This window comes from Coregonus lavaretus (assembly GCF_964263955.1).
Source record: "Coregonus lavaretus genome assembly, chromosome: 10".
Taxonomy (NCBI): domain Eukaryota; kingdom Metazoa; phylum Chordata; class Actinopteri; order Salmoniformes; family Salmonidae; genus Coregonus; species Coregonus lavaretus.
Window position 1 is genome coordinate 12,701,291 of NC_139997.1, and position 139,843 is coordinate 12,841,133.

General features: G+C 44.0%; 1 protein-coding gene across 1 annotated transcript; it reads left to right on the forward strand.

Annotated features, from left to right (window-relative positions):
* The first annotated feature begins 60,936 nt into the window (after positions 1-60,936).
* On the forward strand, positions 60,937-120,588 carry LOC311136070 (zinc finger SWIM domain-containing protein 6-like). The gene is made up of 14 exons (XM_084170138.1): positions 60,937-61,414; positions 92,708-93,064; positions 95,077-95,225; positions 95,377-95,527; positions 99,481-99,651; positions 100,112-100,303; positions 100,426-100,572; positions 100,886-101,032; positions 107,626-107,886; positions 107,974-108,109; positions 112,556-112,713; positions 112,866-113,029; positions 119,091-119,172; positions 119,359-120,588. Exons 1-14 carry the CDS (start codon positions 60,988-60,990, stop codon positions 120,219-120,221), a joined length of 3,405 nt encoding a protein of 1,134 aa, XP_084026264.1. The 5' UTR covers positions 60,937-60,987; the 3' UTR covers positions 120,222-120,588.
* Positions 120,589-139,843: the final 19,255 nt, after the last annotated feature.

The window sequence follows — 139,843 nt, forward strand, 5'->3', positions numbered from 1 at the left end:
TGTATAAAAATCAAAACATATAGCCCAACATTTGTATCACAACTAAAGTTACATAAATAACTCTAAATTAAGCATATAGGACTACCTGTTTCTTTGTTAACCGCTCAACACAGAATAGCCACGTGCGCACTCCCTCTGAAATCGTTTGGAGAAAATATCCTTTCTATTTTATTCAGTTATGTTCAATTGTATTCTTCATACTTTAAAAGGATATAAAATAATGCCACGGAATTCTAAGCAAATCCTATCTGCTAAATGAGCTAGTGTAGCCCACAGCCATATGGCATAGCCAGATCAGGGCCTAACATAAGGACAACTCAGAGTATGCTATTCTGTTCTTCTGAAATAGACTACATTTTCTTAATGTTTCTTTAGACCTGTCTAAAATAAATAATGGATTTATTGTGAAAGTGTAGGCTATATTAAATGGATTTATTAGACTTTTTAAAATGTAGATGTTTCCAAAGGTCTGCATAAGTGGCTTGTAGGCTATGCGTGGAAACCATGAGATGCTAGGGTTGTGGGTTCGATTCCAGTATAAAAATAAAAATTTATGCACTCACTAACTGTAAGTCGCTCTGGATAAGAGCGTCTGCTAAATGACTAAAATGTAAATGTAATGAGATGCTAAACATGTTTATGTTAATTAACGGTCAATTACAGTGAGACCGACAGTTATTTGCTTGATAATCACTGGCTGACAAAATGTCATGACCACCACAGCCCTAGTTCAGACTGTGTGTTAGTGGTACAGTGACTGCAGCTGAGGGACCATTCAGATGGACAGAAGATGTATCTACATACACAACATTTCAAAATCGATACAAAGGACTCCACTCTGCCCACCACATCACAATTTGAATTTATCAACACAACATCTGTTTGAACAGGATCTGTTTTTGTTTTCAAAGTAATTTTCTCTCCCACCCTAGCCTGGCCATTCTGTCAGCTCAACTTGGGTTTCTAGTGCACTTCTCATCATGTTTTCTTTTTGTCTGTTTCCATTCCAAGAAACAAGATGGCTGACAGACAGGAGGCAGGAGGTAATGTTTTTTGGAAGTTGCAAAGGCTTAAAAAAAAAATTCAACCCAAATGCAGATTTCTGAGTATGAGTGAGTGTCCATGTTGATACGATAAGCATCAAAAGAAGTGCATTGTGTTTATACTTCATCATGTTTGTTTTTAACTTGTTTGGTTTCATATTGTGTTGGTCTTCAATGACATCCTCTTGTGTTGATACTATTGTTTCTGCTCAGGCTTTAGCTGCCTAGCCTGTAGCCATAAGGAACACCAGCACTACCAGGAAACAGCCTGCCTGCTGCTTGTGTCTTAGCCATAGCTACTGTTTGTCCCAATATGTTAGAGATCACATATAGCACTTAATTTGTCAGCCGTTGACTTTATTACATGTGTAACCATTTAAAATGACCCATGCTTAACATATACATTGACTTATATGAAAAGTATGTATAACATTAAATGTATAACATACTGTATATGAATACCGTAGGTTATGAATGGTTGGACAGGTTTATAGCTATTCGCTAAGTAAACAATTTGTACATTTGGTGCTAGTTTTGAGGTTTTTATAAAAGTAGCGCTAAGCTGTTTTGAAGACACCAGCCCAGATCCACACTCTGTATGTTGATATAAACACTAATAATATCCAGTGGTCCTAAGAGTTAGAGGACTTTCTGCTGTGTCTGACACATCAACTATCTATCCCTTCCATCCCTGGATACTGGTATATCACAGTATCCTGCATTATTGTAAAAATAAAAACATATTTAATGACTCAAACGCACTAATTGATATGACATTTTTGATATATGTTTGATATGTTATATTGAAGCCCTGGTGAGCAGAGGAGGGGTGGAAAAGAACCTTGTAGCTCTTTTTGTCACATATTGTTTGTATTTTATTGTCCGTTTTGACAAACTAGTGACTAAATACTTTTAAATAATATCTGAAAAACTTTAGAATATGTGGCTTTGTGTGTCTCACTTATCCAGCCCTTATAAGAGGCTAATAGGATACTACAGTAACGACGTGTCAATATGACTGAGCTGTAATTTAGCACTGGCTTTGTGCATTGAAAAGATAGACTAGAAAGTGTTCCACGTTGATATCATTTCGCCCTCTGTCCTAGTGTTACCAAACAAATGGGAAATGCAGTAACCATTGTCTTCAGTGCTGAGAATGAGATTGAATCATGTCATGAATCATTTAGCTTGGATGTGATTAATTTAAATTATAGACTAGAAAGTGTTCCATGGTGCATCAAAGCTGGGACCGAGAGAATGAAAAACAGCTTCTATCTCAAGGTCATCAGACTGTTAAATAGCCATCACTAGCACATTAGAGGCTGCTGCTGCCTATTGAAATCACTGGAACACTAGTCACTTTAATAATGTTTACATATCTTGCACTACTCATCTCATACAATGAGGGAAAAAGGTATTTGATCCCCTGCTGATTTTGTACGTTTGCCCACTGACAAAGACATGATCAGTCTATAATTTTAATGGTAGGTTTATTTGAACAGTGAGAGACAGAATAACAACAACAAAATCCAGAAAAACGCATGTTAAAAATGTTATAAATTGATTTGCGTTTTAATTAGGGAAATAAGTATTTGACCCCTCTGCAAAACATGACTTAGTACTTGGTGGCAAAACCCTTGTTGGCAATCACAGAGGTCAGACATTTCTTGTAGTTGGCCACCAGGTTTGCACACATCTCAGGAAGGATTTTGTTCCACTCCTCTTTGCAGATCTTCTCCAAGTCATTAAGGTTTCGAGGCTGACGTTTGGCAACTCGAACCTTCAGCTCCCTCCACAGATTTTCTATGGGATTAAGGTCTGGAGACTGGCTAGGCCACTCCAGGACTTTAATGTGCTTCCTCTTGAGCCACTCCTTTGTTGCCTTGGCCGTGTGTTTTGGGTCATTGTCATGCTGGAATACCCATCCACGACCCATTTTCAATGCCCTGGCTGAGGGAAGGAGGTTCTCACCCAAGATTTGACGGTACATGGCCCTGTCCATCGTCCCTTTGATGCGGTGAAGTTGTCCTGTCCCCTTAGCAGAAAAACACCCCCAAAGCATAATGTTTCCACCTCCATGTTTGACGGTGAGGATGGTGTTCATGGGGTCATAGGCAGCATTCCTCCTCCTCCAAACACGGCGAGTTGAGCTGATGCCAAAGAGCTCGATTTTGGTCTCATCTGACCACAACATTTTCACCCAGTTCTCCTCTGAATCATTCAGATGTTCATTGGAAAACTTCAGATGGCCCTGTATATGTGCTTTCTTGAGCAGGGGGACCTTGCGGGCGCTGCAGGATTTCAGTCCTTCACGGCATAGTGTGTTACCAATTGTTTTCTTGGTGACTATAGTCCCAGCTGCCTTGAGATCATTGACAAGATCCTCACGTGTAGTTCTGGGCTGATTCCTCACCGTTCTCATGATCATTGCAGCTCCACGAGGTGAGATCTTGCATGGAGCCCCATGCCGAGGGAGATTGACAGTTATTTTGTGTTTCTTCCATTTGTGAATAATCGAACCAACTGTTGTCACCTTCTCACCAAGCTGCTTGGCGATGGTCTTGTAGCCCATTCCAGCCTTGTGTAGGTCTACAATCTTGTCCCTGACATCCTTGGAGAGCTCTTTGGTCTTGGCCATGGTGGAGAGTTTGGAATCTGATTGATTGATTGTTTCTGTGGACAGGTGTCTTTTATACAGGTAACAAGCTGAGATTAGGAGCACTCCCTTTAAGAGTGTGCTCCTAATCTCAGCTCGTAGCCTGTATAAAAAGATACCTGGGAGCCAGAAATCTTTCTGATTGAGAGGAGGTCAAATACTTATTTCCCTCATTAAAATGCAAATCAATTTATAACATTTTTTACATGCGTTTTTCTGGATTTTGTTGTTGTTATTCTGTCACTCACTGTTCAAATAAACCTACCAATAAAATTATAGACTGATCATTTCTTTGTCAGTGGGCAAACGTACAAAATCAGCAGGGGATCAAATACTTTTTTCCCTCACTGTATGTATATACTGTATTCTATTCTATAATATTCTACTGTGTCTTAGTCCATGCCGCTCTCTCTTTGCTTGTCCATATACAGTGGGGAGAACAAGTATTTCATACACTGTCGATTTTGCAGGTTTTCCTACTTACAAAGCATGTAGAGGTCTGTAATTTTTTATCATAGGTACACTTCAACTGTGAGAGACTGAATCTAAAACAAAAATCCAGAAAATCACATTGTATGATTTTTAAGTAATTAATTTGCCTTTTAATGCATGACATAAGTACATCAGAAAAGCAGAACTTAATATTTGGTACAGAAACCTTTGTTTGCAATTACAGAGATCATACGTTTCCTGTAGGTCTTGACCAGGTTTGCACACACTGCAGCAGGGATTTTGGCCCACTCCTCCATACAGACCTTCTCCAGATCCTTCAGGTTATCGGGATGTCGCTGGGCAATACGGACTTTCAGCTCCCTCCAAAGATTTTCTATTGGGTTCAGGTCTGGAGACTGGCTAGGCCACTCCAGGACCTTACATTTACATTTACATTTACGTCATTTAGCAGACGCTCTTATCCAGAGCGACTTACAAATTGGTGCATTCACCCTATAGCCAGTGGGATAACCACTTTACAATTTTTTTTTTTTTTTTGGGGGGGGGGGCAAATGTGTAGAATTGTAGGAAATGTGCTTTAAAATGCAAAGATTTCTCTACGCAGCCAAGATGGGCGCCTCTACAATTCTCTACAATTTAGCTGTGCAGACCGGCCAACTGCGCTCATTGCCACGCCCCCTGTCACACCCACCACCTAAACCCCTTTTTGATCCAGAAACACCCTACACACACACACTATACCCTGTGTACCTGCAGCAGTAGGTTTCCCTCGGAGAGGCTGACTCCGTCTATAGAAGTGGCTGTCCGTCCGTTCCTCCAGTTCCCACTGAGGGGGGCGCTGCGCCAAGGCAAAATCAATGCAGCCACGGCCCAAAAATATGGAACATGAAAAAATAGTACCTCTTTATAACAGCTAATGGACAATGCCGTGGCGATGGCGATTGTAACTGGATGTACTACTGGATGATCTAATGTCACTGAAAATGTAACTGAAAAAAGGATTGTGTATTTTTGAAGATGCTGGAACAGTCCACATTTACTTTTCCCCTGCAAACAAAACAAGTAATGAATATTAAAATCAGACAACCCCATAGTAGAATAGTTGATCTATTTACCTAATCGGCTTGTTGTGTGTTCTATGAGAGACAAATATTCCTCTCGATGGCGCATTTAAATTATGAGTGCCATAGGGAAGGAATTCCCAGAATCGAATATAGGCTGCAAAAATAGGCTACATTTATTTAGTAGGCTACTCAAATTTTTACCAGCTGCATCGGTTTACACTTTATATGGCCTGCGTATGGTCTAATGAAAGAAAGCCTGAAATAATTAACTGAATTATCGAAAACAAATAGGCCTACCTGCTTGCACTTTGTGCAGGCTGTGTAACCATCTACCGCGTTTTTGTCCTTCCAAACTGGGGATTTCACTCGCGCAGCACCTGTTTCCACGATGGTGTTGTAGCCTGTTCCCTGATCATTACCTTTCTTTTTATTTCTCCAGTTAGCCTACGTTAGCCATTTTAGCGTGAGCTAGGCTATCCAATGAAAGTAAACTTGGCTCTCAAGTGGAGAGAGGGAATATAAAGTATTGCGGGTGGACAAATTATAATGTTTTTGCACCACACAAATAAGGGACAGTTCACGGCTCCACACACTCTCAATGCGTGCGTGACTGGTAGCCTTATGTCTGCCTCACCGCTCACATAATGGAATTGGCAACACAACATGCTCCTGGTTTTTAAAAAGTGTATTATCTTGATTTAATAATTTTACCAATATGTTATTTTGCTAGTTTCTGGAGGTGGATATTATATTTTAGATGATGTCAGCATAATTTTATTTTTCAATCCATAAAAATTATCTGGGGGGGAGGGGGCAGGACCCCCCATCCGCAAGCTTTTCCCCACAATGCCAATTATTTTCCCTTGAGGAAACACTGCTCCTCAGATTTAGTTCTTAGTCCTTAGATTTAGTTCTTAGCTCTTAGTCCTTAGATTTAGTTCTTAGTCCTTAGATTTAGTTCTTAGTCCTTAGATTTAGTTCTTAGCTCTTAGTCCTTAGATTTAGTTCTTAGTCCTTATATTTAGTTCTTAGCTCTTAGTCCTTAGATTTAGTTCTTAGCTCTTAGTCCTTAGATTTAGTTCTTAGCTCTTAGTCCTTAGATTTAGTTCTTAGATGTCTGGAGCCTTTGCGAGTCAGACCAAGACCCAACTCATGAGAGCAAAACATACGGTTACCCAGAGCAACACCAAGGCCTGCCAAAGACTGGGATGATGATGTCCACAGTCTTTTATATATGTACTACAACTGAGAGCTACTGTGATGTACAGCTTGGCATAAGAAGCTCTATACTGTACATACATTTCACATCAAAGTGACAAGTCAATCATCATCAATTAGCCTCCATTACATTCTGCCAAGACCTGAGAGACACAGACTTTATGGTTCTCATCAACAAACCACCCACACATGTCCTCCTCATCACAAGGTCTACTCTACACAGACAGTGGGATAGATCCACACACAGTCAGTACATCATTACATTAACTCAACTAATCTCCACTGACTGAAAAAACCCTCAAGAGCCACAGGCAGACAGACAAACAGACAGACAGACTCTACATGAGCTGGTTGACGTCAGGCGTCCCAATGAGAGCGAATATGTGTTAGATGTCTCCACAGCCACATGTTTCTGCTATTCTTAGGATGGTCGCTAACTATAGACTACATACAGTACACTGATAATCATTATCATTGCATCCCTGATCATGGTTCACTGGGCTATTTCTGGAACAAAGAAAAGAGTATCAGTGACTTCCAACAGGGCTAACACAAACGTGTGTGCATGTACACACACATACACACACTTGCAGCCATTCCATCTGTAAGTAGGACAACAGGACACAAAAGAAAGCAGAAAAAATGGCCAACGCTTCATATCAGCCGTGTGTGTGTGTGTCTGTGTGGGTGGTGGGTCACCAGATAACCTAGGCGGTTGTTAGGGTTGTCAGAGGCAGCTGTTTTATGGCTGTAGTTCTTAGTTTAAGGCCAGTTGTAATCTAGTCTATGTTCTCTGTCTGCCTGCCGTTCATTCAGCTAGGCAATGCCTCCTTTCCTTCTCCTAATGACTCAATGGCACGCCAACAAACTCCTCCCCCTCCTCTCTTTACTCTTTATCAACCCCCACTGCTTCCAAACCTAAACAATCTGCCCCTGACCCCTTTTTTGTTTTTGTATGAGTATTTTACCCCCTTTTTCTCCCCAATTTCGTGGTATCCAATTGGTAGTTACAGTCTTGTCCCATCGCTGCAACTCCCGTACGGACACGGGAGAGGCGAAGGCCGCACTGCTTCTTGACACAGCCAATGTGCCGGAGGAAACACCGTACACCTGGCGACCGAGTCAGCGTGCACTGCATTTTTTTTTTGGGGGGGGGGGTAGAAGGATTACTTTATCCTATCCCAGGTATTCCTTACGGAGCCACTCCTTAGTTGCCCTGGCTGTGTGTTTCGGATCGTTGTCATGCTGGAAGACCCAGCCACGACCCATCTTCAATGATCTTACTGAGGGAAGGAGGTTGTTGGCCAAGATCTCGCGATACATGGCCCCATCCATCCTCCCCTCAATACGGTGCAGTCGTCCTGTCCACTTTGCAGAAAAGCATCCCCAAAGAATGATGTTTCCACTTCCATGCTACACAGTTGGGATGGTGTTCTTGGGGTTGTACTCATCCTTCTTCTTCCTCCAACCACGGCGAGTGGAGTTTAGAAAAAAAAGCTATAATTTTGTCTCATCAGACCACATGACCTTCTCCCATTCCTCATCTGGATCATCCAGATGGTCATTAGCAAACTTCAGACGGGCCTGGACATGCGCTGGCTTGTGCAGGGGGACCTTGCGTGCGCTGCAGGATTTTAATCCATGACGGCGTAGTGTGTTACTAATGGTTTTCTTTGAGACTGTGGTCCCAGCTCTCTTCAGGTCATTGACCAGGTCCTGCTGTGTAGTTCTGGGCTGATCCCTCACCTTCCTCATGATCATTGATGCCCCACGAGGTGAGATCTTGCATGGAGCCCCAGACCGAGGGTGATTGACCGTCATCTTGAACTTTTTCCATTTTCTAATAATTGCGCCAACAGTTGTTGCCTTCTCACCAAGCTGCTTGCCTATTGTCCTGTAGCCCATCCCAGCCTTGTGCAGGTCTACAATTTTTTCCCTGATGTCCTTACACAGCTCTCTGGTCTTGGCCATTGTGGAGAGGTTGGAGTCTGTTTGATTGAGTGTGTGGACAGGTGTCTTTTATACAGGTAACGAGTTCAAACAGGTGCAGTTAATACAGGTAATGAGTGGAGAACAGGAGGGCTTCTTAAAGAAAAACTAACAGGTCTGTGAGAGCCAGAATTCTTGCTGGTTGGTAGGTGATCAAATACTTATGTCATGCAATAAAATGCAAATTAATTACTTAAAAATCATACAATGTGATTTTCTGGATTTTTGTTTTAGATTCCGTCTCTCACAGTTGAAGTGTACCTATGATAAAAAATTACAGACCTCTACATGCTTTGTAAGTAGGAAAACCTGCAAAATCGGCAGTGTATCAAATACTTGTTCTCCCCACTGTATGTATATATTCTTAAATTCCATTCCTTACTAGATTTTTGTGTATTGGGTATATGTTGTGAAATTGTTAGATATTACTTGTTGGATATTACTGCACTGTCGGAGCTAGAAGCACAAGCATTTTGCTACACCCACAATAACATCTGCTAAAGGCGTGTATGTGACAAATAAAATGTGATTTGATTTCATTTCGCCCTCTGTCCGAGTGTTACTAAACAAATGGGAAATGCAGTAACCGTTGTCTTCAGTGCTGAGAATGAGATTGAATCATGTCATGAATCATTTAGCTCGGATGTGATTAATTTAAATTATTTGTCATTCATTTTCATTCATTCACTGTTGTTGTTTTTGTTTGTTATGGTAAAACGGGGTATATACCAAATGCTTAAAGATAGTAGTGATCACCATTGCCATATTATTATTATTATTATTATTATTATTATTATTATACTTTAAAACTGACCAACTTTAACACTGATCAACTTTCAGTGACTTTAACACTGACCAACTTTAACATTGACTAACTTTCAACTACTTTAACACTGATCAACTTTAACACTGACCAACTTTCAATTAACACTGACCAACTTTAACGCTGACCAACTTTCAACGACTTTAACACTGACCAACTTTAACACTGACCAACTTTCAGCGACTTTAACACTGACCAACTTTCAGTGACCTTAACACTGACCAACTTTCAGCGACTTTAACACTGACCAACTTTAACACTGACTAACTTTAACACTGACCAACTTTCAGCGACTTTAACACTGACCATATACTAAATGCTTAAAGATAGTAGCGATCACCATTGCCATATTATTATTCTGCCACTTGATGATTATCCAAGCTTCTGTGTTAAACAATAAAACGTTATTGTCTGCCTTATGTACCAAATGTTACCTTTGATGACAAGTATAATTAGTTTGGAGATAAAATATATATACTCTACTATTTTGGCTTTTGACTTAAGTATTTTATCTACAACAGACAGGTAACATTGAACAACACTGACCAACTTTCAACTACTTTAGCACTGACCACTTTAACACTGACCAGCTTTCAACTTCTTTAATGCTGACCAACTTTCAGCGACTTTAACACCCAGCGACCTTAACACTGACCACTTTAACACTGAACAACTTTCAGCGACCTTAACACTGACCAACTTTCAGTGACTTTAAAACCCACCAACTTTAACACTGACCAACTTTAACACTGACCAACTTTCAAAGACTTTAACACTGACCAACTTTCAGCCACTTTAACACTGACCAACTTTCAGCGACTTTAAAACCCACCAACTTTAACACTGACCAACTTTAACACTGACCAACTTTCAAAGACTTTAACACTGACCAACTTTCAGCCACTTTAACACTGACCAACTTTCAGCGACTTTAAAACCCACCAACTTTAACACTGACCAACTTTCAACTACTTTAGCACTGACCACTTTAACACTGACCAGCTTTCAACTTCTTTAATGCTGACCAACTTTCAGCGACTTTAACACCCAGCGACCTTAACACTGACCACTTTAACACTGACCAACTTTCAGTGACTTTAAAACCCACCAACTTTAACACTGACCAACTTTAACACTGACCAACTTTCAAAGACTTTAACACTGACCAACTTTCAGCCACTTTAACACTGACCAACTTTCAGCCACTTTAACACTGACCAACTTTCAGCGACTTTAAAACCCACCAACTTTAACACTGACCAACTTTCAACGACTTTAACACTGACCAATTTTAACAATAATAATATGCCATTTAGCAGACGCTTTTATCCAAAGCGACTTACAGTCATGCGTGCATACATTTTTTTGTGTATGGGTGGTCCTCTGTAGCTCAGCTGGTAGAGCACGGCGCTTGTAACGCCAAGGTAGTGGGTTCGATCCCCGGGACCACCCATACACAAAAAAATGTATGCACGCATGACTGTAAGTCGCTTTGGATAAAAGCGTCTGCTAAATGGCATATTATTATTATTATTTAACACTGATTTTTCACATGGTTGGTGTCGCGAGAATTTTCAGTGGGTCAAAAAAGTTTGGGAACCCCTGCCCTAACCCTTTTAACCTAACTCCTAACCCAAACCTTAACCCCTGACCCCTAGCTAACGTTAGCCACCTAGCTAATGTTAGTGTTGGCCACCTAGCTAACGATAGCCACAACAAGTTGTAATTCGTAACATATCACACGTTTATCAAATTCGTAACATATCGTACGAATTGCAATTCGTAACATTATGTAACGACCCAGTATTGTGTTCTGTGTTCGTGGGTGTGTTATTGTTCTCATGGGTGCTAGCAGGGGTTAAATATGCCAGGACAGACGCAAAGGTTGGGGGGGTATGATGGGTAATCCCGCAGGGTTTTGAAATGCATAAATAAGGGTTACTGTCTCATCTCTCTCTCTTCTGTTCGGAACCCTTAACTTGACATGTTATATTTGTGTACGTTCGGAATTTAGCGGCGTGGGCTGTGGCCTGAACAATAGCCTAATTTAGGAATAAACCTGTGTTCTGCCCTGTACACCTTGTGCCCGTCTTTTTTTTCCTTTATGACCCAGCTGGGTCATTACATTGGTGTCAGAAGTGCTTTCGAACTACGGGATAGATCGAGATTAGGCGAGTTAGCTGTTTCAGTATAGGCCGTGGTTGGCTTTAGCGTGACTCGCATCTACGGTCATGATGCTCGGGGCGAGGCGGAAAATTAAGGAAGAGTCGGACAAAGTGTCCGTTGTGGGCTCGGGGGTACCCGGTCAGGAGGGTCAGGCGGCGACTGCTGTAGAAGAGCTGGAGAGCCACATGGCGGAAGTTAAATTGTCAGTCAGCAAGATGGCAGAACTAGCGGGTTTTCCTTCACACCGCTCGACCAGAACAGACGTCACGGCGACGGGGATGTCGACGTCACCGGGTGCGGAAATGGCTGGGCCTGCTTATGTAAACAGAGATGGCAGCGCCCTATTGCCATTAGCCACGGTAGCGGCTAAACGTCCTAAGTTCAATGGACAAGGCAAATGGGACGTTTTTTTCACTAAATTTGAGTTGTTGGCTACAGCCGGGAGGTGGTCTGACGAGACGAAAGCGTTACAGCTTGCCCTGAGCCTGGCAGAGGAGGCGTCAGAATGCCTGCTAACGCTAGCCCCGGACGAGAGGGGCGACTACGGTGCGCTAGTGGTGGCATTGGGGGGCCGTTTCGGCAGCGACGCGCAGCCCAACATGCTGCGGATTGAACTGAGTAACAAAAAGAGACTTCAGGGGGAATCATTAAAGGCGTTGGCAAGTGGTATTCTGAGCCTGACCAGGCGGGTTTATGCAACTATGCCATTTGGGGTGCAAGACGAGCTGGCACGGGACAGTTTTATTAGAGCGCTCTCTTCCACCGAACTGGGTAAGCATGTTCAGATGGCGGACCCACCATCTCTGCGGGCTGCAGTGGAGATAGCCAGGAAGAGGGAGCTGATCTGGGGTGAGGGAGTGAGAGTGGAGGTTGCCAGTCAACCAGAGGTGAGAGCAGCGGCGGCCGGGGTGCCGGGGGTCACCAAACCAGAGTGGGTCGACGAGTTGGGCGGGTTAGTCAAGACCGCTTCGCTTGTCATTAAGAGGGGCTCCAGGCAACATCGCAGTGTCAGCTCAACTCCCATTGTCTGCTGGGGTTGTGGCCAGCCTGGCCACATTCAGCGGGAGTGTGGCAGATTCTCCCGTCACCAGGGAAACGACAGCGGGTTCTCACGCAGGGGGCAGCGCGGGCCCACCCCCTGCCCCCGAACCCACAGTAAGCAGAAGAGGTACCCAGCAGCGCAGGCAAGAGGGTGGGGACCTGCTCCCCCAGGGTGTAGCTGCCGCCGTGTTTCCTAGTCCGGTAGTTGTGGTGGGACGTACCACCGTTGGGGACTTCTGCAATGTCATCGTCAAGGTAGAGGGGGTGGAATGTTTGACCCTGGTCGACACGGGCTCTACAGTAACCCTGGTGAGACCAGACATACTACCTGTTGGGGTGCGGGTGGAGCCGACCCTTGTCCAGCTGCGGACTGTCACGGGGTAGCTAACCCCCATGTTAGGGAAGTGTCAGCTGTCTGTGACTGTGGGGGGGAGAACTGTGGGGTGTCCGGTGTGGGTAGCAGCGGTGCAGGACCCCTGTATACTGGGAATGGACTTTTTGAAAAACTGTGGGGCTCAGTTGGACTTAGCTTCGGGCACTTTGAGGCTGTCGGGGGGGCCCACAGTGGGAATGTCGCCTTCGGGAGGGCCAGCAGGGGGCAGGGCTGTCCCTCCGTCTTCCTCCAAGCTTGCCAAAACTCCACTGGTCGTCCCGGCTGCTCCCTTGGTCGTTGTGCCATCCCAGCAGCTGTCTCCGGTGGCGACGACCTTCACTCCCCATAATGGTGCAAGCACAGGCAGCCCAGTAGCCCAAAACACACTGGCTCCTTCACCCCATCAGCCCGACGGGGGGAAGGAGGAAGCTATCGACGCCGTTGAGGCTGTGTGGCTGAAAAACTGTCAAGGTCTGGATGAGAGACAACAGAGACAGTTAAAGCAGCTGCTGTTGGACTTTAAAGATAGCTTCGCTTGGGGGGAAGATGAGGTAGGGCAAACGCACCTAGTTCAGCACGACATCGACACTGGGGACGCCCGACCCATTACAATTTGGCCCCGTCGTATTCCCCTTGCCAAGAGGGAAGCAGCAGACACAGCTATTGTTGACATGTTGCGGGCTGATTTCATTGAGCCATCAAATAGCCCATGGTCTGCGCCGGTCGTCATGGTGTCTAAGAAAGGGGGTAAACTTAGGTTTTGTGTTGACTACAGGGGCCTAAATTCTGTCACCACTAAAGACTCGTACCCCCTACCGAGGATCGATGAGTCGCTAGACCACGTGAGAGGGTCCTCGTGGTTCTCCTCCCTTGATCTGCGCAGTGGCTACTGGCAGGTGCCCCTCTCGCCTGGGGCACGTGAAAAAACTGCTTTCTCCACGGATAGGGGCCATTGGCAGTTCAAGGTGCTGTGCTTCAGGCTCTGTAATGCTCCTGCCACCTTTGAGAGGCTCATGGATAGAGTGCTGGCGGGGGTTCCGAGAGACAAGTGTGTTGTGTACCTAGACGACATATTGGTGCACGGCACATCGTTTGAGGGGGCACTGGGGGCACTTAGGCGAGTGTTGGAGAGGATCTCGGGGGCAGGGCTAAAATTACATCCGGAAAAGTGCCATTTCATGCAAAGGGAGGTGGCGTTCCTGGGGGAAAAAAAGAGGTTAAGAGCTTCCTGGGGCTGGCATCCTACTATCGTAGGTTTGTGAAGGGGTTTGCAGGGGTAGCGGCTCCATTGAACCACCTTCTCAAGGAGGGCACTGTTTTTCAGTGGACCGAAGAGCAGCAGCGGGCGTTTGAGGCCCACAAACGTGCCCTGGTGGAGGCCCCTGTCCTGGCCTCACCAGACCTAACCGTCCGTTCATACTGGACACCGACGCAAGCAATGAGGGCTTGGGGGCTGTGCTGGCTCAGCGTGGTCCTGACGGGGAGCACGTAGTAGCTTATTACAGCCGAACTTTTGATAAGGCTGAAAAACGCTACTGCGTGACAAGGAGAGAGCTTTTGGCTGTCGTGGCAGCAGTACGCCATTTCAAGTACTACCTGGGGGGTCTGCCGTTTGTGGTCCGAATGGATCACTCCGCCCTGCAGTGGCTTCTCTCCTTCAAGGAGCCAGAGGGTCAGATCACCCGCTGGCTGGAGGAGCTGCAACCCTACGACTTCCAGGTGGAGCACAGGGCCGGCCTTCGCCACAGCAATGCAGACGCCTTGTCCCGCGGCCCGTGTGCTGAGGACGGCTGTGGGTACTGCGCCAAACGGATGGAGCGAGAGAGAGAACTGTGCATGGAGGAGGGAGTCACCGCCACGGTGAGTCAGCTGAGTGTGACAGAGTGCCGGGAGCTTGAGGCTGTGGACGTCGGGGAGTGGAGGCGTCGCCAGGAGGAGGACGCAGAGCTGTGTCCTGTGCTGCGGTGGGTGGAAGAGAGAAGACGACCGCCGTGGGGGGAAGTAACCCCTCTATCACCAGTCACCAAAGGACTGTGGGCTAAATTCACAGTCCTTAGAGTGGCTGAGGGAGTGCTCCAGAGGGGCTGGAAAAAGCCAGCTACTGGAGAAATTACGTGGCAGGTAGTGGTGCCCAAAAGGCTGCAAGGGAGCGTGTTACAGCAGCTTCACGGGGGAGTAGGCGCAGGGCATTTTGGGGTCTCCAAAACGTTAAAGCGCGTGCGTAAAGGCTTCTATTGGGCCAGGCACAGGAGGGATGTGGAGGACTTTTGTAGGCAGTGCGACGAGTGTGCTGCTAAAAAAGGACCTCTAGGTCAGTCACACGCCCTGCTACAACAATTCCCAGTAGGGGAGCCCATGGAGAGACGGGGGGTTGACATAGTGGGGCCGTTTCCAACCACAGACAGCGGTAACAGGATTCTAACTGCTATGGACTACTTCACCAAGTGGCCAGAGGCTTATGCTCTCCCAGACCAGGAGGCAGAGACAGTAGCTGATGCGTTGGTAGGGGGAATAATCAGTCGGTTTGGGGTGCCACAGTCTATACACAGCGACCAGGGGAGAAACTTTGAGTCACGGGTGTTCTCAGAGTTGTGTAGACGGTTAGGCGCGGAGAAGACGTGCACTACTCCGCTTCACCCCCAGAGTGATGGGCTGGTGGAAAGATTTAACAGAACATTAGCACAACAGCTGGCCATCGTTACCGCAAAACACCAGAGAGATTGGGACACCCACTTAACGTTTATTCTTATGGCATGTAGGTCGGCTGTTCAAGAATTGACTGCGTGCTCCCCAGCGCTACTAATGTTAGGTCGTGAGTTGCGCACCCCAGCCGAACTGACGTTTGGCCACCCTCCTGATAACGACGACGGGGTTTTGCCTGGCCCAAACTATGTTCGTCGTCTGCAGAACCAGTTAGAAGCGGCTCACACCTTCGCAAGAGAGCAACTCGAGAACGCAGGGATGCGCCAAAAGTGGCACTATGACTCACGCGCTAGGGGGAGGCACTTTGGAGCGGGAGAACGCGTGTGGCTTCACTGCCCCTCTCGCCTGGGGCCCAAAGCTGGACAGTGCCTGGGTGGGGCCGTGTCTGGTGATAGAGAGAGTGGGGGAGGTGACGTACCAGGTGGAGGTCCCCCACGGAGCAGGAAGGTGGTGGTCCACTGGGACCGATTGGCGCCCTACAGAGGGAGGAAAATGGTAGGGAATGGAAGTGAGGACTCTGATGTGAGCCCACGGGAACAGTCTAGCGAGGAGACTCTAGTGCAACCTGAGCCTGGGGCGGGGGCTGCCTCTTCGGATGGCGCTGGAAATGACATTGGGGCAGATGAGTGTTCTGGGGGTCCACCGGTGAGAGTCACGGGGAGGCACAAGAGACTGATGCGACCTCCGGGTCGTTTTAAGGATTTTGTTTTGTAACACTAGGGGCTAGGGTTTAGAAAGGGGGGGGGGGGGGGGGGGGGGCTATGTAACGACCCAGTATTGTGTTCTGTGGGTGTGTTATTGTTCTCATGGGTGCTAGCAGGGGTTAAATATGCCAGGACAGACGGAAAGGTTGGGGGGGTATGATGGGTAATCTCGCTGGGTTTTGAAATGCATAAATAGGGGTTACTGTCTCATCTCTCTCTCTTCTGTTCGGGACCCTTAACTTGACATGTTATATTTGTGTACGTTCGGAATTTAGCGGGGTGGACTGTGGCCTGAACAATAGCCCAATTTAGGAATAAACCTGTGTTCTGCCCTGTAACACCTAGTGCCCGTCTTTTTTTTCCTTTATGACCCAGCTGGGTCATTACAATATCGTACGAATTGCAATTCTTAACATATCTTACGAAATGGATGATGGACATCCATAAATTGATACATACCATACGAGACGTAAAATATCATACTAATTAGAGTGTCCCGGATTTACTATGTTATGTCTACCCCTGAGTCCAGGTTGCAGCTTCATGTTTTAGTTTAGAGGTTTGGTTAGTAGTTAAGAGGAGGTTTTGGTTCAGTGGACCTACCTAACTCCATACAGGATCAGGTTCATATTGTCCAAAGTTTGACAATCAAATGGAAAAATAGCTAGAATGGAAAACAAGTCAAAGACATTTGGTTCATGTTACTGGATGTCAAATGGAGTTAGATCAGTTTGTAAAGAAACTCATCCTCTAGTCTACCCCCTTGGTCTAGAGAGCCATGTGAATCAGTCTGTTCTTTATTTTTTGTTTGTTTTCTTTCTTTCTCTTGTTTGTTTGTTTGTTTGTTTTCTTTCTGTGTCCTCTTCGTTTCTTTCCTTTTTTCTGTCTTTCGTACATTAAGCCTTCATTATGATTTCTAGTAACTTACATTTATCAGAACTGCAGTACAGTTATGTGTGTTATGTTGAGAAGTTTCCTGACTAAATGAGCAGTCACCTGATGGAACACTAAACCAGGAATCTTCTGTGGTGGAAAATATGCCATAAGAGCTGCATGTTTTGAAGGTTGCGTGTGAATCCAGGACTGTAACCTTAGCCGTCCCCATAGAGCATCTCCATTGGTCTGGCTGAATGAGGGATTCATTTAAAGAGAGAGAGAGGGAGAGGAAGTGGAAGAGAGAGAGAGAGGAAATGGAAGAGAGAGAGAGAGGAAGTGGAAGAGAGAGAGAGAGGAAATGGAAGAGAGAGAGAGAGGAAGTGGAAAAGAGAGAGAGAGAGAGAGAAGTGGAAGAGAGAGAGAGAGAGGAAGGGGAAGAGAGAGAGATGGAGAGGAAGTGGAAGAGAGAGAGAGAGAGAGAGAGAGAGAGAGAGAGAGAGAGAGAGAGAGAGAGAGGAAGTGGAAGAGAGAGAGGAAGTGGAAGAGAGGAAGGGAAGAGAGAGAGGAAGGGGAAGAGAGTGAGAGAGGAAGTGGAAGAGAGAGAGGAAGTGGAAGAGAGAGAGAGAGAGAGGGTGTGGAAGAGAGAGAGAGAGAGAGGACGTGGAAGAGAGAGAGAGAGAGAGAGGAAGTGGAAGAGAGAGAAAGAGAGAGAGAGGGGAAGTGGAAGAGAGAGAGATATGGAGTGGAAGAGAGAGAGAGGAAGGGGAAGAGATAGAGGGAGAGTAAGTGGAAGAGAGAGAGAGAGGAAATGGAAGAGAGAGATAGGAAGTGGAAAAGAGAGAGAGAGAGAGTAAGGGAAGAGAGAGAGAGGGAGAGGAAGTGGAAGAGAGAGGAAGTGGAAGAGAGAGAGAGAGAGAGAGAGAGAGAGAGGAAGGGGAAGAGAGAGAGAGGGAGAGGAAGAGAGAGAGAGAGAGAGAGAGAGGAAGGGAAGAGAGAGAGAGAGAGGAAGTGGAAGAGAGAGAGGAAGTGGAAGAGAGAGAGAGAGGAAGTGGGAGACAGAGAGAGAGGAAGTGGAAGAGGGAGAGAGTGAGAGAGAGAGAGAGAGAGAGGACGTGGGAGAGAGAGGGGAAGTGGAAGAGAGAGAGAGAGAGAGAGAGGAAGTGGAAGAGAGAGAGAGGAAGTGGAAGAGAGAGAGAGAGGAAGTGGAAGAGAGAGAGAGAGGAAGTGGAAGAGAGAGAGAGAGAGGAAGTGGGAGAGAGAAAGAGAGAGGGTGTGGAAGAGAGAGAGAGAGAGAGAGGAAGGGGAAGAGAGAGAGAGAGGAAGTGGAAGAGAGAGAGAGAGAGAGAGAGAGAGGAAGGGAAGAGAGAGAGAGAGAGAGAGAGAGAGAGAGAGAGAGAGAGAGAGAGAGAGAGAGAGAGAGAGAGAGAGAGAGAGAGAGAGAGAGAGAGAGGGGAAGTGGAAGAGAGAGAGAGGAAGTGGAAGAGAGAGAGAGAGGAAGTGGAAGAGAGAGATAGAGAGGAAGTGGAAGAGAGAGAGAGAGGGGAAGTGGGAGAGAGAAAGAGAGAGGGTGTGGAAGAGAGAGGAAGTGGAAGTGGAAGAGAGAGAGAGGAAGTGGAAGAGAGAGAGAGAGGAAGTGGAAGAGAGAAAGAGAGAGAGAGCAAGAGAGAGGAAGGGGAAGAGAGAGAGAGAGAGAGAGAGAGGAAGGGGAAGAGAGAGAGAGATAGGAAGTGGAAGAGAGAGAGAGAGAGAGAGGAAGGGGAAGGGGAAGAGAGAGAAAGGATGTGGCCTCTAAAAACAAGTGATTTCTGTTCTGTTAGTTCTGGGAGAAACGTGGTTTATGAAATCTGAGGTTGAGGAGAATTTTAGCTGTTTGTAGACAAAGCGAGATAGTGAGAGAGAGAGGGAAGAGGAGTGTTTGGACAGGGGGTGAGTACAGGAAGAGGAGTGTTTGGACAGGGGGTGAATACAGGAAGAGGAGGAGGGGGGTAGAGATACTATCTCGACCCTCTTGAGGAAGGAAAAGACAAATGCTGTTTTACGATGAAGTAAACCTTGAATGTTTGACAAACATTACATTTTACATTTTAGTCATTTAGCAGACGCTCTTATCCAGAGCGACTTACAGGAGCAATTAGGGTTAAGTGCCTTGCTCAAGGGCACATTTACGTCATTTAGCAGACGCTCTTATCCAGAGCGACTACAAATTGGTGCATTCACCCTATAGCCAGTGGGATAACCACTTTACAATTATATATTTATTTATTTTTTTGGGGGGGGTGGGTAGAAGGATTACTTTATCCTATCCCAGGTGTTCCTTAAAGAGGTGGGGTTTCAAATGTCTCCGGAAGGTGGTGAGTGACTCCGCTGTCCTGGCGTCGTGAGGGAGCTTGTTCCACCATTGGGGTGCCAGAGCAGCGAACAGCTTTGACTGGGCTGAGCGGGAACTATGCTTCCGCAGAGGAAGGGGAGCCAGCAGGCCAGAGGTGGATGAACGCAATGCCCTCGCCTGGGTGTAGGGACTGATCAGAGCCTGAAGGTACGGAGGTGCCGTTCCCCTCACTGCTCCATAGGCAAGCACCATGGTCTTGTAACGGATGCGAGCTTCAACTGGAAGCCAGTGGAGTGTGCGGAGGAGGGGGGTGACGTGAGAGAACTTGGGAAGGTTGAACACCAAACGTATAGGCCTATGATTCATGAATGTCTTACGAACATGCATTAACTCCGTATGAGTCCTTATGACCATGTATAAGCTCTTATAACTATGTTAGCTAACTGCATGTCAATGTTTCACTCATGATGAGCTGTTTTTTTTTTTTTTTTTTTTTTTTTTTTTTGGGGGGGGGTGGATCAGCTTAATATTGCAGATAGATTGTATCTTCTATCAATGTAATTGTCTGCATCACTTCCAATCCCCCATGTTTTTTTTATTTTTTATATATATATTCCCCTTTATTACTTTTCAACCCCACCATCCTTTCCCTACTTGGAGTAAATTAGTGAACAACAACGCCCAGGCCTCTACTTCCGGTCTATACTTACTATCTACACCTTATGGACAGAGTTAATTTTACAATAATTCTATATATATATATATATATATATATATATTTATTTTTTATTTATTTTTTTGCTCCTGAACTTCTTCTACTCTCAACCTCTCCGATCATTTTCATGATGTCCATCCGGTTTGCTTCTAAATGCCATATCTTTCTAACTGTGCTCTTTCCCAAAAGCTCCCAACATACAACCTATATACTTATTATGGACACAGTATGCTTACATTATTAGCTATCTTTGTTATTATTTGTTGTTATTTGTTATCAGTCCCATCCTTCAACTCTATTCAATACCTCCCATCTATCTCTTAACACCATCCATATAGGATTTCTATTTGCCATATATATTTCAACCGTACTGTGATGTTTTACAAAAGTTCTGAACCTTTCTATTCTCATTGCTTCTACAGATTGTGAATTAAAAATAAACATTTTTGCTAAAAGTATTATTATATTATTGATTGATTGACTATGACTTTTCAGATCACCCAGTAATGCTATCTGCAAGGTTAGTTCCAGGTAAATATTGCAATCCTTTAGCCATTCCTGGACCTGTGTCCAAAAACAAGCTACAAATGGACAGAACCAAAACAAATGATCTAATGATTCTATCTCTTCACAGCAAAATCTGCAGAGCTGGGAAGATTGTATCCCCCATATAAATAACATTCTATTGGTAGCAAGAATTTTATATAATAATTTAAATTGAAAGATTCTAATTTTTGAATCCGGGTTCGTTTTGCGTGTCAGTTCATAAACACTATGCCATGGGATCGGTACGTCAAAGATCTCTTCCCAGCTATTTTGCAATCTATATGGGACGGCTGTCAATCCTTTGGTCCTTAAGTGAAACTGATATACTTTTTTATTTATCACAGTTTTCCTTAACCAATTATGTTCTTTAATGCAAGGCCGACAGACAAGTTCCTTACTTTCTCCCCCTTCAACTTTCCTCTTCCACTTTTGCGGTAAGGCTGCAATTATTTGGTTGTAATTTTGGGTAGAGCAGACATTTCCATATGTTTTTGTTAGCTGCATGTGCGACATAACTCCACCAGTCCTACCGATGATATCATTTACGAAGATTATACCTTTTTTAAACATTCTGTCAAAAAATAAAGGTTTTTTGTCAATTAGTATATTTGAATTTAACCACAATATTTGTTGCATTATTTGTTCTGTCGTTTCTGGAGGATTAAATTGAAATTGCAACCAACTTTCTATGGCTTGTTTTAGAAATAGTGACATTTGGGAGATTATTTCCTTTTCAAATAACTGAAAGTGAGAGGTTGTAATCTGAATAAAGGGAAAAAGGCCTTTCTTGAACAGTGGGTGAGACAATCTTACTAATTTGCTTGAGAACCAGTTCGGATTTAAGTATAACTTTTGGATGACTGAAGATTTTAGTGATAGGTCTAATGCTTTAATATTTAATAATTTCTGTCCTCCGAATTCATATTCATTATATAAATATGCTCTTTTAATTTTGTCTGGCTTGCCGTTCCAAATAAAATTGAATATTTTTTTCTCATATAATTTAAAAAACTGTTTGCTAGGCGTAGGCAAGACCATAAGCAAATAGGTAAACTGGGATAATACTAAAGAGTTAATCAGGGTGATTTTTCCACAAATTGACAGGTATCTTCCTTTCCATGGTAGTAAGATCTTATCTATTTTTGCTAACTTTCTATTAAAATTTATTGAAGTGAGATCATTTATTTCCTTTGGGATATGTATTCCGAGTATATCCACATCACCATCAGACCATTTTATTGGTAAACTACATGGTAATGTAAAAATTGTATTTTTTAGTGATCCAATACGTAATATAGTACATTTGTCATAATTTGGTTTTAATCCAGAGAGGTTAGAAAATGTATCTAGATCCTCTATGAGGCTGTGGAGGGATTCTAGTTGTGGATCTAAAAGAAAACATGAATCATCTGCGTACAATGACACCTTTGTTTTTAAGCCCTGTATTTCTAATCCATGATGAGCTGTTAACTCAACTTTCTTCTCAAACAGGTCTGTGTTCTGTGTTAATGCTGCCCCCTGGTTGGCTGATAGAATTTCAGTCCTCTCTCAATTCAAATTCAATTTAAGGGGCTTTATTGGCATGGGAAACATATGTTTACATTGCCAAAGCAAGTGAAATAGATATTAAACAAAAGTGAAATAAACAATAAAATATTAACAGTTAACATTACACTCACAAAAGTTCCAAAAGAATAAAGACGTTTCAAATGTCATATTATGTCTATATACAGTGTTGTAATGATGTGCAAATAGTTAAAGTACAAAAGGGAAAATAAATCAACATAAATATGGGTTGTATTTACATGGTGTTTGTTCTTCACTGGTTGCCCTTTTCTTGTGGCAACAGGTCACAAATCTTGCTGCTGTAATAGCACACTGTGGTATTTCACCCCGTAGATATGGGAGTTTATCAATTTCTAATTATTTGTGGATCTGTGTAATCTGAGGGAAATATGTGTCTCTAATATGGTCATACAATTGGCAGGAGGTTAGGAAGTGCAGCTCAGTTTCCACCTCATTTTGTGGGCAGTGTGCACATAGCCTGTCTTCTCTTGAGAGCCAGGTCTGCCTACGGCGGCCTTTCTCAATAGCAAGGCTATGCTCACTGAGTCTGTACATAGTCAAAGCTTTCCAAATGTCCTTAATCTCTCCTTTAAACAATGATCCCATTGTCCTCTAGCTAGCCCTCCTCCACTATCCAAGCTATACGTTGAACACAGGTCGAGCTCTTGCATTGTTAATCGTTAACTTTGCTGTTTCTCATGACTCCTGATACAACAAGACTTTGACCAGAATATTTTATGCTTAGTCACACTGTCTTTCATTCTGTATTTGTCTAACGCTTTCTTACTGTAGAGGCTCCATGTAGAAACGACACATAAACACACACGCTCTTCAGCAGTCAATTCTACTCCATCGTACTCCATATACTGATTCAGTGAGAAGTAATCTTAATCTTCAGTACACCAATGCTGCCCTCTGGTGTGCACGGGGTATAATCCCATTGCACTGGCTGTGAATGTTTTGTTTTTTAACACACGGGATACAGTGCCTTCAGAAAGTACTCACACCCCTTGACTTTTACAAAATGTTTTTGTGTTACAAAGTGAGATTAAAATGGATGTAATTGTCCTTTTTTTGTCAATGATTTTCACAAAATACTATGTAATGTGAAAGTGGAAAGAAAATTATAACATTTGTACAAAATTTATGAAAATTAAAACCGAGGCAGCGGCTACTCTTCCTGGGGTCCAAACAGGAAACAACAGAAATAAAATACATAACATACTGTACATAAATATACTTATATAGCACTACATTTACAGTATAATTTAGCCATTCAGCAGACGCTCCCATCCAGAGCGACCCATAGCTAGTGCATTCATCTTAAAATAGTCAGGCAAGACAACCACATATCACGGTCGCATCCCAAGCAAGTATCACATACATAATACAATACATACAATGCAAAATACAATACAAAATGCATAAAAATGTCTGTGTGTCTCTTCACAGTCCCCATCTTGCCGTAGGGTGTTCTTTTATCTGTTTTTATTGCTAGCTTGAGTTACCTGGGGTGGCAGAGAGTTCTATGTACTCACGGCTTTATTTAATACTGTAGTTTCCCAGCCTCTGTTCTGGACCTGGGGACTGTGAAGAGACCTCTGGTTGCATGTCTTGTGTGATGCCGATGAGTGTCCGAACTTTGTGGCAACTGTTTGAACAGACATTTTGGTACCTTCATCACCTTGCACAAAGACCAATAGCGATGCAAACTTTGAGCCAGGAGAGATTGACATGCATGTCACTGACATTTGCCCTCCGTTTACATCTAAGTGCTGCTCTGTTCTGGAACAACTGCAATTTGCCTATGTCCTTCTTTGCCGCACCTGACCACTCAACTGGACATTAGTCCAGGTTTCTCAATACTTTGTTATATACCCTTTGTTGGCAATGACACAGGTCAAACGTTTTCTGTAAGTCTTCACAAGGTTTTCACACACTGTTGCTGGTATTTTGGCCCATTCCTCCATGCAGATCTCCTCTAGAGCAGTGATGTTTTGGGGCTGTCGCTGGGCAACACGGACTTTCAACTCCCTCCAAATATTTTCTATGGGGTTGAGATCTGGAGACTGGCTAGGCCACTCCAGGACCTTGAAATGCTTCTTACGAAGCCACTCCTTCGTTGCCCGGGCGGTGTGTTTGGGATCATTGTCATGCTGAAAGACCCAGCCACGTTTCATCTTCAATGCCCTTGCTGATGGAAGGAGGTTTTCACTCAAAATCTCACGATACATGGCCCCATTCATTCTTTCCTTTACACGGATCAGTCGTCCTGGTCCCTTTGCAGAAAAACAGCCCCAAAGCATGAGGTTTCCACCCCATGCTTCACAGTAGGTATGGTGTTCTTTGGATGCAACTCAGCATTCTTTGTCCTCCAAACACGACGAGTTGAGTTTTTACCAAAAAGTTCTATTTTGGTTTCATCTGACCATATGACATTCTCCCAATCCTCTTCTGGATCATCCAAATGTACTCTAGCAAACTTCAGACGGGCCTGGACATGTACTGGCTTAAGCAGGGGGACACGTCTGGCACTGCAGGATTTGAGTCCCTGGCGGCGTAGTGTGTTACTGATGGTAGGCTTTGTTACTTTGGTCCCAGCTCTCTGCAGGTCATTCACTAGGTCCCCCCATGTGGTTCTGGGATTTTTGCTCACCGTTCTTGTGATCATTTTGACCCCACGGGGTAAGATCTTGCGTGGAGCCCCAGATCGAGGGAGATTATCAGTGGTCTTGTATGTCTTCCATTTCCTAATAATTGCTCCCACAGTTGATTTCTTCAAACCAAGCTGCTTACCTATTGCAGATTCAGTCTTCCCAGCCTGGTGCAGGTCTACAGTTTTGTTTCTGGTGTCCTTTGACAGCTCTTTGGTCTTGGCCATAGTGGAGTTTGGAGTGTGACTGTTTGAGGTTGTGGACAGGTGTCTTTTATACTGATAACAAGTTCAAACAGGTGCCATTAATACAGGTAACGAGTGGAGGACAGAGGAGCCTCTTAAAGAAGAAGTTACAGGTCTGTGAGAGCCAGAAATCTTGCTTGTTTGTAGGTGACCAAATACTTATTTTCCACCATAATTTGCAAATAAATTCATTAAAAATCCTACAATGTGATTTTCTGGAAAAAAAATTCTCAATTTGTCTGTCATAGTTGACGTGTACCTATGATGAAAATTACAGGCCTCTCTCATCTTTTTAAGTGGGAGAACTTGCACAATTGGTGGCTGACTAAATACTTTTTTCCCCCACTGTATAGACCTGCGACGATCAACCAAAATGTATCGACACTGACCATACCAATCACTTATCGTAGGCATTTTGCTGATATCGTTCATTACGATAAGTAGCCTGTAATAGAGAAATGTGTCATTTGAAATTAAATAAATGCGCTAACATGGGTGATTGTTAATGGGGCTATTGATGGCTACAACCATCAAACTAGTAGTAGAAGTTTAAAGGATCATTAAAAAAAACTGTGGTGCACATTAATGTTATAAACATCATTCTATTTATCGTTATCGCATCAATTCAGGCAATTTATTGTGATATGAATTTTTGTCCACATCGCCCAGCTCTAGCAATGTATTCCACTACCAACCTCAGTAATCCAGGTTGTCGGTTCCAGGTGGTTTGTCCTTATTTATAGATAGCAATTTTCACCTATTCCACACTAACTTTGCGGAATTCAAAGTTACAGTGCTTGTCTTTCATTATTTGTTCCGATATGCATGAATATGAAGGCTCAACATTTGTTGTTTGCATGTCATACCTAAGTTTGCTAATCTTGTCAACAAAAAAGTTATTTAAGTGGTTGGCAATATCAAAAGCTTTTGTTATGAATGAGCCATCAGCCTCAATGAAGGAGAGAGCTGAGTTAGCTTTTCTGCCTAGAATTTCATTTAAGGTTCCAGAGCTTTTTACTATCATGCTTTATATCATTTATCTTTGTTACATAATATAGTTTCTTCTTCTTTTTGTTTAGTGATTTCTCAATTTACTCTATGTTTGCCAATATGCTATGTTGCCAGACTTATTTGCCATTCCCTTAGTCTCATCCCTCTCAGCTATACAGTTTTTTAATTCATCACCATGGGGATTTGGCCGTTTTTTGTATCCAATTCCATATCCAATTGGTAGTTACAGTCTTGTCCCATCGCTGCAACTCCCCTACGGACTCGGGAGATGCGAAGGTCGAGAGCCATGCGTCGTCCGAACACAACCCTGCCGAGCCACACTGCTTCTTGACACTGCTCGCTTAACCCGGAAGCCAGCCGCACCAATGTGTCGGAGGGAACACCGTCCAGCTGGAGACCGATGTCAGCTTGCAGGCGCCTGGCCCGCCACAAGGAGTCGCTAGAGCGTGATGGGACAAGGAAATCCCGGCCGGCCAAACCCTCCCCTAACCCGGACGATGCTGGGCCAACCCGGGTCTGTAGTGACGCCTCAAGCACTGCGATGCAGATTTGGCAGTTTTAACAGTCAGTTTCTTTGTGGGCGCATGCCTGTCAGGAACCAGAAGAAGCAATTTCATAAATGTTTCAAGTGCAGTGTCAGGATGTTCCTCATTACACACATCAGACCAACAAATATTTTTCACATCTTCAACACAGGAATCATTGCAAAACCTCTTGTATGATCGCTTAAACACTATTTTAGGTCCAGTCTTTGGAACTACGGTTTTCCAAGATATCAAATAAAGTAAAATAAATGTGAATTGGTCACATACACATATTTAGCAGATGTTATTGCGAGTGTAGCGAAATGCTTGTGTTCCTAGCTCCAATAGTGCAGTAGTATCTAACAATTCACATCAATACACACAAATCTAAAAGTAAAAGAATGGAATTAAGAAATATATAAATATTAGGACGAGCAATGTCGGAGTGGCATTGACTAAAATACAGTAGAATACAGTATATACATATGAAATGAGTAAAGCAATACGTAAACATTATTAAAGTGACTAGTGTTCCATTATTAAAGTGACTAATGTTCCATTATTAAAGTGACCAGTGATTCCATGTCTATGTACATAGGGCAGCAGCCTCTAAGGTGCAGGGTTGAGTCACCGGGTGGTGGCCGGCTAGTGATGGCTATATAACAGTCTGATGGCCTTGAGATAGAAGCTGTTTTTCAGTCTCTTGGTCCCAGCTTTGATGCACCATTACTGACCTCACCTTCTGGATAATAGCGGGATGAACAGGCTGTGGCTCAGGTGGTTGATGTCCTTGATGATCTTTTTGGCCTTCCTGTGACATCGGGTTCTGTAGGTGTCCTGGAGGGCAGGCAGTGTGCCCCCGGTGATACGTTGGGCACCCTCTGGAGTGCCGAATTTCTTCAGCCTCCTGAGGTTGAAGAGGTGCTGTTGCGCTTTCTTCACCACACTGTCTGTGTGGGTGGACCATTTCAGATTGTCAGTGATGTGTACGCCGAGGAACTTGACACTTTCCACCTTATCCACTGCGGTCCTGTCGATGTGGATAGGGGCATGCTCCCTCTGCTGTTTCCTGAAGTCCACGATCAGCTCCTTTGTTTTGTTGACGTTGAGAGAGAGGTTATTTTCCTGGCACTACTCCGCCAGGACCCTCACCTCCTCGCTGTAGGCTGTCTCATCATTGTTGGTAATCAGGCCTACCACTGTTGTGTCGTCTGCAAACTTGATGATTGCGTTGGAGGCGTGCGTGGCCACGCAGTCATGTGTGAACAGGGAATACAGGAGGGGGCTGAGCACGCACCCTTGTGGGGCCCTTGTGTTGAGGATCAGCGTAGTGCCGGCATTGTTTCATACCTTCACCACCTGGGGGCGGCCCATCAGGAGGTCCAGGACCCAGTTGCACAGGGCGGGGTTCTGACCCAGGGCCCCAAGCTTAATGATGAGCTTGGAGGGTACTATGGTGTTGAAGGCTGAGCTATAGTCAATGAACAGCTTTCTTACATAGGTATTCCTCTTGTCAAGATGGGATAGGGCAGTGTGCAGTGCGATGGCGAGTGCATCGTCTGTGGATCTATTGGGGCGGTATGCAAATTGAAGTTGGGTCTAGGGTGTCAGGTAAGGTGGAGGTGATATGATCCTTAACTAGCCTCTCAAACCACTTCATGATGACAGAAGTGAGTGCTACGGGGCGATAGTCATTTAGTTCAGTTACCTCAGTTAACTCCCCAGCCAGCTGGTCTGCGCATACTCTGAGGACGCGGCTAGGAATGCCGTCTGGGCCGGCAGCCTTGTGAGGGTTAACACGCTTAAATGTCTTACTCACTTCGGCCACGGAAAACGAGAGCCCACAGTCCTTGGGAGCGGGCCGCGTAGGTGGCACTATGTTATCCTCAAAGCGGGCAAAGAAGGTGTTTAGCTTGTCCGAGAGCAAGACGTCGGTGTCGGAGAACGTGGCTGGTTTTCCCTTTAATCCGTGATCGTCTGTAGACCCTGCCACATACGTCTCGTGTCTGAGCTGTTGAATTGCGACTCCACTTTGTCTCTGTACTGACGTTTTGCCTGTTTGATTGCCTTACGGAGGGAATAACTACACTGTTTGTATTCAACCATATTCCCAGTCACCTTGCCGTGGTTAAATGCGGTAGTTTGCGCTTTTAGTTTTGGCTATTATATTATGATCACTACATCCGATGGGTGTGGATACTGCTTTAGGGGCAGATTTCTGCAGCATTAGTAAAGATGTGGTCAATACAAGTGGACGATTTAGTTCCTGTTCTGTTTGTAAATACCCTGGTACGTTGACTGATAGCCTGAACCAGGTTACAGGCACTGGTTACAGTTTGTAGCTTTTTCTTGAGTGGATAGCTTGACGAAAGCAAGTCAACCGAATGGATGTTGCTGTTGGCTAATCACCACTGCCCCCGAAGCAAGCACCAGTTAGACTTGAGCTAGCCTCGAGCCAGGCCCATATCCCGGCTATCTACCTCTCTGTCTACCGGACAGGAGTAGCCAGCTAACTAGCTACTTGCTACTTTTTTTCACCATTGTCCGTGGCCTGCACTACCTACCAGCCAGCTAGCCTGGACCATTATCGGCCAGTCTGCACAGCGCGTTATCGACCCAGAACATATCGGATTTTCTGCCGGAATCACTGAATCATTGGACCTTTAACACCGGATCATCGCAACTAGCTAGCTGCAACCGAATGGATGTTGTGGTTGGCTAATCAGCCTTGAGCTAGCCTCGAGTCAGGCCCATCTCCCGGCTATCTACCTCTCTGTCAACCGGACGGGACCTCCTAGTGTCGACACGGAGCCCCGCCGATCCATCACGACTGGTCTGCCGACGTAATCGTCTGTGGTTTCAACAGGCTTCCCGTTGCGACAACCACGAAGATCCATCTGCTAGCCAAGGCCCGCTAGCACACGCAATTCAACAGCCGTGCTTCCTGATCGCCTGTGCTGTAGCACCAATTCGAACTGCTCTCGGACTCACATATTGCTGTTCACTGGACCTTATGATCACTCAGCTGCACAGCTGATGCCTGCTGGACTGTTCCTTTACACGGTACCCTGTCCTGTTTTATCTGTTTAGCCTCAGCCCAAACTTTCATCGCCATTACCAGTTGTTGTCTTACTCTCTCGAATAACACCTGTGATTGCTTTATGACTCTCTCCCATGTCAATATGCCTTGCCTATTGCTGTTCCAGCTAGTTCTTATTATACAATTTCACTGTAGAGCCCCAAGTCCCTCTCAAACTGCCTCAAATAGCTCCTTTGTTCCACCCCCCATACACGCGGAGACCGGCTCAATCGGTGTCTCCAGTGATGCTATCTCTTTCATTGTTACCCAACGCTTAGGTTTACTTCCACTGTACTCATATCCTTCCATATCCTTGTCTGTACATAATGCCCTGAATCTATTCTACAACGCCCGGAAATCTGCACCTTTTATTCTCTGTACCCAATGCACTAGAAGACCAGTTCTTAAAGCCTTTAGCCGTATCCTTATTCTAGTCCTCCTCTGTTCCTCTGGTGATGTAGAGGTTAACCCAGGCCCTGCAGCCCCCAGTATCACTCCTACTCCCCAGGCGCTATCATTTGTTGACTTCTGTAACCGTAAAAGCCTTGGCTTTTTGCATGTTAACATCAGAAGCCTCCTTCCTAAGTTTGAGTTATTCACTGCGTTAGCACACTCCGCCAAACCCTGATGTTCTAGCAGTGTCTGAATCCTGGCTTAGGAAGGCCACCAAAAATTCAGAAATGTCCATCCCCAACTACAACATTTTCCGTCTAGATAGAACTGCCAAAGGGGGTGGAGTTGCAATCTACTGTAGAGATAGCCTGCAGAGCTCTATCATACTATCCAGGTCTGTGCCCAAACAGTTTGAGTTCCTACTTCAAAAAATCCACCTTTCCAGAAATAAGTCTCTCACTGTTGCCGCTTGCTACAGACCCCCCTCAGCCCCCAGCTGTGCCCTGGACACCATATGTGAATTGATTGCCCCCCATCTATCCTCAGAGTTCGTACTGCTTGGTGACCTAAACTGGGATATGCTTAACACCCCGGCCATCCTACAATCCAAACTAGATGCCCTCAATCTCACACAAATTATCAAGGAACCTACCAGGTACAACCCTAAATCCGTAAACATGGGCACCCTCATAGATATCATCCTGACTAACTTACCCTCTAAATACACCTCAGCTGTCTTCAACCTGGATCTCAGCGATCACTGCCTTATTGCCTGCGTCCGTAACGGGTCCGCGGTCAAACGACCACCCCTCATCACTGTCAAACGCTCCCTAAAACACTTTAGCGAGCAGGCCTTCCTAATTGACCTGGCCCAGGTATCCTGGATGAATATTGATCTCATTCCGTCAGTAGAGGATGCCTGGTTGTTCTTTAAAAGTGCTTTCATCTCAATCTTAAATAAGCATGCCCCATTCAAAAAATTCAGAACTAAGAACAGATATAGCCCCTGGTTCTCCTCAGACTTGACTGCCCTTGATCAGCACAAAAACATCCTGTGGCGTACTGCATTAGCATCGAACAGCCCCTGCGATAAGCAACTTTTCAGGGAAGTTAGGAACCAATATACACAAGCAGTTAGGAAAGCAAAGGCTAGCTTTTTCAAACAGAAATTTACATCCTGTAGCACTAACTCCAAAAAGTTTTGGGACACTGTAAAGTCCATGGAGAATAAGAGCACCTCCTCCCAGCTGCCCACTGCACTGAGGCTAGGAAACACTATCACCACCGATAAATCTACAATAATCTAGAATTTCAACAAGCATTTTGCTACGGCTGGCCATGCTTTCGACCTGGCTACCACTACCCCGGCCACCAGCTCTGCACCCTCCGCTGCAACTTGCCCATGCCCCCCCCCCCCGCTTCTCCTTCACACAAATCCAGACAGCTGATGTTCTGAAAGAGCTGCAAAATCTGGACCCCTACAAATCATCTGGGCTAGACAATCTGGACCCTTTCTTTCTAAAATTAGCCGCCGAAATTGTCGCAACCCCTATTACTAGCCTGTTCAACCTCTCTTTCGTAATGTCTGAGATCCCCAGAGATTGGAAGCTGCCGCAGTCATCCCCCTCTTCAAAGGGGGTGACACTCTAGATCCAAACTGTTACAGACCTATATCCACCCTGCCCTGCCTTTCAAAGCCAAGTTAACAAACAGATCACCGACCATTTCGAATCCCACCGTACCTTCTCCGCTATGCAATCCGGTTTCCGAGCTGGTCATGGGTGCACCTCAGCCACGCTCAAGGTCCTAAACGATATTATAACCACGATCGATAATAGACAGTGCTGTGCAGCCGTCTTCATCGACCTGGCCAAGGCTTTTGACTCTGTCAACCATCGCATTCTTATTGGCAGACTAAATAGCCTTGGTTTCTCAAATGACTGCCTCGCCTGGTTCACCAACTACTTCTCAGATAGAGTTCAATGTGTCAAATCGGAGGGCCTGTTGTCTGGACCTATGGCAGTCTCTATGGGGATGCCACAGGGTTCAATTATCGGGCCGACTCTTTTCTCTGTGTATATCAATGATGTCGCTCTTGCTGCTGGTGACTCTCAGATCCACCACTACGCAGACGATACCATTTTGTATACATCTGGCCTTTCATTGGACACGAGCTTCAATGCCATACAACACTCCTTCCGTAGCCTCCAACTGCTCTTAAACACTAGTAAAACTAAATGCATGCTCTTCAATCGAACGCTGCTGGCACCCGCCCACCCGACTAGAATCACTACTCTCGGCGGGTCTGACCTAGAGTATGTGGACAACTACAAATACCTAGGTGTCTGGTTAGACTGTAAACTATCCTTCCAGACTCACATTAAGCATCTCCAATCCAAAGTTAAATCTAGAATCGGCTTCCTATTTCGCAACAAAGCCTCCTTCACTCATGCTGCCAAACATGCCCTCGTTAAACTGACTATCCTACCGATCCTTGACTTCGGCGATGTCATTTACAAAATAGCCTCCAACACTCTACTCAGCAAATTGAATGTAGTCTATCACAGTGTCATCCGTTTTGTCACCAAAGCCCCATGTACTACCCACCACTATGACCTGTACGCTCTTGTTGGCTGGTCCTCACTACATATTCGTTGCCAAACCCACTGGCTCCAGGTCATCTATAAATCACTGCTAGGCAAATCCCCGCCTTATCTTAGCTCATTGGTCACCATAGCAACACCCACCCGTAGTATGCGCTCCAGTAGGTATATCTCACTGGTCATCCCCAAAGCCAACACCTCCTTTGGCTGCCATTCCTTCCAGTTCTCTGCTGCCAATGACTGGAACGAACTGCAAAAATCTCTGAAGCTGGAGACTCTTATCTCTCTCACTAACTTTAAGATTCAGTTGTCAGAGCACCTTACCGATCACTGCACCTGTACACAGCCCATCTGAAATTAGCCCACCCAACTACCTCATCCCCGTATTGTTATTTATTTTGCTAATTTGCACCCCAGTATCTCTATTTGCACATCATCTCTTGCACATCTATCATTCCAGTGTTAATACTAAATTGTAATTATTTTGCACTATGGCCTATTTATTGCCTTACCTCCATAACTTGCTACATTTGCCCACACTGTATATATATATTTTCTGTTGTATTTTTGACTTTATGTTTTGTTTACCCCATATTTAACTCTGTGTTGTTGTTTTTTATCGCACTGCTTTGCTTTATCTTGGCCAGGTCGCAGTTGTAAATGAGAACTTGTTCTCAACTGGTTTACCTGGTTAAATAAAGGTGAAATAAATAAAAATATTGAGGTCACCCAGAAAATATACCTCTCTGTTGATATCACATACATTATCAAGCATTTCACACATATTATTCAGATACTGACTGTTAGCACTTGGTGGTCTATAGCAACTTCCCACAAGAATATGCTTTAGGTGAGGCAGGTGAACCTGTATCCATATTACTTCAACAGCATTTGACATGAGATACTCTCTATGCTTTACAGGAATATGACTCTGAATATAAACAGCAATACCTTCTCCATTGGCATTCCTGTCTCTTCTGTAGATGTTATAACCATATATTGCTACCACTGTATCATCAAAAGAATGATCTAAGTGAGTTTCAGAGATAGCCAGTATATGAATGCTTTCTGTTGCTAGCATATATATATTTATGTTGCTAGTTAATATATCTTGATTAGATAAGTATTCAGTACATGTTAGAATCACCTTTGGCAGTGATTCCTGGGTAAGTGTCTATGAGCATTCCACACCTGGACTGTGCAACATTTGCCCATTATTCTTTTCAAATAAGCCAAAACTGTAACCCGGCCACTCAGGAACATTCACTGTCTTCTTGGTAAGCAACTCCAGTGTAGATTTGGGCTTGTGTTTTAGGTTATTGTCCTGCTGAAAGGTGAATTAATATCCCAGTGTCTGGTGGAAAGCTCCCCAGTCCTTTAAGATTACAAGCATAACTATAACATGATGCAGCCACCACTATGATTGAAAATATGGAGAGTGGTACTCAGTTATGTTTTGTATTGGATTTGTCCCAAACATAACACTTTGTATTCAGGACAAAAAGTTGATTTGCAGTATTGCTTTAGTGCCTTGTTGCAAACAGGATGCATGTTTTGGAATATGTTTTTGTTGAGAGAGAGAGAGAGAGAGAGAGAGAGAGAGAGAGAGAGAGAGAGAGAGAGAGAGAGAGAGAGAGAGAGAGAGAGAGAGAGAGAGAGAGAGAGAGAGAGAGAGAGAGAGAGAGAGAGAGAGAGAGAGAGAGAGAGAGAGAGAGAGAGAGAGAGAGAGAGAGAGAGAGAGAGAGAGAGAGAGAGAGAGAGAGAGAGAGAGAGAGAGAGAGAGAGAGAGAGAGAGAGAGAGAGAGAGAGGGCGAGAGAGAGGGCGAGAGAGAGAGAGAGAGAGAGAGAGAGAAGGATGTAATAAACTAGTTAGAGAGAGCATGTGACATGGGAGGAAGAGAACAGAAGGAATGTCTGTACAGAAGTTTTCCTTTCTCTCAGTGAAAAACAAGTTTTATTTTTCTGAGTGTGGATAATTATTTTCAAATCAAATGAAATTGTATTTGTCACACATGCGTCAAATACAACGGGTGTAGACTTTATCATGAAATGCTTGCTTATGAGCCCTTCCCAACGATGCATAGTAAAAAATAAATACAAATATTGTAAGATAAGAGGAATAAAATACATAAGAGTACCAGTACCAGATCAATGTGCAGGGGTACATGATACAGTATCTGAGGTAGATATGCACATGAAGGCAGGGTAAAGTGACTATGCATCAGGATAGATAGTAATAAGAGTAAAATAAAGAACAGAGTAGCAGCAGCATATGAGTGTGAAAGTGTGTGTGCGTGTCCATATGTATGTGTGTATTTTTGTATTCTACAAAGTAAATTCCACTTTGACGTTATGGGGTACTGTGTGTAGATCAGTGACACAAAATCTAAATTTAATACATTATAAATTCAGGCTGTAACAACAAAATGTGGAAAAGGTAAAGGAGTGTGAATACTTTCTGAAGGCATAGTGTGTATATATAGTGTTTGCGAGTGTGCATAAAGTCAGTGCAAGATAGGGTCAATGCAGATAGTCCGGGTAACCATTTAATTAACTATTTAGCAGTCTTATGGCTTAGGGTAGAAGCTGCCTCAGAGCCTGTTGGTCCGAGAGCCGATGCTCTGGTACCGTTTGCCAGACTCTAGCAGAGTGAACAGTCTATTGCTTGGGTGGCTGAAGTCTTTGGCAATTTTTTTGGGCCTTCCTCTGACACCGCCTTATATAGAGGTCCTGGATGGCAGGGAGCTCGGCCCCAGTGATGTACTGGGCCATCCGCACCACCCTCTATAGCGCTTTGCGGTCGAGGGCGGTGCATTTGCCATACCAAGCGGTGATGCAGCCAGTCAAGATGCTCTCGATGGGGCAGCTGTATAACTTTTTGAGGATCCGAGGGCCTATGCCAAATCTTTTCATCCTCCTGAGGGAGAGGAGACAGGCACTGTCGTGCCCTTTTCACGACTGTGTGGGTGTGTGTGGACCATGTTAAGTCCTTAGTGATGTGGACGCCAAGGACCTTGAAGCTCTCGTCCCGCTGCACTACAGCCTTGTCGATGTGGATGGGGGCGTGCTCTGCCCTCTTTCTCCTGTAAATCACTATCAGCTCCTTGGTCTTACTGACGATGAGCGAGAGGTTGTTGTCCTTGCATCACACTGCTAAGTCTCTGGCCTCCTCCCTGTAGGCTGTCTCATCACCATCGGTGATCAGGCCTACCACCATCGTGTCGTCAGCAAACTTGATGATGGTGTTGGAGTCATGCATGGCCACACAGTCATGGGTGAACAGGGAGTACAGGAGGGGACAAAGCACACACCTGTTGAGGATCAGCTTGGCGGAGGTGTTGTTGCCTACCCTCACCACCTGGGTCCGGCCGCCAGGAAGTCCAGGATCCAGTTGCAGAGTTTGGTGTAAACGTTATACAAGCTTTTGTACGACTTTTGTGTCTGTATAGACTGGCACCTGTCGGTGCTGTCACCAGGTTGTTGTTGGCAAGGCAACAGTGTAACATGTGTGAAAGCTGAACAGGAACAGACAGCCAGGTACCCAGGCTGGGCTTTGTCTAGATTTACTGCAGTTGCAGCCTTGACCACTAGTGAACCGTGAGTCCTGTTGTGTCTAGCCACACTGTGTGATGAAGAACCCTGTTCCTGGAGAGATACCATCCTGTAGGTTTTCACTCCAACCCTAATTAGGTGCACCTGATTCTAATAATTAGCTGGTTGATAAGCTGAACCAAGTTAGTTACAACTGGGGATGGAGCAAAAACCTACAGGAGGGTAGGTCTCCAGGACCAGGGTTGGAGAACCCTGCTGTAGAATATGGGTCGCCCATTTAATGTCTGAAAATCAAAGCATTATATATTATTATGCTAAAAATAAGATAACAGCTATAGACACAGAGATATGTATATATTTTTTATAACAGATATGAGCAGGACTTATTTTTTAAAACAATTTTAATTGTTTCTGCTGCCAGAGAATAGGACGGAAGGTTTGTTTTCCACACAACAACAGATGGCTGACTCTCACTGCACGCACACACACACACACACACACACACACACACACACACAGAAAGGAAATATACAAATACAAAAAGACAGACTCTGTCAGCTGCAGCTCGGCCCCCTGGGTAAAATTAAGGACAAGTAGCTTTCACCTCGGTGCCAAACCTAGTATGATTATAGAGGGGAAAAGTCCACCATTCAGCAATATGCTGCATCAGTCATTCTCTAACTTGTTTATGGAAAGTTTGTGTTTGGTGATGTATGGTTGTGTACACACACACACACACACACACACACACACAGACACAGACACACACAGACACACAGACACACACAGACACACACATACAAGGCTCCTCGCTCCTCTCCTCTGCCCCCTGGTCATGACTGAATGTCTCTCAGGAGAGTTCTGGTCCCGGGGGGGATGGGGGGGGGGGGTCGCTCTGGGTCTCTGAGACCTGAACCCATCATAACCTGCTGGGTCGCTGGGAATCTGACCCCTTCTGTACCCCTACCTCTCCCTCTCCCTCTGTCACCTTCTCTCACTTTCCTTCTGTCACATCCTCTACCTCTCCCTCTGTGACCTCCCTCTTCCCCTCATCCCCCTCTGGTCTATCTTACCGATACTATTCCACTGTCGTCACTGCAGTGTGACTACTGAGAGAATACAGAGTGATTCCAGAGGTAAAGGCCACTGATGAAGAGAACAAGCTCAGCATAGAGTGACATTTTTATAGTCTACCTCTGTGATAATCCTGTAAATCCTCTTCACCTGTTCTCATGAGAATAACACAGCTATTTTGTAATTATGTCTTTTCATTTGTGCAATTCTAACATTTCTGATGTCTTTTTTTTTCTCCTTAGAAACACAGATAGCTAGGTACTGGGTAGTACTGTCTTGACAGCTAGGTACTGGGTAGTACTGGAAGCTTGGTTCTTGTACAGAAAAGCAACATTTGGAATATTAATTGGTTGGTTTCATCCAAATTTGAAAAGCGTTTCTTGGTTCACCGTCTCTTTGTGCCACTCAGTCCCACTTAGAGTTGCATTTTCATTTCTCTCAGAGACATTGTCAAATAAATTATTCACCTATTTTCAATCAGCGTTTAACGGTAATTTAATTTCAATTATTCCCCATTTAAGGATATTTGCATTAATTTTAAATATTAATGTTTTATTTTGGTTGAGTGGAGAGATGAGGATTTGGCCACTGAGGACCCTCCCCTCCCCCTCTCCTCCCCATCCAGACTTATCTAGTCCCATTACTCAAGGTGCCCTGCAACGAGAGAAGGGCATAAATTAGAGTTCTCTCTGCTGGACTCTGTATTGAATATAGAAATGGAATTATAGAAAGTGGGGGTAGTGATAATACAATGGTGTTGGGCAGACGTAGCGCAGTGGTCTAAGGCACTGCATCGCAGTGCTAACTGTGCCACTAGAGATCCTGGTTCGAATCCAGGCTCTGTCGCAGCCGGCCGCGACCGGGAGACTCATGGGCAGCGCACAATTGGCCCAGCGTCGTCCAGGGTAGGGGAGGGAATGGCCGGCAGGGATGTAGCTCAGTTGATAGAGCATGGCGTTTGCAACGCCAGGGTTGTGGGTTCGATTCCCACGGGGGGCCAGTATAAAAAAATATATATATGTATTCACTAACTGTAAGTCGCTCTGGATAAGAGCGTCTGCTAAATGACGTAAATGTACAAAAAATGTAAATGTAGTAGTTTATCTGCACAGGCCTAGCAACATGGCTACAGAATAGAGGAGGAGAGGGGATGAAGGGATGAGGGGATGAGGATGTGATGGGGATGAGGGGGTGTCCGATAAGCATGAGAGGCGGTCATACATAATATTAGTGAGGAGGAGAGGGTTTCAGGCCAGGCCTTGGCCATTGCCCATCGTATTTTCTGATTCAGTGCCCGCCACGTTGTGTCAGTCGTCACAGAAGAGATTGTTTTGACACTCTGTTAAGGTATTCAGAAGGAGGACGGCCGGCTCATACAATTTGCAGCCCCTGATTGAATGTATCATATTTTCATAAGGGCCAGAGTGGCTGACAGAGAGGGGGGACCGGGAGGTGGACACTGGAGAGGGGGAGATAAGGGAGAGGGGACATCTTTCCATCTTTCTCTGCTTCCCTGCTTCCCAAATCTGTTCCCTCCTCCACTTGTCAGCCCTTCTGCGTCTTGATTCCTCTCCAGGTTTCTTCCTTCTAGGGAGTTTTTGCTGCTGCTGATGCTACTACAAGTCATGTTTTGTATTTTTCTGCTGATGCTACTACAAGTCATGTTTTGTATTTTTCTGCTGATGCTACTACAAGTCATGTTTTGTATTTTTCTGCTGATGCTACTTCAAGTCATGTTTTGTATTTTTCTGCTGATGCTACTTCAAGTCATGTTTTGTATTTTTCTGCTGATGCTACTACAAGTCATGTTTTGTATTTTTCTGCTGATGCTACTACAAGTCATGTTTTGTATTTTTCTGCTGATGCTACTACAAGTCATGTTTTGTATTTTTCTGCTGATGCTACTTCAAGTCATGTTTTGTATTTTTCTGCTGATGCTACTACAAGTCATGTTTTGTATTTTTCTGCTGATGCTACTACAAGTCATGTTTTCTATCTTTCTGCCAGTTTGAACTTCAAACGGAGTGAAGTATGGTTTCTGACCCATATGTCTGCAGGGCTCTCTCCCTCCCTCTCTCCCTCCATCCATCTTTCCCTCCATTCCTCTTTCTCTCCCCTCTACGCTCTAGCACCGTTTATAACTGGTTCTAACATACGTCCACATATTCTGACTGTGCCCACATTTCTAGACAGGTGTAGATGATTAAAAGACACATTGTGATCTGATTGTGATCAGATCTTCCTGACCCATTTTGTCTAAATCATAATTATATCGTCCTTGAAAATCATTGACAGGATGCACCATTGACTTATGCCGTCAATATGTTTCTTAAAATAGATAATTAAATATTATTTTTGTCAAATGATGTGCATACCGGGAGGGACCAGGATATCTGTTCACAATGTGGACACAGTGGACGGATATCATGTGTAGACGCATGTCTTGAAATGTGGGCACAATCAGAATGTGTACAAGATCAGGACAAAGGACACATTTGCACCAGGTATAAATGAGGCTTCTGTCTCACCTCCCTCCTTGCCTCTTGCCCCAGAGTGCCTTTGCCTATTAATCCTAAGGGGTGCTCTCTATGTAAATGATATACTGTATAAGAGATGACAAAATAATACATTTCTAATGTCCCTCCCAGACCTGCTTTTCTCTCTGTACCCTATCATCTCAGATTAGTTTGTCAGCTAGGGCCTTTAAACACCCCCCCCAAACTCTCTGACTTAATTATTTAACTGGCTGAAAAATTCATATCACACCTATTTTTTGGGTGCAAACACCATAATTCACACTGTGAAACTTAGGGAGGAAGAGGAGGAAGGAGAGGAAGAGGAGGAAGGAGAGGAAGAGGAGGAAATGAAATATTTAGAGATACACAATCCTTTCAATTATTTTCCTGATGCTTTAATGAAAAAGATCCACAATGAAAAGAGCAGCAGCATTTTAAAGTAGTATAGCTGAGGAGCTTCTAACAGCAATATAATATAACATTGTTAATTATTCACACTACACTCCAGTGTCCCCCAGCCAGATGCATTATACATTTATGTTTCATGACATTCTCGGAATTTAAATACAATAGTTTTGCCTGTCATTAGTTTTTCCCTTAGCCTTGCAATTAAAGAGTTTAAAAAGTTTACAGAAACAACTCAAAAGGACGAAAAAAGTTAAATAGTTAGTATTGTGCGGATATGTTATTGGCCATTTGGGAGCAGTGCAAAAGGAGTTTTCCGCTTACACACACTCAGATGTATGCACACACACACACACACACACACACACACACACACACACACACACACACACACACACACACACACACACACACACACACACACACACACACACACACACACCAAGACTCCAGTTACTGAACCTTGGCTGGTTCTCGGGTGGTGAAACAGTGAGCCGGGTCTTTGTAGCTTCCCCTCACATCCACATTGTCTACTTCCTTCCCCAGTAGATTGTTCCCCTCACATCCACATTGTCTGCTTCCTTCCCCAGTAGATTGTTCCCCTCACATCCACATTGTCTGCTTCCTTCCCCAGTAGATTGCTCCCCTCACATCCACATTGTCTGCTTCCCCAGTAGATTGGTTCCCATCAATGTTTAACAGACAATTAAAATATGTTTCCTTGCTCATCTGTAATTTAAGCAGAATTCTGCAGCACTTTACCCTTTCCCTGTATCAGCCTCCAACACAAACACTTTTTGTTGCTGCCTGTCATCATGCAGCTCTTTAATTTAGTGAGAGAACAGAGAGCCCTCTCCTTTCTTCTTCTTCTCTTTTATCTCTATTCTTAACTTCTTCTTCTTCTTCTCTTTTATCTCTGGCTCCTTGGGCCTGTCGGTGTACCCACCGCAAGGGCTCAGTTTCACCACTTTAAACCCACCTGGTCAGATTATCTCGATCTCTATCTCTCTCTCGATCTCTCTCTCTCTCTCTCTCTCTCTCTCGCTCTCTCTCTCTCTTCTCTCTCTTCTCTCTCTTCTCTTGATACTCTGTGCAGTTGTCCCTCCTGCTGAAGTTGTATAGACAGTGTGAGTCCGTGGATGGTTAGGTTTGGAGTGTGTCCATGGTTATCTATCTAAAGATCGGGTCGACATGCAGGCCAGGTCACCATAGCAACCAACTCGTCTATCACTTAACAAAGAGGAAATAGGGACGAGAGAAAAAGATAGATAGAATAAGACAGAGAAAGGAGAGAAAGAGAAAGATGGGAGAGAATGTGTTCATATAGTGTAGCCATGTCTTCATGTGTTCATATAGTGTAGCCATGTCTGAATGTGTTCATATAGTGTAGGCATGTCTGAATGTGTTCATATTGTGTAGAAATGTCTGAATGTGTTCATATAGTGTAGGTATGTCTGAATGTCTTCATATTGTGTAGGCATGTCTTCATGTGTTCATATAGTGTAGGCATGTCTTCATGTGTTCATATAGTGTAGGCATGTCTGAATGTCTTCATATTGTGTAGGCATGTCTTCATGTGTTCATATAGTGTAGGCATGTCTTCATGTGTTCATATAGTGTAGGCATGTCTTCATGTGTTCATATAGTGTAGGCATGTGTTCATATAGTGTAGCCATGTCTGAATGTGTTCATATAGTGTAGGCATGTCTGAATGTGTTCATATTGTGTAGGCATGTCTTCATGTGTTCATATTGTGTAGGCATGTCTTCATGTGTTCATATAGTGTAGGCATGTCTTCATGTGTTCATATAGTGTAGGCATGTCTTCATGTGTTCATATAGTGTAGCCATGTCTGAATGTGTTCATATTGTGTAGGCATGTCTAAATGTGTTCATATTGTGTAGGCATGTGTTCATATTGTGTAGCCATGTCTGAATGTGTTCATATTGTGTAGGCATGTCTTCATGTGTTCATATTGTGTAGGCATGTATTCATGTGTTCATATTGTGTAGGCATGTCTGAATGTGTTCATATTGTGTAGCCATGTCTGAATGTGTTCATATTGTGTAGCCATGTCTGAATGTGTTCATATTGTGTAGGCATGTCTTCATGTGTTCATATTGTGTAGCCATGTCTGAATGTGTTCATATTGTGTAGGCATGTCTTCATGTGTTCATATAGTGTAGGCATGTCTTCATGTGTTCATATTGTGTAGGCATGTCTTCATGTGTTCATATTGTGTAGCCATGTCTGCATGTGTTCATATTGTGTAGCCATGTCTGCATGTGTTCATATTGTGTAGGCATGTGTTCATATTGTGTAGGCATGTCTGAATGTGTTCATATTGTGTAGGTATGTCTTCATGTGTTCATATAGTGTAGGCATGTCTGCATGTGTTCATATTGTGTAGCCATGTCTGAATGTGTTCATATTGTGTAGGAATGTGTTCATATTGTGTAGCCATGTCTGAATGTGTTCATATTGTGTAGGCATGTCTGAATGTGTTCATATTGTGTAGGCATGTCTGAATGTGTTCATATTGTGTAGGCATGTCTTCATGTGTTCATATTGTGTAGGCATGTCTGCATGTGTTCATATTGTGTAGGCATGTCTTCATGTGATCATATTGTGTAGGTATGTCTGCATGTGTTCATATTGTGTAGCCATGTCTGAATGTGTTCATATTGTGTAGGCATGTCTGCATGTGTTCATATTGTGTAGGCATGTCTTCATATGTTCATATAGTGTAGGTATGTCTTCATGTGTTGATATTGTGTAGGTATGTCTTCATGTGTTCATATAGTGTAGCCATGTCTGAATGTGTTCATATTGTGTAGGCATGTCTGAATGTTTTCATATTGTGTAGGCATGTCTTCATGTGTTCATATTGTGTAGAAATGTCTGCATGTGTTCATATTGTGTAGCCATGTCTGAATGTGTTCATATAGTGTAGGTATGTCTTCATGTGTTCATATAGTGTAGGCATGTCTTCATGTGTTCATATTGTGTAGGCATGTCTGAATGTGTTCATATAGTGTAGCCATGTCTGCATGTGTTCATATTGTGTAGGCATGTCTTCATGTGTTCATATAGTGTAGGCATGTCTTCATGTGTTGATATAGTGTAGGTATGTCTTCATGTGTTCATATTGTGTAGGTATGTCTTCATGTGTTCATATAGTGTAGCCATGTCTGCATGTGTTCATATAGTGTAGCCATTACTTAATGTGTTCATATAGTGTAGGCATGTCTGCATATGTTCATATAGTGTAGCCATGTATGCATGTGTTCATATAGTGTAGACATGTATTCATGTGTTCATATAGTGTAGGCATGTCTTCATGTGTTCATATAGTGTAGGCATGTCTGCATGGGTTCATATAGTGTAGCCATGTCTTCATGTGTTCATATAGTGTAGGCATGTCTTCATGTGTTCATATTGTGTAGGCATATCTTCATGTGTTCATATAGTGTAGGCATGTCTGCATGTGTTCATATAGTGTAGGAATATATTCATGTTTTCATATAGTGTAGGCATGTCTTCATGTGTTCATATTATGTAGGTATGTCTTCATGTGTTCATATAGTGTAGGCATGTCTGCATGTGTTCATATAGTGTAGACACATCTGCATGTGTTCATATTGTGTATGCATGTCTTCATGTGTTCATATAGTGTAGTTATGTCTTCATGTGTTCATATAGTGTAGGCATGTCTTCATGTGTTAATATAGTGTAGGCATGTCTTCATGTGTTCATATTGTGTAGGCATGTCTTCATGTGTTCATATAGTGTAGCATTTTCTTCATGTGTTCATATAGTTTAGGCATGTCTTCATGTGTTCATATTGTGTAGGCATGTCTGCATGTGTTTATATAGTTTAGGCATGTCTTCATGTGTTCAAATAGTGTAGGCACGTCTTCATATGTTCATATTGTGTAGGTATGTCTGAATGTGTTCATATTGTGTAGACATGTCTGAATGTGTTCATATTGTGTAGGCATGTCTTCATATGTTCATATAGTGTAGGTATGTCTTCATGTGTTGATATTGTGTAGGTATGTCTTCATGTGTTCATATAATGTAGGCATGTCTTCATGTGTTCATATTGTGTAGGCATGTCTGCATGTGTTCATATTGTGTAGGCATGTCTTCATATGTTCATATGGTGAGGCCATGTCTTCATGTGTTCATATAGTGTAGGCATGTCTGTATGTGTTCATATTGTGTAGGCATGTCTTCATATGTTCATATAGTGTAGGTATGTCTTCATGTGTTGATATTGTGTAGGTATGTCTTCATGTGTTCATATAGTGTAGGCATGTCTTCATGTGTTCATATTGTGTAGGCATGTCTGAATGTGTTCATATAGTGTAGCCATGTCTGAATGTGTTCATATTGTGTAGGCATGTCTGAATGTGTTCATATTGTGTAGGCATGTCTTCATGTGTTCATATTGTGTAGAAATGTCTGCATGTGTTCATATTGTGTAGCCATGTCTGAATGTGTTGATATTGTGTAGGCATGTCTTCATATGTTCATATTGTGTAGGCATGTCTGAATGTGTTCATATAGTGTAGCCATGTCTGAATGTGTTCATATTGTGTAGGCATGTCTTCATGTGTTCATATTGTGTAGGCATGTCTTCATGTGTTCATATTGTGTAGAAATGTCTGCATGTGTTCATATTGTGTAGCCATGTCTGAATGTGTTGATATTGTGTAGGCATGTCTTCATATGTTCATATTGTGTAGGCATGTCTGAATGTGTTCATATAGTGTAGCCATGTCTGCATGTGTTCATATTGTGTAGGCATGTCTTCATGTGTTCATATAGTGTAGGCATGTCTTCATATAGTGTAGGTATGTCTGCATATGTTCATATAGTGTAGCCATGTCTGCATGTGTTCATATAGTGTAGCCATTACTTAATGTGTTCATATAGTGTAGCCATGTATGCATGTGTTCATATAGTGTAGACATGTATGCATGTGTTCATATAGTGTAGGCATGTCTTCATGTGTTCATATAGTGTAGGCATGTCTTCATGTGTTCATATTGTGTAGGCATATCTTCATGTGTTCATATAGTGTAGGCATGTCTGCATGTGTTCATATAGTGTAGGAATATATTCATGTTTTCATATAGTGTAGGCATGTCTTCATGTGTTCATATTATGTAGGTATGTCTGCATGTGTTCATATAGTGTAGGCATGTCTGCATGTGTTCATATAGTGTAGGCATGTCTTCATGTATTCACATAGCGTAGCCACATCTGCATGTGTTCATATTGTGTAGGCATGTCTTCATTTCTTCATATAGTTTAGGCATGTCTGCATGTGTTCATAATGTGTAGGCATGTCTGCATGTGTTCATATAGTGTAGGCATGTCTTCATGTATTCATATAGTGTAGCCACATCTGCATGTGTTCATATTGTGTAGGCATGTCTTCATTTCTTCATATAGTTTAGCCATGTCTTCATGTGTTCATATTGTGTAGGCATGTCTGCATGTGTTCATATAGTGTAGGCATGTCTGCATGTGTTCATATTGTGTAGGCATGTCTTCATGTGTTCATATAGTGTAGCATTTTCTTCATGTGTTCATATAGTTTAGGCATGTCTTCATGTGTTCATATTGTGTAGGCATGTCTTCATGTGTTCATATAGTGTAGCATTTTCTTCATGTGTTCATATAGTTTAGGCATGTCTTCATGTGTTCATATTGTGTAGGCATGTCTGCATGTGTTCATATAGTGTAGGCATGTCTTCATGTGTTCATATAGTGTAGGCATGTCTTCATGTGTTCATCTAGTGTAGCTATGTCTGCATGTGTTCATATAGTGTAGGCATGTCTTCATGTGTTCAAATAGTGTAGGCATGTCTTCATGTGTTCATATAGTGTAGCCATGTCTGCATGTGTTCATATTGTGTAGGCATGTCTTCATATGTTCATATAGTGTAGCCACATCTGCATGTGTTCATATTGTGTAGGCATGTCTTCATGTGTTCATATAGTGTAGGCACGTCTGCATGTGTTCATATAGTGTAGGCATGTCTTCATGTGTTCATATAGTGTAGGCATGTCTTCATGTGTTCATCTAGTGTAGGCATGGCTTCATGTGTTCATATAGTGTAGGCATGTCTGCATGTGTTCATATAGTGTAGGCATGTCTGCATGTGTGCATATAGTGTAGCTATGTCTGCATGTGTTCATATTGTGTAGCCATGTCTTCATGTGTTCATATAGTGTAGGCATGTATTCATGTGTTCATATTGTGTAGGCATGTCTGCATTTGTTCATATAGTGTAGGTATGTCTGCATGTGTTCATATAGTGTAGGCACGTCTTCATGTGTTCATATTGTGTAGCCATGTCTGCATGTATTCATATTGTGTAGGCACGTCTTCATGTGTTCATATTGTGTAGCCATGTCTGCATGTGTTCATATTGTGTAGGCATGTCTTCATGTGTTCATATTGTGTAGCCATGACTGCATGTGTTCATATTGTGTAGGCACGTCTTCATGTGTTCATATTGTGTAGCCATGTCTGCATGTGTTCATATTGTGTAGGCATGTCTTCATGTGTTCATATTGTGTAGCCATGTCTGCATGTGTTCATATTGTGTAGGCACGTCTGCATGTGTTCATATTGTGTAGGCACGTCTGCATATGTTCATATTGTGTGCACTGTCTATGTCTCTGTCTGTTTGTGGGGGAAGGGTAGAAAGGGGTTTAGGGGCAGAGAGAGGAGGCAAGGACGGGTGGAGGGATGGAAGGATGAGGGGGTGAAGAAAACATGTTTAAACCAGAAACTGCATGCATGTGGCTGCTGTGACAATGACTGGCTGATGAAGCCCTGTACATCCATACACACACATACACACACATGCAAACGCACACATACACACACACACACTATGCCCGTGGCCTTGCTCTTGGGCACCTCGGCTGGAACGGACAAATTTGCCCTCTGATTAGGGAAATGCAGATGGGGCTTTTATTATGTCCCAACCCCTCCCTTCACACACACACACACACACACACACATACACACACACACACACACACACACACACACACACACATACACATACACATACACATACACTAACGTACCCACATGCAGGAACCCACACACGCAATCACACACACCTCTGTGCAATTGCGGATCTGTAGTGAGGAGAGAGAAGGACAAAGGAGGGTGTGTGTGTATGTTTGTGTGGAGGCATATTGCGGAGAAACAAAGAGAGCTGTAAATGCTTCTGTCTTGACGGACACATGGTGGAATTGTATAATGAGGCATTAGTAACATACACATCATGCAGACAATAGCAACAAAGGGATTCCTACTTAATTGATTGAATAAACTTTTGCCAGTTGAATGTAGACCCAAATACAATACTTTTTTGTATTACAATTTTTCTGAGATATTGTATTAAAATATTAGTATTTAGACTAAATCACAATCTCTTCAAAGTAAGTTACTACATAAACTCAGTGGCCAGTTTATTAGGTGACTGTTCACGAAAATGCTTCGCTCCAACAGACAGTGAGTCACGTGGCCGTGGCTTGCTAGTATATAAAGCAGGCAGACAGGCATCGAGGCATTCAGTTACTGTTCGATTGAATGTTAGAAAGGGCAAAACTAGTGACCTAAACGACTATGAGTGTGGTATGATCGTTGGTGCCAGGCGCGCCGGTTCCAGTATCTCAGAAACGTCCGGCCTCCTGGGCTTTCACGCACGACAGAGTCTAGGGTTTACCGAGAATGGTGCGACAAACAAAAAACATCCAGTCAGTGCCAGTCCTGTGGGCGAGAACAGTTCGTTGGGGAGAGAGGTCGAAGGAGAATGGCAAGAATCGTGCAAGCTAACAGCTGGGCCACAAACAGGCAAATAAAGGCGCAATACGACAGTGGTTTGCAGAACGGCATCTCGGAACGCACAACTCGTCGGTCCTTGTCACGGATGGGCTATTGCAGCAGACGACAACACCAAGTTCCACTCCTATCAACTAAAAACAAGAAGAAACGGCTCCAGTGGGCACGCGATCACCAACACTGGACAATTAAGAGGTGGAAAAACATTGTCTGGTCCAACGAATCCCGGTTCCTGTTGCATTGATGGCAGAGTCAGGATTAAGCATAAGCAGCATGAGTCCATCCTGCCTGGTGTCAACGGTACAGGCTGGTGGCGGTGGTGTAATGGTGTGGGGAATGTTTTCCTGGCACACGTTAGGTCCCTTGATACCATTTGATACCAAAGTTTGAACACCACAGCATATCTGAACATTGTTGCTGACCAGGTGCATCCCTTCATGGCTACAGTGGGGTCTGACTCTGTACTAGATTGGTGTAACTAATAAAATGGCCACTGAGTAAATGTATTCCAGTTTGTAGCATTTTCTATGAAATGGGCTTTTAAATTATGTGGGATTCAAAGTTTGAGCTTTGAAATGTTAAAATATGGATGGATGTCCATTTAAAAAGTGGTGAAATTTCATGACATTTTGATGATGGTAGTCAAATATTTGACATTTTTATGTTTACTTTTAAAAAATACTAATATTAATGGTCCAAAATACCATTAAAATTAAAAATTGATAAGTAGATGCAAAAAATGTATTTCAGTCTGTGGTGCCTGGACTTAATCAAATCAATCAAGCAAGGAATTTGTATTTTATTCTCAAACATTATGATGGTCTTATGGACTTTACAATGTTAGTTTTTATGATGGCTGTTACTACGGTAATGCAATGGTAATAGTGAGTGTGAGTGTGTGTATGTGTGTGTGACTTCTCTGACACCATCTCTGCACACTGAGATGAAGACCATCTGTATCCAGTTAGGTCACTCCCGATCCAATGCAATATTCAACGTTCGTCCAGGTCCCTAGGAAGTCCAGGTCCCTAGGGAGAGTTCTTCAATACCTGCCACTAGGGGCATCGGTGAGCTTGAGCTGCGAGCTCCGGCTCTGAGGATCACGGATTCAATCCCAGTGCTAGGCACCTGTTTGAATTGTTTTTTGTTTTAACCCTATCCTAAACCTTAACCGGGACTCGCTCCACAAGTGGAACGTGTGCTCCCTCAGTTTTAGTTTTATGTCCTTTGGCAGATGACATGTAGAGGATTGAGTGACAGGTTGGCGCAAAATCTGTATCTCTGCTGCACTGTGTCAGCACAATGGACAGAGCGCGCCGCGGTGTGTGTAGGGGGGCTATGGAAAGCCACTGGGGTGGTTAAAAAACACTTATCATCTGTGGTAGGCTACGTGAATAAAGTGGTACGCCTCCGCCTGTAATATTTGATTTTGATTTATAAAGGCGGGGTCAAGTTTACCATTGAAGCTCTATTAGCCTTAGCTCATTTAGCTAGCTCGAACCAGCTAATGTACCACTGCCACCATGGATATCAGAAATTAACTTCGCCAAAGTACCCAAACAATGCTAAAAGGAGAAGGAGTGTGATGAGCAGCAACAGCATCAAACCACCGAGGCTGCCGCCAAGCACAGCAGGAATGATGCTGCGGAGCTCCAGCTAGCTCCACGTGCAGAGCTTACCCACCCTTTGACAAGGGCCGCCAGGATAATGGCTCCACAGCCCCCTCCACCTACAACTGTTCCTGACGATATTGGAACAGATGAGCCATCCCAGCTAAGCCTAGAATCGTACCCTAGCCGCAGGTCTCCAGTTCAAAAATGTTCATTTAATAGGAACTGGTTCATAGGAAGAGAGTGTCTGGAATAATTGGTTATTGCAGATGCGGCAATTTGTTTCCCATGTGTTGGGTCCAATACTAACGCAGACAAGCACTTCACCCAAGCTGGGTATTCTAACTGGAAACATGCTATTAATAGTACCAAAGGATTCGCTAGGCATTTGAAATGCACTGCCCTGTGGAAAGAAAAACAGGTTTAAAGTGCTGTACTGAGGTGTCAACACTTCTTAATGATGAGCAGCTGGCAAGAAATCGCATGTGTCGGCGATTGTGGACATTATTGAGTTCCTTGTTTCAAACCGGCAACCACTGGGGGACATTGGACGTGACAAACGTGTTCAGTCAGCACAAAAGAATCATGCTACACCCGAGGAAAACTCAACTAATCCAACTGGCATTTGAGGGGGATCTTACAATACGTTTTGGGGGAGAATGGAATGATCGATTAAGCATATCCAACTGACAATCTCTTAGAAAAAATATAAACTATTGGAACCAATACTTAAAAAGAACTGATGTTGGCACAAGATGGAGGGAAAGTTGGAACATATCTAACGAAATTACAGTTAACAAAAATGTACGCTTAATCCAGTACAAACTAATGTATAGAATGTATTATACAAGAGACAAAATTAATAAATTCTACAGCACAAAGGCAGAGTCATGTCTTGAGTGTAAAACTATTAATCGCTCAATAATACATGCTGTGAAGTCCAAAAGTTATGGACGGAACTAGAAAGTTGCCTGTCAGAAGTACAATGTAAACTTACTTTTAATCAGTCTGTCTGCATATTTCAAGACATAGCATATGGGGGTGTAGTGAGATACCCAATGGGCTGGACGATTCTCTTCTCATCAATCATCTTGAAAAAACATATACTAACAACAATAGCATCGGCGACCGAGAAAAACAAATGTGTACAATTTAAGGCCAAGTGGCAAACAATAATGCAGGCACTAGGGATGGGGTGTGAGCATGCAGGTCTGAGAAGATGACATGTAGTCGTTGTTTGTCTATGTCTGTAAATTGTTGTTCGTATGTATACGTTTGTATTTGGAGTAAAAAAAAGAAGGAATGATCGATTAATCAGGAAGTTCCACAGAGCATCAAGGAGGCTCCAGCTCTATCTAGACGGTTGAGCTTTTATCAAAATCATACTTTAATGTGTAGGGCGCTGTCCATTGTGCTGATAGCGCGCAGCGGAGATTTCGCGCCAACTTCTTGATCAAAAGCATTTAAACTTTTATGTTTATTGTGGTATACAGTGGCTTCAGAAAGTTTATACCCCTTGACTTATTCCACATTTTGTTGTGTTACAGCCTGAATTCAAAAAATAAATAATCACCCATCTACACACAATACCCCATAATGAAAAAGTGAAAGCATATTTTTAGAAATGTTTGCTAATTTATTGAAAATTACATTGAGAAATATCTCATTTACATAAGTAATCACACCCCTGAGTCAATACTTTGTAGAAGCACCTTTGGCAGCGATTACAGCTGTGAGTATTTCTGGATAATTCTCTAAGAGCTTTCCACACCTGGATTGTGCAACATTTGCCCATTATTCTTCTCAAAATTCTTCAAGCTCTGTCAAATTGATTGTTGATCATTGCTAGACAACCATTTTCAGGTCTTGCCATAGATTTTCAAGTACTGTAGATTTAATTCAAACTGTAACTGGCCAACGAATCAGTTAGAGGGGCCTTTGATATCCATAGGCAGCTCTTGAGTTGGACAAAAATTGGTGTTATAGTAAAGATCATAGGCAGCTCCTGAGCTTCAAGTTTGGGAAAGCTTACAACTTATCTTACCATTTCTACCAATCTGCATGACAGTTATAATTATTTTTTTTATTTTTATATAATTGTCACGTGGTTAACCATACAAATCTGAAGTAAAATGCTAAAACTCTAAAAGCAAAAATTCAACTAAGGTGAGAGCACCAGCCTCTGCCATATGGACACATTGATACACTGTGGTCCATTGGCGGCCAAATTAAATGAGCGCATAGAACTCTGAGATAGCCTATAGGCCAATGCAGCAATAGGCCTATAACTTCCATCATCAACTAAGTAAAATACAGTAGAAAATATCCTGATGAAAATTCCGGTTCTTTCAATCACATTCATCTCTCTACTCCGCCTGTCTGCCTCCCTTTCTATCTGTCTTGACTTGAGCTATTGCTAGGGAAGTGCAACATTGTATCAACTCATCAACTGGGTCCGACCAGAAGTTGTACTAGCGAACTTGCAACATTGTATCAACTAGCCTACTCTGGGCCCTCAGAGTTTCCCCTGCCAGTGAGCTCGGGACAGACATCGTTTTTTTATGACATTTCCACTGGATATATGGGATCATCAGATCATGATATTTTGCTCTTTCACACCGATGTGTGAGGTGAAGAAAAAATGACTGAGAAGCTCAGCTTATTAGTGGTGGACGTGGTGAGTTAAAACAATCAGAAATCAGACATTGCCAAATGGGCACTTTCCTACATTTGCACGCAGCAGGCCAGTTAGGCCTACTTCTATGCACGCTCAGGCTCGCGCACTCCCTCAACTTTATCAGGACAGAGAAGCCAGACTCATGCTCATTGCTCATGGAGCACTACAAACAAAAGACAATGAAAAGTTTGACAAAACTTGTAATGGTTATGAAATAAACCTAAACTTGTTTCTCACAAGTGTAGCAGGTTGTGAACTCTGCAAACAACGTTTCCAATCCGAGAATGAGAATGGTAAAGGACTGTAATTAATACATGCATTAAGATAAATTAATGTAACCAAATGACGGGGGATTAACGGTACATTTACTAGGCCTACTGGTGACATATGTAATGGGGAATTGATAAAAGATAAACAATCAAAGGGCAAACAAATCACAGAATGAAACAATGAATGCGCAAGAATTGGCGGGAGACAGCTGAGTGCATTCTGGAGAGCTGAGTGCATGCATTCACCATATTTTCGCTACACAACCATCCCCTTCTTCTCGCTGCAACATCTTAAATTATACTCAAAATGGCCAGAAACAAATAACTTTCTTCTGAAACTCGTCAGTCTATTCTTGTTCTGAGAAATGAAGGCTATTCCATGTGAGAAATTGCCAAGAAACTTAAGATATCGTACAATGCTGTGTACTACTCCCTTCACAAAACAGCGCAAACTGGCTCTAACCAGAATAGAAAGAGGAGTGGGAGGCCCCGGTGCACAACTGAGTAAGAGGACAAATACATTAGAGTGTCTAGTTTGAGAAACAGACGCCTCACAGGTCCTCAACTGGCAGTTTCATTAAATAGTACCCGCAAAACACCAGTCTCAACGTCAACAGTGAAGAGGCAAACTCGAAGTTTGAGGTGTTCGGATCACAAAGAAGAACATTTGTGAGACACAGACCAAATGAAAAGATGCTGGAGGAGTGCTTGATGCCATCTGTCAAGCATGGTGGAGGCAATGTGATAGTCTGGGGGTGCTTTGGTGGTGGTAAAGTGGGAGATTTGTACAGGGTAAAAGGGATCTTGAAGAAGGAAAGCTATCACTCCATTTTGCAACGCCATGCCATACCCTGTGGACGGCACTTGATTGGAGCCAATTTCCTCCTACAACAGGACAATGACACAAAGCACAGCTCCATACTATGCAATAACTATTTAGGGAAGAAGCAGTCAGCTGGTATTCTGCCTATAATGGAGTGGCCAGCACAGTCACCGGATCTCAACCCTATTGAGCTGTTGTGGGAGCAGCTTGACCGTATGGTACGTAAGAAGTGCCCATCAAGCCAATCCAACTTGTGGGAGGTGCTTCGGGAAGCATGGGGTGAAATCTCTTCAGATTACCTCAACAAATTGACGACTAGAATGCCAAAGGTCTGCATGGCTGTAATTGCTGCAAATTGAGGATTCTTTGACGAAAGCAAAGTTTGAAGGACACAATTATTATTTCAATTAAAAATCATTATTTCTAACCTTGTCAATGACTACATTTCCTATTCATTTTGCTATATTTCCTATTCAAACTAATTTCATGTATGTTTTCATGGAAAACAAGGACATTTCTAAATGACCCCAAACTTTTGAACGGTAGTGTATATAAAATAATAATGTACACATTTACAACTGTAGCAATGAGAAGTGAATTAGACAATAATAAAAAAGAATAATAAATACATAATTACAGCTGTAACCTGATAGTCTGGGGGTAAAAGCTATTGGCCAGCCTGACAGTTTTTGCCATGATACTCTGATACTTCCCGCGTCTCAGTGATGGAAGTGGGGAGAACAGACCATGGCTTGGGTGGCTGAAGTCCTTGATGATCTTCTTGGCCTTCCTGCGACACCTGGTGTTGTAGGTGTCCTGGAGGGCAGGCAGATGGTGTGACCCAATGGTGTGTTCGGCTGAGTGTACCACCCTCTGTAAAGCCTTGCGGTCAGCGGCGATGAAGTTGCTGTACCAGGCCGTGATGCAGCCCATCAGTATGCTCTCGATGGTGCTCCTGTAGAACACTGTGATGCCCCCACGGTGACAGGCTGAATTTCTTCAGCCTTATGAGGTTGAAGAGTCGCTGACGTGCCCTTCTTCACCACGGTGTCCATGTGGTTTGACCATTTCAGCTCATCTGAGATTTATACGCAGAGGAACTTGACGTTTTTGACCGTCTCCACAGCTGCCCCGTTGCTGAGGATGGGGGCGTGCCCAACCTGGTTCCTCCTGAAGTCCACAATCAGCTCATTTGTTTTGCTGACGTTGAGGGAGAGGTTGTTTACCTGGCACCACGCCGTCAGCATCTACTTCCTCTGTCTAGGACGTCTCGTCGTTGTTGGTAATCAGGCCTACTACTGTTGTGTCTTCAGCGAACTTGATGATGGAGTTGGAACTGTGTGAGGCCACGCAGCTGTGGGTATACAGGGAGTACAGGAGGGGACTGATGAAGCTCCCTTGTGGGGCCCACGTGTTGAGGATCATTGTGGAGAAGGTAATGTTGCCTACCTTCACCACCTGGAGGCGGCCCATCAGGAAGTCCAGGACCCAGTTGCATAGGGAGGAGTTCAGTCCCAGGGTCGTGAGCTTTGTGATGAGCTTAGAGGGCACTATGGTATTGAAGGCTGAGCTGTAGTCGATGAACTGCATCCTCACATATGTATTCCTTTTGTCCAGGTGGGTGAAGGTCATGTGCAGTGCAATGGAGAGAGATTGAAAATGTCAGAAACACAACAGCTAGCTGGTCCGAACATGCTCTGAGGCCGCGGCTAGGGATACCGTTTGGGCCGGCAGCCTCGCAAGTGTTAACACAAAGAAAATCATGTAATACATGAAAAATGCCTGTCACGTTCTTATTCTATCAATCTCTCTTACCTAACTTCTTCTTCTTCATCTTTATTTCTTTCTCCACCCCTCTTCTTCTCTTTGCCCATTCTCTCCAGTGTGTTCCATGATCCCCCTATCCTCAGCACCCTCCCTTGTCCTCCATCTCTTTACCTCTCTTCTATCCCCCTTACTCCTGTCCTCCCTTCTCTCTCTCCCTCACTATCTGCCGTTTTCCTTGAGAGTAGCGTTTAGTGATTAATGTGAGTTTTAATTGTCATGCTCACTTTTATGCTCATTAGCCTGTATTATGCAGCAGTTAGGGTATTACAGTTCAGCCTGAGAATTCATGCATACTGATGAGGATGCAAATGAGCCTGGCATGACAGGATCTCTGGATGTGTGTGTGTGTGTGTGTGTGTGTGTGAGAGAGAGAGAGAAAGGAAAGTGTGTGTGTGTGTGTGTGTCTTTGCGTGCATGTGTGTGATCCCCTGGTGCTAGCAGCAGTGTCGTCCGTTATCTCCCTCAGTAGCTGTCTTAGCCGCTGCGTTAGAGAGGTCTGGCTATAAAAATCATGTTAATGTACACTACCGTTCAAACGTTTTTGAACATCTACTCATTCAAGGGTTTTTCTTTTATTTTACTGTTTTCTACATTGTAGAATAATAGTGAAGACATCAAAACTATGAAATAACACATATGGAATCATGTAGTAACCAAAAAAGTGTTAAACAAATCTAAATATATTTTAGATTTTAGATTCTTCAAAATAGCCACCCTTTGCCTTGATGAAAGCTTTGCACACTCTTGGCATTCTCTCAACCAACTTCAGTCTGCAGCACCCGGCCTTACCCTTCTAGAATCTGAAGTAAAATGTCTACTGTTTAATAATGATCTGGTGCTTCTGTCCCCTAGATCTTCTGCACAGATTCTGTCAGACCTGGGCCCTGACAGTATATCTCAGTAAGACAAAAATAATGGTGTTCCAAAAAAGGTCCAGTTGCCAGGACCACAAATACAAATTCCATCTAGACACCGTTGCCCTAGAGCACACAAACAACTATACATACCTTGGCCTAAACATCAGCGCCACAGGTAACTTCCACAAAGCTGTGAACGACCTGAGAGACAAAGCAAGAATGGCCTTCTATGCCATCAAAAGGAACATAAAATTCGACATACCAGTTAGGATCTGTCTAAAAATACTTAAATCAGTTATAGAACCCATTGCCCTTTATGTTTGTGAGGTCTGGGGTCCACTCACCAACCAAGAATTCACAAAATGAGACAAACACCAAATTGAGACTCTCCGTGCAGAATTCTGCAAAAATATCCTCAGTGTACAACGTAAAACACCAAATAATGCATGCAGAGCAGAATTAGGCCGATACCCGATAATTATCAAAATCCAGAAAAGAGCCATTAAATTCTACAACCACCTAAATGGAAGCGATTCCCAAATGTTCCATAACAAAGCCATCACCTACAGAAGAGTCCCCTAAGTAAGCTGGTCCTGGGGCTCTGTTCACAAACACAAACAGAGCCCCAGGACAGCAACACAATTAGACCCAACCAAATCATGAGAAACCAAAAAGAGAATTACTTGACCCATTGGAAAGAATTAATGAAAAAACTGCTATTTGGCCCTAAACAGAGAGTACACAGTGGCAGAATACCTGACCACTATGACTGACCCAAACTTAAGGAAAGCTTTGACTATGTACAAACTCAGTGAACATAGCCTTGCTATTGAGAAAGGCCGCCGTAGGCAGACCTGGCTCTCAAGAGAAGACAGGCTATGTGCACACTGCCCACAAAATGAGGTGGAAACTGAGCTGCAATTCCTAACCTCCTGCCAAATGTATGACCATTTTAGAGACACATATTTCCCTCAGATTACACAGACCCAACAAAGAATTAAAAAACAATCTGTCACACCCTGATCTGTTTCACCTGTCTTTGTGATTGTCTCCACCCCCCTCCAGGTGTCGCCCATCTTCCCCATTATCCCCTGTGTATTTATACCTGTGTTCTCTGTTTGTCTGTTGCCAGTTAATCTTGTTTCGGCAAGCCTACCAGCATTTTTCCCCTTGCGCCTGGCTTTCTCAAGTTCCTGTTTTCTAGTTTTCCCGGTTTTGACCATTCTGCCTGCCCGGACCCTGAGCCTGCCTGCCGTTCTGTACCTTGTCACACCATCCTGGATTATTGACCTCTGCCTGCCCTGACCCTGAGACTGCCTGCCGTTCTATTGCTTTTGGACTCTGATCTGGATTACTGACCTATGCCTGCCCTTGACCTGTCGTTTGCCTGCCCCCTGTTTTTGTAATAAACTTTTGTTACTTCGACACTGTCTGCATCTGGGTCTTCTCCTGAAACGTGATACAAACCCAATTTTGATAAACTCCCATATCTATTGGGTGAAATACCATAGTGTGCCATCACAGCAGCAATATTTGTGACCTGTTGCCACAAGAAAAGGGCAACCAGTGAAGATAAACACCATTGTAAATACAACCCAAATGTATGTTTATTTATTTTCCCTTTTGTACTTGAACTATTTGCACATAATATGACATTTGAAATGTCTTTATTCTTTTGAAATGTTTGTGTTATTTTTACTGTTAATTTCTGTTTTGTTTATTTCACTTGTGTTTATTATCTATTTCACTTGCTTTGGCAATGTAAACATGTGTTTCCCATGCCAATAAAGCCCTTGAATTGAATTGAAGAGAGAGAGAGAGAGAGAGAGAGGACAGGACATCGTTTATTCAATGGGATTTCAGATGAAAAGATACAGGGTGGAAAAAAGACAAGAACGACATTACCATAATTAGTTATTAAAATTTAAATTGAGAGACTGTACAATGACATGGAAATACAGAATCATATTTAAAACATGAATGGCAGTATTTCTTCTCAGCTGCAGTAGAAACTGTGTAATTTTGCCTGCATTTATGTGACTCATGAAAGGACCAATATTTCGCAATCAATGTCGGGTTCTATTATTTTATTTCACAAATCAATAGAACTAAAGAGATTTGATTTGTGTCACTATACATTTACATTTACATTACATTTACATCATTTAGCAGTACTGTTCTGTTTGTGTATGTGATGTGTGCATTTATGAGGTCTGCGTGCACGTGCATGTATCTGTGTGTGTGTATCAGTGTATATATCTCCCCAGCCACCCGCTGCTCCTCCCATGCTGAGAGAATAGGCTCAGTAATCCCAGAGCCTGCCTGACTGTGTCTGCCTGTCACTGCATGGTGAGATGAGACAATAGAAAACATATTCAGCCACCAGGCTCATATCACTCACCCAGCGTGGAGCAACTACTGTTCATTAGAATGGGGAAGATGGGGAAGCATCGGCAGACGGCAGGTGGTAATGTAACTGTAAATGGATGTTAAGATATATGGGGGGAAATTGTAGCCTACGGTAGAAGTATGATAAGAGAAACAACTAAACTGATCAGAGGAGAAAGAGAAACATACAAAGATATACCAGAGGTATACCAACACCAACATTGATGATAATAACTATTGTATAAGCATCACTAGACTGGACCATTTTGTGCCAGGTATACCTCAGTCAAATTAAATTATTTGAAGTAAGCACCAGTAAGACAGTAAAGTCAAACAGAAAGTCAAAATGGCAGATGACACAGAAAAAGCGAGCGGTAGGGACTGCAAACAAACATGGCTGCCTTTCTAACAATGAAGAAATCAAACACACTTAGCTGATCAGAGGTATGCCAACACATCAGTGGCCAGCTAAGAGGATGTTGCCAGCTGCTTAATTTAAATGCTGCCAGGACTTGTCAGATCAGACAGGTTTGTTTTGGCCAACGCTGCTCGGATTCTTTGATCAATTATCCTGATTAGGGCAGCAGTAACCCGTGGTGGTGTTTCAGAGGCCGAGTTGGACCCAAACACACATATGCACACACACACACTTTATTAAATACCAAAACAACACACACTTTCCCCTTTTTTTAAATGCTTTCATTTGGCTGACCTGTGTCACCAACACCCAAACAATTCAATACAACACAACTTTATTTATCCCCTGGGGACAAAACAGAATGACACTTCTGGGTTCCCCTGGGCTCTCTCCCCACTCTATCGAGACATGAATCACACTGAGAAATTACCTCTTTGGCACAGTGGATTCCTGCCTGCCTTCAGGCAGAGAGGCAGGGCAGGGCTGTCCGTTAAGGCCCAGTGACAGCAGCTGGACTGGGGGACTTGGTCTGTCTTGTTCCTGTGTAATTACTCCTCTCAATCAGGGGAGAAAATGTGACATGGGGGATCTGTCCTTGTGTAATAACAATGCTTTGGATTGGAATAATACTCTTAAAATTATGAAAATAAATCATAGAGAATCAAATCTAAGATAGAGGGGGAACGAGCTGAATTATCTTATCCAGATATGCACATAGGCCAATATTAATTGGGAAACATACAGTAACTAGCCTATTGATAACTGTAAACCTGGAAATAGACTTGTCTGAATCTGTTGCAATGAATGACATTGCATTGATTGTCCAAAGATTACAACACTCCCCATTTCAGTTGCAATAATACATCACATTTTCTAATCAATTAAGCCTGCCTCCGGGCTGCAAGGTTCTACTGAAGACCCCTGAGACTCCCACATCAGATTAGACTAACCCCCACTCTGCATCTCTCTCTCTACCCTTCCCTCTTCACATGCCTCTTTCTTTCTCTCTCTACCTTTACCCCATTTTCATGACTCTCTCTCTCTCCACCCTCTTTTTCATTTCTCACTCCCTCTCTCTCTCTACCTTTCCTTCTTTTCATGGACCCCTCTCTCTGCATCCCCCTTCCCCCTTCCCCCTTCTCTCTCTCTTTCCATGAACTGATAGGCCAAAAACATGTTCCAGAATCCATTTGTGAGATATTGTAGCCTAGGCTAAAGTCTAAGAATAGCCTACTTTACAGGGTCATTCTAGCTTTATCCATTAATAGATTAATCCTATTAAGGGCTAAGTTTCTATAAACCTAGTATTTTCCCCCAGAAACATGTTTTATGGTTAAAGGGGGAGACTTACTAGAATGTCCCCTTAAAGCCACCGGGCCTGCCCACCACATTCCTTTAGAACTGTACGTCAGAGAGGGCGTCTCTGTGTTCCAGCACGCCCGTCCCCCTCTCCCCGAGCCACGAGGCCCGGCCAACTGACAGTTACAATCACAGCTTTCACCACCTAACGGATACCCCCCCCCCCCCCCACCCCCCCACTTCTCCGTCCGTCAATCACGAGGGTAATGTCAATGGTCGCCCATCAATTTCACTTCAGTACATCCTGAAAGAAAAAACACAAAAGTTCCCCGGCCCATTCCCAGCTCCTCCAGTTCGAACGAGCGACCTCACAAAGGATTTGCAGACATTCGGGAATTCCGCCTTTCATTCCTTTTTTAGAACAGGATAGGCCCGCCCTTTTCTTAATTTGTCAACACAAAGGGATTTGACAACATTATAAACGGACCGCCCACCATGCCCAAATAAGGTCCATTTGCCCATACACGGCACACAATCGATTCAAGCGTAACCTTTTCCCTTCCTTATCGCGTTTATATGGTACATTGACTTCCACCGTCGATGTTAAAGCAGTGCTATCATGGCGGAGCGCGTTCAGCAGCCCCCAGCCAAACGGCTCTGCTGTAGACCGGGTTATAACACGAATTGTAGACAGGGACAACAGGCCGGGGGTACGTTATGTGGCGGTTCGGGTGTGGCCCAAGGCGGGTCGAGCAAAACCCAGACCCCGGAGTCTCTGTTGGACATCTCGGCCCGGAAAGTGGCCGAGAAGTGGCCGTTTCAACGGGTAGAGGAGCGCTTCGAACGGATCCCGGAGCCTGTACAGAGACGGATCGTTTACTGGTCTTTCCCAAGGAGTGAACGGGAGATCTGCATGTATTCTTCGTTCAGTACAGGGGGAGAGGAGAGTGGAACTAGCGGGGAAAATAGTGATGAGACGCGGCTGCCTTTCAGACGAGGCATCGCTCTTTTGGAGAGCGGCTGTGTGGACAACGTATTGCAAGTCGGTGAGTGGATGGACCCAAGCGGATGAAAAATAACATTATATTTTATTTGAGTTTATGGTCAAAACTTGAAGACGAAACAACAAGAGGTTAAAATATATTCCTAAAGCAGCGAGAAACGAAAAAGGAAGTGTGTTGAATTAGGTTTGAACAAAGGGGAATGAGGCGACAAAAGGGGGGAGGGTTAAATCGCCGAGCTGCGTTGGCGCTGTGTGTTGGCTAGAAGATGGTCCTTTTTTAAAACAAAATCCTAATTATATTTTTCTAACAATATAAATGGCAATTATAATACACAGTTGGCTATGTCTATGTAACATAATACATGTGCTATGCTTGACAGGATATTGTTTGTTTGCTTGGGTGAAAAACAGCGTAACCATTACGGAAGTAGACGGGGGATTTAATAAATGTGACCATATACTTGACTCGCATTCGAACATTTGGTTTATAGTTGTATTTAGCCAGCCGCAAATAGGCTAGTAGCGTATTTTCATACTTTGATCTGAAAAAGGCGATGCTTTTCTGGGCAGTGAGTGTGTCGCGTATTAAGGTTCAGGGCTGAACCTTGTCGACTGTGTTTATTTTCCGAAGTGAAAGGCATGGGGGAGGTTTTCTGGTTTAGCCAGCTAGAACATAGCTCTCAGCTGAATTGACAGTTCTTTCTACATACGTGCCAACCTATTTCTTCACTAGAAATATGTTTAGTAAAACGATAACACACCATTATGTTGTGCAATCAAATCATATTCTATTTGAGTAGCTGAGAAATAGCAGTTTTGGTAACACAGTTTTGACCGAGGATCGTATTTTACCCTACCCAGTGCGCATATCAAACAGTCGTGAGGCATTCCCATTGAAAGCCTTGGTACTTTGTTCCCATTATCATGTTCATTTGTCTTTTCAGCTTTCTGTCACCCTCCAAAAGGAAGGCAAACAAAGGCGCCTTTTTATTTATTTTCACTGCTTGTTAAAAATAAGAGATTTGGGAAAAGAGTGGGAGTAATCGCGATTTAAAGCCACAGAGACTATCTTTTTTAATGGACCTTGATATGCACCAATTTGCTGCTAATTGGGTGTGCTTCTTTCCTTGTTATTTTATCAAATGTTCTGACGCCAGGATGGAAATAACTGAGACACGTCATTGTAATAATCATTAGCAGGCCTACCAAAATGTAGCCTTTTATACTCTAATGAACGCATTGCCACGTATTTTACCCCCCTGCCGACGCTGAGATACCTGCGGGGCTCCCTCCATATTCTAACTCCTATGCCACCTTTGTTGTGAGTTCATTAGAGCTCTCCGTCCCCCGCCCTTGGAAAGCGTTCAGCGTTCTAATCCCATTACTCTGCGTGGTTAATCTGAATTGTAATACAATGTGCAAAAGTAATTTTCTGCATGGCCATCCATCCCTCCCTGTCCCCTCCTCCCTCTGAACGCAGTGGATCGGCTGGGCTTTGTGCCCTAGCCACAGTGCCAACAGAGCTCCAGGCTGCTGACTATATAACACATTATAATATAGACCCATGCCTGTGTCTTTATCTGGCCAATAGGCAGAGCACCCGCTACAGCATGGTCTGAAATTATTGACACCCTTGATAAAGATGAGCAAATGACTGCATAAAATAAATAATTCAAATACTGAGCTCTATTGTATGCTCAAAATAATTGGGAAATTATATTATTTTATACTAATACAATTGCTCAGAGAAAGAGATTTTGTTTAACAAGTAATATTTTTTGTAATATTTAGTCAAAAGTAATGTTTTTATTGACACCCCTGTTTTCAATACCTTTCATTAACTCACCTTGTGAGGATAATGGCACTGACCCTTTTTCTAAAGGAGTTGGAAAACACATTGGGAAGGTTCTTAGACCATTCCTCCATACAGAATCCTTCCAGATCCTTGATATCCTTAGTCTGCGTTTATGGACTGCCCTCTTTAATCCAAAGATCCACCACCATATTTCACAGTAGGTATGGGGCTCTTTTCTGCTTATGCATTCTAATTTCGATGCCAAACCCACCACTGGTGTGTGTGGCCAAAGAGCTCTATTTTCATTTCATCTGACCAAAGCACCGGTTCCAATCCGTGTCAAATGCAGTTTTAGCAATATCCAGGCGTTTACATTTGTTGGATGACATGAAAATAGAACTCTTTGGCCACACACACACACCAGTGTTGGATTTGGTGTCGAAATGAGAATGCAGAAAACAACCCCATACCTACTGTAAAATACGGTGGTGGATCTTTGATGTTATGGGGCTATTTTGCTTCCACTGGTCCTGGGGCTCTTGTTAAGGGCAACGGCATCATTAACTTTACCCAGTACCAGGACATTTTATCCACAAAGAAATTGTTAATTGGCCTCAACATTTTGCAATGGCCATGTCAGTCTCCGGACTGGAAACCCATTGAAAACCTGTGGTTTGAATTAAAGAGGGCAGTCCATAAGGACTGACGAAGGATATCAAGGATCTGGAAGGGTTCTGTATGGAAGAATGGTCCCTCCCAATGTGTTTAGAAAAAGGCTCAGTGCCGTTCTCCTCACAAGGTGAGGTATTGAAAGGTATCAATCATTTTGGCCCCTACCTTTTTGGCACGGTTTTTTAAATCTCTTTCTCTGAGCAATTGTATTAAACATCAAAAATGATGTTACTGAATATATGGTGTCACAACATTTACATTTATATTTTAGTCATTTAGCAGACGCTCTTATCCAGAGCGACTTACAGTTAGTTTAGTATACAATAATATAATTTCCCCATTTGTGCATACAATATAGCTCACTATTTAAATTATTTGTTTTACACAGTCATTTTTGCTCATCTTTATCAAGGGTGTCAATTATTTCAGACCCCGCTGTATATCCTCTAGTTTCTCTGCTCATATTGGGAAAGAAAGAAGAAGATAAATGATTCCCCCTCTTATATCAAGGGGCTCTCCTTTCTCCTTGTTTTCCACAGGGTTTGCTGTCGAATTTCCAATTTTTTTCCTGGCAGAGATGAGCATGCCCCTCTCTCCTTTGTGTGTGTGTGTGTGTGTGTGTGTAAGCATTCGCAAGAGTGTGCGTAGGGCTCAATCTGCATGCTAGCAATGGGGAATGACAGCAGCAAAAACCCAGGGAGGGTTTCTTGGCTGCTTGCACCACAGCCTGGAATTTACTGGAAAAATGGAGCCAAGAATTGATAAATAAAACATGCAATCTTCCCACATGTGCTTCAGCTAGAGAAGGGGGAAGAAAAGGAGAGGGGGGGTCGCTGTGAACAGACCTGGGGGAGAAGATCAGTTACAGATCTGTTTGGCACACATACATATGTACAGTATGGTATACAGTACACATCCTCTCTACACAGGAAGTACACACACAGTATATGTGACTTGTAGGTTAACTGCCTGCTTAACAACCATATTGTTGTTATTATTATTACCTTATTGATGGTCGATCATATGGTAACACTTTACTTGACACACAAAATACGTTATGACAAGGTCATAACCATGTCATAACAGCTGACATAACATGTTTTTAATATGGTCATAACACTGTCATGACATATAGTTAGACCTGTTGTGACATATATTGTGTTATTTTATGTCTGGTTATGACACCTATATAAGTGTCAACCTACCACACAAGACAAAACACTTCATTACACCATAGCCTACGTGTCAACAGTATGTTTATGTTATATATTTTATTTATTTATTGACCATGTTAAATTATAATTGAAATTGCGCACACATTGATGTCAGGCATGCACCGACCCCAAAGCTCTGTTGCTGATGATTGGGATGAATGCAGGAGCAGATTTCAGGAGCAGGACAAGACACCCTCTTTTTGACTGATGACTGATATAAGGGCATGTAATGATAGGCCTATCTGGCTTATATGATTATGATGGTCATAATGCTTCATGACAGTATCATAAAGTGTATTTTCTACAAGTTATTTAAAATATGATGAAAAAAATGACTGTAAAGAATTCATTACAACAACAAAGGAATGAAGAAACAAACTTTCAAATGAAAGGACATTTCTTGGCAGGGAAAAAACTAATTTGAATAAATGTTGGTTTTGAACTCTTACGTAGGTGTCATAACCAGCCATAAAATACCACAATATATGTCACAACAGATGTAAATATATGGGTCATTACAGTGCTATGACCATATTATGACAGGTTATGTCAGCTATTATGACATGGTTATGACTGTGTCATAACGTGTTATGACATAGGGTATCAAGTAAAGTGTACCAATCAAATTCCTCAATGTTGTTTTGGATTAAAAACATACTGTTGTCTATGTCTCTGCTGAACTCTGTCTGTCACTGGCAGGTGTCCCAGTCAGTCAGTTTTATCCCAAGGCCAAATTAGAGGCCCTACCTATCTAGCCTGCTCAGGTCCTGCTGATTGGAAAGCTGCTTATCTGATAGCCAGCCCATAGTAAACATGTCATGGACATGACTGCCTAGATGTGCGAGAAACCCACACAGGACAGGATATGGCTAGCGCTCCTCTCTCTCACAGGGATCTATCACTGCTGTTAGCAGTCTATAAACACTGACACGTTGCAGTGTGTGTCTTTGTGTGTTAGTAAATACACGTTTCACTGTGTTCACTATGCAAGCAGGTTCAGGCAAGCCAGAGTCCTTTTCCATATGGGCATGTGGAATGCAGAACAGTGATAAGGCAGATCTAGAATAGAAAAGCGGATGAAAAAAAGGAAAGTGAAGGGAAATGAATAATATTACCAGAAATAACTATTAGCCTTTTTTATAACCAATGTCTTCATACAGGCCTACAAGGTTGTTATTATTATACGTTGTGTTGTCATCCTCCAATAACTGGTTATAAATGGTGTAGGCATATTACACGTTTATAACCATGTCCTTCTATTCACAAAGACGTTATTAATGTAGTCTGTGGTGTCTTATGTATCATGCATTCCTAACCTCATTATTAGACGTTAATATTCATTATCCCCTTTATAAATACATGATCCTGTCCTCTAGCAGCGTGTCTCGTCAACATTGATCCAGCTTGTAAAGCAGCTCCTAAGCCCATCCCACGGCACCCAACAGGGCCAAGTTCAACCCCTCACCCTCTCCTTTACCTCGATGACCCCATCTCTCACTCTTTCCTCCCCCTCTGTCTGTTTCCATCTGTTCCTGTTCTATGAGGTCAGAGTTCGTCAACACTGATCCTATTAGCTGTGAGTGTCTTATTGCTGAGACAGGACTTTGGAGGATCTGAGTGAGACGTTATGGTGTGTGTGTGCGCGCGTGCATCCGTGCGTGTCTGCCTGTGTGTGTTGTTTGGGGGTTGGGAGAGATGCTGTCTGCTGGTTATGATTATCAAAGATTATCAAAGGTTTTACTCTCTCTACTGAGGGAAGTCGGAGTGTATTTGTGTCGACCAGAATGTAGGCTAGTGGGAACTGTCTTGCTCTCAGTCATTCACTGACCGGTATCTAGAGTGTTGACAGGACAGTTTGGCCATTTAACACGACATAACATTACAGATTGATATGCTTCTAGATAAAGATACAAGTACCCCAGTATGACCTGCAACAATGTTGCCTCTGACCATATGACACTGGGCCAGATAGGAGAATGTTGTGGTTGTAACTTAATCCAGAAATGATTGGCATTAAGACTGTCTGCCATAAGATATGTGAGTGATGTAGACCCGGTCTATCATCAGACAGGGAGCTGGGCATGTTTATTTTCTTTGTGTAAGCCCCAGCAGTGTTTAGTGGGCTGAGCTCATTATAACTATGCAGGCCATACACACCACTAGTCATGCATGGCAGAATAGCACACTGCCATTTTAGGCCCAGAAATGCCAGAATATGCATATCAGGGCTTAGGTCTACAGAACCTAGGCTTAGCTGCCTAACTCCGTAACTCCTAACTCCTTCTCTGGTCCTCTGAAGTGAGTTCATTCCTCTGTCTCCTCTCCTTCTTCTGTACTGATGTGAGAGAGTTGAGCAGGTGAAAGACAGCCATGACGGGCTTCCGCCATGTTACTTTCACTATTTTTTTACAACTCTTTTCAGATCGGTACAGATGAAGTAGAGGACAAGACGCAAAGGTTGTGTGTGTGTCAAGTTATTCTAACTGCTTCACCAAGCTAAGAGTAATTTGACTCATAATAAAACCCCTCTATCTTCTGTGTTTCTGGAGGCTACTTCTGTATTTAGAGCTTCTGTCACTATTATTCTGTACATCTGTTATTTATTCAGGCCTAGAGCTATTTACCTCCATTTATAGCCATTTACCTCCATTTACAGCCATATACCTCCATTTACATCTATTTACAGGAATATACAGGTATTTACAGCTATTTAACTCTATTTACAGCTATTTCTGTTAAATCTAGGCTAACTTAATTGTCACCATCTGACATTTCGTACACAGAAGTGCAGAATGTAATACTTGGCATGGGCCTGTTGCTGTAGAGGCACTGGGCTGAGGGAAGGGAAGGAAGAGGGTATACTTAAGGGTAAGTCAGTATCAAAGCCTAAGCTCTTATAGCTGGTTTTCTTCTCATGTTTCAGAGACATGAGGGAGGAGGAGCGCAGGAGAGAGATGGAGCAAGTCTTCCTCCTCATTACATGTGCATCCTGCTGGTCAGTGGTTGGAGCGGAGGGGCTGAGGGCTGTGGTCTGGTCCTGGCGTGGGGATGGCAGAGTGTCACCACACAGTGAAATCTCACCCTGCCTCTTCAGATCAGACTCTCACACAGGGCTTTGATGTCCCTCCCTCTGCTACAATCAGTAACAATCAGTTACAACCAGTAACAATCAGTTACAACCAGTTACAACCAGTTACAACCAGACTACAGCATGGTACACTACTTCTGGACCTACTTCAATAAAATATGTAGCCTGCCCTAAAGGATGCCTTTTTGGAATGTGTGGCGGTCTGATTGGAACACAGCTCCACCTTCATCCCATACATGTAAAATGGCATTTGGCTATAAACACTACAGTTCAAAAGTTTGGGGTCACTTAGAAATGTCATTGTTTTCGGAAAAAAAAGCACATTTCTTTGTCCATTAAAATAACATCAAATTGATCAGAAATACAGTGTAGACATTGTTAATGTTGTAAATGGCTATTGTAGCTGGAAACGGCTGATTTTTAATGGAATATCTACATAGGCGTACAGAGGCCCATTATCAGCAACCATCAGTCCTGTGTTCCAATGGCACGTTGTGTTTGCTAATCCAAGTTTATAATTTTAAAAGGCTAATTGATAATTAGAAAACCCTTTTGCAATTATGTTAGCACAGCTGAAAACTGTTGTGCTGATTAAAGAAGCGATAAAAATGGCCTTCTTGAGACTAGTTGAGTATCTGGAGCATCAGCAATTGTGGGTTCCATTACAGAATCAAAATGGCCAGAAACAAATAACTTTCTTCTGAAACTCGTCAGTCTATTCTTGTTCTGAGAAATGAAGGCTATTCCATGCGAGAAATTGCCAAGAAACTGAAGATCTCGTACAACGCTGTGTACTACTCCCTTCACAGAACAGCGCAAACTGGCTCTAACCAGAATAGAAAGAGGAGTGGGAGGCCCCGGTGCACAACTGAGCAAGAGGACAAATACATTAGTGTCTAGTTTGAGAAACAGACACCTCACAGGTTCTCAACTGGCAGCTTCATTAAATAGTACCCGCAAAACACCAGTTTCAACGTCAACAGTGAAGAGGCAACTCCGGGATGCTGACCTTCTAGGCAGAGTTTCAAAGAAAAAGCCATATCTCAGACTAGCCAATAAAAATAAAATATTAAGATGGGCAAAAGAACACAGACACAGGACAGAGGAAGATTGGAAAAAAGTGTTATGGACAGACTAATCGAAGTTTGAGGTGTTCGGATCACAAAGAACAACATTTGTGAGACGCAGACCAAATGAAAAGATGCTGGAGGAGTGCTTGATGCCATCTGTCAAGCATGGTGGAGGCAATGTGATGGTCTGGGGGTGCTTTGGTGGTGGGAGATTTATACAGGGTAAAAGGGATCTTGAAGAAGGAAGGCTATCACTCCATTTTGCAACGCCATGCCATACCCTGTGGACGGCGCTTGATTGGAGCCAATTTCCTCCTACAACAGGACAATGACACAAAGCACAGCTCCAAACTATGCAAGAACTATTTAGGGAAGAAGCAGTCAGCTGGTATTCTGTCTATAATGGAGTGGCCAGCACAGTCACCGGATCTCAACCCTATTGAGCTGTTGTGGGAGCAGCTTGACCGTATGGTACGTATGGTACGTAAGAAGTGCCCATCAAGCCAATCCAACTTCAGGAAGCATGGGGTGAAATCTCTTCAGATTACCTGAACAAATTGACAACTAGAATGCCAAAGGTCTGCATGGCTGTAATTGCTGCAAATGGATGATTCTTTGACGAAAGCAAAGTTTGAAGGACACAATTATTATTTCAATTAAAAATCATTATTTGTAACCTTGTCAATGACTACATTTCCTATTCATTTTGCTATATTTCCTATTCAAACTCATTTCATGTATGTTTTCATGGAAAACAAGGACATTTCTAAGTGACCCCAAACTTTTGAACGTGTACACACACACACACACACACACAGTACCAGTCAAAAGTTTGGACACACCTACTCATTCAAGGGTTTTTCTTTTCTTGTAGAATAATAGTGAAGACATCAAAACTATGAAATAACACACAGGGAATCATGTAGTAACCAAAAAAGTGTTAAACAAATCAAAAATATATGTTATATTTGAGATTCTTCAAAGTAGCCACCCTTTGCCTTGATGACAGCTTTGCACACTCTTGGCATTCTCTCAACCGGCTTCACCTGGAATGCTTTTCCAACAGTTTTGAAGGAGTTCCCACATATGCTGAGCACTTGTTGGCTGCTTTTCCTTCACTCTGCGGTCCGACTCATCCCAAACAATCTCAATTGGGTTGAGGTCGGGGGATTGTGGAGGTCAGGTCATCTGATGCAGCACTCCAGCACTCTCCTGCTTGGTCAAATAGCCCTTACACAGCCTGGAGGTGTGTTGGGTCATTGTCCTGCTGAAAAACAAATGATAGTCCCACTAAGCTCAAACCAGATGGGATAGCGTATCGCTGCAGAATGCTGTGGTAGCCATGCTGGTTAAGTGTGCCTTGAATTCTTAATAAATTACAGACAGTGTCACCAGCAAAGCACCCCCACACCATCACACCTCCTCCTCAATGCTTCACAGTGGGAACTACACATGCAGAGATCATCCGTTCACCTACTACTCTGCGTCTCACAAAGACACGGCGGTTGGAACCAAAAATCTCAACTTTGGACTCATCAGACCAAAGGACAGATTTCCACCAGTCTACTGTCCATTGCTCGTGTTTCTTGGTCCAAGCAAGTCTTTTCTTATTATTGGTGTCCTTTAGTAGTGGTTTCTTTGCATCAATTCGACCATGAAGGCCTGATTCACGCAGTCTCCTCTGAACAGCTGATGTTGAGATGTGTCTGTTACTTGAACTCTGTGAAGCATTTATTTGGGTTACAATTTCTGAGGCTGGTAACTCTAATGAACTTATCCTCTGCAGCAGAGGTAACTCTGGGTCATCCTTTCCTGTGGCGGTCCTCATTAGAGCCAGTTTCATCATAGCGCTTTATGGTTTTTGCGACTGCACTTGAAGGTACTTTCAAAGTTCTTGAAATGTTCCGCATTGACTGACCTTCATGTCTTAAAGTAATGATGGACTGTCGTTTCTCTTTGCTTATTTGAGGTGGTCTTACCATAATATGGACTTGGTCTTTTACCAAATAGGGCTTTCTTCTGTATACCTCCCGAGTGTACACCTTCTTCTGTATAACCTCCCGAGTGGCGCAGTGGTCTAAGGCACTGCATCGCAGTGCTAGCTGTGCCACTAGAGATCCTGGTTCGAATCCAGGCTCTGTCGTAGCCGGCCGCGACCGGGAGACCCATGGGGCGGCGCACAATTGGCCCAGCGTCGTCCAGGGTAGGGGAGGGAATGGCCGGCAGGGATGTAGCTCAGTTGGTAGAGCATGGCGTTTGCAACGCCAGGGTTGTGGGTTCGATTCCCACGGGGGGCCAGTATGAAAAATTAATTATGTATGCACTCACTAACTGTAAGTCGCTCTGGATAAGAGCGTCTGCTAAATGACTAAAATGTAAATGTTTCCACCCCTACCTTGTCACAACACAACTGATTGGCTCAAACGCATTAAGAAGGAAAGAAATTCCACAAATTAACTTTTAACAAGGCACACCTGTTAATTGAAATGCATTCCAGGTGACTACCTCATGAACCTGGTTGAGAGCATGCCAAGAGTGTGCAAAGCTGTCATCAAGGCAAAGGGTGGCTATTTTGAAGAATCTAAAATATATTTTGTTTAACACTATTTTGGTTACTACATGATTCCGTATGTGTTATTTCATAGTTTTGATGTCTTCATTATTATTCTACAATGTAGAAAAGTGTAAAAAAAAAATAAAAAATTGAATGAGTAGGTCTGTCCAAACTTTTGACTGGTACTGTATACATACATACACCCTGACCCGTGTGCTTTGAAGTGTCAGATGGTGAAGGTTGATATGTAATGTCTATAACACATACGGTCTGTACATATGGCAGAGTTCTGAACAGCCGGTTATGGCTTACACACCAGACAATGCCTTATGGGGAGATGTAGTGTGGTGTGGGGGAGGCTGGCTAGGCTTTATAGACTAATGTCTGATTGTTATTTGAGCGATGTGGCCCAGCCTGTTGGTGTTGAACACGTGCAGTAGAATGTACAGAATAGAGAATAGAATGCAAATAGAATAGGTTTGTTTACTGACGCTATTGTAACACTCACTGCAGTGCACTTGAAACCCACAGGCTCAACCAGATATAGGCACTGATTAATGCTGGCTATCTCATCTGCAATCCTCTGGCCAATCAATGTTCCGGAGTTCTCATGAACGATCGCATGCACTCGCTCACTCACACTCTCTCTCTCTCTCTCTCTACTGGGCTTGATGTTGTTTATCAGTATAAAAGTGAGAGCAAATGCCTCACATGATCAATTTTGATTGGAGCTGCAGTAGGGCTAGGCAGTAAACCAAGACAAAATGGCACTACACAAAGGGCATCACACACATTCTAGCAGATAAGTCTAGATCTGTACAACCTACATGAATATGAAGCATTTTAGAGATATCAGAGTTAGCCTGACATACTTAATCAATAGGTGGAGATGTAGGCCTATTTAGGCTTTTCTTAGAGAGGATATGTATTATGTGCAGATTGGTAAATATTTCATAAGATTGTAAAATATGTTATAGTATTGTAGTGGTTCTGTAGTAGTGCTAGTTGGAGAGGGAGGTTGACAGAGATGGTGGAGAGAGAGAGAGAGAGGTTGATTTTAAAGGGAGGGCTTACAGTAAAAGCGAGGGTGAAAACTAGAGGTATAGTGAGGGGTTGGAAGAGAGGTAGCCATGGTAGAGGTGAAATGTTTCCTCTGGTATCGTTTCTCATGTCCCGTGTGTAAATCCGGTCTAGTTTTCCTGTTGTTCTAAGTCCTGGAGTTCTGCCTAGGTATTTTCCAGCTCCGTGTCAGACTCTGCATGGAATGCGACTGAAATTCCCAAACTACATAATTTACCCCTGGATTCAGGAGGAAAAATACAGACATGAGCAAAAGCAAACACTATCTCTCACACACACACACACACACACACACACACACATTATTGTTGCATTGTCGAGAAGGAACCTGCTAGAAGCATTTAGTTGGACGATGTATAGAATGCGTATCCCGTACATACGACTAATACAACTTGAAACACAAACGGTCATATTCTGTTCAATGGTAGATTCACGTTTGTCTCTGCAGTAAGCAGGTGTGTGTGTTTTACCTGTGTGGTTTTACCTTGGTTAGTCTAATATTTGGTTAATCTCATAGACCTGCAGGTTTGTTTCTCCTCTCTTTATCTCTCTCTCTGTCTCTGTCTCTCTCGATTATTAACCTTCATCAGAGGTGAAAGGGAGAGTATGAGGGGAGGGGAAATCAGATGTACCCCAACTTGACTTTTATCTTTCTTCTTATCAGCTGTACAGACCTCGTCTATCTCACAAACACACACACACACACACACACACACACACACACACACACCGTCACCCAGTGGCCTCCCTTAAAGGAGATGTGTCTGTAGAGGATTATTTGTCCCCACAGAGCTCTGATCAAGTCAAAGCCTGCCGCTCCCAATGCATCATGGGATTACTGGGCCTCATGAAATGGTCTGCAATGAATGCTCAACGCAACACCCAACAAAACTCTGGCAGCATGGAACTATTAGGCTATGGAACCAGTCCCCTGAGCCAACAACTACCTGCCTACAACATTCCAAACACACCATGCTTGACACGTCTAGAACATTCTAACACCCAAAACACACTGCTTTGCTATTTTCCTAAATTCTCTTCTCTTCAGTGGGTCAGATAAAAGCAGAGGAGAGGACTAGCTAGCCCAATGATCTTTAGAAGAAGGAAAATACCTTGTATACAGATGAGAGCGTCTATGAGCAGTACGTACCTTTTTTAATGAGATGTCAGACAGGTACACACACACACACATTTCCCCTCTTCTCCTCTCCTATCCCATCTCTGAATAGAAACAGTGTTGGCATGTTTAGGTGCCAGAGCTCTACCTCACTGTGTGTATCTGTGGGACACTGGTTGTGCCTCACACACGTCAGGGTGTCAGCCGTATGCCCGGTGTGTTTAGCCAGCATCCTGGGGAGGGGACAGGGGATGGCCAAACAGGATGGGAGGTACTAGGTAGGCGCCCAGGGTAATACCCTGTGTTTGGACCTTGGCTGTGGTGTTGGCTGTGTATGACTCTGTTCCTGCTCTCTATTTATAGAACACTTCTACTGAACCTGTAGAGGGACATGATGGAGTGTGTGTGTGTGTGTGTGCTCACTGACCTCCTGAACCCCCAGTCACCTATTATCAATCATTTCCTGCTTTAATGCATCACTTCCTTCAGGGATGGGTTACATTCCCCCTCTCCCCTATCCCATTCTCGCCCTCTCTCCTGTTTTCTCTCTCTCTCTCTGCGTCTGACTAATGACGGACAAATTAGAGATTAGGGGCTTTAGTGGGCCCCTCTGGTTACCATAGCAGCCAGACTACTAACACACACACCCTCTGGGTCCTACACAGGCTCACACATGCCCTACCTGGCTTTCCTGTGTGTTTTGTGTGAAAGCGTACAGTATGTTTGTGTGTGTGTGTGTGTCACGGCCAAATCCAACTGAACGAATGAAGCAGAGAAAACCAGACCAGCCTGAAGGGAAACTGGTTCAGGGTAGGAGGGAGGGAGGGAGGGAGGGAGAGGGACGTATCAGTAGGTGTGTGCTGAGTAAAGCAGAGAGGAGAGGAAGTGCTGAGCTGGTCTGCTGATGTCACAGAACAGACAAGCAGGGCTGTAGCCCTGACATACACACACAGTTGAAGCGGTTATTCTTAGTCACACTCAAACGCCGTAAAGAGTTTCCATGCCTGCTGTCTGTTATGTCATCTGACTGACTGGCAGTTATTGTTCCACTGAACATTACTGTACATAAACTCTCTCAGTTATCAGTAACGTCCACATACACCCCCCCCCCCCCCCCCACACACACACACTAAGACTCTTACGACATCACACACACCAGCAGTCAGAATGTCTGAGTCACAGAAGGACAAGACAAAGCGACAGAGGAAGTGTTAGGTGATTTGTCAACACGTTTAGCTTATCACTTCTCTCTGTCGTGTACCATAGCGTAAGGTCCCTCTGTGTGTGTGTGTGTGTGTGTGTGTGTCTGTGTGTATTCCTCTCTTTTTAAACATTAGGACAGAACCAGAGGTTATGGACGGTAACACACACACACACACACACACACACGCCCCTCTGCAGCTGGCCTTTATAACAGCTGACCAAACTTGGCTCACTGGAAGTCTGCTGTGGGAGCCCCATCATGTTCCACAGCTCAACACTGGAGGGGTTTAGCAAACACATCTCTGTAATAGAACCCAGAGCTGCATCCTTTTCCCATCTTTCACTCTCTGTAGGTCTCTCTCTGTAGGTCTCTCTCTGTAGGTCTCTCTCTGTAGGTCTCTCTGTCGGTGTCTCTCTGTCGGCCTCTCTCTGTAGGTCTCTCTGTAGGTCTCTCTGTCGGTCTCTCTCTGTAGGTCTCTCTGTCGGTCTCTCTCTGTAGGTCTCTCTGTCGGTCTCTCTCTGTAGGTCTCTCTGTCGGTCTCTCTCTGTAGGTCTCTCTCTGTAGGTCTCTCTGTAGGTCTCTCTCTGTAGGTCTCTCTCTGTAGGTCTCTCTCTGTAGGTCTCTCTCTGTAGGTCTCTCTGTCGGTCTCTCTCTGTCGGCCTCTCTCTGTAGGTCTCTCTGTCGGTCTCTCTCTGTCGGTCTCTCTCTGTAGGTCTCTCTGTCGGTCTCTCTCTGTCGGTCTCTCTGTAGGTCTCTCTGTCGGCCTCTCTCTGTAGGTCTCTCTGTAGGTCTCTCTGTCGGTCTCTGTCGGTCTCTCTCTGTAGGTCTCTCTCTGTAGGTCTCTCTCTGTCGGTCTCTCTCTGTAGGTCTCTGTAGGTCTCTCTGTCGGCCTCTCTCTGTAGGTCTCTCTGTCGGCCTCTTTCTGTAGGTCTCTCTATCGGTCTCTCTCTGTAGGTCTCGCTGTCGGTCTCTCGTCACTCTTTTATAATATTTCTCTTTCTCCCCCCTATTTATTTTCTCCTCCCATCTCTCTTTCTATTTCCCTCTATCTGCCTTTCTCTCACACCTTTATGTAATTCCTTACTTTTCAGTAATGAATGGTGTCTATCCTTGTTGAGTAAATGTTTCCCAGCCTCATTGAAACCTCCTGCCTGTGTAGTACTGTTTGGTCACTCTGTTGTTCTGAGGTGCCATTCATCTGTTATAGTTTGAAACTGTGTAGCTAGTTTAGTTTCTTTAACATGGTCCCTTTGCCAACACCAGCAGAATGGATCTTTTGTGGGGAGTTGTTTATCCAAGTGGTGGGAACGAGAGACATTTGGGAAAGAGAACCATTTGTTGTGTGTGTGGTGGCTTGCCTGTTGATAGTCCTCAGAGGCTAAACAAATGATTTGGGACAGTGTAGGTCGGGGAACGGTACTGAATTAAAAAGAGAACAAATGTAATGCCAGACATTTGTATTTCCCCTCCTCCACCTGATACACTGACAGTTTCATTTTTCAGCAGGTCTTTGTTTCCAGGAGTTTAACTGGTAATCAGTGCAGTCAGTGTGTGTATATGTGTGACAGATCTGGGTTACACAGTGTTGTGCTGTTCTTAGGAGAGGGAATGTGTTAGTTAGCTGAAGCTGTGGATCGTAATCATCTCTTCATCTCTCCCCCTTCCCCTCTCTGTCCTTTTCAGTTTTCCTTGATTTTTGTTATAGAAGTACAACTCATTTCTTCTTAATTGCTACTTAACTGCTATTAATTATCAATAGAAAAATAAAATAAACTATAACCCCTCTGAGGTAACTATAGGGTACTATGCTTGTCTGTGTGTTGTCTGTGCGTCCCCTCTCTCACTTAAAAGCAGCCAGATTCTCTCTTTCTGTACTGTCTGTAAAATCCATCTGCCTCTCCCTCCCTCTCCGCCTGTCCCTCTCTCCCTCCCTCCCTCTCTCTATTTCTCTCTCTCTCCCTCCCTAAAGAGTCTTTAAACGCCATCCCTCTCTCTCTGTATTCAAGTCTTAATTCAGTGAGCATAGGAAAGGGATGATTGCTGTTTGCAATGCAGTGACTGCTCTGAATACTTAAACAGAAAGAAAAGATGGAGAAAATAGAGGAGAAGAATATCAAAAACAGCCAAAACAAGAAACAAAATAGGTAGAAGTACTCCAATGCATAGTACGTTTTTGTGGATGGGTGGGTCAGTGTGCATGTTGAGTATGTCTCACTGTAGGAGGCCATAAACAGAGAAAAAGATAGCGGGCTATACCAGCCAACTTAATGTGTGACAGCGCACAAACACTGTCCCTATTGTGGCCAGTGAAATGGACACCATAAAAACACAGCAACGATAGTGTCCAGTCTGAGCTGCCAGACTCTTTACACCTCCTCCACTGTTGTTAAGGACCTTTCTCTCTTTCTCTCCTTTTTCCAAGGTCTCTATCTCCTTTTCGGAGGTAGTTTTAAACCATTGCTGTGTGGGTTTGAGTCTCGCTTGTTGTATAGGGTGCCTCTCCTCCTTTTTCCTCAGGTCTTTTCAGGTTTTTTCTGAGGTTGTTTTCAGACAGAGCTGCAGGGTGTCCGGTTGGTTGGAAAGAATCTCTTCTTCTCTGAGGTATACAGTCTGCTACTGGCTTTAGTAGTGTAAAGGAAAACCTATACAATGACTACCTCACACTCCCCAAGGACATTGAAATTCAAGAAAATATTATCCTTATAGTTATTGAATAGGCCTATGAATTGTAGTCAGTAACCCCTTTACATTTACATAATATAGCAGACGCTCTTATCCAGAGCGATTTACAGTAGTTAGTGCCTACATTTCTGTACTGGTCCCCGTGGGAATTGAACCCACAACCTTGGTGATTCAAGTGCCATGCTCTACCAACTGAGCCACATGGGAACCCCTAACACTGTGGAAATTGGCCTATATGGATAAGGCCATATCGAAATGTTTCTAACAGACAAACTATAATAATAATAATAATAATTGGTCATTTAGCAGACGCTCTTATCCAGAGCGACTTACAGGAGCAATTAGGGTTAAGTGCCTTGCTCAAGGGCACATCGACAGATTTTTCACCTAGTCGGCTCGGGGATTAGAACCAGCGACCTTTCGGTTACTGGCACAACGCTCTTAACCACTAAGCTACCTGCCGCCCAAAGCATATGCATGACCATGGTAGCAATTGAAAGAGAACACTTTGGAGATTATGGGGAAATGATCAGACCAAAGGTGAGGACACAACAGTTCACCTGACACAAGACTGAATCCAAACATTACACTGTTGATTTGATGTGCATTTTACATTTACTGTACTTTTCACAGCATTTATTGATAATGACATCTGAAAATACTCTGGATACGTTCAGTAACATGATATTGACATTTTGGAGTAGGTGCAAGATAAGGGAAAAAACTATTAGAAGGGATTGAGTGCGAGATCTAACTGGTGTCTCCAAGTGGCCACACACTTCTTCAAAAAGTGCACAGTTCCTATGTAATGTCAATGGTCCTCTGTAGCTCAATTGGTAGAGCATGGCGCTTGTAACGCCAGGGTAGTGGGATAGATCCCCGGGACCACCCATACGTAAAAATGTATGCACACATGACTGTAAGTCGCTTTGGATAAAAGCGTCTACTAAATGGCATATTATTATTATTATTATTAATGCACTTTTATGACTCAAGGAAAGAGCCTTCAACTATAAGGTGATTAGCTTTGCCGTTGTGGAACTGAAACAAATACACTTGTAGTTTTTTGTTTGGAGCACAGCCCTGCATCCGCACCATCACACAATTACTGTTGTTGTTTACGCAATCCCAAAAAGTTCCATAATAAATCGCAATCTGGGTGAGATGGGCAAAAATGTGAAAGCTTATTCTGTTGCCAACGTGGCTAGCTAAGTTATCAAATACAATCTTACAGTGTAAGGCTTTCAAAAGGCATCCGAGTGGCGCAGCGGTCTAAGGCACTGCATCTCAGTGCTTGAGGCGTCACTACAGACCCCCTGGTTCGATTCCAGGCTGTATCACAACCGGCCGTGATTGGGAGTTCCATTTAGCTCAGCGTCGTCCGGGTTTGGCCGGTGTAGGCCGTCATTGTAAATAAAAATGTGTTCTTAACTGACTTGCCTAGTTAAATAAAGGTAAAATAAAATAAAAAAAAGGCACTTCAGACAAAGGGATTGTAATTTTGGTGTGCATAGAATGGAGTCATGAGTGCATTCAAGTGCGTGTTCCGCTGCGAATTTTCTTCACAATACGACAAACAGGCTCATTCTGTTCAGGACAACCCAGGGTATAACACAAGTCATCCTTGTAACTTTGGATCAAACATGGTGTTTGTGAACATTGATACTGTAAGTGACAGGAGTTTTCAAATATGGAAATGTGAAGTGCACATTTAGACTCATGGGTGTGTGGTTTGCTTGTATGACATGAAAGCGGTATTTATTATAATCCTCAACATCTCATCTTTTAGAACACATCGACTTCTCTTGATTTACAGCATTGTCCTCACTCCGACAACAACAAATTGCAAAAGTAGCCCAATATGCGGGAGAGTTGGGGGTTGGGGGTATCTTATTGTTGCGCACGGTGCTCAAGTTCAGAGAGACTGTCAGTCAAAACCAATACAGCGCTTTAAAGCGGAGAACCTGAGCTCTGACGTAACGTATAGCATGTTACTGTACAGCCACAGCATTAGGCACTTATCAATGACAAAATATGCTATTTTCAATGTGTATATGGGATGACGGAGACTGATTGGAAAGGTTTAACTCGTCAGTTTTACTGCACCACTCGTAGCGACAGCAGAAGTGCTGTCAGGTATAACCTTCTGCTAATTGGTGCGTGTTTGTGTGTGTATTGGTACAGTGAGGAGACATTCTACACGAGGAAACGTCTTCAGAGGGACACAAATTGGCCTACTTTACTCAAATGTACCCAATTCAGAGCTTTGTGAAGCATTCCCCGCCTCCACACACACACACACACACACACACACACACACACACACACACACACACACACACACACACACACACACACACACAGGCACACGCCCCTCCGTCTTGCACACTGTTCCCCCCTCGTGCGCTCTCGCACACAACCTCCCCTGTCCTCCCCACACCTCTTGTTGTTGTCTACAGAGCATGCTTTATTCCTATTGGCTGTGTGGCAGAGGTAAGGAATGGGAGGGTAGCCAGCCATTGTCTAATAAATACACAGTTAAAAGTGGGTCTTTGTCACAGTGCTGTGAGAACCAGAATGACCCCTCTAGCCAGCCGTCTCGACGGGCAACCAACTGGACAGCCTCTGGCATGACAGGGTCCTTACAGACCGCCCCATAGGGTGCCACTGCTCTCTCACAGGCCATGATGGGCTGACCCATATTATGCCCCACTAAAATCCCTTCTCAGTTTTCCATTTACTGGACCTATAGTTAACCATCCGTTGACTCCATTGTATGTGGAGTTATAACAATGATGATTCCTCAAATTTAAATGATTCAGCAGATATTTGAGATCAGTGAGATGCAAGACTTCGCTCTGACACTGTCACACACAGCATCTGCGCATGTGCATGGGTTCACTTCATACTCTTCCAGGGTGGTAGTCACGGGACCAAAACAGAGAAGTTGAGCATCACGCTTCATTGCTCTTAGTTGTTGCGGAAATTGACCTACTACATTTACATTTTAGTCATTTAGCAGACGCTCTTATCCAGAGCAACTTATAGTTAGTGAATGCATACATGTGTTTTCTTTTGTTTATTTTTATTTTTTTCATACTGGCCCCCCGTGGGAAACGAACCCACATCCCTGCCGGTCAAACCCTCCCCTACCTTGGACGATGCTGGACCAATTGTGCGCCGCCCATGGGTCTCCCGGTCGCGGCCGGCTGCGACAGAGCCTGGACTCGAACCAGGTTCTCTAGTGGCACAGCTAGCACTGCGATGCAGTGCCTTAGACCACTGCGCCACTCGGGAGTCTATGATGTTTACTTTCTGCATCTACAGTTGAAGTCGGAAGTTTACATACACTTAGGTTGGAGTCATTAAAACTAGTTTTTCAACCACTCCACAAATTTCTTGTTGACAAACTATAGTTTTGGCAGGTCGGTTAGGACATCTACTTTGTGCATGACACAAGTCATTTTTCCAACAATTGTTTACAGACAGATTATTTCACTTATAATTCACTGTATCACAATTCCAGTGGGTCAGAAGTTTACATACACTAAGTTGACTGTGCCTTTAAACAGCTTGGAAAATTCCAGAAAATGATGTCATGGCTTTAGAAGCTTCTGATAGGCTAATTGACATCATTTGAGTCAATTGGAGGTGTACCTGTGGATGTATTTCAAGGCCTACCTTCAAACTCAGTGCCTCTTTGCTTGACATCATGGGAAAATCAAAAGAATGATTTCTTTTGATTTTCCCATGATGTCAAGCAAAGAGGCACTGAGTTTGAAGGTAGGCCAAGACCTCAGAAAAAAATGTGTAGACCTCCACAAGTCTGGTTCATCCTTGGGAGCAATTTCCAAACACCTGAAGGTACCTCGTTCATCTGTACAAACAATAGTACGCAAGTATAAACACCATGGGACCACGCAGCCGTCATACCGCTCAGGAAGGAGACGCGTTCTGTCTCCTAGAGATGAACGTACTTTGATGCAAAAAGTGCAAATCAATCACAGTACAACAGCAAAGGACCTTGTGAAGATGCTGGAGGAGAGGTACAAAAGTATCTATATCCACAGTAAAACGAGTCCTATGTCGACATAACCTGAAAGGCCGCTCAGCAAGGAAGAAGCTACTGCTCCAAAACTGCCATAAAAAAACCAGACTACGGTTTGCAACTGCACATGGGGACAAAGATCGTACTTTTTGGAGAAATGTCCTCTGGTCTGATGAAACAAAAATAGAACTCTTTGGCCATTGTTATGTTTGGAGGAAAAAGGGACAGCTTGCAAGCCGAAGAACACCATCCCAACCGTGAAGAACGGGGGTGGCAGCATCATGCTGTGGGGGTGCTTTGCTGCAGGAGGGGCTGGTGCTCTTCACAAAAAAGATGGCATCATGAGGAAGGAAAATTATGTGGATATATTGAAGCAACATCTCAAGACATCAGTCAGGAAGTTAAAGCTTTGTCGCAAATGGGTCTTCCAAATGGACAACGACCCCAAAAATACTTCCAAAGTTGTGGCAAAATGGCTTAAGGACAACAAAGTCAAGGTATTGGGGTGGCCATCACAAAGCCCTGACCTCAATCCTATAGAAAATTTGTGGGCAGAACTGAAAAAGCGTGTGCGAGCAAGGAGGCCTACAAACCTGACTCAGTTACACCAGCTCTGTCAGGAGGAATGGGCCAAACTTCGCCCAACTTATTGTGGGAAGCTTGTGGAAGGCTACTCAAAATGTTTGACCCAAGTTAAACAATTTAAAGGCAATGCTTCCAAATACTAATTGAGTGTATGTAAACTTCTGACCCACTGGGAATGTGATGAAATAAATAAAAGCTGAAATAAATAATTCTCTCTACTACTATTCTGACATTTCACATTCTTAAAATAAAGTGGTGATCCTAACTGACCTAAGACAGGGAATTTTTACTTGGATTAAATGTCAGGAATTGTGAAAAACTGAGTTTAAATGTATTTGGCTAAGGTGTATGTAAACTTCCGACTTAAACTGTACATACATACTAGCGCTGCATTAACCCTTAACTGCCTACCACGGCAACAAAAATGAATCCTTAACAACCATGTTAAAAGTTAGACTCGGCGATATGACGTAGATGCAGAACGTAAACAGCATAGTGGGTCATATATAGTCTGTAGTGGTAGTTGAGGGTTAAGTCTGGTTGCCGTGCATCGCTAGGCAGTATTATGGTCTGTATTGGTAGTTAAGGGCTATCTGGTTGCTTTGGGAAGTAATTAAGGGTTAAGTCTGGTTGCCGTGCATCGCTAGGCAGTATTATGGTCTGTATTGGTAGTTAAGGGTTGTCTGGTTGCTTTGGTAAGTAATTAAGGGTTAAGTCTGGTTGCCGTGCAGCGCTAGGCAGTATTATGCAAGCTACAGAGCAGAAGAGGGGAAGTGAGTTACAGAATGCTGAGCTCAGGGCTCTGGCACGCCGCCAAGCCTCTCTCCACACACACACTCAGCTGAGGGCTTTCCAAGCTTCCCACCAGCCCAGCGGTCTCCTCCCCTGTTTAGGAATTCTCTCTGCCTCTCCCTTCTTCTCTTTCTCCCTCCCTCTGTCTTTCCCTTCCTCTCCCCCTTCTCTGACGTCAGTAGTTCAGCTGTGGGCCATGCATGACTCGGGTTGGGCCATATAGTATAGGGGAGTGCTCTCAGTGTTAGTGTGTGTGCGAACTAGTACATTGGCAAGCAACTGCCAACTGGGGATGTACTTATGCAAGCGTGTGTGTGTGTGTGTGTGTGTGTGTGTGTGTGTGTGTGTGAAGTGATCCCCTGTATCGTTGTGTCGGCTGACTATACCTTCCTCTCTCTCTCTCTCTCTCTCTCTCGTCTATACCTCTCTCTCTCGCTCTATACCTCCCTCTCTCTCTCTCTCTCTCTCTCGTCTATACCTCTCTCTCGTCTATACCTCTCTCTCTCGTCTATACCTCTCCCTCTCTCTCGTCTATACCTCTCTCCTCTCTCTCTCTCCTCTCGCTCTATACCTCTCTCTTCTCTCTCTCCTCTCTCTTCTCGCTCTATACCTCTCTCCCTCTCTCTCTCCTCTCGTCTATACAGTGCCTTGCAAAAGTATTCATCCCCCTTGGCGTTTTTTCCTATTTTGTTGCATTACAACCTGTAATTTAAATAGATTTTTATTTGGATTTAATGTAATGGACATACACAAAATAGTCAAAATTGGTGAATTGAAATGAAAAAAATAACTTGTTTCAAAAAATGCGAAAACATAAATAACAGAAAAGTGGTGCGTGCATATGTATTCACCCCTTTGCTATGAAGCCCCTAAATATGATCTGGTGCAACCAATTACCTTCAGAAGTCACACAATTAGTTAAATAAAGTCCACCTGTGTGCAATCTAAGTGTCACATGATCTGTCACATGATCTCAGTGTATATATATACACCTGTTCTGAAAGGCCCCAGAGTCTGCAACACCACTAAGCAATGGGCACCACCAAGCAAGCGGCACTGTGAAGACCAAGGAGCTCTCCAAACAGGTCAGGGACAAAGTTGTGGAGAAGTACAGATCAGGGATGGGTTATAAAAAAATATCTGAAACTTTGAACATCCCACGGAGCACCATTAAATCCATTATTAAAAAATGGAAAGAATATGGCACCACAACAAACCTGCCAATAGAGGGTCGCCCACCAAAACTCACGTACCAGGCAAGGAGGGCATTAATCAGAGAGGCAACAAAGAGACCAAAGATAACCCTGAAGGAGCTGCAAAGCTCCACAGCGGAGATTGTCCATGGGACCACTTTTAAGCTGTTCACTCCACAGAGCTGGGCTTTATGGAAGAGTGGCCAGAAAAAAGCCATAGCTTAAACACGTTTGGTGTTCGCCAAAAGCCATGTGGTAGACTCCCCAAACATATGGATGAAGGTACTCTGGTCAGATGAGACTAAAATTGAGCTTTTTGGCCATCAAGGAAAACGCTATGTCTGGCGCAAGCCCAACACTTCATCACCCCAAGAACACCATCCCCACAGGGACTGGGAAACTGGTCAGAATTGAAGGAATGATGGATGGCGCTAAATACAGGGAAATTCTTGAAGGAAACCTGTTTCAGTCTTCCAGGAATTTGAGACTGGGAAGGAGGTTCACCTTCCAGCAGGACAATGAACCTAAGCATACTGCTAAAGCAACACTTGAGTGGTTTAAGGGGAAACATTTAAATGTCTTGGAATGGCCTAGTCAAAGCCCAGACCTCAATCCAATTGAGAATCTGTGGTATGACTTAAAGATTGATGTACACCAGCGGAACCCATCCAACTTGAAGGAGCTGGAGCAGTTTTGCCTTGAAGAATGGGCAAAAATCCCAGTGGCTAGATGTGCCAAGCTTATAGAGACATACCCCAAGAGACTTGCAGCTGTAATTGCTGCAAAAGGTGGCTCTACAAAGTATTAACTTTGGGGGAGTGAATAGTTATGCACGCTCAATTTATTTTATTTTTTTGTCTCATTTCTTGTTTGTGTCACAATAAAACATATTTTGCATCTTCAACGTGGTAGGCATGTTGTGTAAATCAAATGATACAAACCCCCCAAAAAAACATTTTAATTCCAGGTTGTATGGCAACAAAATAGGAAAAATGCCAAGTGGAGTGAATACTTTCGCAAGCCACTGCTCTCTCACTCTGTCTTTGTCACTCACCCTCTCTCTCTGCTCTTGCTCTCGCTCTCTTTCTCTCTCTCTCTTGTCTTTGTCACTCACCCTCTCTCTCTGCTCTTTCTCTCGCTCTCTTTCTCTCTCTCTCTGCTCTCGCGCTCTCTGCTCTCTCTCTCTCTCCCCCCCATCTTCTGTTAGTCAGGTCTGAGTGTGAGTTTCCTGTATTCTGATTGAGCAAAAACCTGCCGAGAGAAGCGAAACCTGTGTATTCATTTTCTGTGTGTTTTCTTTGAACACACGTGTGTGTTTGTGTGCTGTCTCCCAAACCTCCCTTGTGACAGTTATTTAATTCTTATAATATCTCACTAAATCTATCTCAGACCAATAGGCCTGTTTGTTTCCCTCAGGCTGTAGTTGAAGTATCTGGCTAACCATATTGACATTGCTCCAGGCTCAAGTCCCCTACTTAAGCACTGATTTTAGGATCAGCTTAGCCAGATCCAGGCCTTACTTCAACCCTTAAGAGATTTAGGGCAAAGTTGACCTTAGACCCACACTCTAGGACCATCTGAGGCTTTCAGACTAAGCTATGGACGTCCGGTCTTATACACTGTATGTCAAATTAGTGGATTCGGCTTTCAGCCACACCCTATACTGACAGGTGTATAAAATCGAGCACACAGCCATGCAATCTCCATAGACAAACATTGGCAGTAGAATGGTCTTACTGAAGAGCTCAGTGACTTTCAACGTGGCACTGTCATAGGATGCCACCTTTCCAACAAGTCAGTTCATCATATTTCTGCCCTGCTAGAGCTGCCCCGGTCAACTGTAAGTGCTGTTATTGTGAAGTGAAATCGTCTAGGAGCAACAACGGCTCAGCCGCGAAGTGGTAGGCCACACAAGCTCACAGAACGACACCGCTGAAGTGTGTAGCTCGTCTGTCCTCGGTTGCAACACTCACTACCGAGTTCCAAACTGTCTCTGGAAGCAACGTCAGCACAATAACTGTTTCGTCGGGAGCTTCATGAAATGGGTTTCCATGGGCGAGCAGCCGCACACAAGTCTAAGATCACCATGTGCAATGCCAAGTGTCGGCTGGAATGATGTAAAGCTCGCCGCCATTGGACTCTGGAGCAGTGGAAACGCGTTCTCTGGAATGATGAATCATGCTTCACCATCTGGCAGTCTGATGGATAAATCTGTGTTTGGCGGATGCCAGGAGAACGCTACCTACCCGAATGCATAGTGCCAACTGTAAAGTTTAGTGGAGGAGCAATACTGCTCTGGGGTTGTTTTTCATGGTTTGGGCTAGGCCCCTTTAGTTCCAGTGAAGGGAAATCTTAATGCTACAGCATACAATTACATTCTTGACGATTCTGTGCTTCGAACTTTGTGGCCCAACTTTGGGGAAGGCCCTTTCCTGTTTCAGCATGACAATACCCCCGTGCACAAAGCGAGGTCCATACAGAAATGGTTTGTCGAGGTCGGTGTGGAAGAACTTGACTGGCCTGCACAGAGCCTTGACCTCAACCCCATCGAACACCTTTGGGATGAATTGGACCGCCGATTGCGAGCCAGGCCTAATCCCTGCAGCAATGTTCCAACATCTAGTGGAAAGCCTTCCCAGAAGAGTGGAGGCTGTTATAGCAGCTAAGGGGGGACCAACTCCATATGAATGCACATGATTTTGGAATGAGATGTTCGACGAGCAGGTGTCCACATACTTTTGGTAATGTAGTGTAGATACATCATTTCACCCCAGCAATATCAGGCTCACCGAGGATTCTCAGTAGACAGTCAGGAAAAGTAGCAATGTGATACATTAGCATTTCATAGCGGGGAGAACATGATCCGGACCCTCTAGTACTGGGTAGCAGACCCTCTCCTCCTGGTGTGTGTGTGTGTGTGTGTGTGTGTGTGTGTGTGTGTGTGTGTGTGTGTGTGTACACTTTGAGAAAGCCCAAAATAAAATGGATGACTTCCCCTTTCTCCTGTTCACCTCAAGTGAAAAGACTGTTAAATAGTTAGTCGGGTAGCTAGTTGGGGGACCGAGTGGCGCAGCAGTCTAACGCACTGCATTGCAGTGCTAGAGGCATCACTACAGACCCAGGTTCGATCCCGGGCTGTATCACAGAGTCCCATAGGGTGGCGCACAATTGGTCCAGCGTCGTCCGGGTTAGGGGAGGGTTTGGCCGGGCTAGGCCGTCATTGTAAATAAGAATTTGTTCTTAACTGACTTGCCTACTTAATTTTAAGGTAGTTAAATATTTATATAATTTTTAATTATCTGCATTGACCCCCCTTTGCACAAACTCTTTGGACTCACCACATACGCTGCTACTACTGTTTTATTATCTATCCTGTTGCCTAGTCACTTTACCCCTACCTATATGTACTGTGGCAGATCAGGGTGTTGGGTCAAGACGTTTACACAGATCAGACACGGACAGAGTATGATTAGCTCGGTTTCAAAGGTGTTTATTAACAAAATAATCAAAAGAAAAGGATATGTCTCCCCCATGAGACCTTCTCCAGGATACCGTCTCCAACTACACGGAAGTTACCTTACTTCCCACAGTCCTCTCCCATGTGCTGCCCTTCTGGCAACTTTATGGGCCTTGCACAGCTGGTGAGCAATCTGCCCTTAATTACTCACCAGCTCCCAATCAGCCCCAATTAGTCCTGTCTGGAGAGACCCCCTTCCTTCAGATGGCTGAACGCTGCTTCTGTCTCGTCCGTCCATTTCACTGTTTTCGGGAGGCGGGCCCTGGTTAGATCAGTGAGGGGGGAAGCTATAGCCGCAAAGTTGGGGATAAACCGGCTATAGTATCCTGCCAGTCCCAGGAAGGACTTGACCTGTGTCTTGGTGCGTGGAACGGGCCAGTCACGTACCGCGTGAACCTTCCTCTCCTGGGGCTTGACGTTCCCCCGTCCAATCAAATACCCCAGGTACTCCACCTCCTCGAACCCTAGCTTGCATTTCTTGGGGTTTGCGGTCAACCCGGCTTGTCTGAGCGCGTCCAGCAAGCCCCGGAAATCATTACAGAAGCGGAGGCTACCGTCCGGTTTGGGCACCAACACGATGGGGCTGCACCATGCACTGTGGGACTCTTCAATGACCTCCATCCTCAGCATAGCCTCCACTTCTTGTTTCACGTCCTTCCGTCGGGCCTCCAGAATACGATACGGCCTCTTTCTTACCGTTTCCACAGGCCGGGTACGAATGTGGTGTTCAATGAGGGTTGTGCGGCCCAGCTTCTTGGAGAACACCGCCGTGTTCCGATTGACAAGTTCCCAGAGCTCTTGCTTCTGGGCCGGTGTCGAGGACCTCACTGCTCGGTACCACCATTGGTACCATAACACGGCCAAGGCTGTCCTCTCGTGCCACTTCTTCAACAGGTTCACGTGGTAAATCTGTTGAGGTTTCCGTCTCCCTGGTTGCCATACGCGGTAGTTAACAGGTCCCAGTTTCTCGACCACCTCATATGGTCCGTGCCATGTGGCCAGGAACTTACTTTCAGCCGTGGGGATCATCACCAACACCCTGTCTCCCACCTGGAACTCTCGGAGCTGGGCTCCCCGATTGTAGAGCTGGGCTTGGGCGCGTTGGGCCTTCTCCATATGTTTCCTCACGACTGGCCATATGGTTGTCATTCGGTCCCGCATCGTCTCCACATGCTCTACCACACTGCGTAAGGGGGTCGGTTGGGCTTCCCACACCTCCTCGGCGAGGTCCAGTAGGCCACGTGGCCTCCTCCCGAAGGAGTTCAAACGGGGAAAACCCAGTGGAGGATTGGGGTACTTCTCGGATTGAGAACATTAGGTGGGGTAGCAGCTGGTCCCAGTTCTTCCCGTCCTGCTCGATGACCTTCGGCAGCATCTGTTTGAGCGTTTTGTTAAAGCGCTCGACGAGCTCATCTGTCTGCGGGTGAAAAACGGAGGTCCGGATCTGCATGATCAGGTGCGCCCCCAACAGGTGTGTGTGGGCCAGCTGAAGAATGGTTCCTACGTACCGTCGGGGCAGCAACAATACCTCTCGAAGTTCCCCCTGTTGGCGCGACACCTGATACAAAAGGTTATTCTTAATTTGGAAATGGGGGTATCGCCAGTCACTCACCCCCGGAAGTAGCTGTCCATCCACCGCTATCACTTGGGCTGCGGCAGCTTTCAAAGTTGGATCCTCCCACTGGGCTGTCCCAAATTGTCCCCTCAGTTGGCCCCCAACGGGGTCTCGACTGGCCCCTCGAAATCGAGAAGGGGGAGGCTGGGCTCCTACTCCAGTGGTTCCCCAGGGGGTTCGGGTTCCGGCTCTCTTCTTTGGCCGGTTCGTATCTTTTTTTTCCACTCGTGCCCCCATAGGGCCGCGAACAGCGGACAATCCCGTCCCACTAGGATAGGTACCGGCAGCTCTGGTACTGCACCCACCATCATCTGGCAGCTCCCTTGTGGTGTCACGATGTTGGTCCATGCGGCGGGATACCGCTTTGTGTCACCGTGAACACAGGAAATGGACATCTCCCTACCCTGTTCGGTCCCCTGGTTCAGCAGGCTCGTGGTTACGAGCGTAACCATGCTTCCGGAGTCTAATAGGGCTTCCGTGTCGTGTCCGTCAACCTTCACCGGGACCATGGGTGCCGTTGATTCACGGTGCGCCCAACAGGAGGTGACAGTTCACGGCGTGACCCACCTGGCCTCCGGTGCTAGCTGATGGCATCGACTCCTCTCGAGCAGGGCACTTCCAGGCAATGTGCCCCCGGGCGCCACACTAAAAACACCTCCGTTGGTCTCCATCTACCTGGGGTCGTCGGTGGCGGTTCGGCCCTTCCCCAGCCGTCTCTCCACGGGTTTGCGGTCCCTTGGCCCTGCCGACTGTCGGTTCAGGGTACACCGCGTGGGGTTGTCCTTCCGTCCCCTCGCACAGGTCGCCGACTCATCCCGGCTCCCCCTCAGTAGGGCCTGAGTGTTCTGATGCATCTCCACTGCTTCCAGGAGGCCCTCCAAGGTCTGGGGCGCACATAGACTCGCTGCCCTCTTCATGTCGTGGGGTAGCGCCCGTACGAAGCGATCCAAGACGACTTTGTTGAGGAGGGAGAGGGTGGATTCGTCGGTTAGGCGCCATGCCCTGGTGACGCGCAGAAGGTTGCTCATCTGGGCTCGGGGGGATGCGTCGGGCATGAACCTCCAGTCGTGGAACCGTTGAGCCCGATGGGCCAGGCTGTACCCGTAGCGGCTGAGTATCTCCCGTTTGAGTCCGTCGTAGTTAGCCACCTGTTCGTTGTTCAGGTCCCAATATGCCTTTTGGGCATTCCCAGAGAGGAACGGGGCCAGCAGACTTGCCCACTTCGGCCTTGGCCATCCTTCCCGTAGCACTGTCCGTTCAAAGGTATGTTTCAATGTAATCGTCTTCCGTTAGCTTGATTAAAAACTGGTTGGGATGGGATTTAGGAGACGCTCCTCCTTGCGGCTTCCTGACTTCCTCCACGAGGCGGACATTTTGTAGTCGCTGTGCCTCCAGCGTTCGTTCCTGAACCGCCTGTTGTGCTTGTTGGGCCGGACGAACTGAGCTATCAACTCGTCCATGCTGATGCTGTGTAAACGTCAAGCCTGTTCTGACCACGTTATCAAGATGCCCGTATTCTTCACCACTTGTGGCAGATCAGGGTGTTGGGTCAAGACGTTTACACAGATCAGACATGGACAGAGTATGATTAGCTCGGTTTCAAGGGTGTTTATTAAGGGTGTTTATTAACAAAATAATCAAAAGAAAAGGATGGGTCTCCCCCATGAGACCCTCTCCAGGATACCGTCTCCAACTACACTGAAGTTACCTTACTTCCCCCAGTCCTCTCCCATGTGCTGCCCTTCTGGCAGCTTTATGGGCCTTGCACAGCTGGTGAGCAATCCGCCCTTAATTACTCACCAGCTCCCAATCAGCCCCAATTAGTCCTGTCTGGAGAGCCTGTTGAGACCTGGCACGTCCAGCAGATGGAGCCACAGCCTCGTGATGTATACTCCATCTGTTACCAGGCCTCGACGAGTCTCCCCCTGGTGGCTGACCTGCTGTACGCCACACTGAGTATCTACCTCAGTAACCTCGTACCCCACACATCGACTCGGCACTGGTACCCCCTGTATATAGCCAAGTTATCGTTATTCATTGTGTATTCATTCCTCGTGTTATTATCTTTCTATTATTTTTCTTTTTTTTCTCTGTTGGTTACGAAGCATATGACAAATATAATGAGATTTGAATACAGTGGAGGGAACACCGCTGTAGTAGTAACGAGCCTGTACACTATGTGAATTGGTTATTTTACTGTTTTCTTATGTTGGGGCTATGATTTTCTTCTCTTGTGCAGAGCTGTGATGTCAACAGAAGGAAACCTGAATTGAGACTTTGAGCAGGATGTTTTTGAGATAAGATGTATTCAGTAAATGTAGCCTACTTGCTTATCAGTTTGCACAATATCGTCCCTTTTAAATCCTCTCTAGCATGGCCATTTGGAGCTAACTGGTCTGATCCCAGGCCCAACCAGACAGGATTTATGGTGGTCATTTTGAGGGCCTCAGTGATGTCCGTATCCCATAAGTCCTGGCTGTCGGTGTGGTTTTCAGAGGCCTGCTACGTTATCGGCAGGAAAGGGCTTCCTCCCAGATATTTTCCAAATGTTGTGGAAAGGAAATTAAAATGAAATGAGCATGTTTCAGTCTTTCGTCTCTCTGGCTCTCTCCTCCCTGACTGGAAGTGCATGTGTGTGTGTGTGTGCAGGGCTGTGTGGGGGCTGAGGGTTGTGTGTGTGCAGGGCTGTGTGGGGGCCGTGCGTGCGTGACGGCTGAGCTCTATTGCATTAGGAGGTCATCACTCGTCACACTGCGGGACTCTAGAGATCAGCTGTTTGATCTTTTCCCCAGAGAGAGAGAGAAAGAAGAGAGAGATCTTCCCCTCTCATCGCTTCAGGGACTCCTCTTCCTCTTCCTCTTCCTCCCCCTCTTAACATTACAGTCTGACTCGTAGCTAGGTGGTACTATGGGTCTTCTGCACGTATAGGCTGCTGAGCCACACACTCACAGGTTAATGACAACAACATGAATGCCATTGTAGTGTTCAAACATTCCGAACACAACTTTCTGTTAAGCACTTCTGTGTAAAACTATTAGGCTACATGAATACAATTTGATTGATTACTTGATTGATTGATCGTCTAATGGTTCTCCTCTTTTCTTTTGCAGGATTCCACCTCAGCGGAACGGTAACAGAACCGGCCACGCCGTCGGAACCCGAGCTCGTCTGCAGCGTGAGTGTCAGCTTCGACCGCTGCAAGATCACAGCGGTCACGTGCGGCTGTGGTAACAAGGACATCTTCTACTGCGCCCACGTGGTAGCGCTGGCCCTGTACCGCGTACGGAAGCCCGAGCAGGTCAAACTGCACCTGCCCATCTCAGAGACACTGTTCCAGATGAATAGAGACCAGTTGCAGAAGTTTGTCCAGTACCTGATAACAGTACACCACACGGAGGTGCTGCCCACTGCTCAGAAACTAGCTGACGAGATTCTGTCTACAAACTCTGAGATCAACCAGGTCCATGGTGAGTGGGGGTGTGTAGAGAGTAAGAAATGGAGAGATGAAGAAAAAGTATGTGTGTGTTTGTGAGTTTGTGTGTGTGCCTGGAATAGATTTATTTCTGGCTGGCTCCAGTGAAGCCCTACCGGATATGATTGCAAACGTGACTTTCATTGAAATTTAGCTGCAGCAATGTGGCGCTTTCAGAGCAGGGCAGAGAAGAGAAAAAGAAAGATGTAATTGGAACAGAAAAATCACCCACATTAACGCATTTCTTTAGTAAAAAGACAGGTGCTGCTGATAACACTGCAATCGTCGTCGAGGCCATGTACACTATGTGGACACCTGCTCGTCGAACATCTCATTCCAAGATCATGGGCATTAATATGGAGTTGGTCCCCCCTTTTTGCTGCTATAACAGCCTCCACTCTTCTGGGAAGGCTTTCCACTTGATGTTGGAACATTGCTGCAGGGACTTGCTTCCGTTCAGCCACGAGCATTAGTGAGGTCGGGCACTGATGTTGGGTGATTAGGCCTGGCTCGCAGTCGGCGTTCCAATTCATCCCAAAGGTGTTCGATGAGGTTGAGGTCAGGGCTCTGTGCAGGCCAGTCAAGTTCTTCCACACCGATCTCGACAAACCATTTCTGTATGGACCTCGCTTTGTGCACGGGGGCATTGTCATGCTGAAACAGGAAAGGGCCTTCCCCAAACTGTTGTCACAAAGTTGGAAGCACAGAATCATCTAGAATGTCATTGTATGCTGTAGCGTTAAGATTTCCCTTCACTGGAACTAAGGGGCCTAGCCCGAACCATGAAAAACAGCCCCAGACCATTAATCCTCCTCCACCAAATTTTACAGTTGGCACTATGCATTGGGGCAGGTAGCGTTCTCCTGGCATCCGCCAAACCCAGATTCGTCCATCGGACTGCCAGACGGTGAAGCGTGATTCATCACTCCAGAGAACGCATTTCCACTGCTCCAGAGTCCAATGGCGGCGAGCTTTATACCACTCCAGCCTATGCTTGCCATTGCGCATGGTGATCGTAGGCTTGTGTGTGGCTGCTCAGCCATGTAAACCCATTTCATGAAGCTCCCGACTAACAGTTCTTGTGCTGACGTTGCTTCCAAAAGCAGTTTGGAATTTGGTAGTGAGTGTTGCCACCAAGGACAGACAATTTTTACACGCTCCGCGATTCAGCACTCGGTGCTCCCGTTCTGTGAGCTTGTGTGGCCTACCACTTCGCAGCTGAGCCCATGATGCTTCTAGACCACTAATTTGAAGGGGTCCACATACTTTTGTATATATAGTCCCATGTAGCTCAGTTGGTAGAGCATGGCGCTTGCAACGGCAGGGTTGTGGGTTTGATTTCCACTGGGGACCAGTATGAAAAAAGTATGAAAATGTATGCACTCAGTACTGTAAGTCGCTCTGGATAAGAGCGTATGCTAAATGACTAAAATTTAAAAAATTTAAATATATAGTGTATGTTTAGGCCATGTATCTAACGCTGTCTGGCCAAAAAGAGTATGGCATGTCATACCCTTTTTGGCCAGACAGCATCAGATACATGGCCTACATATAGTAAGACACGGCCGCTGTTTCGTTAGCTCGGATGCTTTCTCTGGTGAGATGGTGTCAGCCACTTGCAAATTTATGGAAAGTTGGCGGCTGCACAGTGCACTGTTCAGATGCTGGAATTAATTTGGATGCACGTGCGAAGGTAAACTACTTTTTGAAGTGAATTGTTTGACACATTAAAAGAGGAGGGGTGGGGGTGGGGGGCTCAGACTGGCCTCTGCCAGGGGCCTCCAAATCACCACCCTGTCCGTATGAGCAACAGTGATGTGGTAAAGTGTGTGTGTGATGATATTTTACTTAAGCTGGTGACAAATGAGGGCTATTTTCATCTTGTTTGGTTTTTGTTTGTGTCTGAGAGAGCCCAATGCTTTCGCTGAATGATTTTCCATTTCTCAACCTAAATAATGAGCTGTGTGTGTGTGTGTAACTAACCTCTCTCTGTCTCTGTGTGTGTAGGAGCCCCGGACCCCACGGCAGGGGCCAGTGTAGATGATGAGAACTGCTGGCACCTGGATGAGGAGCAGGTCCAGGAGCAGGTGAAACTCTTCCTCTCACAGGGAGGATACCACGGCTCTGGGAAACAACTCAACCTGCTGTTGAACAAGGTAACACACACAAAAACCTAAACACACACACGCATACGCACAGCCCTTGTCTCTTTGCTGAACCCTCTCTCTCCCCCTCTCCCCCTCTCCCTCCTGCTCTCTCCCCCTCTCCCTCCTGCTCTCTCCCCCTCTCCTTCCCTCTCTCCTCTAGGTGAGAGAGATGTTGAAGATGCGTGACACCAACGGTGCCAGGATGTTAACGCTGATCACAGAACAGTTTATGGGCGACCCTCGCCTGGCACTGTGGAGACAACAGGGAACAACCATGACCGACAAATACAGACAGCTGTGGGATGAGCTAGGTAAGAGGCAACAGAATACACACACACACACAAGGACAGACATCACTTGGACGAACTAGGCGTTAAAGAGAGAATACACATGACCACATATGAGTGTTGTTGTGAACCTGGTACTGTTTGATTTTGTGTGTTAGTCAGCGGTGTTAGACCTATAGTGCCTTCAGAAAGTATTCATACTGTACACCTTGACTTACTCCACATTTTGTTGTGTTACAGCCTGAATTCAATATGGATTAAATACAAAACATGCTCACCCATCTACACACAATACCCCATAGTGACAAAGTGAAAACATGGTTTTAGAAATGTGTGCAAATTTATTGAAAATGAAATGCAGAAATATCTCATTTACGTAAGTATTCACACCCGAGTCAATACTTTGTAGAAGCAGCTTTGGCGGCGATTACAGCTTTGAGTCGTCTTGGTTATGTCTGTATCAGCTTTGCTGGGTTCTACTAAGTTAATGTCACGATCGTTCATGAACGGGACGGACCAAGGCGCAGCGTGATATGCATACATGTTTATTTATACTAAATAAACACCACGACAAAACAACAAATGAAACGAAACGTGAAGTCCAAGGTAGACAAACAACATACCTCACACGGAACAAGATCCCACAACCCACTAGTGCCAATAGGCTGCCTAAGTATTGTCCCCAATCAGAGACAACGAGCGACAGCTGCCTCTGATTGGGAACCACACCGGCCAACATAGAAATACACATACTAGAATATCAACATAGATATACACCAACATAGAACATACACACCCTGACTCAACATATACGAGTCCCCTGGGTCAGGGCGTGACAGTTAACATATGGAATTGTTTTAAGATGGTCATACCAAGGATAATTTAGCTATTTGATTTTGAATTTTAGGACCCATTTAGGTATAAAAAAATATATTATATTTTAGTCATTTAATAATAATAATAATAATAGTAATAATAATAATAATATGCCATTTAGCAGACGCTCTTATCCAGAGCGACTTACAGTTAGTGAGTGCATACATTATTTTCCATACTATATATAACAAAATGATTCGATGAAACATTGAATTTGGCCTTACTGCTATTAGCCCATAGAAACGCATTGAATAACAAATTCATACATGGAAAAACATGTATTTGAGAGATATAAGAAAGATCAGCAAAAAAAAGATTGGCACTAAACTATATTTTTCAAATTGTTACTGGGCTACCTTCAGACGAGTCTTGTGAGGTTTGTGGGTGTCCTAGAGCAAAACAATATTAGTGTGTCGCCCAAACTGTTTGGACGCTACAGACGCAGATCGGCGGTACCGACTTCAGACGAGTCCCGTGACACCATTGGCGGATGCGGGGGATTGAGACGCAGCCCATGCAAAAAAATGACATCTCTAGCTTAAACAGATGGATTTTGATGGGGATGCTTTTATAATGCTAATTGGATTTCCATGGAGGCGCGGACATCGACTCTAGGGGGTTAAGTTGGATGGGGAGCGGCGGTGAACAATGGGATTCAAGTCTGGGCTTTGGCTGGGCCACTCAAGGACTTTCACATTCTTGTTCTGAAGACATTCCAGCGTTGCTTTGGATGTATGCTTGGGGTTATTGTCCGGTTTGAACGTAAATCTTCGCACCAGTCTAAGGTCGTTTGCGCTCTGAAGCAGGTTCTCATCAAGGATTTGCCTTTATTTGGCTCCATTTATTGTTCCCTCTATCCTTACCAGTCTCCCAGTCCCTGCTGCTGAAAAGCATCCCCATAGCATGATGCTGCCACCACCATGCTTCATGGTAGGGGTGGTCTGATGAGCTGTGCCTGGTTTTCTCCAGACATAACGCTTTGCATTGAGGCCAAAGAGTTACATTTTCATCTCAACAGACCACAGAATCTTTTGCCTGAGTCTTTCACTTGCCTTTTTACAAACTCCAGGCGTGCTGTCATGTGCCTTTTTCTCAGAAGTGTCATCCGTCTGGCCACTCTCCCATAAAGCCCAAATTGGTGAAGTGCTGTAGAGACCGTTGTCCTTCTGGCATGTTCTCCCATCTCAGCCAATAAACTTTGTAGTTCTGTCAGTGGTCATTGGGTGCAAAAAAATTTAAAAACATGTTTTCACTTTGTCATAATGGGGTATTGTGTGTAGATGGGTGAGAAAAACTACAAGAAGTGGAATAAGTCAAGGGGTATGAATACTTTCTGAAGGCACTGTATCTCTCTGCACATTCTGATATGACGACGATTGTATGATGGGTAGTGTTTGGCATGTATCAGGAGTGTATTGTATTGTAAGTCTGTTGTGTATTGGGCATTATTTATAGGGTGTGAGCTAGGTGTTTTGTGAAATATGCTTTTACAGCCTTTTTCGCGCTCTCTCTCTCTCTCTCTCTCTCCTCTTTGACAGAACAGATGAGATGTGGGCTGAAGGCTCAAATTAGACCCTTCCAAGGAAATAAAGGGGGTGAAGCGTGATGGCGTGTATTTGTGTGTCTGCATGCATGTGTGTGTGTAGGTCTCTGTGTGTCAGGAGAGAAATCCATCTTGCTGAGCCCAATATTGTTTTAATTAATGTGTGTGTTGGATCATTTGTAGTCTGAGACACTGGTTCTCATCTGGCTTACGTTGGAGAGGGGGGAGAAATATAAGCCATGATTTCTCACTGCTGATATCCGTATGTGTGCCTTCCAGCCAGCCTGCCAGCCAGTTAAAGGAGACCACTGGATGTACAGTGGAACATGTATTTGTGATGAATGTGTTTATGTAGTCTCCCTCTCCTCGATTCCTCCTTTCCTCTTTCAAAATGAACCACAGCTGACGTAGCTGTGTGTGTGTGAACATGGAACACTACACTGTCCATATTCAGGATAAGCAGGAAAGCCAAACTGCAGCTTTATTGATTATTCCACGTTAGTGTGTGTAATCAGGGGAGAGTCTAGATAGACCCTAGTCTAGTAACCAGATCCCATAGAACTCAACCCTAGCCTAGCAACAACATCCAATAGTAACCTACCCTAGCAACAACATCCCATAACCACAACCCTGTTGTCATGGTAGTTGATTGTTGGAACTGTATTATATATCCCCCCATTCTCTTTGTCTGTTTTGGTGGTTGTTTCTTTCTCTCTTTCTGTTTTAAAGGGGAGTTCATCTCTTATTTCTGGATGATTTAATGTTCCTCCTGCTTGAAGGATGCACATTCTCCTCTTCCCTTTGTCTTTTCCTCTTCTTCACTCCCTCCTTTTCCTTCTCCTCTCCTCTCCTCTCCTCTCCTCTCCTCTCCTCTCCTCTCCTCTCCTCTCCTCTCCTCTCCTCTCCTCTCCTCTCCTCTCCTCTCCTCTCCTCTCCTCTCCTCTCCTCTCCTCTCCTCTCCTCTCCTCTCCTCTCCTCTCCTCTCCTCTCCTCTCCTCTCCTCTCCTCTCCTCTCCTCTCCTCTCCTCTCCTCTCTCTTCCTTCTGTTGTCCTTGATGCCATGCAAACAAAGACAGAGGATAAAGTGACTCCTGTCCCCTCCCCCCTCTTCCTTCCTTCCCTCCTTCCTATCTCATCCCCCTCTCCTCCTGTTCTCTAGCTTCACCTCTCTCTCCTTCTCCTGTCTCATTCTTTCCTCTCTTTCTGTTCCTTGTTAATTTTTCATAATTGTCTCTATTTTTCTCTATTTTTTCTGCATATTTATTTTTAATGCCTTCGGTCTACTCTCTAAATCTCTCTCCTTTCCTCTGCTTCTCTCCTTCCCTCTCTCCCTTCATACATACCCCATCTCCCTTTCAGCTCATGCTTCAGGTAATCAAAGTGTCACTAGAGTGTGTGTGTGTGGCAGACAGGCATGTGTTTATTGAAAAGATAACGGTGACAGAGACTGCTGATGGTCCAAAACGTTTTAATGGCATCTATTTTTCCCTTTTCACAGAATCAAATGACATGATTCAAGGATGAATAATAATGACAGAAACATCCTTTGTGTGTGTAGGTACCCTGTGGATGTGTATTGTGCTGAACCCCCACTGTAAGTCGGAGCAGAAGTGTGTGTGGCTGAGACAGCTGAGACGGTGGAACAGCGTCGATGTGTGTCCATGGGAGGACGGAAACCACGGCAACGAACTACCCAACCTCACACACGCACTACCGCACGGCAACCCAGGTGAGAAAACACACACACAGACAGACAAACATATACACACACACACCTGACCAACACACTGCCTCAGGGCGCCCCAGCCACCCAGGTGGGACCGCCACACTGAGCGTGTGTGAGAAAATACCCCCTTCTTTTAATCATTTTCTCTTTTCTCTCTGTTGATCCCTCGCTCTATCTGTCTCCATGCCTGTCTTTTAATCAACTCTCTCTCTCTCCATGTCTCTGCCCTGCGAGCTGTTCTTTTTCGTTTCTCTGTGTCTGATGGAATAAGCCCAATAACCCTTTAAACATTTATATCAGGCTTCTGAATAGGAACAGTGCAGTGAATAAGCATTTCACCCAGGAAGCTTTAGCTTTAGGTGGCTAATCAAAGCAACCTTTTCTAATAACTTCTCACATTGTCCTCTTCTTTCTCTCCCTTTTTCTACCCACCCTCATCCCTCTCTCTCTCCCTCTCTCCCAGACTTGTCGTCTCGTCCTCACAGGACAGTGTTTACGAGGGCCATCGAGGCCTGTGACCTGCACTGGCAGGACACACATCTGCAGCGCATCATCACACATGACCTCTACACACACACACACTCACACTGTCCCCACGACAACCACGGAAGTGGAGGGGCACTGTTTGACACCAGCGGCTGGCCCCTCTGGCACGGTGAGTGTGTGTGTTTGTGTTGACAATGACGAAAGCAAAGGAGGGGAGGGAAGGCCATTTTTAGTTGAAGTCGCTTTGGTTTTGCTAGTCTATTGAAATCCCCCCTCCCCTCCATCTTGCAGAGCACGTCCCTACAGCGTGTGCGAGGGTTGACGCGCTGCGGTCACATGGTTATCCCAGAGAAGCCTTGCGATTGGCCATTGCTATTGTCAACACACTCAAACGGCAGCAACAGAAACAACTACAGCTCCTCCGCAGCCTCAAAAAAGGTCTGTTAGTTCTTTCATCTATTCATTTATACTGTTTTCATTAAAGGACGGCCTCACTCTCTTTCCTGTCTCTGTCTGTACCTGTATGTTAACAATATAATACCAGTGTACTAACTGTAATAGCAGTATATAAACTGTAATATCAATGTACTAACAGTGTATTGGCTGTGTACTAACATGTAAATACAGAGTAAAAGTATATTAACTGTGTAAATAGAGTTAACAGTGTATTAGCAGTGTATTAACAGCGTATTAACTGTGTAAATGGAGTAATAACAGTGTAATAACAGTGTGTGGTCTGTGTCCTCTCCAGAGCTGCTCCATAAAGGCATGACATCAGTCACTAACATGGAGGGCTGGGTGGGCCACCCCCTGGACCCTATAGGCACTCTGTTCAGCACCCTGCTGGACACGGGTCGGGGAGACGAGGAGGGGGGCAACGCCTTCCTAGACTTCTCAGGTACACACTTTCTCTCGCTCCTGCATATTTAATGCATTGGAATTTTACATTCTTTTTTTTTTCTACTCCATCTCTTATTCAATGAGCTGTGATTGGAGGATTGCTGAGGAAGAAATCAGTGATGTCATCAGTGATGATTGGGTGTGATCAGTTCTGTCAGAGTGTGCAAAGCTGTCATCAAGGCAAAGGGTGGCTACTTTGAAGAATCTAAAATCTAAAATATATTTTGATTTGTTTAACACTTTTTTGGTTACTACATGATTCCATATGTGTTATTTCATAGTTTTGATGTCTTCACTATTATTCTACAGTGTAAAAATAAAGAAAAACCCTTGAATGAGTAGGTGTGTCCAAACTTTTGTGTGTGTGTGTGTGTGTGTAAATATATATATACACTGCTCAAAAAAATAAAGGGAACACTTAAACAACACAATGTAACTCCAAGTCAATCACACTTCTGTGAAATCAAACTGCCACTTAGGAAGCAACACTGATTGACAATAAATGTCAAATGCTGTTGTGCAAATGGAATAGACAACAGGTGGAAATAATAGGCAATTAGCAAGACACCCCCAATAAAGAAGTGGTTCTGCAGGTGGTGACCACAGACCACTTCTCAGTTCCTATGCTTCCTGGCTGATGTTTTGGTCACTTTTGAATGCTGGCGGTGCTTTCACTCTAGTGGTAGCATGAGACGGAGTCTACAACCCACACAAGTGGCTCAGGTAGTGCAGCTCATCCAGGATGGCACATCAATGCGAGCTGTGGCAAGAAGGTTTTCTGTGTCTGTCAGCGTAGTGTCCAGAGCATGGAGGTGCTACCAGGAGACAGGCCAGTACATCAGGAGACGTGGAGGAGGCCGTAGGAGGGCAACAATCCAGCAGCAGGACCGCTACCTCCGCCTTTGTGCAAGGAGGAGCAGGAGGAGCACTGCCAGAGCCCTGCAAAATGACCTCCAGCAGGCCACAAATGTGCATGTGTCTGCTCAGACGGTCAGGTGGTATGAGGGCCCGACGTCCACAGGTGGGGGTTGTGCTTACAGCCCAACACCGTGCAGGACGTTTGGCATTTGCCAGAGAACACCAAGATTGGCAAATTCGCCACTGGCGCCCTGTGCTCTTCACAGATGAAAGCAGGTTCACACTGAGCACGTGACAGACGTGACAGAGTCTGGAGACACCGTGGAGAATGTTCTGCTGCCTGCAACATCCTCCAGCATGACCGGTTTGGCGGTGGGTCAGTCATGGTGTGGGGTGGCATTTCTTTGGGGGGCCGCACAGCCCTCCATGTGCTCGCCAGAGGTAGCCTGACTGCCATTAGGTACCGAGATGAGATCCTCAGACCCCTTGTGAGACCATATGCTGGTGCGGTTGGCCCTGGGTTCCTCCTAATGCAAGACAATGCTAGACCTCATGTGGCTGGAGTGTGTCAGCAGTTCCTGCAAGAGGAAGGCATTGATGCTATGGACTATGATGCGTTCCCCAGACCTGAATCCAATTGAGCACATCTGGGACATCATGTCTCGCTCCATCCACCAACGCCACGTTGCACCACAGACTGTCCAGGAGTTGGCGAATGCTTTAGTCCAGGTCTGGGAGGAGATCCCTCAGGAGACCATCCGCCACCTCATCAGGAGCATGCCCAGGCGTTGTAGGGAGGTCATACAGGCACGTGGAGGCCACACACACTACTGAGCCTCATTTTGACTTGTTTTAAGGACATTACATCAAAGTTGGATCAGCCTGTAGTGTGGTTTTCCACTTTAATTTTGAGTGTGACTCCAAATCCAGACCTCCATGGGTTGATACATTTGATTTCCATTGATAATTTTTGTGTGATTTTGTTGTCAGCACATTCAACTATGTAAAGAAAAAAGTATTTAATAAGATTATTTCATTCATTCAGATCTAGGATGTGTTATTTTAGTGTTCCCTTTATTTTTTTGAGCAGGCTACATATATATATAGTACCAGTCAAAGATTTGGACACACCTACTAATGGTTTTTCTTTATTTTTACTCTTTTTTACATCGTAGAATAATAGTGAAGACATGAAAACTATGAAATAACACATATGGAATCATGTAGTAACCAAAAAATTGTTAAACAAATCAAAATACATTTTATATTTGGATTCTTCAAAGTAGCCACCCTTTGCCTTGATGACAGCTCTGCACACTCTTGGCATTCTCCCAACCAGCTTCACCTGGAATGCTTTTCCAACAGTCTTGAAGGAGTTCCCACATATGCTGAGCACTTGTTGGCTGCTTTTCCTTCACTCTGCTGTCCGACTCATCCCAAACCATCTCAATTGGGTTGAGGTCGGGGGATTGTGGAGGCCAGGTCATCTGATGCAGCACTCAATCACTCTCCTTCTTGGTAAAATAGCCCTTACACAGCCTGGAGGTGTGTTGGGTCATTGTCCTGTTGAAAGCAAATTATAGTCTCACTAAGCCCAAACCAGATGGGATGGCGTATCACTGTAGAATGCTGTGGTAGCCATGCTGGTTAAGTGTGCCTTGAATTCTAAATAAATCACAGACAGTGTCACCAGCAAAGCACCCCCACTCCATAATACCTCCTCCTCCATGCTTCACGGTGGGAACTACACAAGCAGAAATCATCCTTTCACCCACACCGTGTCTCACAAAGACACGGCGGTTTGAACCAAAATTCTCCAATTTGGACTCCAGACCAAAGTACACATTTCCACCGGTCTAATGTCCATTGACCGTGTTTCTTGGTCCAAGCAAGTCTCTTCTTATTATTGGTGTCCTTTAGTAGTGGTTTCTTTGCATCAATTCGACCATGAAGGCCTGATTCACAAAGTGATGTTGAGATGTGTCTGTTACTTGAACTCTGTGAAGCATTTATTTGGGCTGCATTATCTGAGGCTGGTAACTAATGAACTTATCCTCTGCAGCAGAGGTAACTCTGGGTCTTCCATTCCTTTGGCGGTCCTCATGAGAGCCAGTTTCATCATAGCGCTTGATGGTTTTTGCAACTGCACTTGAAGAAACTTTAAAAGTTCTTAAAATGTTCTGTATTGACTGACCTTCATGTCTTAAAGTAATGATGGACTGTTGTTTCTATTTGCTTATTTAAGCTGTTCTTGCCATAATATGGACTTGGTTTTTTACCAGATAGGACTATCTTCTGTATACCCCACCTACCCTGTCACAACACAACTGATTGGCTCAAATGCATTAAGAAGGAAAGAAATTCCACAAATTAACTTTTTAAGAAGGCACACCTGTTAATTGAAATGCATTCCAGGTGACTATCTCATGAAGCTGGTTGAGAGAATGCCAAGAGTGGTCAAAGCTGTCATCTTGGCAATTAGTGGCTACTTTGAAGAATCTCAAATATAAAATATATTTGGATTTGTTTAACACTTTTCTGGGTACTACATGATTTCATATGTGTTATTTCATAGTTTTGATGTCTTCACTGTTATTCTACAATGTAAAAAATAGTAAAAATAAAGAAAAACCCTTGAATGAGTAGGTGTGTCCAAACTTTTGACTGGTTGTGATATATATATATATATATATATATATATATATATATATATATATATATATAAATAAACGCAACATGCAACAATTTCAAAGATTTTACTGAGTTACAGTTCATGTAAGGAAATCAGTCAATTGAAATAAATTCATTAGGCCCTAATCTATGGATTTTACATGACTGGGAATACAGATATGCATCTGTTGGTCACAGATACCTTAAAACAAAATGTAGGGGCGTGGATCAGAAAAACAGTCAGTATCTGGTGTGACCACCATGAACCTCATGCAGTGCAACACATCTCCTTCGCATAGAGTTGATCAGGCTATTGATTGTGGCCTGTGGAATGTTGTCCCACTCCTCTTCAATGGCTTTGCGAAGTCGTTGGATATTGGAGGGAACTGGAACACGCTGTCATACACGTCGATCCGGAGCATCCCAAATATTCTCAATGGGTGACATGCCTGGTGTTAGGGTTAGTATGCAGGCCATGGAAGAACCAGGTCATTTTCAGCTTCCAGGAAATGTGTACAGATCCTTGCGACATGGGGCCTTGCATTATCTTGCTGAAACATGAGGTGATGGCGGCGGATGAATGGCATGACAATGGGCCTCAGGATCCCGTCACAGTATCTCAAATTGCAATCGATAAAATGCAATTGTGTTCGTTGTCCGTAGCTTATGCCTGCCTGCCCATACCATAACCCCACCGCCACCATGGGGCACTCTGTTCACAACATTGATATCAGCAAACCGCTCGCCCACACAACGCCATACACGTGGTCTGTGGTTGTGAAGCCGGTTGGACGTACTGCCAAATTCTCTAAAACGACGTTGGAGGTGGCTTATGGTAGAGAAATTAACATTAAATTCTCTGGTAACAACTCTGGTGGACATTCCTGCAGTCAGCATGCCAATTGCAAGCTCCCTTAAATCTTGAGACATCTGTGGGATTGTGTTGTGACAAAACTTCATATTTTAGAGTGGCCTTTTATTGTCCCCAGCACAAGGTGCACCTGTGTAATGATCATGCCGTTTAATCAGCTTCTTGATATGCACACCTGTCAAGTGGATGGATTATCTTGGCAATGGTGAAATGCTCACTAAAAGGGATGTAAACTAATTTGTGCACAGAATTTGAGCGAAATAAGCTTATTTTTCTGGGATCTTTTATATCAGCTCATAAAACATGGGACAAACACTTTTCATGTTGCGTTTATATTTTTGTTCAGTGTATATATCTCAATTAAGGAACCAGCACATCAAACATTGATCATTGTGAAGCCCTAAGAGACTTTGGCCTTGGTTGAAATAACAGTCATTTTGGTGCGGACTGTAGACCATATCCGTTGACTATTTGAATCTGGTGTGTTGGTGCAGGGGTGAAAACTAGCGCCTGGACACCCAGTAGCTCTGCATGACTGAAATTGCATGTTTTAGTGTTCTGGGACAGCACAGAGCTATTTTCATGATAATGGAGGTGACTGTATTGCCAGGTTATTATAGTTTTGTATTTTTATATTAGTTTTTATTTCTATTAGTTTTAAGATTTTAGTTGAAATTCAGTTTAGTTTTCGTTTGTTTTCAGATCCACTTTCTTTGTTTTTATTTAGTTAAAGTTTTATAAAATCAATTTAGTTTTGTTTTTATATAATTTTAGTTTTAGTTTTTATGTTAGTGGCAGAAAGAAGCCTAAGCCTATGCAATACACTGTTTGTTGGGGTATGTCACTTGTTGCCACTGTGGGGCAGTAAAGCATAAGGTGATGGGTCAGGTCGTAGGTTAGGTTTAAAGGTAGACTCAGTGAGATGACGTATATGCATGAAGTAAACAGTAGTAGTGGGTCAACAACCAGGAGCGTTGAAGTGCAAAGCTAAACTTCTTCACTGTTTTCGTCCCGTAGCTACCACGTTGTAGCAGCGTGAAGCGCACCGGTGCACATGCGCAGATACTCGGTGTGACCGTGTGAGAGCAGTCTGCATCGTGCTCATCTCAATAGACACATTAGAGCAGATCATTTTGTCAAGTCGGGGCCTTTCAAAGTGTGTTGCATTCTGGGGGAAAAATTGTCTGATATGTGGATTGCATGAACTTTATAAAAATGATGTGATCAAAGGGGATGTTTTGACTGCAGTCGACTGTATGTTTCTGCAGTTGCTCCTCACTGACTTCATCCTGCAGCCATCGCCTGAATTGTGGGAGGCTCTATTGTCAACCAATCATTAGGGTGTTTTTGTTTGACCCACGCGAACGTGACCAAACACATGACTGAAACAATAACTAATTTTCCGTAATTTATGTGTACAGTGAATATATACAAATAAATGTGATTTGAGGCTTTCTAATTGATTCTGCAATGTGTACACGCATAATCTTATATTATGATTTCAGTTTATGAGTGTGATATGGTGGTTAGATACATGTTTATTTTGACATTATAAAGAAAACCTTTTATAAACAATGGCAACACTGCCATGTTGATCTGAACCTTGCTGTTAGAAAACCACATTAGTGTCCGACTGTTGCAGAAGCACCTCCCCCGACTTCGCTCCTTGACTTTTGTCTACAGTTGGTTTCTTTAGCCTTACCACTCAAACGTGCTCAATCTCTGCGATGCTGCTTGTCATCTCGCTGAGTCTACCTTTAAATTATAAAGTCAATCTCAATGTGCCCCACCAGATTCAGAAGCTTGAAAACCCCATTAGAAAGAAAAGCTTGAAAACCCCCCAAAACTAAAACTGAACATAATTCAAGATGGTTTTTATTTGATTTTAGTTCATTTTTTAGTCAAAGATAATAGTTTCAGTATAGTTTTAGTTTTTTTCAAACGGATTTGTTAATTATTTTTTATTTTAGTTGCCAAAAATGTTTTTTTCATGGTTAGTTTCGGATTTATTTTACTATAATAACCTTGCTGTATTGAATCGGACACCGATTGATCCACAACCTTACTGTATTGAATGTGACACAGATTGATCCACAACCTTACTGTTTCACTCTGTTAGATTTGGTGACAACATTTCAAAGACATGCTGTTTTTTTATGTGATCTCTCTTCTTTCTTTCTTTCGCTCTCCAGGCTCTGTGAGTTCAGCCAAAAGGTCGGAGCCTCACCTCTTCCCAGTGCATCACTTCCTGGACGATGGCCAATCGTTCATAGCACTGGCTGTAGAGACGGCGCTGATTGGCTTAGGGCAGCAGAGGGTGATGCCCGACGGCCTATATGCCCAGGAGAAGGTGTGTCGCAACGAAGAGCAGCTATTGGCTAAGCTCCAGGAAGTGGAACTGAACGACACGCTGGTCAAGATCTTCCGCAAGCAAGCAGTCTTCCTGCTAGAGGGTGAGGGGGAGATGTGCACGCGTGCACACACACACACACACTCTGTCTCTCTCCCTACTCCCTAACCCTGTATTCTGTCTCCTGTAGCTGGACCATACAGTGGTCTAGGAGAGTTGCTCTACAGAGAGAGTGTTCCCATGCATACCTTCGCCAAGTATCTCTTCACCTCCCTACTACCTCACGACGCTGAACTGGCGTACAAAATTGCACTGAGAGCCATGAGGTGAGTACAAAACACACACACACACACACACACACAAACCTATATCAGAAAAGAACATTGAACTTCAGTTAACAAAGTTGCTCAGCCTCCTTTGAGTCTCAAATTATGTGTGTCTGCATGTCTATGTGTGATGTGAAGAGACAGGAAGCTATCCTGGGTGCTGTTTAATCACAAAACTCCCTTTCGCTGGAATCCTTGTTAAATAATTAAACAGCACTAAAAATGAGTTCAGGAGAATGTTTGAATAATACAGTAATGTATGTGTGTGTGCGCATGCGCGCAGTGCCTTCGGAAAGTATTCAGACCCCTTGACTTTTTCCACATTTTGTTATGTTACAGCCTTATTCTAAAATGGATAAAAAAATACAAAAATCCTCAGCAATCTACACACAATACCCCATAATGACAAAGCAAAAACAGATTTTTTGAAATTTTAGCAAATGTATAAAAACAAACAAATACCTTATTTAAATAAGTATTAAGACCCTTTGCTATGAGACTCGAAATTGAGCTCCGGTGCATCCTATTTCCATTGATCAATCATTGAGATGTTTCTACAACTTGATTGGAGTCCACATGTGGTAAATTCAATTGATTGGACATGATTTGAAAAGGCACACACCTGTCTATATAAGGTCCCACAGTTGACAGTGCATGTCAGAGCAAAAACCAAGCCATGAGGTCGAAGGAATTGTCCGTAGAGCTCCGAGACAGGATTGTGTCGAGGCACAGATCTGGGGAAGGGTACCAAAACATTTCTGCAGTATTGAAGGTCCCCAAGAACACAGTGGCCTCCATCATTCTTAAATTGAAGAAGTTTAGACCACCAAGACTCTTCCTAGAGCTGGTCGCCCGGCCAAACTGAGCAATCTGGGGAGAAGGGCCTTGGTCAGGGAGGTGACCAAGAACCCGATGGTCACTCTGACAGAGCTCTAGAGTTCTTCTGTGGAGATGGGAGAACCTTCCAGAAGGACAACCATCTCTGCAGCACTCCATCAATCAGGCCTTTATGGTAGAGTGGCCAGACGGAAGCCACTCCTCAGTAAAAGGTATATGACAGCCCGCTTGGAGTTTGCCAAAAGGCACCTAAAGGACTCTGACCATGAGAAACAAGATTCTCTGGTCTGATGAAACCGAGATTGAACTCTTTGGCCTGAATGCCAAGTGTCACGTCTGGAGGAAACCTGGCACCATCCCTACAGTGAAGCATGATGGTGACCGCATCATGCTGTGGGGATGTTTTTCAGCGGCAGGGACTGGGAGACTAGTCAGGATCAAGGCAAAGATGAACGGAGCAAAGTACAGAGAGATCCTTGATGAAAACCTGCTCCAGAATGCTCAGGACCTCAGATTGGGGCGAAGGTTCACCTTACAACAGGACAACGACCCTAAGCACACAGCCAAGACAACGCAGGAGTGGCTTCGGGACAAGTCTCTGAATGTCCTTGAGTGGCCCAGCCAGAGCCCGGACTTGAACCCGATCGAACATCTTTGGAGAGACCTGAAAATAGCTGTGCAGCAACGCTCCCCATCCAACCTGAAAGAGCTTGAGAGGATCTGCAGAGAAGAATCGGAGAAACTCCCCAAATACACGTGTGCCAAGCTTGTAGCGTCATACCCAAGAAGTCTCAAGGCTGTAATCGCTGTCAAAGGTGCTTCAACAAAGTACTGAGTAAAGGGTCTGAATACTTACAGTGAGGGAAAAAAGTATTTGATCCCCTGCTGATTTTGTACGTTTGCCCACTGACAAAGAAATGATCAGTCTATAATTTTAATAGTAGGTTTATTTGAACAGTGAGAGACAGAATAACAACAAAAAAATCCAGAAAGACGCATGTCAAAAATGTTATAAATTGATTTGCATTTTAATGAGGCAAATAAGTATTTGACCCCCTCTCAATCAGATAGATTTCTGGCTCCCAGGTGTCTTTTATACAGGTAACGAGCTGAGATTAGGAGCACACTCTTAAAGGGAGTGCTCCTAATCTCAGTTTGTTACCTGTATAAAAGACACCTGTCCACAGAAGCAATCAATCAACCAGATTCCAAACTCTCCACCATGGCCAAGACCAAAGAGCTCTCCAAGTCAGGGACAAGATTGTAGACCTACACAAGGCTGGAATGGGCTACAAGACCATCGCCAAGCAGCTTGGTAAGAAGGTGACAACAGTTGGTGCGATTATTCGCAAATGGAAGAAACACAAAAGAACTGTCAATCTCCCTCGTCCTGGGGCTCCATGCAAGATCTCACCTCGTGGAGCTGCAATGATCATGAGAACGGTGAGGAATCAGCCCAGAACTACACGGGAGGATCTTGTCAATGATCTCAAGGCAGCTGGGACCATAGTCACCAAGAAAACAATTGGTAACACACTACGCTATGAAGGACTGAAATCCTGCAGCGCCCGCAAGGTCCCCCTGCTCAAGAAAGCACATATACATGCCCGTCTGAAGTTTGCCAATGAACATCTGAATGATTCAGAGGAGAACTGGGTGAAAGTGTTGTGGTCAGATGAGACCAAAATTTAGCTCTTTGGCATCAACTCAACTCGCCATGTTTGGAGGAGGAGGAATGCTGCCTATGACCCCAAAAACACCATCCCCACCGTCAATCATGGAGGTGGAAACATTATGCTTTGGGGGTGTTTTTCTGCTAAGGGTACAGGACAACTTCACCGCATCAAAGGGACGATGGACGGGGCCATGTACCGTCAAATCTTGGGTGAGAACCTCCTTCCCTCAGCCAGGGCATTGAAAATGGTTAGTGGATGGGTATTCCAGCATGACAATGACCCAAAACACACGGCCAAGGCAACAAAGGAGTGGCTCAAGAAGAAGCACATTAAGGTCCTGGAGTTGCCTAGCCAGTCTCCAGACCTTAATCTCATAGAAAATCTGTGGAGGGAGCTGAAGGTTCGAGTTGCCAAATGTCGGCCTCGAAACCTTAATGACTTGGAGAAGATCTGCAAAGAGGAGTGGGACAAAATCCCTCCTGAGATGTGTGCAAACCTGGTGGCCAACTACAAGAAACGTCTGACCTCTGTGATTGCCAACAAGGGTTTTGCCACCAAGTACTAAGTCATGTTTAGCAGAGGGGTCAAATACTTATTTCCCTCATTAAAATGCAAATCAATTTATAACATTTTTGACATGCGTTATTCTGGATTTTTTTGTTGTTCAAATAAACCTACCATTAACATTATAGACTGATCATTTCTTTGTCAGTGGGCAAACGTACAAAATCAGCAGGGGATCAAATACTTTTTTCCCTCACTGTATGTAAATTATTATTATTATTTTAAAATATAAATTAGCAAACATTTTTGAAAAACCTGTTTTTGCTTTGTCATTATGGGGTATTTTGTGTAGATTGATGAGGGGGGGAAAAAACAATTTAATCAATTTTAGAATAAGGCTGTAACCTAACAAAATGTGGAAAAAGTAAAGTGGTCTGAATGCTTTCCGATGGCACTGTATGTGTGTACACTACCAGTCAAAAGTTTGGACACACCTACTCATTCAAGAGTTTTTTTTCTTTATTTTTAATATTTTTTACATCAGAGAATAATAGTGAAGACATCAAAACTATGAAATAACACATATGGAATCATGTAGTAACCAAAAAAGTGTTAAACAAATCAAAATATATTTTATATTTGAGATTCTTCAAATAACCACCCTTTGCCTTGATGACAGCTTTGCACACTCTTGGCATTCTCTCAACCAGCTTCATGAGGTAGTCACCTGGAATGGATTTAAATTAACAGGTGTTCCTTCTTAAAAGTTAATTTGTGGGATTTCTTTCCTTCTTAATGCATTTGAGCCAATCAGTTGTGTTGTGACAAGGTAAGGGGGTATACAGAAGATAGCCCTATTTGGTAAAAGACCAAGTCCATATTATGGCAAGAACAGCTGAAATAAGCAAAGAGAAACGACAGTCCATCATTACTTTAAGACATGAAGGTCAGTCAATACGGAACATTTCATGAAGTGCTATGATGAAACTGGCTCTCATGAGGACCGCCACAGGAAAGGAAGACCCAGAGTTACCTCTGCTGCAGGGGATACCAGCCTATCATAAAAATAAACAAAAATAGAAAACACATTTTTTTGTTTTGTATTATCTTTACCAGATCTAATATGTTATATTCTCCTACATTAATTTCACATTTCCACAAACTTCAAAGTGTTTCCTTTCAAATGGTATCAAGAATATGCATATCCTTGCTTCAGGTCCTGAGCTACAGGCAGTTAGATTTGGGTATGTCATTTTAGGCGAAAATGGGAAAAAAGGGTCCAATCTTTAAGGGGTTAACAGAAGTACTGAATCTTGGCGAGAGACAGAGGGATTATCCATAAGCCTTAGAAGACATCTTAAAGGCCCATGCATCCTTATTAGAAGTAAAACAGTCATATTAAACATCAATGTATTAAATGTGTCTTTAGGTTACCGGTCCTGGAAACCATGGCTCCATCAGGTGATCTGTCCAGACCTCACCATATAGTGTCTATGGTCCCTAACCGCTACCCTCGCTGGTTCACTCTGTCTCATATAGAGTCACAACAATGTGAACTGGCCTCCACCATGCTCACCGCAGCCAAAGGTACACACACACACACACACACACTGTATGTACAAACACACACACACACACTGTACAAACACACACACATCGTACTGTATTTACAAACACACATGCTCAGGCAATAATGTTAATGCAAATAGGTGGTTTTAAATGGTGTTTTTGTATCTCAGGTGATGGGCGGAAGTTAGAAACAGTGTTAGAGTCCATCCAGAAGAACATCCACTCCTCATCTCACATCTTCAAACTGGCTCAGGACGCCTTCAAGATCGCTACTCTGATGGACAGCCTGCCAGACCTCACACTGCTCAAGGTCTCTCTGGAGCTGGGCCTTCAGGTAACAAACATATACACACATACACACACACACACACACACACACACACACACACACACACACATACATATATATATATATATATATATATATACACACACACACACATTTACATACACACACACACACACACACACATATACAGCTCTGGAAAAAATTAAGAGACCACTGCAAAAATATAGGTTTCTCTGGTTTTAATATTTATAGGTATGTGTTTGGGTGAAATTAACATTTTTGTTTTATTCTATAAACTACTAACAACATTTATCCCAAATTCCAAATAGAAATATTGTCATTTAGAGCATTTATTTGCAGAAAATGAAAACTGGTCAAAATTCCAAAAAAGATGCAGTGTTGTTAGACCTCGAATAATGCAAAGAAAATAAGTTCATGTTCATTTTTAAACAACACAATACTAATGTTTTAACTTAGGAAGAGTTCAGAAATCAATATTTGGTGGAATAACCCTGATTTTCAATCACAGCTTTCATGCGTCTTGGCATGCTCTCCACCAGTCTTTCACATTGATGTTGGGTGACTTTATGCCACTCCTGGCGCAAAAATTCAAGCAGCTCGGCTTTGTTTGATGGCTTGTGACCATCCATCTTCCTCTTGATCACATTCCAGAAGTTTTCAATGGGGTTCAGGTCTGGAGATTGGGCTGGCCATGACAGGGTCTTGATCTGGTGGTCCTCCATCCACACCTTGATTGACCTGGCTGTGTGGCATGTCGCATTGTCCTGCTGGAAAAACCAATCCTCAGAGTTGGGGAACAATGTCAGAGCAAAAGGAAGCAAGTTTTCTTCCCGGACAACCTTGTATGTGGCTTGATTCATGCGTCCTTCACAAAGACAAATCTGCCCGATTCCAGCCTTGCTGAAGCACCCCCAGATCATCACCGATCTTCCACCAAATTTCACAGTGGGTGCGAGACACTGTGGCTTGTAGGCTTCTCCAGGTCTCTGTCTAACCATTAGACGACCAGGTGTTGGGCAAAGCTGAAAATTGGACTCATCAGAGAAGATGACCTTACTCCAGTCCTCTACGGTCCAATCCTTATGGTATTTTGCAAACCTCAGTCTGGCTCTTCTTTGCTTCTCATTGATGAAGGGCTTTTTTCTAGCTTTGCACGACTTCAGCCCTGCCCCTAGGAGCCTGTTTCGAGCCGTCCTCGCCGTGCACTTCACCCCAGCTGCCGTTTGCCATTCTTTTTGTAGGTCACTTGATGTCATCCTACGGTTGTTGAGTGACATTCGAATGTGTTGGCGGTCATCCCGGTCAGTAGAGAGTCGTTTTCGCCTTCTGCCGGTCTGTAGCTTTGTTGTCCCCAATGTCTGCTGCTTGACCTTGTTCTTATGAACCGCCGTCTTTGAAATTTTAAGGATGGAAGCGACCTGACGCTCACTGTATCCCTCTGCCAGTAAATCCAGAATTGAACCCTTCTTTTCCTCACTCAGAACTTTCCTTTTCAACTCTTTTGGCATGGTCAATAGTTATTTTTTGATTAATATTACTTTTGAGGTACTATTAGCACTGTTTTTGGTCCTATTGCAAGAGGATTGTGACGACCACAGTAGTGGTTTTTATACTTTTTCTTGTTAAAAATAAGATTTGGTTCAGGTGATCACCTAATCAGTACCTAATTCAGTAGAATGAGGTGTGCCTGTGTTGGAATTCAACGGACACTGGAATGGAATGGCTGTTATACATGTAGAGATGCTGATTTAAGAAACATTTGCAGTGGTCTCTTAATTTTTTTCCAGAACTGTACATATACAAATACACACACACACATATATATACATACATACACACACATATACATATACACACCCACACATATACATATACACACCCACACACATATATACATATACACACACACATACATACATATACACTACTGTTCAAAAGTTTGTGGTCACTTAGAAATGTCCTAGTTTTTGAAAGAAAAGCATTTTTTTTGTCATTAAAATAACATCAAATTGATCAGAAATACAGTTTAGACATTGTTAATGTTGTAAATGGCTATTGTAGCTGGAAACGGCTGATTTTTAATGGAATATCTACATAGGCGTACAAAGGCCCATTATCAGCAACCATCAGTCCTGTGTTCCAATGGCACGTTGTGTTTGCTAATCCAAGTTTATCATTTTAAAAGGCTAATTGATCATTAGAAAACCCTTTTGCAATTATGTTAGCACAGCTGAAAACTGTTGTGCTGATTAAAGAAGCGATAAAACTGGCATTCTTGAGACTAGTTGAGTATCTGGAGCATCAGCAATTGTGGGTTTGATTACAGGCTCAAAATGGCCAGAAACAAAGAACTTTCATCTGAAACTCGTCAGTCTATTCTTGTTCTGAGAAATGAAGGCTATTCCATGCGAGAAATTGCCAAGAAACTGAAGATCTCGTACAACGCTGTGTACTACTCCCTTCACAGAACAGCGCAAACTGTCTCTAACCAGAATAGAAAGAGGAGTGGGAGGCCCCGGTGCACAACTGAGCAAGAGGACAAATACATTAGTGTCTAGTTTGAGAAACAGACGCCTCACAGGTCCTCAACTGGCAGCTTCATTAAATAGTACCCACAAAACACCAGTCTCAACAGTGAAGAGGCGACTCCGGAATGCTGACCTTCTAGGCAGAGTTGCAAAGAAAAAGCCATATCTCAGACTGGCCAATAAAAAGAAAAGATTAAGATGGGCAGTCTGAGATATGGCTTTTTCTTTGCAACTCTGCATAGAAGGTCAGCATCCGGAGTCGCCTCTTCACTGTTGACGTTGAGACTGGTGTTTTGCGGGTACTATTTAATGAATCAAAATACAATGAAGGAAAATATTGTACATTTGCCCACTGACAAAGACATGATCAGTCTATAATGTTAATGGTAGGTTTATTTGAACAGTGAGAGACAGAATAACAACAACAAAATCCAGAAAAACGCATGTCAAAAATGTTATAAATTGATTTGCATTTTAATGAGGGAAATAAGTATTTGACCCCTCTGCTAAACATGACTTAGTACTTGGTGGCAAAACCCTTGTTGGCAATCACAGAGGTCAGATGTTTGTTGTAGTTGGCCACCAGGTTTGCACACATCTCAGGAGGGATTTTGTTCCACTCCTCTTTGCAGATCTTCTCCAAGTCATTAAGATTTTGAGGCTGACGTTTGGCAACTCGAACCTTCAGCTCCCTCCACAGATTTTCTATGGGATTAAAGTCTGGAGACTGGCTAGGCCGCTCCAGGACCTTAATGTGCTTCTTCTTGAGCCACTCCTTTGTTGCCTTGTCCGTGTGTTTTGGGTATTTGTCATGCAGGAATACCATCCACGACCCATTTTCAATGCCCTGGCTGAGGGAAGGAGGTTCTCACCCAAGATTTGACGGTACATGGCCCCGTCCATCGTCCCTTTGCAGGCCCCGTCCATCGTCCCTTTCCCCTTAGCAGAAAAACACCCCCAAAGCATAATGTTTCCACCTCCATGTTTGACGGTGGGGATGGTGTTCTTGAGGTCATAGGCAGCATTCCTCCTCCTCCAAACATGGCGAGTTGAGTTGATGCCAAAGAGCTCCATTTTGGTCTCATCTGACCACAACACCTTCACCCAGTTCTCCTCTGAATCATTCAGATGTTCATTGGCAAACTCCAGACGGCCCTGTATATGTGCTTTCTTGAGCAGGGGGACCTTGCGGGCGCTGCAGGATTTCAGTCCTTCACGGCGTAGTGTGTTACCAATTGTTTTCTTGGTGACTATGGTCCCAGCTGCCTTGAGATCATTGACAAGATCCTCCCGTGTAGTTCTGGGCTGATTCCTCACCGTTCTCATGATCATTGCAACTCCACGAGGTGAGATCTTGCATGGAGCCCCAGGACGAGGGAGATTGACAGTTCTTTTGTGTTTCTTCCATTTGCGAATAATCGCACCAACTGTTGTCACCTTCTCACCAAGCTGCTTGGCGATGGTCTTGTAGCCCATTCCAGCCTTGTGTAGGTCTACAATCTTGTCCCTGACATCCTTGGAGAGCTCTTTGGTCTTGGCCATGGTGGAGAGTTTGGAATCTGGTTGATTGATTGCTTCTGTGGACACGTGTCTTTTATACAGGTAACAAACTGAGATTAGGAGCACTCCCTTTAAGAGTGTGCTCCTAATCTCAGCTCGTTACCTGTATAAAAGACACCTGGGAGCCAGAAATCTTTCTGATTGAGAGGGGGTCAAATACTTATTTCCCTCATTAATATGCAAATCAATTTATAACATTTTTGACATGCGTTTTTCTGGATTTTTTTGTTGTTATTCTGTCTCTCACTGTTCAAATAAACCTACCATTAAAATTATAGACTGATCATTTCTTTGTCAGTGGGCAAACGTACAAAATCAGCAGGGGATCAAATACTTTTTTCCCTCACTGTATATTTTAGATTTTAGAGTCTTTAAATAGCCACCGTTTGCCTTGATGACAGCTTTGCACACTCTTGGCATTCTCTCAACCAGCTTCACCTGGAATGGTTTTCCAACTGTCTTGAAGGGGTTCCCACATATGCTTAGCACTTGTTGACTGCTTTTCCTTCACTCTGCCACCCGACTCATCCCAAACATTCTCAATTGGGTTGAGGTCAGGGGATTGTGGAGGCCAGGTCATGTGATGCAGCACTCCATCGCTCTCCTTCTCTTTAAAATAGCCCTTACACAACCTGGAGGTGTGTTGGGTCATTGTCCTGTTGAAAAACAAATGATAGTCCCACTAAGCTCAAACCAGATGGGATGGCGTATTGCTGCAGAATGCTGTGGTAGCCATGCTGGTTAAGAGTGCCTTGAATTCTAAATAAATAAAAGACAGTGTCACCAGCAAAGCACCCCCACACCATAACACCTCCTCCTCCATGCTTTACGGTGGGAACTACACATGTGGAGATCATCCGTTCACCCACACCGCGTCTCACAAAGACACGGCGGTTGGAACCAAAAATCTCAAATTTGGACTCCAGACCAAAGGACACATTTCCACCGGTCTAATGTCCATTGCTCGTGTTCCTTGGCCCAAGCAGGTCTCTTCTTCTTATTGGTGTCCTTTAGTAGTGGTTTCTTTGCAGCATTTCGACCATGAAGGCCTGATTCACACAGTTCCCTCTGAACAGTTGATGTTGATGTGTCTGTGACTTGAACTCTGTGAAGCATTTATTTGGGCTGCAATTTCTGAGGCTGGTAACTCTAATGAACTTATCCTCTGCAGCAGAGATAACTCTGGGTCTTCCTTTCCTGTGGCGGTCCTCATGAGAGCCAGTTTCATCATAGCGCTTGATGGTTTTTGCGTTTGCACTTGAAGGTACTTTCAAAGTTCATGAAATGTTCCGTATTGACTGACCTTCATGTCTTAAAGTAATGATAGACTGTCGTTTCTCTTTGCTTATTTGAGCTGGTCTTGCTATAATATGGACTTGGTCTTTTACCAAATAGGGCTATCTTCTGTATACCCCCCTACCTTGTCACAACACAGCTGATTGGCTCAAATGCGTTAAGAAGGAAATAATTTCCACAAATTAACTTTTAAGAAGGCACACCTGTTAATTGAAATGTATTCCAGGTGACTACCTCATGAAGCTGGTTGAGAGCATGCCAAGAGTGTGCAAAGCTGTCATCAAGGCAAAGGGTGGCTATTTGAAGAATCTCAAATATAAAAAGTATTCAACACTTGTTTGGATACTACATGATTCCGTATGTGTTATTTCATAGTTTTGATGTCTTCACTATTATTCTACAATGTAAGAAATAGTAAAAAATAAAGAAAAACCCTTGAAAGAGTAGGTGTGTCCAAACTTTTGACTGGTAGTGTATATATACACACACACACACACACACACACACACACACACTTATACACACACACACATATATATATAGATACACACACACACACATATATATATATATATATATCACACACACACACACACATATACACACACACACATACACACACACATATATATATCACACACACACACACACACACACACACACACCTCCCTAACCTGTACCTGCTCCTCTCTCCCCTTAAGGTGATGAGAATGACTCTGTCCACGTTGAATTGGAGGAGGAGGGAGATGGTCCGGTGGCTGGTCACCTGTGCCACAGAAGTTGGTGAGTTACTATTCTAATGCGTTTTCCAGTTGGTGGGTTGTGGCTGCAGGAAAAAAAGTAGGTTGTTGAATGGGTTCCTATTTCCAATGTGCATAATGTCAATTCTGTTTGTGGTGTATGAGTGATGTACTGTATGTGTGTGTAGAATATATTTCCATGAACTAACCACCCTCTCCCCTGCTGTAGGTGTGTATGCATTGGACAGCATCATGCAGAGTTGGTTCACCCTGTTCACCCCGACCGAGGCCACCAGCATCGTGGCCACCACCGTCATGTCCAACACCACCATCGTCCGGCTGCACCTGGACTGTCACCAGCAGGAGAACCTGGCCTCCTCCGCCCGGACCCTGGCCCTGCAGTGTGCTATGAAGGACCCCCAGAACTGTGCCCTCTCCGCCCTCACCCTCTGCGAGAAGGACCACATCGCCTTCGAGACGGCCTACCAGATCGTGTTGGACGCGGCCGTCACGGGGATGAGCTACACACAGCTGTTTACGATAGCCAGGTACATGGAGCACAGAGGATATCCCATGAGGGCGTACAAACTGGCCACGTTAGCCATGGCCCACCTTAACCTCAGCTACAACCAGGATACCCACCCGGCTATCAACGACGTGCTGTGGGCCTGTGCTCTGAGCCACTCCCTGGGGAAGAATGAGCTGGCTGCAGTCATCCCCCTGGTGGTGAAGAGTGTGAAGTGCGCCACGGTGCTGTCAGACATTTTGAGACGGTGCACGTTGACCACACCGGGCATGGTGGCGCTGCACAGCCGCAGGAACTCTGGGAAGCTGATGTCGCTGGACAAGGCTCCGCTTAGGCAGCTGCTGGATGCCACCATCGGGGCCTACATCAACACTACGCACTCTCGCCTCACACACATCAGCCCACGCCACTACAGCGAGTTCATAGAGTTCCTCAGTAAGGCCAGAGAGACATTCCTCATGGCCCAGGACGGACACATCCAGTTCACACAGTTCATAGACAACCTTAAACAGATCTACAAGGGCAAGAAGAAACTCATGATGCTCGTACGGGAGAGGTTCGGTTGACGAAAGACTCAACAATAAACTTAAAAACTATTGTGATTGGTCGATGGATCTATTGAGATGGAGATGGAGACCGATCACGCCCCCTTTTACTTGATTCTGCCTTTGTATCCTTTTTAACTTAAAAAGTGACAGAAAAACGGAAAACGGAAAGAAAAAACTGAAAACAACAAAAAGGAATCGACTAAAAACAAACAACAAAAGGCCACATCGGTATTAATGTGTATAGACCCTATTTAGTTCACATACAAGCAAACAAAAAAGACAATTGTCATGTTGTGGAAGTGTGTGTGTCCCTTTATGTATAAAGACGGTGTGAAAGAGTGTAAGAGAGAGAGAACTAAAGAGAAAAATAAAATATTTTGGTTTACACTGAGTATATGTTGTCCAGTGGCGAGATGTCCACATAGCACTCCTGTCCCCCTCTGTTAAATGCTCACAGCTCAAAGAGACAATGAGACAAACACGGCTTAAAACCAAACAGAGCAACTCCATTAGACGTGACAGTACCTCATACGGACCCAGCTTTACTCCCCCCTTGTCCTTGTCCTTACCCCTTCCTCAACCCTCCCTCCCCCACTCAGTGTAGTCAGTGTGTGTGTTAACAGTTAAAAAACAACACAAACAAACAGTTCGCTATTACTTCACAATTTCTTCTTCTGTTTTTCTTTATTTCTTGTTTCATTTCTCTTTAGTAACAGGGATCACCAACTCCAGGCTGACTCTGCTATGGCTTTAGTAACAGGAATCACCAACTCCAGGCTGACTGTCTGCTATGGCTTTAGTAACAGGAATCACCAACTCCAGGCTGACTGTCTGCTATGGCTTTAGTAACATGAATCACCAACTCCAGGCTGACTGTCTGCTATGGCTTTAGTAACAGGAATCACCAACTCCAGGCTGACTGTCTGCTATGGCTTTAGTAACAGGAATCACCAACTCCAGGCTGACTGTCTGCTATGGCTTTAGTAACAGGAATCACCAACTCCAGGCTGACTGTCTGCTATGGCTTTAGTAACAGGAATCACCAACTCCAGGCTGACTCTGCTATGGCTTTAGTAACAGGAATCGCCAACTCCAGGCTGACTCTGCTATGGCTTTAGTAACAGGAATCACCAACTCCAGGCTGACTCTGCTATGGCTTTAGTAACAGGAATCACCAACTCCAGGCTGACTCTGCTATGGCTTTAATAACAGGAATCACCAACTCCAAGCTGACTCTGCTATGGCTTTAGTAACAGGAATCACCAACTCCAGGCTGACTGTCTGCTATGGCTTTAGTAACAGGAATCACCAACTCCAGGCTGACTGTCTGCTATGGCTTTAATAACAGGAATCACCAACTCCAAGCTGACTCTGCTATGGCTTTAGTAACAGGAATCACCAACTCCAGGCTGACTGTCTGCTATGGCTTTAGTAACAGGAATCACCAACTCCAGGCTGACTGTCTGCTATGGCTTTAGTAACAGGGATCACCAACTCCAGGCTGACTGTCTGCTATGGCTTTAGTAACAGGAATCACCAACTCCAGGCTGACTCTGCTATGGCTTTAGTAACAGGGATCACCAACTCCAGGCTGACTGTCTGCTATGGCTTTAGTAACAGGAATCACCAACTCCAGGCTGACTCTGCTATGGCTTTAGTAACAGGAATCACCAACTCCAGGCTGACTGTCTGCTATGGCTTTAGTAACAGGGATCACCAACTCCAGGCTGACTGTCTGCTATGGCTTTAGTAACAGGAATCACCAACTCCAGGCTGACTCTGCTATGGCTTTAGTAACAGGGATCACCAACTCCAGGCTGACTGTCTGCTATGGCTTTAGTAACAGGAATCACCAACTCCAGGCTGACTCTGCTATGGCTTTGCAGTGTTGTTTACCCTGATGCTTTAGACACATGCAGAAACACACACACACACACACACACACACACACTAAACAAGCACACATACAGTGAGGGAAAAAAGTATTTGATCCCCTGCTGAATTTGTACGTTTGCCCACTGACAAAGAAATGATCAGTCTATAATGTTAATGGTAGGTTTATTTGAACAGTGAGAGACAGAATAACAACAACAAAATCCAGAAAAACGCATGTCAAAAATGTTATAAATTGATTTGCATTTTAATGAGGGAAATAAGTATTTGACCCCTCTGCTAAACATGACTTAGTACTTGGTGGCAAAACCCTTGTTGGCAATCACAGAGGTCAGCCGTTTCTTGTAGTAGCCACCAGATTTGCACACATCTCAGGAGGGATTTTGTCCCACTCCTCTTTGCAGATCTTCTCCAAGTCATTAAGGTTTTGAGGCTGATGTTTGGCAACTCAAACCTTCAGCTCCCTCCACAGATTTTCTATGGGATTAAGGTCTGGAGACTGGCTAGGCCACTCCAGGACCTTAATGTGCTTCTTCTTGAGCCACTCCTTTGTTGCCTTGGCTGTGTGTTTTGGGTCATTGTCATGCTGGAATACCCACCCACGACCCATTTTCAATGCCCTGGCTGAGGGAAGGAGGTTCTCACCCAAGATTTGACGGTACATGGCCCCGTCCATCGTCCCTTTGATGCGGTGAAGTTGTCCTGTCCCCTTAGCAGAAAAACACCCCCAAAGCATAATGTTTCCACCTCCATGTTTGACAGTGGGAATGGTGTTCTTGGGGTCATAGGCAGCATTCCTCCTCCTCCAAACACGGCGAGTTGAGTTGATGCCAAAGAGCTCCATTTTGGTCTCATCTGACCACAACACTTTCACCCAGTTCTCCTCTGAATCATTCAGATGGTCATTGGCAAACTTCAGATGGGCATGTATATGTGCTTTCTTGAGCAGGGGGACCTTGCGGGCGCTGCAGGATTTCAGTCCTTCACGGCGTAGTGTGTTACCAATGGTTTTATTGGTGACTATGGTCCCAGCTGCCTTGAGATCATTGACAAGATCCTCCCGTGTAGTTCTGGGCTGATTCCTCACCGTTCTCATGATCATTGCAACTCCACGAGGTGAGATCTTGCATGGAGCCCCAGGCCGAGGGAGATTGACAGTTCTTTTGTGTTTCTTCCATTTGCGAATAATCGCACCAACTGTTGTCACCTTCTCACCAAGCTGCTTGGCGATGGTCTTGTAGCCCATTCCAGCCTTGTGTAGGTCTACAATCTTGTCCCTGACATCCTTGGAGAGCTCTTTGGTCTTGGCCATGGTGGAGAGTTTGGAATCTGATTGATTGATTGCTTCTGTGGACACGTGTCTTTTATACAGGTAACAAACTGAGATTAGGAGCACTCCCTTTAAGAGTGTGCTCCTAATCTCAGCTCGTTACCTGTATAAAAGACACCTGGAGCCGGAAATCTATCTGATTGAGAGGGGGTCAAATACTTATTTCCCTCATTAAAATGCAAATCAATTAATAACTATTTTGACATGCGTTTTTCTGGATTTTTTTGTTGTTATTCTGTCTCTCACTGTTCAAATAAACCTACCATTAAAATTATAAACTGATCATTTCTTTGTCAGTGGGCAAACGTACAAAATCAGAAACACAGAAAAACACACACAGTAACGGACACACTCTTAAACTCCGGCAGTTGCAGAGACACACTGTAAACACACTCTTAAACTCCGGCAGTTGCAGAGACACACTGAAAACACACTTATACTGTCATAGTGCTTGCGCTTCTGGAAACTTAGCAACTGTCAACATACATTCTCAGGGATTTCTCTAAAAAAAAAGCTAGGGAAAATTTTAAAAAAGAGAATGGGAGTATTTTATTGTACTGTATATATGATAGTATATGTCTGAATATTGAAAACAAATGTATACGTTAACTAATTTATAAAATAATATTCTATGTAATGCAAAATACTTGAAGCTGCAGTACCTTGGTTTTTAAATCCAAAACATATCAGAAGGACTTAAAACGTGTCGCCTTGTGTTGCATCATCAGGGGCCATGGCAAAGGTCAAAGGTTAGGGGTCATCGCAGTAGGACTGTTAGCTGGGTGACCCCGGAGAGACAGACAGACTGACATCCACTGGACTGCTTGACAGGAACCGTCTGTTTGCAAAAAAGGACATGGATGTTGTATTTTGTATGGACCAGCAAAATAGATGTATCCTCCAGTTGAACACACAGTTGTATTGGGCACCGTAGAATAAGAGGAAAGAAAGGGAGACTTCCCAGGAACCAGATCAGTGAGCCTTAGCATTACAAATGGAGAATTCAGGCCCAGTGCCTACGAAGCCCTGAAATGTAGATCCGACAAAATCCCTGACTCTTTACTAATAATTAGAATAGTAATACGCTGTAGTGAAATTTGGTCTGTTCACGCATCATGTCTCCTTCCGCAGTGTTCAAGTCACAAAAAATAAGCTCCATTATATGCACAACAACGAAACAACAACATGTACATGCCTCTACAATGAACCAACAACTTGTACAACATGCCTCTTCTGCCAACTCCTTGACTTTGTGCAGGACAGTAAGTTGCTATGTTGGTCTTGACTGTTCCAATTTTTTTTAAACGCCTTTTTATATGTTTCTCTTCTTTTTTAACTTTTTAGTTTTGTCTGTAGAATTCCTCAACGAGAACAGCCTTCTTTCTTGCCTTGTCTTAACGCTTTAAAACAACCAAACGGGAGTTCTAACTACCAAACTTTGTTCATTAAAATGAAAAAGCCAACCAACTTTGGTTACAACTTTTTGTGTCTTTAATTTTTAGCTGAATGGTTCTGTGTTCTGTGCTTTAAAAATCCCTTCTCCTCTGTTTGTTTTTGGGTGCAGAAACATTGTCTAGTGTCTCTTGTACCCTAGAGGTTTGTCCATAGGTCCTTTGTCCAGAGACAAAAATCATTCATGTTCCAGTTTATTTATTATGATAGGTAAACGATTGTACTTCTTCGACCGAGTCAACATTGCTCATGAAGTTGAAATTCAGATTTGATACACCGATATCAATTTATTTATGTAACTAAATCACTGTTTTATAAACTTGTTAATGATTCAACTTTTTTGTCTTAATTAAAAATCGTTTTTTGAGAGGAGATCTTGTTTGGTTCCTAGTTCTGCTATTTTACACACTGCGTCATCAGTGGAAAAAGGAGAAACACAGTATGTTTGGGTTTTCCTTTCTTTTATCCCAGAATGTGAGTGAGTGAAACCCTGGACCTCTTCTGGGAAAGGATGAATCCACTGAGGGTAGTAGTAGAAAGGAAGTCAAGGTTTTTTCCTTCTCGTTTGTTTCCTAGAAACAGTGTTAAAGTAGATTTGGTGTATTTGAGGAGTATTCCAAGTGTTCTGTTCTTTATCACTCCTGATATTCTGTGATGTTTCTAATAGAGAGATGTAAACGTTCCACTCCAGATGATTCTGTGGAATTCCAAAGTAGTATTTCCACTAGATATTTTTTGTGTTACGGGTAGGCCGCTGGATGCTTTAGTTTACTTGGTTAGATGACGATATGAAGATTCCTTCCTCTTCCTGTCTCTTATCGTCAACAGCATCCAGGGGGGCTGTAGAGTGGACAGGAAGTTCAAGTTGGAACCACAAAGGGAGGGGGATGGAGGAACAGGAACAGCCCCAATTACTCCAAACAATAAATGTTTTGACCCCCTCACCCCCGATAATCGTTCCATTCAAATCAATCACCACTGTCTGGATTTACTACCTATGAAGTGTTTTGTGTTTATCAGTACTGACCACAGTAAATCCCCAAGCTAACAATGAACCCTACTAAACAGGAACCAGATAAAAGAAAAAGGTTGGGGTTGAGATTAGGCCTATATATCTCTGCCTACCTATGTATTTGGGAGAGCAAGATAAGACTGACCTCTTGTACAAGTCCCTGAAACAGGGAGAAAGGTCTGCACCTAGTCAGGATGTGAGTCAGGCCTGAGCTGTCCCCTGTCAGGATAGTGTTCGTTAAGTCTATTTGGGGGTTGTAACTTGTACACTGCATGAATGACCCTCCCCCCTTTACACTCACCTTCTAGGGGGGTGTTCATGACAAATGAGCATTACACACACATACACATACACACACACTTTGAATGGTACAGATGTGCTTCTGCATTGCTTTCTGTTTGGGGTTTTAGGCTGGGTTTCTGTATAAGCACTTTGTGACATGCTGATGTAAAAAGGGCTTTCTAAATACATTTGATTTGATTTACAGTATCTACGTCAGTGAGTGTATCTCCTGTACAAATAGCCAGGTAGTGGGGAGTTTCTGTAACCCCATCAGTGTATCTGGCGCCAAAGATAAACTGGATCACACAGCTGGGACACACAGACACACATCCTGGCTGAACCAGACCATGATCCCATTACTGTTCTCGTTCCCAGTCCATCTGGGATGGGAATGTTCTCTTTCTCTGCCTCTGTCTTTCTGTCTCTCTCTCTCCATATTTATGTTCTCTCATTACCTCTGGAAGAACAAACTGTTACAGCCTCGACCAGAGAGAAGTTTGTGTTTATAGTTGAGGTAATATCACCTCTCAGTACTGGGAACTAATCTGCTGTTTATCAATCTATTCCTGGGGGATCCTGAGGGTGCACACATTTCTGTTCCAGCCCAGCACTAACTCCTCTCATTCAATTGGTTCAAATCCTGTCTCTGCCGTCACACCCATCAGTCACTTCCCATCCTGTCTTTCATGATGATGCGTCTCCTTCCTGCTACAGAAACAGCTGGTCAGAGAGGTAAGGAGAAAGGAGCTTCGATCTGTCTGTCAAGGGGCAACTTTATCCTACTCCTTTACATCACCACAGAGACTGTCCAGACTCCAGAGGAAGGAGATTCAGTATCCATTTCAGTCTAACGACCACTGCACTAGTGGATGTCTGCATTCCACTTCCTCTCTGGACAGGAAATGATCCGTTGTAAAAGTCTGGTGTTGAAAGACACGTCTTGTTCTATGATTTGTTTCATGGCAGTGCTTTGATACTTTATCAGGAGACAACTGGCCCCTAAACACACAACATTCTAGAACGAGGCGGCGAGCCGCTTAGCAACGGTGGAATGGAGCCCTTACTGCGAGACTGCTACTGCCATTACTGGAGCTGTGCTGCTTGTTTAGACTTTTGACTATGATTCTATCGATTGTGAAATGTGGCTGTGAAATATTTCCTTCTTTTAACATTCCCTCCCAACTAATGCATTCTCTGATCTTGACAGTTCTAAGGATACTGCAGGTAGGAAAGAGAAGCCGTTCTAATTTTACATATACCACCAGGAGCTGAGAGCAATTTTACCTGCCAGCAAAAAATACACGTACAAAGCAGCATAACCATCGATTGTTTAAAAGTGTGAATGTGTGATCTTTCTTTTGTAATTTAATATGGAAAAAAAAAAATTCTCAGCTGGCTTGACCTCGATGTTTTGATTCTACATCTGTTATTTCCATACTCCTCGCCTCCATATTCTAAAGCGATATTGTCCGATCGATGCACTCGCTTTAGAGACTGGCTACTGTTTGATTCCTCTGTGCGTGTATATAGGATCTGCATTTTGATTTCAGCTAACACAAACAAACCTTGTGAACTCTTCACATGCTTGTGTGGACTGTGGAGCTCCTTCTCTGCTCCTGGCGTAGTTTAACCTTCACAGTTCTCCTGGTACAACAACAACATGCCCTCCTCTCTAATCAATGTCTCCATGTCTTCTAAGGACAGATTTGAGCTTGCTTTATTCATTCATTTCTAAGAGTTCTTGTCATGGTACAGAAGAATGGTCACTAAGTAAAAATCAGTTGCTGGTTAGGTGTGGAATTCTTGAGACGTGTGTCCTGGAAGTCAAATGTTCGCAGACATTTCCCACTGACTTTGATGTCTTAATTACACAAGTTTTAATTCGTTTTAGTTTGAGTACATAATTGCAGTTAAAGTTTTACCCTGAGAAACCCACAGACCCCTGAAGACTGGAGTTGAGTTGTACATCCCTCTCTCCCATCCCTCCATCCGTCTCTCGTTGGAGGGAGGGAAGAAATAGCACCTTGGTGGAGATTAGACTGCACCAACCATCCATCACGCTCAGGGCCCGTCCTTGGAATACATAATGTCCTGATAATCTGATTGTGGCTGTAAATGAACGATGCTGCAGAACACCCCTCCTGTCCTCAGTACCACCATTATCTGCGGCTTGAGATTGACATTGGCCTTAACCACAGATCTAGGATCAGATACTCTCACCCACATCTAACCTTAACCATTAGGTAGATGGATGAACATCTGACACTGTATCAGTGGTGAGGCAGTCTACATACGGCTGTTTGGTGTGTATGCATTGAATAGAGAGAGATGTAATGCTTCAGCAGCCTTCCTTATAATCCATGTCAGAGCTGGAAGCGACGCGGTCCTATTCTCAATCCTACTGGCCTAATGCACGTGTCTGTCACACTAACTTAGGTCATTAGATGTGGTGGTGCTAGGCTGTGTTAATTCTTTATAGAAACAGACACACACACACCTCACCGTCGGACACAGTATGTAAACAAAGAAGCAGAGAGAGACCAAGAACATGAGTGGATATGAGCCAGTATCAGAGACTTCTCTTGACAGTTGAATAATGGTGATGAATCACAGTCATATGGCATCTTTCATCATGTCAACACACTGTTTCATGTATTTGTAGTAAACCATCTCATCCACCCTCCATTTGGATACTGCACGGCAGCCATTTTGTGCCAGAAAGGCTCATTGTTGTGGTTGAAAGATATCACGTAAGGGTGGTTTCGCAGACAGAGTTTAATTTATGTCAGGACTAGGCTAATTCTACTTAAATTAATCCAGATTAATTAGTTCTAGACTAGGGAGTCCTAGCCTAATGTAAGAAAGGACTAACCAGTTCATCTTTGTGACGCCTGATTAGATTAACGATGTGCACTTGGTGCTGACCTGAGGATGCTTCAGAAAACAGGGATGGGACACTAATACATAAGCATTGTGTGGCATTGGATCAAGTCACCTAAACCAAACAATGGACGGAGGTAAAATAAAACATTTAAAGAATTTCAGTGACTTTGAAAAAATCCTCAAAGCGAATTGTTTCAAACCACCAAATTATTGAGAACAAACAGCATGATTCATCAACAGAAAAAACAATACAAATAATGCCTGGACTACCATTTGAACTCAAATGAAAAAGTAAACAAAAGGACGCTACAACAACTTCTATATTTATTGTTGGCCCACTTTTACAAATCAGTCACTTTGAAATGTTAGTTTTCTTGTGTAACACAACACAGTGGTGCCTGAATGTATTTGTGTGACAGAAATGTAACACAAACGATATCATACATAAATTACTAATATCATTTCTATATTGTCTTGACTAAGGTCCTGTGGAAAAACATACAAATCTACTTAAAGAAGACAAATGCAGTTGCTCATAGGGAGCGTTTCAAGACTGGTAAGATGAGATGAGCTGGTGGACTTGTTGACCGGGATCATTGATAGCCAGCAACCCCTGGAAGGTATCTCCGATGATGACCATTTTGACAGTTCAGATGGGGGACCATTCCAATCCTCATTTGGTAGGACACATTCATTCAATGTGCCATCCCCGAACAACAGGGAATATGTAACGTTGTCAGTCATCTCTTGCACTCCCATAATACAAATTATAAACATACCTGAATTTGTCCAGTAGAAACTCTCGTTTGCAACTGTTGGACTAATGATTACAACCTAGATCAGCTAGATGCAGGCACCGACCGCCTTAAACGGCACTGACCGCCAATGACACCAAACATGTGCTCCACTACACCTCTGGTGCGTAAATGAACTTGGTTGTACTATTGTTGCCCAGGTCCTACTGCATGAAGACAGGGGGTGGTCTGTACATACCCACTGTCACCAAGTATGATTCCACTATGTTGTCCTCCTTCAAGCTGAGCACACAAAGAAGAGTTTTGGAAAATCCTTGAGTGATGAGTCGTACCTTTCCAACGTGCAAAAATGTTGGAGAACTGCACATTGGGAGTGCACACACTTTATATATTTATTGAGAACCCGTTTTGACGAGTCCTGTACTCCTCAGTATCTGCTGTAGAGGGACACTTGATGGGAATATAACATTCATCTATACAGCCAATGACTCCAGGGAAGTTCTCATATTCATAGAACTCTACCTTGTAGTTGGCTTGGGCAGCAGCATCAGCGAACATCAGTTCACATATTTCATTGCAGACTTTGGTGACTATTCTGCATACAGTAGGTTCAGCACACAAATCTCCAGTTTCACGATGGAAGGCTCCAGATGGCAAAAACTTCAAGGTGATCAGTACTTGTAGGGAAGGAGGGAGGGGCCTTCCCCGAAGTGAGTCCGATGAAAGCCTTGGCTCAAGCAAACAAATGTCAGCTGCATTTTCTTTGTACATACGGAAATGGTCACGGAAATGTATTTAATTAAAATCATTCAGTGGGTTGCTCCTGTCTATAACCACCCTTCTGTCTGGCCTTGGTGATGCTCTTTGATCATCATTGAAATAGTCCAGGTAATCAATTTTCCTCCATTGCCAAGGTCAACCTGGGGGCCAACATCCATTAATCTGAAGTTAAACCTGACTCTGGCCAGGTTTAATTTAAACTATCACTTAGATCTAGATTAACTCTAATCGTCCTTCTGGAAGTCAGACTTTTTCAATCTACACTAGGGCAAGTCTGAGACTATTTTCAACCATGTCTGAGAAATGCAATTTCAGTTAGTCCAGTTTAAAAGTGCAATTTAGTCTAGGATTAGGCTTAATCTGTGTTTGCGAAACTGCCCCATAGTGTCCAGCTTCTGTGGCATTTAACAGACCAACCCTTCTTGTTCTTTTGTCTCTGTGATACTTCTATAACATTACATTATAGCAGTTAGAGCATTGGGCCAGTAACTGAAAGGTTGCTGGTTCGAATACCCGCGCCGACATGGTGAGAAATCTGTCTGTGCCTTTGAGCAAGACACTTAACCCTAAGTTGCTCCAGGGGCACCGTACTAATATGGCTGACCCTGTAAACCAACACATTTCACTGCACCTATCTGGTGTATGTGACAATACAGTGCCTTGCAAAAGTATTCATCCCCCTTGGCGTTTTTCCTATTTTGTTGCATTACAACCTGTAATTTAAATGGATTTTTATTTGGATTTTATTTAATGGACATACACAAAATGGTCCAAATTGGTGAAGTGAAATGAAAAAAAATTACTTGTTTCAAAAAATTATTTAAAAAAAATCGTAAAAGTGGTGCGCGCATATGTATTCACCCCCTTTGCTATGAAGCCCCTAAATAAGATCTGGTGCAACCAATTAACTTCAGAAGTCACATAATTAGTTAAATAAAGTCCACCTGTGTGCAATCTAAGTGTCACATGATCTGTCACATGATCTCAGTATATATATACCTGTTCTGAAAGGCCCCAGAGTCTGCAACACCACTAAGCAAGGGGCACCACCAAGCAAGCGGCACCATGAAGACCAAGGAGCACTCCAAACAGGTCAGGGACAACGTTGTGGAGAAGTACAGATCAGGGTTGGGTTATAAAAAAATATCTAAAACTTTGAACATCCCACGGAGCACCATTAAATCCATTATTAAAAAATGGAAAGAATATAGCACCACAACAAACCTGCCAAGAGAGGGCCGCCCACCAAAACTCACGGACCAGGCAAGGAGGGCATTAATCAGAGAGGCAACAAAGAGACCAAAGATAGCCCTGAAGGAGCTGCAAAGCTCCACAGCGGAGATTGGAGTATCTGTCCATAGGACCACTTTGAGCAAACACGTTTGGTGTTCGCCAAAAGCCATGTTGTAGACTCCCCAAACATATGGAAGAAGGTATTCTGGTCAGATGAGACTAAAATTTTGCTTTTGGTCATCAAGGAAAACGCTATGTCTGGTGCAAACCCAACACCTCTCATCACCCCGAGAACACCATCCCCACAGTGAAGCATGGTGGTGGCAGCATCATGCTGTAGGGATGTTTTTCATCGGCAGGGACTGGGAAACTGGTCAGAATTGAAGGAATGATGGATGCCGCTAAATACAGGGAAATTCTTGAGGGAAACCTGTTTCAGTCTTCCAGATATTTGAGACTGGGACAGAGGTTCACCTTCCAGCAGGACAGTGACCCTAAGCATACTGCTAAAGCAACACTCGAGTGGTTTAAGGGGAAACATTTCAATGTCTTGGAATGGCCTAGTCAAAGCCCAGACCTCAATCCAATTGAGAATCTGTGGTATGACTTAAAGATTGCTGTACACCAGTTGAACCCATCCAACTTAAAGGAGCTGGAGCAGTTTTGCCTTGAAGAATGGGCAAATCTCCCAGTTGCTATATGTGCCAAGCTTATAGAGACATACTCTAAGAGACTTGCAGCTGTATTTGCTGCAAAAAGTGGCTCTACAAAGTATTGACTTTGGGGGGGTGAATATTTATGCACGCTCAAGTTTTTTTTTTGGTCTTATTTCTTGTTTGTTTCACAATACTAAATATTTTGCATCTTCAAAGTGGTAGGCATGTTGAGTAAATCAAATGATACAAACCCCCCCAAAAATCCATTTTAATTCTAGGTTGTAAGGCAACAAAATAGGAAAAATGCCAAGGGGGTGAATACTTTCGCAAGCCACTGTATATATATATTTTTGTATACAGGTAACTACCAAAATACACCAACATGTTGGGACAGCACAAGCCAGAACAGCTTTAATGCACCTTGGCATATATTCTACAAGTGTCTGGAACTCTATTAGAGGGATGCGACACCATTCTTCCACGAGAAATTACATCATTTGGTGTTTTGTTGACGGTGGTGGAAAACGCTGTCTCAGACGCCGCTCCAGAATCTCCCATAAGTGTTCAATTGGGTTGAGATATGGTGACTGAGATGGCCATGGCATATACAGTGGGGAGAACAAGTATTTGATACACTGCCGATTTTGCAGGTTTTCCTACTTACAAAGCATGTAGAGGTCTGTAATTTTTATCATAGGTACACTTCAACTGTGAGAGACGGAATCTAAAACAAAAATCCAGAAAATCACATTGTATGATTTTTAAGTAATTCGTTTGCATTTTATTGCATGACATAAGTATTTGATACATCAGAAAAGCAGAACTTAATATTTGGTACAGAAACCTTTGTTTGCAATTACAGAGATCATACATTTACTGTAGGTCTTGACCAGGTTTGCACACACTGCAGCAGGGATTTTGGCCCACTCCTCCATACAGACCTTCTCCAGATCCTTCAGGTTTCGGGGCTGTCGCTGGGCAATACGGACTTTCAGCTCCCTCCAAAGATTTCTATTGGGTTCAGGTCTGGAGACTGGCTAGGCCACTCCAGGACCTTGAGATGCTTCTTACGGAGCCACTCCTTAGTTGCCCTGGCTGTGTGTTTCGGGTCGTTGTCATGCTGGAAGACCCAGCTACGACCCATCTTCAATGCTCTTACTGAGGGAAGGAGGTTGTTGGCCAAGATCTCGCGATACATGGCCCCATCCGTCCTCCCCTCAATACGGTGCAGTCGTCCTGTCCCCTTTGCAGAAAAGCATCCCCAAAGAATGATGTTTCCACCTCCATGCTTCACGGTTGGGATGGTGTTCTTGGGGTTGTACTCATCCTTCTTCTTCCTCCAAACACGGCGAGTGTTTAGACCAAAAAGCTATATTTTTGTCTCATCAGACCACCTTCTCCCATTCCTCCTCTGGATCATCCAGATGGTCATTGGCAAACTTAAGACAGGCCTGGGCATGCGCTGGCTTGTGCAGGGGGACCTTGCATGCCCTGCAGGATTTTAATCCATGACGGCGTGGTGTGTTACTAATGGTTTTCTTTGAGACTGTGGTCCCAGCTCTCTTCAGGTCATTGACCAGGTCCTGCCGTGTAGTTCTGGGCTGATCCCTCACCTTCCTCATGATCATTGATGCCCCATGAGGTGAGATCTTGCATGGAGCCCCAGACCGAGGGTGATTGACCGTCATCTTGAACTTCTTCCATTTTCTAATAATTGCGCCAACAGTTGTTGCCTTCTCACCAAGCTGCTTGCCTATTGTCCTGTAGCCCATCCCAGCCTTGTGCAGGTCTACAATTTTATCCCTGATGTCCTTACACAGCTCTCTGGTCTTGGCCATTGTGGAGAGGTTGGAATTCTGTTTGATTGAGTGTGTGGACAGGTGTCTTTTATACAGGTAACGAGTTCAAACAGGTGCAGTTAATACAGGTAATGAGTGGAGAACAGGAGGGCTTCTTAAAGAAAAACTAACAGGTCTGTGAGAGCCGGAATTCTTACTGGTTGGTAGGTGATCAAATACTTATGTCATGCAATAAAATGCAAATGAATTTCTTAAATCTCATACAATGTGATTTTCTGGATTTTTGTTTTAGATTCCGTCTCTCACAGTTGAAGTGTACCTATGATAAAAATTACAGACCTCTACATGCTTTGTAAGTAGGAAAACCTGCAAAATCGGCAGTGTATCAAATACTTGTTCTCCCCACTGTAGTTTGCACGTTTTCATGCTCATCAAACCATTCAGTGACCACTTGTGCTCTGTGGATGGGAGCATTGTCATCCTATGGGGGCATAGCCATGGTAGCCAAAATAATGGCCTGCCCAGCATTTTTATACATGGACCTAAGCATGATGGGATGTTAATTGCTTAAATAACTCAGGAACCACACCTGTATGAAAGCACCTGCTTTCAATATACTTTGTATCCCTCATTTACTCAAGTATTTCCATTATATTGTGTGTTACCTGTATATGCCGCAGGATGGATCTATAGTAATATTATACAAGTACAACAGAGACTATACTATATACATTGAGTATACAAAACATTAAGACCACCTGCTCTTTCCATGACATAGACTGCCCAGGGGAATCCAGATGAATGCTATGATCCTTATTGATGTCACTTGTTAAATCCACTTAAATCAGTGTAGATGAAGGGGGAGAGAGGTTAAAGAAGGATTTTTAAGCCTTGAGACAATTGAGACATGGATTGTGTATGTGTGCCATTCAGAGGGTGAATGGGCAAGACAAAATATTTAAGTGTCTTTGAACGGGGTATGGTAGTAGGTGCCAGGCGCACCGGTTTGTGTCAAGAACTGCAACGCTGCTGGGTTTTCCATGCTCAACAGTTTCCTGTGTGTATCAAGAATGGTCCACCACCCAAAGGACATCCAGCCAACTTGACACTACTATGGGAAGCATTGCAGTCAACATGGGTCCGCATCCCTGTGGAACGCTTTCAACACCTTGTAGAGTCCATGCCCCAATGAATTGGCTGTTCTGCTGGCAAAAGGGGGTGCAACTAAATATTAGGAAGGTGTTCCTAATGTTTGGTATACTCAGTGTATATATTGTCTCTGTGGTACTTGTATAATATTACAGTAGATCCATCCTGCGGCAGATGCTCACCAACAGATAGAGAACTGAGTCTTCAAACAGCATAGTTTAGGAAGCTTTAAGATATATGACACAACTCAGGGCTGGGGGAAATGAAGGACATCTAATGGTCATTTCAAAGGGTTGTACAAAGGAGAAGCTGAATTGTGTCTTTTGAGGAGATTTAGGGGTGATGAGACTATCGCTCCTCACAAGATTAAAGGACGCAAAGGGGAATAGAGAGAGTCACACACACACGCACCTGAAAGGGTGTCCTTGAGAGATAGGCCTACCTAATCCCTGCTGCTCCTCTGGGTTGGGGGGATAGCCATGAATTAACATACCATCTCAGGCACACACACACACAGTGTCCTATATAGGGAATAGGGTGCCATTTTGGATGCAGCTCAAGTAATGTATCTCAGGTTCCCATGTAACTCACCCATTGACCTGCAATCTGAAATGTCATCTCCCCCCAAGCTCCTCAAAAGGCTTCAAAGCAGACCTCAAATCTCTTATCCCTCAGATAGCATCCTCTTCCCAAAAATGGAGAAAGACAGACGTCTAAGCGAAGAAACATCTTTAGCAGTACGGTTGATTTGAATATGACTTGAAAGGGGGAAAACAGGCTTCAAGCTTAAAAGTTTAAAGGATTTAAAAACGTGTCAATCTTTCCTATCCATCTTGAACCTTTCCACAGATCTGCTGTTAACACAGCAGGCGAGTATCTCTCTGCCACATCCTTAACATCCACCAGTATCTCGTACAGTGTAGCCTATCATCTTGAAGTGGCGCCGGAGAAGATGGCTGCCGTTTTACAGCCCTCTAACCAATTGTACTATTATGTGTGTTTTTTTTCACGTTATTTGTAATTTATTCTGTACATAATGTTTCTGCCACCGTCTCTTATGACCAAAAAGAGCTTCTGGATATCAGGACAGCGATTACTCACCTCACCAACGAGCCGGACGTGAAGGATATCCTACAGACACCTGACAAGGCCCAAATCCCTGTCATTCGCATGAGAAAGAGACAGAGATATCGTGGACGTAGGTCGGGGTGCCTTATAAGGATCCGACGGCGATCGAGTAAACTGCCTCTTCCATCAATCCTATTAGCCAATGTTCAATCATTTGAGAACAAATTGGACAACCTAAGATTACGGTTATCCTACCAACGGGACATTAAAAACTGTAATATCTTATGTTTCACCAAGTCGTGACTGAACGACGACATACAGCTGACGGGATATACGCTACATCGGCAGGATAGAACGGCTGACTCCGGTAAGACAAGGGGTGGCGGTCTGTATATTTGTAAACAACAGCTGGTGCACAAAATCTAATACTAAGGAAGTCTCAAGGTTTTGCTCACCTGAGGTAGAGTATCTCATGATAAGCTGTAGACCACACTATTTACCAAGAGACTTTTCATCTATATTTTTCGTAGCTGTCTATCTACCACCACAAACATTAAGATTGCACTCAATTAGCTGTATAAGGCCATAAGTAAACAGGAAAACGCTCATCCAAAGGCAGCGTTCCTAGTGGCCGGGGACTTTAATGCAGGGAAACTTAAATCCGTTCTACCTAATTTCTACCAGCATGTTAAATGTGCAACCAGAGGAAAACAAACTCTAGACCACCTTTACTCCACACACAGAGACGCATACAAAGCTCTCCCTCTCCCTCCATTTGGCAAATCTGACCATAACTCTATCCTTCTGATTCCTGCTTATAAGCAAAAACTAAAGCAGGAAGCACCAGTGACTTGGTTAATAAAAAAGTGGTCAGAAGATGCAGATGCTAAGCTACAGGACTGTTTTGCTAGCACAGACTGGAATATGTTCCTGGGATTCTTCAGATAGCATTGAGGAGTACACCACATCAGTCACTGGCTTCATCAATAAGTGCATCGATGACGTCGTCCCCACAGTGACCGTGCGTACATACCCCAACCAGAAGCCATGGATTACAGGCAACATCCGCACTGAGCTAAAGGGTAGAGCTGCCGCTTTCAAGGAGCGGGACTCTAACCCGGACGCTTATAAGAAATCCCACTATGCCCTCTGACAAACCATCAAACAGGCAAAGAGTCAATACCGGACTAAGATTGAATCATACTACACCGACTCTGACACTTGTCGGATGTGGCAGGGCTCGAAAACTATTACAGACTACAAAAGGAAGCACAGCCGCGAGCTGCCCAGTGACACAAGCCTACCAGACGAGCTAAATCACTTCTATGCTCGCTTCGAGGCAAGCAACACTGAATAATGCATGAGAGCACCAGCTGTTCCGGATGACTATGTGATCACGCTCTCCGTAGCCGATGTGAGTAAGACTTTTAAGCAGGTCAACATTCACAAGGCCGCAGGGCCAGACAGATTACCAGGATGTGTACTCCGAGCATGTGCTGACCAACTGGCAAGTGTCTTCACTGACATTTTCAACATGTCCCTGACTGAGAGGGCACGACAAAGCCTATTCCCCCTCAGGAGACTGAAAAGATTTGGCGTGGAACCTCAGATCCTCAAAAAGTTATCCAGCTGCACCATCGAGACCATCCTGACTGGTTGCATCACCACCTGGTATGGCAACTGCTCGGCCTCCGACCGCAAGGCACTACAGAGGGTAGTGCGTACGGCCCAGTACATCACTGGGGCCAAGCTTCCTGTCATCCAGGACCTCTATACCAGGCGGTGTCAGAGGAAGGCCCTCAAAATTGTCAAAGACTCCAGCCACCCTAGTCAGACTGTTCTCTCTGCTACCGCACGGCAAGCGGTACCGGAGTGCCAAGTCTAGGTTCAAAATGCTTCTCAACAGCTTCTACCCCCAAGCCATAAGACTCCTGAACAGCTAATCATTGCTACCCGGACTATTTGCACTGCCCCCCCCACCCCCCTCTTTTACACTGCTGCTACTCTGTTTATTATTTATGCATAGTCACTTTAACTCTACCCACATGTACATATTACCTCAATTACCTCAACTAGCCGGTGCCCCCGCACATTGACTCTGCACCAGTACCCCCCTGTATATAGCCTCCCTACTGTTATTTTATTTTACTGCTGCTCTTTAGTTATTTGCTTTATTTTTTTTACTTAACACTTTTTTAAAAAATGCTTTGTTGGTTAAGGGCTTGTAAGTAAGCATTTCACTGTAATGTCTACACCTGTTGTATTCGGCGCATGTGGCAAATAACATTTGATTTGATTTGATCATGCTGTTCATGACCTTCTTCTTAAAGATGAAAGCACCATCACGCTCTTTTTCTTTTAGTTTTTTGTTTTTCATCACTCTTTCATCTGAACCAACAGGGCTCGGAGGGATGGTGTCACTTTCATGTTCATTTGGGGGTCCTTGGCCTCTAAAGTCAGAAACCTCTTATTTCACATTTATAAATGGAATCTAAAATATCACAAGTTGGAACAGCGCTGTCAATAAAGATTTCGTAAATGTCACTATGAAAGAAATAGGCGACAGCAAATATTTTATTTTTTGAAAAGTCTTTAAAAGCTAAATTATTTTGAGTTTTTAGAGGCATAGATTGAGGCCAATTATAAAAGTCCTTCATAAAAATGCTATTTTGTCTTAGTAGCACTGCTAAGTAATAACAGTCAACTTTTTCTCTTTAAATATTTCCCCCTTTTTCTTTCAATTACACTTGCGATAATGAATATGAATTATCGTTGATGGTAGAAAGGTTAGTGATTTCCGGGATCCTTGGGACGTCCCTACCCTAAACCCTAACCCTAACCTTAACTCCTACCCTTACCTTAACCTTAACCTTAACCATAACCCTTACCTAACCTAACCCTAACCTTAAACCTTACCTTAACCATTTTAAATGTAAACTTCAATGGGGTAACGTTGGGATGTCCCAAGGATTCCGGATAGCATGAATGGACCATGGTAGAAAAGTGTCTTCAACCAAAATAGCTTCCAATCAGTGTACCACAGCAGAACACTAATGACAGTCAAATCAGAGTCAGGAAACTCTCCTCTGCTGTTACCTAGCAACAGAGACGGCCTCCCAGAGTGTTGATGGACGTTGACAAGGTGTGGGGGTGATTGTGGTGTACCTCCTGCTGCTGCATCCTCAAGAGTGCTACATTTCCTCTCGTTGCTTACTCCTCCTTCATAGGCACTGATCTTAGAGAACGTGATGGGTGAAAGCAATAATAGTAATAATAATTTGGTGGTGCTTATATTAGTCCTATTTCACAAGTGTGTATTATACGCATGTGTGAATTGGAAAAGGTATT

Bases quoted from the DNA above. Each gene is read 5' to 3' on its own strand.
- LOC311136070 (XM_084170138.1), top strand. From the start codon at position 60,988: ATGGCGGAGCGCGTTCAGCAGCCCCCAGCCAAACGGCTCTGCTGTAGA. The intron at 95,528-99,480 runs GTAAGAGGCAAC...TTGTGTGTGTAG, and splicing joins ACAGCTGTGGGATGAGCTAG to GTACCCTGTGGATGTGTATT. The intron at 101,033-107,625 runs GTACACACTTTC...TTCGCTCTCCAG, and splicing joins CGCCTTCCTAGACTTCTCAG to GCTCTGTGAGTTCAGCCAAA.